Source organism: Rhinolophus sinicus, linkage group LG14 (genome assembly GCF_036562045.2).
Source record: "Rhinolophus sinicus isolate RSC01 linkage group LG14, ASM3656204v1, whole genome shotgun sequence".
Lineage (NCBI taxonomy): Eukaryota > Metazoa > Chordata > Mammalia > Chiroptera > Rhinolophidae > Rhinolophus > Rhinolophus sinicus.
This window is the reverse complement of record NC_133763.1, coordinates 13,582,353-13,686,075: the sequence shown is the minus strand read 5'-3', so window position 1 is coordinate 13,686,075 and position 103,723 is coordinate 13,582,353. Positions and strand designations below refer to the sequence as shown.

At 40.3% G+C, this 103,723-nt stretch overlaps 1 protein-coding gene and 1 long non-coding RNA gene across 3 annotated transcripts; one reads left to right on the top strand and one right to left on the bottom strand.

Moving 5' to 3' along the window:
* Nucleotides 1-2,677: 2,677 nt before the first annotated feature.
* LOC109434019 (uncharacterized) lies at nt 2,678-40,962 on the bottom strand. Its single transcript, XR_012491770.1, has 3 exons — nt 40,682-40,962; nt 4,521-4,666; nt 2,678-3,711 (listed from the first exon to the last, which is right to left on the bottom strand). It is a non-coding gene; the product is annotated as an uncharacterized LOC109434019 (long non-coding RNA).
* A 7,849-nt stretch (nt 40,963-48,811) lies between these two features.
* DNAJC5B (DnaJ heat shock protein family (Hsp40) member C5 beta) lies at nt 48,812-100,747 on the top strand. 2 transcript variants are annotated; one of them, XM_019710687.2, is made up of 5 exons: nt 48,812-48,983; nt 55,529-55,656; nt 80,259-80,472; nt 83,987-84,158; nt 99,408-100,747. In XM_019710687.2, exons 2-5 carry the CDS (start codon nt 55,538-55,540, stop codon nt 99,500-99,502), a joined length of 600 nt encoding a protein of 199 aa, XP_019566246.1. In that variant the 5' UTR covers nt 48,812-48,983; nt 55,529-55,537; the 3' UTR covers nt 99,503-100,747. The 2 variants fall into 2 exon arrangements, with proteins under 2 accessions (XP_019566246.1, XP_019566245.1); XM_019710686.2 differs by having other exon boundaries at nt 48,981-49,103.
* Nucleotides 100,748-103,723: the final 2,976 nt, after the last annotated feature.

The following is a 103,723-nucleotide window of genomic DNA, read 5'->3' as shown; positions in this document are numbered from 1 at the left end:
TCAGTACGTCGATATATTTAAGAGTCAGGAAAGGACTGGTGACCACCTGGATGAGAAGGCTTCGCAAAGGGAAGGATGACACCCAGGTTTCTGTACTGAGTGGGCCTGTTGAGGTTGATGTAGAAACATAAGAGAAACTTACATTTACTGAGAAATGTAAGAGAAGGGACATTCAGAAGACCGGATGATGAAGATAAAGAGGTGACATTGGGACAAGCTGAATGTGAAGGTTCTGTGAAACATCTAGATGAAATGTCTTGTAAGCAGCCTTACCGATGGGTCTGGAGCCCCAGAGAGAGAACTGAGCTGGAGATTCTGGTTCAGAACCCAGAACCGCGTCTGCGCGTCCTGAGAACACTTGGACCTTTCCTCCACCACAGGCTGGCCTCAAGCAAATGAGGAAGCCTGGGCTGCCGGGGTGGTATCCAAGGGGGAATCCACGCTTCCATGTAGGGTCTTGGGGAAAAGAGTGGTATACTTGGGAAACCCTGTGTTCCACCCTTAGAACAGAACTGTCCAAGAAAACCTGCCATGAACCAAAAAGTACAGTCAAAATTCTTTAAGTCATTTTATTTGCTTGCCTTTCTTTTAACATTTTGAATGAACACATAGATCATAGCAACACCTTTCTCTTTCCCATTTATTTCCCTCCCATCACAAACTGTTCTGCCAGCCTTCCTACATGTCCTGAAAAGCCTTCCCCCACTTCTAGCCCCCACATCTCCCTCCCACTCCCCCCTTGTCAACATCATAAAATCCCCAAAGATGAGTCTGGTAAGGCAGGAAGAGGCTTCTCCAGAGGGTGAGGGAGGAGAAGAAATGAAACCTGCAAAGTCAGGATCCTTCTAGAGGCCAAGAGGAAGGGAAAGGTTGGACGGACTCATGCATTAATAATTTTGTTCTTGTTACATAGACTCAAAAGCCAGGCTCATCATCTAAATAAGTCATGCATGCAAAGAGGGTTAGCTTCTAGAAAGTAAGGATCCTTATTGCGGGGAGTGGGATGGGAACAAGACAAGAGAAGAAGGTTCTAAGCAGTGGGTGAAAGGTGTTGCCTTGAGAAGTTCCCTGGGCTGTAGGGAGTCGCTGCAGCAACTTGTGTGAGTTCTAGTGCTCTCTGTCACAGGGAGGAAGGAAGCATTAAAGGTCCTGGGAAGGCCTGGACATTATTGGAAGAAGGTACAGAGTGAGAAAGGAAAAGGCGTAAAGACAGAAGCTTAGGGAGCAGGTGGAAGGAGAAAGTCAAGGAAGGAGTCTGATGAGAATCTGTCAGAAGGTAGAAGAGAACCAGGTGTGTGAGGCGTCCTGGAAATCAGGAAGCATTTTGCAAAGAGAGAGTGTCAAATGCCCCATAATCATCAAGTTTGATAGCGAATGCAAAGTATCCGTTGGATTTGGTAATAGGGAGACACTGGTAATTTTAGCAAAAGCATCTTCAGTGGTGAGGGGGAAAGACAAATCACAGTGTGTCCACAGAGAGTGAAAGAGGAGAAACTGGAGACATAAGGACAACCATCCTGAGAAGTCTGAGGAGAGGAGACAGGACAACTGCTAGAGTGGTTTGTCTTTCCTTTCCTCCCCTTCCCCTTTCCCTCCCTCCCTCCCTCCCTCCCTCCCTCCCTCCCTCCCTCCTTCCCTCTCTCCTTCCCTTTTTCTCTCCCTCCCTCCTTCCCTTCCTCCCTTTCTGATAGACAAGACTTGCACTTTTTAAAGGCTGTTGGATAGAATCTTGTTCAAAAGAGTCTAAAAGCAAGAAAGGAAATGATAGAGAATTTTTTGGGGAGGGAGGACATAAATGGAGGAATTTACATGGAACAAGAGAAGGAATATCCTTTCTTCTGAGAGTGGAGGGAAGGAAGTAAGGAAAGTGGCTGCTACAGGAAGTAAGGAAAGGGGGGAAAGCGGGAGGTGGTAAGTCAGGGATTGAGAGAGTTTCTGTCTACCAGCCGTAGAGTTCTCTGCAAGGGAGTTGGCAGGGTCATCTCCTGAGAATCAGGGAAGGAGGCGGGAGGTGAGTAGGGGGACGTAGGGAGATGTTTGGAATAGTGATAGTAGAGAATGAGAGAGGGTGATAAGATAAATGGCACGAAGGGCTCATGTGGGTAGGACCACATGCTGGAGACTCAGTACATTTTCCCCCCCACTGTATCTGGATGAGGTGCAGAGATCTTATCAGGAGATGTACTCAGGGATGGGAGGTTGAGGCAGGTGACGCATTCAATGCATAGCGTACCCCACCAGGAAGTACAGGTTGGCGGTACAGAAAAGCATGCAGTGCTGACTTTCCAGTGGGAAAAAAATGTTTTCATTTGGTAAAGTTAATGTCAAGGTCATGAAGGTCTTCTAAAATTATTGGTTTCAAGTTTGGGCAGAAAAGATAAACTGTGAAATAGGTGGTGCCACTTGGTTATTGGACCTGGAGTTGTGACCGCCCTTATCTTGAGAACACAGCAAGAGTAATCCATTCCCTTTCTGCCCTACCCAAGTCAAGGAAGACAAAAGAATTCCAGCAGATTGAATCCTCTGCCCTTGCAGACAACCTTCGATGTTCCAGGAAGTAGTAGGGCAGTGACTGGGGAACATGCTTAAAAAATGTCAACACACGAGATGATATCATACATTTATTGCATGAAAGAGACATAATTCTTTCTTAGAAAAGAGATATGATCAGGTGAGATAGAAGTACACTTAAAAAAGCAAGAGCTGGAATCAGCCAATTTTTCCTCTTTTACCTGGCTAAGCAAGCAAACCAATATTCCAGCAGACAGGAGTCAAAGCAAGAAAGAGAACTGGGATGAATCAGAAAGAATACCCAAGGATTCATGGAGAAACTCACAGCTCTGCTACTCCTGGAAATTGTAATATTTTGTGTAATATTTCAGGAAAAAACCGACACCTGAGCCAGGGCCCATCTTGTGGCATTAATTTCGACATAAACTAGGAGCACAGCTCACGTGGGTGTGAGTGTGACGTAATGTGAAAGGGAAGGACAGGAAACTAACATGGTTGGATCCTTCCTACGCGCTAACTCCTCACTTTTTCTCCTTTAATTCACATATGAACTCTGTGCCATAGATGTGATTTGCTTCATTTCACAGGGGCGCAGAGCGGCAGGAGAACTTGCTCCTGTTTGCACACAGAGACTGCACACTGCATGACGGAGACGCAGGTCATGGAGACAGGCAGAACGGGCCCGGGCTCTTTGCTCTGCCACCAACCGGCCCTGTGATGTGTGGAACTAGTTAAGCATAATCGTACCTGTGAGGCTCAGTTTTATGTGCAATTGTCTAGGCTACAGGCTCCAAGTATTCAACTCAGATACTAGTCCAGGTGTCGCTGTGAAGGTGTTTTGCAGACGTGATTCAAGTTCATAATCAGTTGACTTTCAGTGAGTTGACTGGATGGTGGGCCTGATTCAGTCAGTTGAAAGGACTGAAAAGTAGGGCTGCGGCTTCCTTGAAGAAGAAAATTCTACCTGTGGACAGCAGCTTCACTCTGCGCTCCAAATCCTAGCCTACGCTTCCCTACAGATTTTGGACTTTCCTAGTCAGCTCCCACAATGAATTGCAACACATCTCTTCATATACGTCTCCTACTTGTTGTTTCTCAGAAGGAACCCTGACTGATACAGTACCTCCCTCAGATGGGCTGTGAAGATGAAATGAAGTAGTAGATTACCATAAGGAAACACTTGACACGATACCAGGAACACTAAAAAGGATTTGAAAAATGGGAGTTACTATTATGATGACGTGACAAACAGCACGTTGAGCCCACATCCAGCTGACTCCCAACCTGACTCCACTCAACAACTTGGTCAAGAACTGTAGTTACTGTTCTGGGCTCTGTCACTAATTCAATGTGACCTTGAGCAAGTCGCAACTCTAAGTGCCCTGGTTTCCTTTCTATAAAAAAGAGGCTGTGCACCAAATGATTTTTCGTATCAACTCCTCTAGCTCTGATGTCCTCTGGGTCAGTTTTGACCTAATTTATTTGATTTTTATTAGGCCTGGTCTACTTCCTCCAGCCACCCGACAAGATCTATTGCATTACTGGTAGGGAAGTCTGCTCCTACACAAAAGCCCTGTAATGACGGGGTGGTTTATAGACTGAGAGTGCAAACTAAGTTTAATATTAACCTGAGCAAAGCATTCCTGTTATTTTAGTGGGTAGTTACAGACCTTCTGCTCTACCCCAGACTACAGGCCATGAGAGATAGAAAAAAAAGCACTAAATCTGGTCCCTGCCCCTCAAGGAGTAGGGACCAGATTTAGGAGAGAGATATCTAATCAGATACTGCTATGAGGGAGTATATAATTAAATCTAAATACTATAGGAGTTGAAAGAAAGGGGACAATATGACCATTCTGATTTGGAATGACCAGAAAGGCTTAATAAAAGAGGCAGGGATTTAGACAGATGGAATATCTAAGTAAGAGGCGAGAAAAACTAAACCTTCTATTCTTGCAGTGTAGCATGTATTTCACAACAGAATGGGTGAGATTTGGGGAGCTACTTACATTGCTGCTTGCCTTTGTTGGCACAGGTGATGGAAAAGTCGAGGCTTCATAACTTCATGCCTTCTCTCCTATTCTCCCTGGCGTGTTCTGTGCAAGGATGAATGGACAGCAGGTGCAGCATCTCACAGGCATTTACACATGCACACCTGCAGAGAGCATGACAATCCTCATCATCCATGCATTCGGGACCCCCCTCCACCCCTAGGAGATTAAGTTCCATTAAGGTGGGGTCCCTGCTTCTCTTGTCCACTGCATAAATATTTATGAAATAAACCAAGGAATCATCACTCTCCAGAATATGGGAGACATAAAAGGGAAGTTTCTCTATTTGAAAATTTCAATGGCATTGAAACCTTAAAGATGGTGATGCTTATACTTTGGAAATTCTGATTTTCAGGGTCAACCCCCTCTGACTCCCTGCTCCCACTCCCTGCAAAATGTTGCTTAAGCCCTACTGGCAGGGCTTCTTAACCAAAGAGCCACTGACAGAACTACTGCCAAAAACTTGCTGGAGCTGAACAAAAAAACCAGTGGGTGTGGGTAGAAGAAAAGTTATGCTTGAATGGCAAGCAAACATCAGAAGGATTAATTTTACAAGCTCACCTTTGAGATCAGATAAAGGCAGCTTGACTTTCTAAAGACAATATTCATTTTTTATCAGTTTAGCAAACAGTTCTTAGCTACACCGATAGTCATCTGTAATGGACAGAAACAAAGAAGCCTTATTAACAGTTAAATTTAAATCATTCACTAATCTTTCTTCAGTTTATTACCTCTTTCAGAATGATCTTTTCCTAAATAAGTCTAAGAAAATACTTGGTGATGTGTGTAAACAAGCCAGAAATTCTCAAGCCTGTGGTCTAATGAAAGCAAATAAACAGGGTTTACAAAATAATTCAGGACACTGAAAGAGGCAGTGTTTGGGGCACAAATATAGATTTCTGCAAACGAGAAGTTAATAATCATAAGTCAACATTCATAAGCATCACTATAAAGATTGGAAGAGGAAAAATATCCTCTAGATCCAGAAACATCTCTAAGTCAATTGCAAAATAATTCTGTCCAGGGATTATTCCAAGAAATTTTTGAAAATGTTTATTGAGCTCCAACTATGTGCAATTAATAGTTCTCAAAACATATCACATCCAATCCATGCAATTAGTCATTACATATTTACCCAGGACTGGCCTATGAGGAGTCTGGGTAATGTAATGTGCATACGCTGTTTTTGCCTATCTGGCCTCTATGTATTCCCCCTTCTCTGTCAACATCACCTCAATTTTACTTTGGGGAGCCATTCTCCCCAACTCCACGCTATGTGTTTCTATGAGACGAACCCCACCTGCCAGCTCCAGGGGTATTCAGATGAGCATGACCTGCTCAGTTGTCCTTTGGCCACAGGGACTGATTTAGAGATGGGCATCAATACAGATCGAAACAGAGATCGGTTTGGTGATATAAGCCAGGCCAATGAGACTAAATCCTGGACTTTTGCTGAAAAACACTTGGGCAAGAGCAGCTCTCCTCCCACGGGTTGCAAGCTGTAAGACCGATGAGCTGAGACCCTGCTTAGAAAGACACGGACACAGAAGATGGCGAGTGAGACCAAGTCTCAGTGGTGGTCCTGCATATTTCCCACTTGCCCCCAGATTTTCTCTCTCCTCCTCTTTACCGCCTCACTAAATGGACTCCATCACCCTATCCTCCACCTGGCTTCCAGGTGGGAGTGCTGTCAGGAGCTGAGACACGTTAGACTATTTATTTCCCAGCCCCTTTCCGTGGGGTCTCCTCGGGTTGATTGTGTGTCTATTGAAGACTACAGTTCCTGTCAGGGGACCCATGCCATACAACTCTCTGTCTTCAGGTTCCAGCGATCACTCTTGCTTTGCCCCTTCATGCCTAGAGATGGTGACGATGTCTCACTGTTACTTGCTCTGGTACTTCAGGATCCCCTGCCTTCCTTTTTAAAAAACCCAGTAGGTGGAGCCATTTATTTCCTGCCAGGACCCTGACTGATAAAATGACCTTATTTCAATTCCAAATCCTGACATGCCTAAACATAGTGGTAACTCCTGACTTTTAGTTACTTGGGCGAATAAATTCTCTTTTTCCTAAAGGCTGCTTGAATTGTTTTTCTGCTGCTTACAACAGAGAGTCCTAATACAGTTTGTTAGGTTCTTTTCATTGCATAGGGTCATACAAGTCACTGCAAAAAGGTAGGAGGTGTATCTGTCATAACTGAATCAAGAACTTGAATAGGTTTTTTGGCGATGCTTGGAGTTTTGTATCTATGCTTTCGTGGTTCTTTGCCAGTGATAAGCTTTTGTAGTTATCTGCATCATTGATGCTTTGGGGTTTTTCAGTTTGTTAAATTAACAGTCATCGTTTACTAATTAATATGGAAATTGTCTTTAGGAGACTTCATAATTATAAGACTTGGAAATTGAAAATTAGAGCTCTCAAGTTAAAGGATAAAATGTTTATATGAAATAGAATAAGATTGCTCACATAGCTCTTGGGTTTACATGTAGTCAATACATGCTCATTGAAAGGCAGATTGCTTTAAGAAAAGGCTGGGTAATTAGATAAACAGAAGATGTGAGAGGCTGAAAATTTTGTGGCTTGAGTCTGATAAATCATTATGACATCAAACTGCAAGATCTGTTTCTGTTAGACTGAGGAAATTCACTATGGATCTATTAAAAGACAGAAAGTTCTAGATTCAGCTGGAATGATCAAATTAGGCCTTTGGTAAAGGTCCTAATTTTTATGAAGAAATTTCTTATGGTGGTTTTTCTTTTGGTTCAAGATGCTATATATAGTAAGTGCTGTTCTATCAGAATTAAAGTATATTTTAACTTTACTAAAATAGAGACTGCTTATGATACAGGTAAAAAAAAAGAAAAGAAAAAGAAAGGCAGGAGGCACTGTTATGGACTGAATCGGGACCCCTCAAAATCACATGCTGAAGTCTGAACCCCCAGTCCCTCAGAATGTAATTGTATTTGGAGATAGGATCTTTACAGAGGTAATTGCGCTAAAATGAAGCCATTGCCATGGGCCCTAATCCAATTTGACTGCTATCCTTATAAGAAGAGATTGGGACACGGACATGCACAGAAGGAAGACACTGTGAGGACACGGTGAGAAGATGACCATGTTTGAGCCAAGGAGAAACCAACCCTGCCAACACCTTGATATCAGACTTCTATTGTCCAGAATTGTGAGAAAATAAATTACTGTTGTTTAAGCTACTTAGCTTATAGAACTTTGTTACAGGAGCCCCAGCAAACTAATACAGGTACCTATAAACTAGAACTGGGAAAGATACTTCTAGATGACTATCTCCAGCTCTCTGAGTCAGCACGTTCTCTTAGCTATGCCATCTGTGTCTCTCTGGAAATTGGTTCCATTTACCTTTATTACTCACTAGCCAATGCTCCCATATTCCACAATCCAAACTAATTGGCTTGGCTAAGTACTTGATATTATTGGCTGAGATCTTTGCACTGACCCACCTCACAGGTTTCTGGCCAGCAATGGATAAGCTGCCTTTGGATCATATGCCCTTGTCATGGGTCCACCAAAGGCTGTCATGTGTAGGGAACAATGACTCACAGGCTGGTTCCCTGCATAGAAACTGGAGGGTCACTTTCAGGGAGAAAGAGAAGCTGAATACAGCTGGCACTTGACAAGTCCAGCATTCGGTCTCCTGGGCTAAGTGGTATTAACATAATAATTACACAAAAACATCAATGCCAATACATAATCGCTCAGATTTGGCTTCAATTTGTACTATAGTAGCCAATTCCTCATTTCAGTTACTTATAAGGCCCACTTTCCTGACCTCGAGATTTATGCGATACCCCAGAATCCTTACAATAACCACACTGTTTTGCTTGATGTGTTTGTTACTTGGAAACAAAAAAGGTTTGATTAAAATCATTTCAAAAGAGAACAGTGATTTTGTCCAGGGAAGAGGGATCTGTTTATGAGTAAATATGGATTTACGACTTTCATGGATTATTCCTGACAGTGCTATCAACTTTGTGACTAAGCTGGAGTCTCTGCCCCTCTCCGCGTGCGATCTGAGAAATTGAAGGAACGCTGAAAGATGTCTTCTACCTCCCAATAAGGCCGAGAAACTTCAAAAGGTACTGCATGCGGTCACCTACTCCCACCTCAGACAGCAATTGTTCTCCTATCACTTCTGAAACCCCAAAGAAGAGAATTATTTCAAATTTCCTGAAATGTTATTTCAAATTTCCTTCCCCATTGACTCCCCAGCAGCCTTCTTTACTTACTTCCTGATACCAGAGACAGGATCAAGTGGGCGCAGGACTTAAGTTTCACTATTTGTGGAGCGAATATCATGTGTCTGGCAGTTTGATTACATTTCTTTCAGTAGTCATTTCCTGCTTTGGGGAGGTCAGGGGTGGTGCGGGGAGGTGTTGGCCTAGGAGGAGGGCACACTTGTGGGGCACTTAGGCTTTCGGTCCTACTCTGCAGCCCCGTAGGCCTGTCCAGCAGAATGGCCAGGGCCATTTCACTTGTATCCAGGAGGCTGGAAGTGTGGGAGTCTGAGTGGGAGGGGGAAGCTTGATTCTTTACTAACGCTGAATATTTGGGGGCAAAAGAGGGTACCCATGGAAAACCACCTTTTATTTACTAGAGGCAGAATGTGAAAACATTGAAAGACTTAAGTCAAGAGAGCCACAAGATCAAATGGTCACCTAGAAAGATCCCTCTGGATCACTTTGAGTGGAGAGTGGTTTGGGGGTGGGCAGGCTCAAGGTAGAGCTGGGCTCAAAGGCTGGTGCAGGAAGCCCAGCTGGAGGTGGTGACAGCCCGAACAAATGGAGCCAGTGAGGATGAGGAGAGAAGGCACTGAGAGAAATGCAGGGATTACAAGTGTGGCTCGGGCCTTGCTGCCTAAAACCCAGGAGGAACTGCGCAAAGGTATATCTTGGGTGCTGGGACCTTGGCTTTGACCTTGAGAGATTGTCAGGACCATGCTCAGCAACTCTGCCTTCAGTTCTCTTCTCTGCCCGAGGCTAGGGAAGAACTTGGAGACCTATCAGGACATTGTAAATTCCTGAAAAAGGCAAAAGGATCATCCCCCTTAGAAGAGAGTGGTAAAAGAGAACTCTTATCTGCAGCAGAGGTAGCAGGGCTGGAAAGAGAAATCTCGGGGTCATTTGGAGCTGGGCCCACTGGATAAGAGCCAGATAGTAGCCCTTGGAAAGCACCGAGGAGCATTCCGGAGTGAAGCTGAAAAGTCTTTGCACTCCCCTCAGAAATCAGGTATTGATGCAGCCCCAGCCCCTCAGAAAATAGGTGACAAAATCCAGCCCTGGACAGTCTTTTAGGGAAAGGAGCTAGTTAAGGGAGATGAAAGAAGGGATTAGAATTCGAGTGGCAGCATATTTAAAACACTTTTTCCCTAACCATATTTGCAGCCTTCCCTTTTCTGCTCCCCCTACATCTTAGTAACCACCTGAAGGACAAATAATGAAGATCTTTGCCTGGTGAAGTAGACTGTATTCTTGTTGTGTAAGTATTTGCTCTCTTCCCTCTAATGACTAGGGCTGACTGTGTGACTTGCTTTGGCCAATAAAATGTGAGCAGAAGCTTAAAAATGTGCCTGTGTGATTTGGCTTGGCCTTCTGCATTCCTGCCCTTTGCAGGAGAAAGAGCCTTCTGGGTCAGCTTGGGTGCTGAGTGACAACAGAGAGCTGATCTGAATTGCCTGCAGGCTGGAGCAGAGCCACTGCAGGCAACCTCAGATCCATGAGCAAGATGTGTTTATCAGTCACAGAGATCTCGTGGTTGTTTATTACACAGCGTTATTGCAGGAAAAGCTGACTCATATAGACATTTGTCCCGAAAAATGTGGTGCTGCTGTGATTAAAAAAACTCAAAATACGTGACTTTGGTCTTGGAATTCAACATCGGGCAGCAAAAAGGTTTTGGGGACTGGAAAAATGATCTGTGTTATCTAATAGCAAGTATTTGGTAAAACTGTCACCTGTAATAACTCGAAGACAAAAACTATACCCCCTGAACACGCGGTTTTGGTGACAAGATTTCAACACAGACAGTGACAGCGTGAGCTGGTTGCTGCCTTTGTGAAGGTCTCTTAGGAAAGAACTGGCCTGCTTGCAGGCAGCGATGAAAGAGTAAAGAGTGACTCCAGAAATTCTGGGACTCGTAAATGTGAAAAATAGGACTGGGTTGTCCATCTTCAAATAGAAACAGGAAAAAACTGAGAAATGCTTAAGGCCACAAAGCCTGGTTACGATGCTAAATAAGATGCATCTCAGGAGAAAGAGTAAATAAAAACCACCATCATACTCTTTGGTAAACCTTTGAGTGGATGAAGGCGGTACCCAGTCAATTTTTTTTCCTGGACAAAATGGCTCATAGAAAAAAAGAGAAGGACTAAGTTCCACAAAGACTGATAAATGCAAACTATTTGTAATTAAGTTTAGAGAGAGGGAGGCATGGCTTGAAAATTATTGTGGATATGGCTCTTGTCTCATGGAGATAACTGAATCACAAAAAAGTTGTCTTCAGTTTGTGAGAGAAATTTAAGTCCCAAAGCAGCCTAGCCTGGATTGAAAGAGACTGTGACCTTTTTTTCTAAACAAGATTGTGACTCTTTGAGCCATAAAAAAAGATATGAGGATAATAATAATGTATGACTCTTGGCTCATTAATTGTGACAAATGTACCACACTAATGTAAGATGTTAATAATAAGAGAAACTCAGTACTGGGTATATGAGAACACTGTACTATCTTAGCAACTTTTGTGTGCATCTAAAACTATTCTCAATTAAAATTTTATTAAAAAAAAAATTAACCTTAGGGTCCCCAGTATTTTGCAGGCAGATAGCAGCATGAGGAAGCAGTTCAGCTGCCCGGGAGAACGCATTCTCCTTCAGATGTGCCCGAGAAGGATCATGGAAAATTACCTCCCAGAAGGTGGAGCCAAGAGCCATGAGAACAATGGTAGGAAGAGCTATTCCCAGGGAACCAAATTGGAGCCTAGTCAAGGAGTATTCCCTACCTCCAGCTTGGGGACTTGGCAATATTTACCCAGGAAGATTTCCGAATTGCTACAGACACAGGCCAGTGACTGCTTCCCCTTCTGCAACGGGTTGTTTCTTTTTGTTCTGCAGACGCTGTTCTACTATGGTACACTGTGTGTGTGTGTGTGGGGGGGTGGGGGGGGAGGGGCTGGGGGCTTACTATTCAGCAAATACTCACTTCTGTCTTCCCTTCCTCATCTATATAAAGAGTTTCTTACCCTCTCTACCAATATTGGAGCCAGCCATATGAGTTGTCTTGGCCAATGAATGTGAGTAGAAGCTTTCAATGTGCTTGCACCATTTGACTTGACCTCTCAGCCTTTTGTGTTCCCACCCTCTACATTAAGAAGAATTTGGCCCAGGAACCCACTGTTCCTTCTACCTGGGTCCCAAAATGAAAGACTCATGGAACATACCTGAACCTGACCGACAGTTAAGAGCAGGGCTGCCTCAGCTGCCCGGTCAACTTATAGGCAAAATATAAATGTTTTGTTCTTGCAAACCACTGACAATTTTTGGTACACACAGCAAAAGCTGATTAACACATCTGACAAAGGTTGCCAAGGAACTGAGGAATGGCTCTAGAAGGTAGCTGAGTTGAATAGAGGTGAGGGAGTGTGTGAAGGAGAAAGTTGTAGGGCCTCTTTAGATAATGATCAGCTCTTTCTCCAAAATTAGGTTAGAGTGTTCCAAATATCATACCCACAAGAGATACTAGAAATGTTCTCAGATGACTCAAGTCCAGAACATTATATCAAACTTTACTAATTAGTGATACTATTAAAACCCAGATAATATTTATAGTCCCAAACAAGGTCCTATAATAAACTCCTTAGGAATGAGATTGAGCTATAGAATGCTAACGAATATTAGAATCCCTTAGACCATTTTTATGTAGAATATACTATAAATCCTAACAACACAATCTCAACCGTGTTTTTCTGATAAATATCTTGAAGGCAATTATTAAAACAGACATCTGAGACAAAAATTCACTTCTACATTTATAGAACAAGATTTGAAAAATTGCTTTTCATTTTTGAGCCATAAGTTTGCACCTTAAGATGAACATAGGTAAAATTAAAACTTTTTTATCGCAAAATTATTTGAGTCCTCTACCAATGCCTTAATTAATAATAATATTGATATTTACTTTGCTCTGATATAAACTTCATATATTTAATTTCATGCCAAGCAAGATTTGATACAACAAAATACCAACATAATAAAATAATTCAGACTTAACCACGGAGTTTGTTTTAATGAGAATTGACCTATGTTCAATGACTGCAAACCATTTTAACAGGTTTTACTTGTTTATCCAAAAGACATTTTAAAAAAGACATTTATTTTTTCATTTCCCCTGGCATTAACAAGGGACAATCTCGCCACAATTCTGCTTTACAAAACTACAGGAAGGCGCACTCAACTTGATGTTCATGGGAAATATAATTACCCACTCTTCTTCCTTACGCGTACTCCCTAGTCGGGATGACACGCCAAGGAGTACATCATACACTGCCTGTCATTAATAATAAGTCTGCTCTTTTGAAATAATTCACAGTAACACGTATTCAAAATATCTTTTCCTTGCTTTTTTGACTTATGAATATTATAGCACCTCAACAAGTATTGCCTGTTTCCAATCGAAGCTATAAATAGGAATTTATTGAATAAATAAATCAACCAGGTGCAATCCTAAATAAGTATTGTAAATTTCAACATGGACAAAGTTTCATTTCTGCCCATGAGCCCTAAGGCGGTTATACTGGCAGGTTCAGGGTCCCCATGCAGCTCCTCCATCTCGCCCTAAAGAAATACCATGCATCCTTCAAGGCTTTTCATAACAGGCCATCGACTGAATGAAGTCTTTCTTGAGTCTCCCAAGGGTGTGTTTTCCCTTTGTCCTTTAGGTCCATAGAAATCAAAATCACACTGACATTATTGAGAACTTCCAGTGTGCTTGAACCATGCTAACCTCTGCATTTACCATCTCATTTCCTCTTTGCAGCACTCCTGCAAAGCAGGCACCATTTTTTCCACTTTATAGATGAGGAAACTGGTTAAGGATTTGAACTCAGAATTTAACTCCAAATATGGTGGTCTTAACAACTCTGCTGGAACACTTGGTTTGCATTTGAATTGTGTGTGATTTTTGTCTCCCTAGTCAGTAGGGGAGCTCCTTTGGGTTGGTACCATATGGGACCATCTCTGTATCAGTTTATATCTTATCATGGTGTCTTGCACAGTAAGTAGTAAAAAAATACTGTATTTCCTATAGCTCCCTTTGCACATTTAAATGTCTCTTAAATTGGAACACATGCTCAATTGATGTCTTAATTTACACGGTAGTCTTTTCTTCTTTTGAAAAACATTTTTTTATTATAGTATAATTGGCATACAGTATTATACTGTAATAATTTGAGGTGTATAACACTGTGATTTGACATGCTCAGGCTGGGTATCTCCTACCAATGCAACCCTAGGATCAAGGAATAGTTGTGGAAATAAACTTGGGTGGAGTTCAACCCAAACTACACAGAGAAAAGATTAATTCACGGTAGAGGTGAATTCCTTTAGAGTTCTGAATGCCACCTGAGTATTAGCAGAGGAGGAATTAAGAGGAAAATCATTTCAAAGTGAAAGGGAAGGTAATTAGAGATACCTTAGAAGAAATAAAACGTTGTGAGTTAAATGGTTTCAAGGAAACATGCTGATTACACCAAGATCTCATGAGGAGGGAGAAACTGCTGAAAGCTGATATCTTTGTGATTCCCAAGGAGAGGCAAGCCAGAAACACAGCTGGTCCATCTGACTCTGACCTGCACAGACACCATTTCCAGATGTGCTGGCAATGGTATTAGAATGAGAAAAACCATATGAGATACTGTAAACAGTCTTTGAGGCAGGGATGTGAGTAGTCTGTCTGCTAGCTGGAGCTTGAACCAAGTCCTGGGAGAGTTTGAGAGTGATGTTATAAAGGGAGTCATTCATTATAAAATACTATCAAGCCTGGGTACTTTTGTGTCTTTCTTATCTTGCTTTGGAGATGGGCATTGTGGCTTGAAAGGACCATAGTAGATTATTCTTTGCATTAGCTTAGCTTGGAAAAGGAGAAAAGAGAACTGAAAGTAGCTGTGTTGGGAGAAAGGTCTGGGCTTAAGGGAGATTTTGTGTTTTTATAAATAGAAGAGACTTGAGAATGTTTTTATGCTGAGAAGAGAGAGACGGTGATAGAGATGGGCTAAAGGAGACAGTTAAAACAACAAGTTCCTAAAGTGGCAGTATCTTGGCTGGGGCTCAGGGCACAAAGGGAGGTGTTGGCTGAAGGAAGGAGTTAAGGGAGGGTGCAGACGTGGATGTGCTGAATGGTGTGGGGCTGGAGCTGGGAGAGGTAATGCTTCACGACTTCTGAATTCTTTGCAGAGGTGATAACGCTCCCTTAAGGGTGAGAGGGAAACAGGTAAGAGAGAGGGCTTCAGGAGCCTGGAGAAGGTCTGTGAACTGCGCAATGGGCAATGGGAGAGCTGCCTTGTGTTGAGGGCATAACTGAGGTTGGAGACCATTTGTAGTGGAAGCAGTCTGCTCGGTGTTAGGAGTTTCTTCAGCTGTGATAACTATTTAGGGTAAAGGAAAGGAAAAGAGGCAGATCTATCAAGGGCTCAGCTGTTGCTTCGAGAGTTCAACCAGACAATGAAGCAAGTATCTAAGGTGTGCCCAAGAGGGTGATTGATGGGATGACGTCCTCCTTAGTTCAGCAAGGTATATTGGGAAAATCGGTATGGAACGTAGGCCCTTGTCAGGCTCAAAGAGCAATTTAATAGCTACCGGAAATGGTGTGGAAGGACAGGAAGAGATGGTCAGAGGACAACTGAAATTTAAAATTTTAGAACTGGGTGATAACAAGATCTGGGGGATCAGGAGCCAGCACAGTTGAACTGAAGAACGCTGAAGTGGAGGAGGAGGGAATATTGGACTGGATCATAATATAATGGAAGCCACACGTGACAGTGGCAGGTAGTAAGGTTTTGAGGTGACTTTTCCTTAATTTAAAACAAACAAACAAACATTGAATTGAAACATAACATAGTCCACCTTGATTTTTTAAAATAATAGATTAATTTTTTAAGATCAGTTTTAGGTTTATAAAAAAATAGAGCAAAAAGTATAGGAGTTCCCATATAATCTTTATCCTGTTATATGTGTAATTTAATCATATGGCACATGGTCTCTCAAAGCCTTTGGAGTGGATTACAAATACATGCATATCTTTGACTTGATTGGAATTATTGATAACAGATAAACTCTAACCCAGCTATGCCCAGCAATTCCTTCTCACCTCTCATTCCCGTCTTCACTTGTTAAAAAAGTACCGATCCTTGTCCTCATTTCATGTACCTTCCACTTCATGAAGCTTTCTCTGATTGCCACCCCCAGATGTCAGTTCTCTCTCCTTTAATATCTCATAGCACTTTAATCATAATTATTTTTATAATATGTATATACTGCCTTCTGGTAGAGTTTTTTGTTTTTTTCTTTGCATTTAACTTATGCACCATTAGGCTCTAAATCTCTGAGGACGATGTCTTTGTTCAACCCATCCCCTGTAGCCCCTGACATAGTGGTAGGTTTGCAATTAGTATTTGTGGAAGTCAATGAATTATGAAGTGAAAATTTCAACTTAATAAAGGAGATAAGCTGCGATGTAAATATCCCTTCTTTCAACAAAGGGACCGACTTCATATTTTTGATAAATAATTATTTCCCTTCATGCATTTAATATATAATTTATAAAATTTCAACTTAACTAGGAACAATTCAGCTCCAAAATTTTAACTGAACTAGGAAGCGTTTCTTTGCAAACAATAAAGTACATGTCTGTACCCACTTCCCTCGGATTATTTGAAGGAAATCTTGCTTTCATGTTCGCGTTAACAGAAAGAGTTGCTACCAAAGGCCCTCGTTCAGACCTTTCACTGTCTCTCCTTATTTTGTACTCCTCCCAGAAACTCTAGCCCTGTTTTTAAGCTGAAACATATTGCCTTCTCTGATGTAGGCGCAGGTGTAAGTACTATAGCTCATTCCAGGATGATTCAGTCTGGGGGTAAGAGAGCACAACTGCTGGAGTCAGACATTTCTCAGGTTCAATCTTGTCTCCATCACTAACTACTAAAGAGCTCAAGGCAAATTTTACTTCTCTGAACTTTGCCCTTCTAGGTAAAACGGCATTCACAAGACACCTACCTCACAAGAGAGTGGTGAGGACAAGTATAATGTATGTCAAGTACCTAATCACAAAGTTCGATAAATGATATTGTCCCTTATTCCTGAGATGTGATCGTGTCTGCTGCTGTCATGGGTGTAAGAATAAGAAAAATTTTTCTGACAAGGTAGCTTGGTGAGAAAGTTAGACCAATATCAGCGCCCGTCTTTGGGAATGTAGATCTTCACAGTGTGTCTTATGTTTGGTTTAAAGCATTTCCAGTCACGTCCAAACAGAATTACACAAATGTTATTATTACAAAGCCAAGTACACTTTTTTTAATTTCTGAAAATGTTTGTGCTATTGGTCCTTTATGTATAACTTTCTGTTCTTCACAGAGGAATCACATAGCAAAGATGGTCCTGTAAGAATCACCTAAACTGAGAAGTCTCTGAGACTTTAATAGGATAGAGCATAAAATGTCTTTGCTAATGGCTTGAGTATTGTAATTCTTGGATCTGTGATCACTTATTATTTTAACCTTTCAAAGCCAATAATTTTAAAGCTCCAACTCAAACTACTTTCATTGGCCTGGAAATGCTTTATTGCAGTTTGGCTGACCTTTTCTTTTACTAATGTCATTAGCACTACTTAAAAATGAATTATGCTGGATTATATAGCACTACTTTTGTTTTGAGAAAACATGATTTTATGACTACATGAAGTGGATCTCATGGAAACAAACATTGACAATACATATCTTTCTGATTCTCCAGGCATCCTTTCATTTCTATTAAGTATAAGTAGTTTGGTTTGGAAAAAGGTCTGGATTTAGATTTACTTTTTCAGGATTATGTTGAATTCTCATAACATCCTTTAAAGGAGAGTTTAGCTTCAGAGTCACTAAGGCTTAATTCAAATCTCTAGCACATAGTCTGTTCATATCCCTTACCTATTTTGTAGCCTTAGCTCCTGGTAACTGTTGTTATGCTAACACTGGGTCATTGAAATAAAATTAATGCAGGCATCTGAAAAGTCACACGTCAATTGTGTTCATTCCTCAACATTCTCACATATAAGAGGTACAAAATAAAGGGAAAGTGATTCTGTTTGATTTGGAGAATCCTGAACAGATGGACATAGACTACAAGAGTTTTAGTGGAAAAATAAAAATTATTTGTGGGAACTAAACTACAAAACAACTATCATTAAGACTCACCTGAAGTCTAGCTGAACAGGAGTCCAAACTAAAAATATACAGAAGAAGCCAAATGGAGACTAGTAGGAGGGGCAGGGACGTGGAACAGGTTGGTCCCCATATCCACATGTGGCAATTAAAAATCCGGAGGGATAGCTCAGCTGCACAGGTCTCCCCTAAGGAGCGAGGGGTCCCAACCCTACACCGGGCTTCCCAGCCCAGGCTTCCAGTGCTGAGAAGACAAGTCCCCACAACTTCTGGCTGTGAAAACCAGTGGAGATTGTGGCTGAGTGAGAGGAAGGGCAGCTGAAGTCCCAGATGTCCTCTTAAAGTGCCTGTGCACAGACTCACTCACCGAGGGACTCATTTGCTCTGAGCTCCAGTGCTGGGGCAGTAGCTCAAGTGGTGCCAGGGACACACAGGGAGGAACTGAATTGTCTGGCTTCAGGTCAAAGGCTGGAGGAGCAGCTTTCTCCCAGACACAAGTGCTGGCAGAAACCATTGTTTCTTTGTTGAACCCTTCCCCTCTCAGCATGCAGATGTAGGTGGCTCTCATATCTGTGTCTCCGTCAAACTGGCTAATACCATTCACCCCCACCCTGGTGATTCCTTGTGGTTCCACCTCACCCAACTTTCAGGACCATCCAAGTGGTTTCCAGTGGCTTTTCCATACAAATGGGTTGTCTTGGTTCATGCTGTGGACTTTCCTAAAATCTCAATGGTTTACAAACCCCAAACAAGCAGCATCTGATCAGCATGCCCCATTTCTAGGTGTTTGGAAATGTCTTTAGACTCTTAGTTTCTAGGGATGAGTGCAGGGGTTCTCAAAGTGTGGTCCCAACCATCAGCCATGATCATCTGGATACTTGTTAAAAATATAATGTCTTGCTGACACATGCAAAAAATGAAACTGGACCACCTCCTTTGCCATATATGAGAACAAATTCAAAACAGATTAAAGACTTAAATGTAAGACCCGAAACCATAAAACTCCTAAAAGAAAATATAGGGAGTAAATTTGCAGACATTACCCTGAGTAATATTTTTACTGATATATCCCCTCGGGCAAGGGAAGCAAAAGGAAAAAATAAACATATGGGATTACATCAAACTTAAAAGTTTTTTCACAGCAAAGGAAACCATCAATAAAACAAAAAGGCAGCCTACTGAATGGGAGAAGATATCTGTCAATGATACACACCAGATAAGGAGTTAATATCCAAAATTTATAAAACACGCATTCAACTCAACACCAAAAAAACAAACAACCCAATTAAAAAATGGGCAAAGGACACGAAGAGGCATTTCTCTAAAGAGAACATACAGGTGGGCAACAGACATGAAAAAATGCTCAACCTCACTAATCATTAGAGAAATGCAAATAACCACAATGAGATACCACCTCACTCTGTTCAGAATGGCTACCATCAATAAATCAACAAACAACAAGTGCTGGCGAGACTGTGGAGAAACTGGAACCCTGGTATACTGTTGGTGGGATTGCAGATTGCTGCAGCCACTATGGAAAACAGTATGGAGGTATCTCAAAAAACTGGAAATTGGAACTAGCAATTCCACCAGTGACCCAGCAATTCCACTCTTAGGTATCTATCCAGAAAAATCCAAAACGCTAATTCGAAAAAATTTATGCACCCCTGTTTATTGCAGCACTATACACAATAGCCAAGACATGGAAACGACCAGTAGATGACTGGATTAAGAAATTGTGGCACATTTATACAATGGAGTACTACTCGGCCATAAAGAATGAAATCTTACTATTCACAATGATATGGATGGACCTAGAGAACATTATGTTAAGTGAAAGAAGTCAGATGGAGAAAGACAAATACCATATGATCTCACTTATATGTGGAATCTAAAGAACACAGTAAATGAACAAACTAATCAGAAACAGTCTCAGAAATATAGAGAAAAAAACTGAGGGTTGCTAGATGGGGGGGGGGGGTCTTGCTTATGAATGTTTTCCTCACCAGAATTCTATAAAATAATCTATGTTTTCTTCTAGAATGTTTACAGAATTCTTTAGCTGCCATTCCTTCCGTCATCTGGAGTTTATTTTGTGTACGGTATGAAGGTCATTATTTCATGTCACACCTTCCCTATGAGCTGGATGGATATCCCAGCTCTTCCCAAAGCATCGGTTAGAATCAGTACTGGTAACACTATTCTTTCATGTATCTGGACTGTTTCCAGGTTTCCCACTCAGTTCCACCGATACGTCTATTCTTGTGCTGGTACCATGCTGTCTTAATTATTGTACTATCATAATAAATTCTGGTAACTTGTAGAATAATTTCTCACTTATGAATTTTATTTTTCAAAAATCTTAAACTGTTTTTTTACAATTGCTCTAATGGATCTATTTAGACTAAACATAAAAGAATTCGACTGGCATTTTAACTGGACCTCCATTAAATTCATGGATTGATCTGGAATATGACATAATGGGCACTCAATAAACTCGTCTGGAACAAATAAACACATATACTACACTCATAAAAATCTATATTTATATCTATATCTGTATCTATATCTATATCTATATCTATATCTATATCTATATCTATATCTATATCTATATCTATATCTATCTATATCATCTATCTCTATATCTCTATCTATATATAAATGTCTTGGTCTCCTTCGCCAGGGCCCTAGAACCAGAAACTTGAGGGTGGGGCCAGCAATCTGTGTTTTCACAAGCCCTTCAGACAATCGGACGTTCTGCTGTGAAGTCTGGGAACCTCTGGCCTCAGCAATGGTTCTCATACCTTTCTGTGCTGCACAATCCCTTGGAGGGGTTGTGCACCCTAACGCAGGTCCTGAGATTCAGTGGCAGTAAATCCAGACAGCTTTGTGGGAATAAACATGAATTAAAAAAAAAAAAAAAGCAATGTGGGTGTTTCTGGTATATGTGGTCTTGCAGACCACAGTTTGAGAAATTTTGGCTGTGTTGACAAAATTAATATTTTTCCCCATAAAATTCCCCTCCAAAACTGAGCAGAAACTTTTGAACTCTGACTCCCAAATACCTATAACTTTCATTTAGCTGGAAGAATGAAGATATTCCTTCAACTCACTGCCAGAGGGAACTTTTGCACAGGTGTGTGGCAGTTTCATTCCAGAAACCCATAGTAAAGGAGAAGCAGTGCCGTCCATACATCAGCAGAATGGACAGGATTAAGTACAGGCTCAGCCAAGATAAAACACAAGTGAGGATTCAGCTGTTTTTTATTTTTTACTTTTATTTTTTTTATGAGATGATAGCTAGAGAAAGATCACTTTAGGTGATAGGGAGTTCCATCCTTGCATAGTCTGCTGTAAGAATACTCTATTCCAAGCAAGGTGACCTTTAAAGGAAGTTTGCGGAACTAGTTAATCCATGGACACTACTGAAAATATTAATGAAAGTAGGGAAATTGTTGGTTCATTTTATGCTGCTTCTAATGATGCTCTGCTTGCTGTCTAGGTCTTTGCACTTTGTATGGTAGAAGAATACGGTAATGAACATTTTTGGATACCAAATAAATAAAAAGCAAGGTGCATGCTGTTTATTGGCCTTACACGTATGCTGTTTAGCTAGTTATGATATACAAATGTATATCTATAATAATTCTGTTTCAACTGAGAAAGAATTGATAGTCATCCATTATATTTACAAGTATATTCCTTTCCACATTTCTGTGTTTTATTTTCTACATGATTAGATTTTTTCATAGCAAAGTAAAAATGCTTGTTAAAGAGGTCAGATACTTCAGAGATGTCCCACATTTGCCTCCAATTTCATCTCCTAAGTATATATATTTTAAACAGCCTCTTTTTTTCTTAATTTAAGAACAATACATGTGCATTCTAAAACATTTAGAAAAGGCAGGCAAGCAAAAGATGTGAATCACACTTTTGATGTGGTCTCCTAGTCTGATGTATAGGAGACTACATCAGACTACTGTTAGTATTTTAGGTATCTTTCAAATTTTCCCCAGTATATGTCTTTATTAAAAATGGTACCTACTTTATTGCAACTTTTTTTTTTGTTTGTTTCACTAATATCTTGTGTTCATTCTTCTACATCATTCACATGAAAAATCTTGTATTTCCTAAAGCAAGATAAGCCACAGTTTACGAGTGAGATGATTTTTTTGGGTGGTACATGAACACATTTTAAACATTTTTAATGGTGACACTTTTTGGTGTGAGTAATTAAAAAATGTAACGAGTACATTCACCTATAGTTTTATAGTTATTGTTGCTTGTAAAAAGGCTAATTGACTTTATGAAGAACATGTGAATTACAGTGAGATCCTTAGTCGAGCCTGTGACTGTCTCGTATACAATAGCTTCCTGGAATTGCTGAGTGCTGTTCAAGCCTATGAGACTCAGTGTTCCCTTTTAATGATGAAATTTAAACTCCCCTTATGCAATCCTGAAATGAGAGTCATCGGTAGCCTACCAACCATGTACATAATTTAATAAAAATAAACATAATGCCCTACCTTGGACACAAAGGAGAAACAAAAGAATATAATTTGTGTAAAAGAATACACATTTCGGTGAGTTAAATGCTTGGGTTTGACTACCAGCGGGAGATTCGCTGAGAGTGCGAAGCTGCAAGTGCAGACGGATACAGATGAGTTTCAGGGTGACTCAAACACCAGCAGCAGCAAGGCCGTGGGTGATGTTGTTTTTCCAAAATTTTGAACAACTGTTGGTCAAGTTCTGAACAAAATAAAGTATGATTTTCCCTGATGTACGAAGCAGCTGCATTTCTGGGGAAATTGGCATATATCAAAGCTGTGTAAAAACGTTGCATTTACATGGTAAATGGATTTAGGTCTGGCTTAAGGAATTACAAATTATGAATAACATTTAGGTCTGGCTCAGTATGTTTTTCACCAATTTGGATTTTCTGTAAGACATTTAGAGTCACTTGGAATCACCAGTCAGTTCCTGGTCATGTGGGGCCATGCCTGGCATCACTGGCTGGCTGACACTGCTGGCCCCTGCCCCACAAAGCCAGTGGTACTGCGAACCGCCAATTAGTGCAACATCCAAAAACACCAACCAATGTCTAAATCTCCCTAGGCAGTACACAGTTCCTGAGAACTATTAGTGAAAATCACAGAGAGTTAGTATGAATTTTCCTATATGAACTGTCCATACAACAGCTATGCTCTTCTCTGAGGTACATCAAAGGGTCACTTTTGGAAGTTGATAATTATTTAGTATACAAGGTATGTATAAATGCACAGAACTGAGATTTGGAATAACACACATATTTCTTCGCCTTATTGAAACTGTTGTACAAGTTTGGACAATTAAGTTCGCGAATTTATCCTAGAAAAAGTGCTACACACCTCATTGCTGAATATCACTATGGTCACCTTCGAAATACTCCCCTTGGGAAGCTATGCACTGATGCCAGCACCTAGTCCACTCTTCAAAGCAATTTTGGAACTCTTTTTCTGGAATGGCCATCAGAGTTGTCCTCGTATTACCCTTGATGTCCTGAATGTCATCAAAATGTCTTCCTTTCAATATTTCCTTTATCTTCAGGTAAAGAAAGAAGTCATTGGGGGCCAGATCAGGTGAGTAGGGAGGGTGTTCCAATACAGTTATTTGTTGACTGGCTAAAAACTCCCTCACAGACAGTGCCGTGTGAGCTGGTGCATTGTCGTGATGCAAGAGCCATGAATTGTTGGCGAAAAGTTCAGGTTATCTAACTTTTCATGCAGCCTTTTCAGCACTTCCAAATAGTAAACTAGGTTAACTGTTTGTCCAGTTGGTACAAATTCATCATGAATAATCCTTCTGATATCAAAAAAGGTTAGCAACATCATTGCAACAAGTTTGCGAACTTCATTGTCAGACCTCGAATATCAGTGGTTAAAAAAAAAGAGAGTTTTTAATGCAGAAAGCTGAAGTTTGTGAGAGAAATTATGATTTGATTAAATCAGTCCAGTTTTTGTGCAGGTACTCTGCACCAAATCGAAGCATTAATAGCATTACTTTGTTTTCTTTATATTTGTTTTTATTGTTATCTGACATTTAAGGTAATTATACCGTATTTCCACTTACGTATGTACCTTTAAATCCTCTGATTTTAGTCAATGTGGGAGTTAGCTTAAAGGAAAATGTTAAGTAGATATTAGTGCAGATAGCAATATTCCAAAGATGGCACATGCCTGATTAAATTTTGGAAAATCTCATTTACAACATTATTTGCATGAGTTAATCATAATCCATTTTAACACTCTTCTAATGTTGAGCTTTTAACTTGTTTTCTATTATAAACAATGCTTCCAAGAGCCTCTTGTGGCTAAATATTGTTCATATCCATGATGATTCCCTTAGGAGAATCCACAGACGTGGAATTGTCAGGTGGAAGGGCAATGATTACAATATTTCAAAGTTTGAAAGTAGTGTTCATTAACCATATCTCCAAGTTTTTATGATGACATTTAGGAGGTCAGTAAAGCAGTACGTATGACCCACGGGAATAATTTCTTCTCCGTTACTCAAAGGGTTGCTTAATGTAATTGCCTTCAAGTGTGTTCTGGGACCAAATAACAATTCCTCCCATCCCGGGGAAGCCCTGTGGTGGGGAAAATAGCTCGGTTGGGAGATCTGATTTGTAGTTTAATGTTACTCTTTCCACTTAATGAGCTTTCTGATCATGTGCAAGTCACAACCTCTCTAAGCTGTAATTTTCTCACACATAAAATTGTACTAAAAATAAAACAGTTTACCTCACTAAGCTGTGATGATTAAATGAAATGATATATGTAAATACAGCTTGTAAATGCTACAGCATGATATAAAATGTTGGTTGTGGTATTATAAAAGTCCAATTTATTTTCCCCTCCTGAGAGATTCCCGTGAGCACCATTCCCTGGTTTGATAGATATAAGTCATCTCATGCAATGCAGGTAATTTTTTAATACCCTATCAGGGCAGTGAAAAGTGAAGGGTACTAAGAAAGAACGAAATTCTAGTGAGAATATTTCTTTACTGATCATTCCTTCCCATTCCCTCCTCAACAAATACTAAAACCTGACACGGCATCGCAGCCAACACTCATCCTGGGCTTTCCAGCTTTGTTCCTTATCGTGAAATCTCATTGAAAACATTGTTTACTCAAAAGTCACATTACTTGTTAATCTAGAATTGTCTGGTGGCTCAGGATTCCTGAGTTAAGGCCCCCACCAGAGTTGGCTTATTCCTGGCACCTATAGATTGTTGGAAAAACTAATGATCTTCACTGAGACCGTTCTCGTCCCATAATGCAAATTATCTGAATGGTCTCTTGATGTGGGTGGATTCAGGTACAAACCATCTCATGAGCTGTCTACCAGAAGACGTGATATTGACAAAATCCAGAGAGTGGAGCTCAGTGTGAGTGTAGTGTGTTCAAGAAGGGCTCTGGGTTTTAGGTTTAATTCTCCCACTTAACTACCTGGGGCCTCAATTTCCTCACCGGTAAATTAAGGGGGTTAGTTAGAATCTAGTTACTGGGTCTCCAAGATCATTGCCCACAGTAAGATTCTGTAATTCTGTGGGTCAGTTTAGAAATTAGGAGGTTGACCTTCCCAACCTCCCACCGCGAGCAGGAAAGGAAGTGCTGCAGCCAGAGGGTCTCCTGGGCCTTTTGGAGGAGCAGGGATCCTACTCTGTGACATCACAATACTCAGCGCTCGCTCAGCCTGGCTACTGAGTAGGGGAAGGTAACAGGAGGTTCAGTTACTGCTGTATTAGAGGTGGGACACTACCTGACAGAGTTAGAAGCAATCAGCCAGCCATGCCTGCAGTTCAGGTACGTGCCATTCGCTAAGCTCAGAACGGAATAGCTGGTGTCTAAACAGAAGGAGAGGCTCACTAAACAAGTGTCTCCAGACTTAGGAATAAGCAGAGACTATGTGCCAGGTATTTTAGGGAAACGTAGAGGTTCCAAATAAGCAGAGCAAAGGTCAAAGGCAGTCACACCAGAAGGACAAGTGGGGCACGTCCTCCCAACAGCCAGCCTTACTGTAAGGAAGCCAGACGACAAGGACACTTCCAAGACTGGTAGCCCCAACCACTGGGAAAATGCAAACGGCACCAGTACTTCAAGAGCTCAGTTGTAAAATTACTTTCTAAAGTAGTTTGTATTTGTTCCCCAGTGATGTTTATTCTTTTATCTACATGTTCTTCTTTTAATAACGTCTTCCCAGAATGACAGAGAAGAATAAACTAAACTAAATATACGTTAACTGAAAGAAGTAGTTTAATAGAATAGACTAGGACAAAAATACAAACAAAAGTAATAAAAGGAGGAAACAAAAGTTATTATGGGTTAGCAACCATGATTGATTCTAAAGTCTGGTTTTGAAATTTCCAGGCTTCAAAGGCAAAAGGCCACCCCCTATAAACAGTGAAAGAGAAGGGCCTTCTGGGTGGGAAGTAAAACAGTTCAGCTGGAACCATCTCCAGCTCCTCCTCTAAGGAACTCAGGCCAGTGAAATCATCGCTGGGGATGCAGTTTTGTTTTCTTTACCTTGCCTTGGGGTTTTGGCTCAGAAAGTATTTGTTTCTTCCTGAAGTCTTGGGGCCCCGAGAGGCTCCGAGTGATGGCAAATAGCTGCTCTGTTTACGAGCGGAGCGAAACGCGGGGTGGGTGCCAGGCCCTGACTCAGCTGCACTGGCCTGGGTCTCAGCAGTGCGACCCCAGAGCCAGTGCGTCCTGCTCAGGCAGCACGCTGAGCTTCGCCTGCCAGATCCCAGTTTATTGCCACGTCCCTCAGAGGAAGCTGCATTCCAGTGCTCTGACCAGTAGATTAGTTACCCACGGGGGACCCCAGCAGCACTAGACAAGGGGAGGAGAGACCCCATCTCTATCCACAGGACACAGTTTCAGCACCTTTTGGCCTCTAGCACATCAGGAATAAATACATCTCAGGAGTACGCTCACACTGTAAAAGTAGTAATAACCCAAAGCATGTAGATAAGCCCAGAGGTCAGGATAAAAATAAAATGTACTCACACATTAACCCTAGCATATATTCATTCTCCATCTAGAAAAGCCTCTATGGTTTTCATAATTAGATCAAGATCCAACCGCTTACATCCTTGAAAACTGAAACTTCATTGGTCCAGTTTTTAGACTTTGTTCATTTTATAGTCAATGAAAACTAAGTTGAGGTTTACCCTAAAATAATAAAACACAGAATGTCCTAAGTCTTCTACATGTATATTTATTGACTGCAATGTTCTCTGACCATTGTGTTAGTCACAAACCACAGAAGTTCAGAGGTGGAGGGGAACTAAGAGATCATCCATTCTAACGTCCTCATTTCCAGAAGAGGAACCAGCACAGAGAGGGTTAGTGTGCTGTCCGGTCATTGAGCGGTCAGTGCGGGCTTGGGGACTAAAGTAAGTCCTCTCACTCTCAGTCTAGTGGTCTCTCCAGTACTTCCGTCCCCTAACTCACGCTGAATGAAGTTATCAGTTCATATCTGAGCTCTTTTAATTTCCAAGTTAGAATATTCTGAGATGAGGAAATCTCACTTTGTCACCTTGATGTGGTTATTGATAAATTTAGATACTCTATGTAAGCACTCTTAGCTTTCACAGCTACAAACAAAACAAACTTTGGTCAAGGTCAAGAAAAAGCACTCAAAAACCCTATCCAAAAGGCCGAAATAACCATGAAAATAAATTCAGGAAAATTGACAGGCTATTATGACTTGAGGCCTGAACAGAAGTAGTCTATTGGAAACAAAGAAGCATTTATACAATTAACAAGCTTTTGCTTTATAATAAATATACAGGCTTCCTTTAGCCTTACCTTTTTCAGTTTAGGTAGATCACTTTGTTGATGTGTATGTGTGTGTATAATCTGTGATACGTAAATGGAAACACTTCATCTGGCAGGTGTGGGGCTATTACATACCATCTACGGTCATTGAACTAAGCTTGTTACCTAATATGTCTCCTATATAAGCCTTTCCTGACTTATCCCACGAATTAATGTTTCACTTGGAATTATCTTGATATTTTAGGAGCTGCCTTAGATTTCTCCAGGTTTGTTTTGTGTAGAGCTATACATGTCTTGCATCTCCAATTAACCTGTAAGTTTGAGCTCAGGCACTCCCTAGCTACGGATACTCAGAGCCTTTTTTGATTGGATTCATTGCAAATATATTAACATTTTCACTGTGACGTTCATCTACAGTTGAATGATATTTCCATGCCGCTGACTGCGGCATTTGACTTTACCTCACGAGTTCAGTATTCCAGAAAGGAAGTTTAGGAAAGCAGATGTACATTTTTCTATATTTTTGTGTTTTTCAAGAATGAATAACAATAGGAAATTTTTATACTTCAAAGGAATCATTTATTTTTTTAAAAAATGTAGCACCTTAACTGTATTTACTTAAAAATATAAATACGGTAATTATTTTATGTGGATTTTGGAGAACAAACTTGAAATCAATTAATGCAGTGAAAAGGTTAATATCAGCCTAAAGTCCCCAAATCTGAAAGAAAATGAAATGAAGAGTTGTTGAATCTAAGCATAGATCTTATTTTCATATCCGTCAGCTCTAACGTTCTGGTGAATATATTTTAGGCCACTAGATTATGTTTTAACCAACTGAAAACTGTATATTCTGTAAGGTTCTTCCATATGTTTCTGGTTTTCTACACCAATTGTCTTTAATAAAGGAGAATTATGAAATGTTTACCAACAGGACAGAACATTCCAGCATGACAGAGGGTTTAAACAGGACTGTGGCAATATCTTTCAGCTTCCATATTAATTTCAAAAGTTGTGTAATATATTGAGTAATTTTGCACATACAACATAAAACTGCAGGAGAAAGCCGATTGTGAAAAACGGAGTGGTAAAAGGAGATTTAGTTTCAGATTCTTCATTGTGGGTTTTGAATTCTCAAATCTCTCCAGTAAACTGAAACACAGGTATGCAAGTGAACTTTGAAATGCTTTTCTGTCAAATTACCCTATCAGATGCATCCTGACAAGTCTTATTTAAGACGTTTGAAAGAAAAAAAAAGTAAAAGAAAGTGACCTCGCTACACATCCTGAGCCATTTGATTCTTGCTGCCACCACGTAGGACATCTTGGCCTCTGGCCACACCTGGGTCTGACATACTCAGGACACTCCCCTTCATCCCAGCCCCGCCCCCATGCCCAGTCTCCTAAGAATTGCGCAATGAGGCCTTTGTAACCCTAGGCCTGTAAAGTCTGGAAAGGAATGTGACCCAAAACCAACATGCTACCAGGGCTGAGAAGGAGCTCTCCTGCTGTTTACCCCGTGCCTGGGGAACCTCAGAAGGGGGAGAGGTATGCTTACAAAGGAGCAGGAACCCAGCACTTGGCAGGATTGGGAAGCCTTTTCCTTTTGTCTTTGCCAACCTCCAGAGGCATGCTTCATGCTGCTCCCGAGAACAGAGGCGCATCCACTTTTGAGCCACTTCCTCTCCTACTCCTAACTGCACCCCCTTTTGAAAGCTGAGTCATAAGTCACATTCTTCTAGTGCGCCCGTACAGGGTGAAGGGTGATCCTAATGAGGGGGTGGGGATCCCATATTAAATAGCGACGTTGATGGTAGAGTGCCAGAAACTGGTGGCAGGGCAGCTGGAGGGATCTTTGCCGTCATAAGCCTATTGGTTCTTGTCAACTGACAACGCAAACCAGCTTGCTTCCTTTTCGCCTCCCCCCGCCCCCCATCCCCAACATCATGTCAAGGGCACAATCCGGCCGCTGCTAAAACTCAGGTTGTCCCCCCTCTTCTGCCCAGGGAATTATTCCATGAGCAGAGTCATGAATACCGTTCTTTTAAGTGGCCCAAACATCACGATGGCCACAAAAGTGGACCTTTAACTAAAAGAAAATGAAAGACTGAGCCTTGCCATTTGAGCACTATTTAGTACAACTGAGTATAACTAACTGTAAATGACCAGCTCTTTATCTTATTTTATCAGTATTTCTTATAAACAAAAGGTGGTCCCAGGAAAACAGACTTTTAGCCAGTTGAGAAAACAACTCACTTCACAATGAGATCATCAGTATTAGCCTCGTCCTTTTAAGCATATTTAAAATGCAAAATCATTATTATTAGAACAAGGGGAAAGCACTCTTTTATGTTAGGGTATGTTCCTTTGTGTGTTAGTTACTGATACCGGCTCACGTCTCTAACCAACATACGACCTCTTGTACCCTGTCCTCTCAAGGAAGTTATTGTCCTTTCTCTTGTGTCTCCCAAATGAATCCAGTGTTGGTTCCAATCCAATCTGTATTTTTTGAAAACGTAATACGTACCAAGCATTATGGCAATAACAAAATGAAATGTCTGGCATAAATTGGGCCCTGTAAGTATTCAGAACTTAGTCAGGAAGATAAGGTATACACCTGTGAAGAATTCAAAAGCACAGAAAGATGGCACATGTGAAAAATGTTTGCACTGGATTTCAGTGTCCCAGAGGCTGAGTGCAGGGCAGAGGGCATTTGGGTTGCTCACCATGGCGGTGCTGGGGCTCAAGAGGAATCTTGAAGGAAGAGAAACAGAGCAGTGACTGACACCAGCTTGGGGAGAAAAACAACTTTCTAGTGCAAATTTTGGGCCCGGTCTTTTCCCACTCACAGACCTTATCTCCACTCTCCCGGTCCTTTTACAACTCCTTTGCATGCAAGGCAGACAATTCCCATGGTTTGGCTGGGACATGGAAATCAGGAGTCATGGAAACATGCCGCACCAGGAAGAATGAAACAGTTGGTTTCTGTGAAAGGCCCTGCGTGCCGTCACCAGGGCTGTGTCTGATTTTAATTATGGACATGAGCTTCCTGACCTGCCACTATCAAGTCAACGTGTTCCACACCTAATTCATTATCTTCCTCCAAACCTGCTTCCTTTTTGCAATTCCCATCTCAGCCAATGACTCACCATATTCCAGTTATTCTGGCTACTAGCGTGAGTCCTCTCTGATTCCCAGGTTTCTCCTCTGCATTTGGTCATCAAGCCCAGGAGGTCGTATCTCCATCTCTCTTTCGAATCCATTGCTTTCTGCCTGCTGCTGCCCTGGGCCAGGCTCTCATCATCTTTCCCTAAGATCACTCATCTCCCCAATTTCACTCCACATCTTTCTAAAATAAAGACTAGAGATTGTCACTTGCCAATGTAAAAACAGTTCAAGTTTTCCCATTGTTTGAAGAATGAGGACTGAGCCCCTTAGCTTGGCTTTTGAGGTCTTTCACCCTCCTGGCGTCGCGTGGCCACTCCTCTCCCTGCTGCCACACTTTCTTCCAGCCCTCCCTGCACTTACGCACCAGAAGGATCCCCGCACTTTCCACTCTCCCGCCTGCCCCCACTGTGTTGCCTCCATGGTCTTACTCCTGCAGCTGTTCTCACTATGGAACTCCTGCATAATTCCTCCTCAAAGGGGAGACTGCTTCCTTCCTGCATTATTTATGATTTTCTCATGACATACTTATTATTTATAACCCTTTATGCTGAAGTACTGAGCCAGGTGGGACCGGAAGACAAGGGACAAGGAAGTAGAAGAATGTTTTAAGATGGAATAGCCCAAGCAAAGACTCAGAGGGAAGAGAGAATGGTGTGTTGAAGGAACCGAATGATGTACAGTAGTTGGGGGAAACTGAGTCTGAGTGGAGAGGGAGGAATTGGGAAGAAATGGCACTAGAGAAAGAGGCAGAGGCTTGCCCAGCAAAGGGGTTGCAATTTTAGGTTAAGATCAGTAGGCAGCTTTCTAAAGGGTTAGAAGCAGGGGAGCTATGGGATACTATTTGCATTTTAAGAGAACGCAGTGTATGGAGAACAGATGGCAATGGAGAAAGACCTGAGAAAGAACCATCCATTAGGAGGCTGGCAGGATGAACCAAGAAGATGATGAAATTGGTCTAAGATGGTGACAGTGGGAAGAAAGGATGGGGGTGGACTTCAGAGAGCTTTGAAAGGAGAGCTGATTCGGCCTGGGTGGGCGATCCACATGGATCAAGCAGAGGAGAGATGAAGAAAGACAGCCAGATTCCTGGCTGGGTCCGGAAGTACAATATCACTTCTCACTAATACCTAACTAAGGAAACTGGACTTTGACCTGTAGGAAACAGGAGGCAGCTAGGATTTCTTGGCTTAGGTAAACGTAATTTTCGAAAGAGAAAATGGAGGATGGCCAGAAAGGGATGGCTGGCCGCAGATGGCATGCAAGGCCATAGAGGTGGGTGTTCAATGCTGACAGGGCACAGCTGCTCATGGCAGTGGGCCCCTCTGAGCACTGTGGATCCTGTCCCAAACATAGCTTAATGAAAACAAGTGTTTTAATTGAAAAGTTCTATGTGCACATAGTTTTTTTTAAAAAAGGATAAAAAGGTATGCTATGAGAAACAGTTCTCTGTCCCATCCCGGTCTCTGTTCTTTTCCTCCGTGATCTGAAGTGGATATAAACCTACCACTACCCATCTCACCAGCCTCTAGTGATGACTGTTGAAGTCAAACATGGTTTGAAAGCGTGCTTGCCTGTCCTTATTCTTGCCCCCCATCCACAGCTCCTGAGGTGCCTGCAGCTTTAAACCACGCACGGTCTCCTCTCACCCTGGGTCACTTTCTCCTTCCGCCTTTCACACAGATCTCTTTTCAGATCAGAAGTAAGAGCCCTCTCTCTGCAGCCACATGGATGTAACGCATCCTACCACTTTTCTCCCTCTCCTGAGTCTCTGCGACGGTAGCGTCAATTTGGCTTATTGGATTCATATTCCTTGAGCAACAAATCAACCAATCTTTTCTCTAAATTTGTGAAATGTGCTTTGAAAGTCCTGTACTTCTCCTGCCACAGTAAGGGTGTTATAAACTGTAAAATCTCACAGCCCCACTGCCAATCAGGGACTACTTCTTTGTGAGTCAAAACTAAGCTCAGAGTAACAGAGATTTTCCTTCCTTCTTAGAGATGAAATTTCCAACAAGGCCGATCAAGAGCTTCTCAGACACTTTGCTTTTACAGGACACTTCAGTTGACACGGGGCTGGATCTCACTCATTTGTTAAGGTCCCAGGATACCGAGGTGTCCAATAAACCTTGGTAAATAGACATACGTGCCTACAAGTATTGTTCCTGATAGCCTTCCTACTATGTCTTTCTATGACTTGTTGGGCATTGTATCCTCTGTTGCCTTTTATAGTATAAGCTGTAATTGGGCCCTTTTTTCCTCCCCAACTCGGGTTTTAGTTGAAAGCTGTGATTAGGAGACAAATTTCCTGCCTCCAGGTCACTGATGGTTCTCAAAGGCTTCATGGCATTCCTTGCAGGGTGTCTATTGTCTGGTAGCCAAGGTCATCACAGAAAACCAAATCGTGTCCTTTGACACCGTCCCAAGCTAGCTGACTGCTTCCTTCATTCTCCTTTCTCAAAACCATGGCCCGTACAAGAAGAGAGAAAATGTTCCCTAGAGCCCTATGTCCTTTTCCCCACCTGGAACAAAGTCGTGGAACATATAGTTTCTTCTGACTGCATCTTTCCTTTCCTTATGAATCATTTTGAGACCCCCCCCCTCCCCGGCCATCAGGAAACAGCACATCTCCAGACTGACCAGCCAAGGCAGATATGCCCTGCCCCCCTGCCACCACTGCTCTCCTGCCCGTGACTGGGGGAGGTATGCTTTATGTAAGTGCCCTCTCTGATGTTCCCACAACGAGGAAATCGCCTAATGACACATTTTTCAGAATGTATCCCCGTTGTTAAGTGGCACATGGCCATACTTGTAGAAAGGTCAGCATTTTGTTTCATTCGGGCCCTCAACTGATTGGGTGGGGCCCACCCACTTGGGGAGGGCAATCTGCTTTACTCAGTCCTCTGATTCAGATGTTAATCTCTTCCAGAAACACCCTCATAGACACATCCAGAATAATGTTTGACCAAATATTTAGGTACTCCATGCCCAGTCAAGTCGACACATAAAATTAGCAATTGTACCTACTATGTCAGCAGTAGGCTTAGTAATTATCTCATTTAATTGCCACAAAGACCCATGTGGAAAGCAGTCTTATTCCCATTTGCTCAATAGATATTTATTTAACAAATGTCTGTATATTTTAGAGATGAAGAAACTGAGGTTCAGAGAGTCGAAGTAACTTGTCTAAGGCAGTACAGCTAGTAAAGGGCAGAGCCAGGATTCTAATCTAGATCTACATGACTTCGACCTAGTACTCTTGTACCTAGTACCTAGTACTCTGGTGCTCTTGACTGTGTGATCACTGCCTCCCAGGACTGGTACTGCATTCCCACAGGCCCTGAGACTCTGGCCTTGGGGTGGGACAGGTCTGAAGGCATTAGCTGTTGGTCAAAGCTTAAGGGCAGCAGTGGGGAGGAGAGGTCATTTCTGTCTTCACGTGTCTGAACACATGGGACTTGAGTGCGACTTGGAGTTGGTAGGAGGGCTTTGCTGTGCTGCTGTGCTGTGCCTCTGAGGAAATCCACAGAACGTGGATAGTCCTACCCTTTATTGAAAACTACGTGCTTTCGCTTTGTGGGGAGAATATCACGTAATGTTCACAAAGACTCTGTGTTCTTCCCACTGTCGCCAGAGGCTCCCGGGGAATAACTGGGACAGGACTCCACCCGGAGCCGTGGTGACTGGCTTCTTGTCTCTGCACAAGAAGGAATTCAAGAGCGGGACAGATGCAGGAAAATGAAAGTGATTTATTGGAAACGAAAGTACACACTGGAGCGGAAAGTGAGGCAAACTCGGAGAATGAGCTGCACTGAGGAAGTCCAAGCATGGGTATTTATACGTCCCGGAGAGGGAATTGGTGACATCCCATTGATGTAGTTCATTCACCTCCTCGCCCTGGGTGGGACCCTCTGTCTCCCGCTTTTTGTTCCTTGTTGGGTTCCTCCAGAACTGTCATGGAGTCAGATGCATGATGGGAGTCATAGTAACCGCAATGCAAGTGACACTACAATTCACTAAAGGTCAGATCCCCATCATAGGGATCAGTCTCGCTGCATGAAACTGGTTCTCATTTCTCTCCAGCTGCAGGTGCTGGGTACAGCCACTTGTTATTGTGTAACCAGTGAGGCCCCTCAGTTGTACCCTGGAGGGGGTTGTCAGCGTCCTAGGCTGTCTATCCTGCCTCATCATCCCACTCTGTCGTGGGAGGGAGAGGATGACAGGGACACCGGAAGCTGCCACAGGTGGGAACTGAGATATCTCTCTTAAAGCACTGTCTTCAGAGCCACCAAGAGCGCCCCACATTGCTTTAAATGTCCCCCTGGGCCAGTCCAGTCTTGTTCCACCCCTCCCCCAAATCTTCTCATAAATCCAGCTTAAAACGTGCATGAATCAATAATTCTGCAGGTGTGTGCTGTCTGCTGATTCACCCATGGAACAGGCCTGGGCTTTCCCCTCCTTTCTTTCGGTCCTCATGCCTGACATGCCTTACTTTCCATCTCCACCAGCACTTGCAGGAAACGTTGTCCAGTGGCAAACCTACTGTAAACCCCTTGATCGGTTTTGTTCAAAGGAGACTCCTCTGCGCCTCTCCCTGAAGCACTCTCTGTGTCGCTCCCCTGGAGCTTTCTTGTCTTGACAGTAAGAGGTCTGACAATTATGTATGCGAACTTGCCACCGTGTGCTCACATTGGCAGCACTGTACAAACAGCTCAGTAACGTTTTATAAACTGCGTATACCAGTGTCTCACAGCTGTGTTCGTGTCAACATGTGGTGGTGTCTTGCTGAGTGGAATTCATTATTGTTATTGTGTGTTTTGTGTGCTGTCATGAGAATATCTGAGCTTGAATTAGAGCAATGAACAAACATTCAATTTCTTGTTAAACTTGGCAAGAGTGGAAGTGAAATCAGGGACATGTTAGTCCAAGTTTATGGGGATAAGGCCATGAAGAAAACGGTAGTGTACAAATGGATTAAACATTTCTCTGAGGGGAGAGAACGCATCACTGATGAAGAGAGGTCAGGGCGTCTAGTAACAAGCAGAACTGACAAAAACATTGAAAAACTTGTCGAATTGTGCATCAAAATCGTCAGCTAACTGTGAGAAGCATAGCAGACCAAGTAAACATCGATAATAGAAATAGGAAGATCTTAACTGAAAATCTTGGCATGAGAAAGGTATGTGCAAAAATGGTGCTGAAAGAGCTCACAGATGAACAAAAGCCAAGGAGAGTCTAAGTTTGCCAAGACCTTCTGGAGAGGCAAGACGATGTTTTGGGTCATGTTAGTACCAGCGATAAAACATGGGTGTAACAATACAACCCTGAACCAAAGCATCAAAGTGCATAATGTAAGTCGGCCAATTCTCCACAACCAAAAATATTCCGTCAGTCCTAATCAAGAATCAAGATGATGTGGCTAAACTTTTTTGATATCAGAGGGATTATTCATTATGAATTTGTACCAACTGGACACAGTTAACCAAGTTTACTATTTGGAAGTGCTGAAAAGGCTGCATGAAAAAGTTAGACGACCTGAACTTTTCGCCAACAATTCATGGCTCTTGCATCACGACAAAGCAACAGCTCACAGGGCACTGTCTGTGAGGGAGTTTTTAGCCAGTAAACAAATAACTGTATTGGAACACCCTCCTTACTCACCTGATCTGGCCCCCAATGTCTTCTTTCTTTACCCGAAGATAAAGGAAATATTGAAAGGAAGACATTTTGATGACCTTCAGGACATCAAGGGTAATACGACAGCTCTGATGTCCATTCCAGAAAAAGAGTTCCAAAATTGCTTTGAAGGGTGGACTAGGCACGGGCGTCAGTGTATAGCTTCCCAAGGGGAATACTTTGAAGGTGACCATAGTGATATTTAGCAATGAACTATGTAGCACTTTGTCTAGGATGAGTTCATGAACCTACTTGTCAGACCTCATATAAGCAGTCTTTCCAGTGTTGCCGTGTTTAGCTTCGGCCATAGCAAGCCTCTTGTCTTGAAGAGGAGGAATCTGACACACAGGAAGGCATGTGACCTACTCAAGTTCACAGTTAGAAGCCAAGTCATCTGTCTTCCAATCCGTGCTTCCGGGGTACACATAGATATCAATTCTGGTGGGGTGCGCATGGGGCAGCCTCCAGCCTGGCCCAGTGGAGGCGGGCTGCAGAGCAGCACTTCCCCAAGGCAGCGTCTGAGGGGCAGACTGCACCGGGAGACAAGGGAGGTCAGCACCTTGTTCACACGGCTGCCCCATGTACAGTGATGGACAGTGATGTCTGCAGCACAGACAAAGCCACATAGTACAGAGAACCTGGGGTGGGAGGTCCTTTTGTATTAACAGAAGCAGGTTCTCTTTGGTCTACATGCTTTGCTGGAAGGCCCAAGAAAGAGCTGAGGTTCCTGTGTGTCTGGAATTGCAGCGAGTCACTCACGATGGCCTCCAACCCCGAAGGACGTAGCTTTGGCTTGTACCATGTACTTATAGAACTTCAGCTTCCTGTGAGTCCGCGGGGATCCACTCCGGGATTCACCATGGCACCTTCAGGCTTCAGGGATGATGTTTCTAGATTAGACCCCTGGGCTGGCTCCCTCCATCTCCTCTTTGGCATTGTTTCAAGAGCCTGTGAACCAGGTGACAGGAGCTGAGGACAAGCAGGCTTTTTTGCAGCCACGGCTCTGAGAACACTGTATCAGATCAACATTTACACAAGGAAACAATCCTTGGTGGTAACTTTCAAAAGGAAGGAAAATCAAACTGCTTATTGCTTTCAAGAGCATTCTACTTTTTAATTTTTCAAATATAAAGGGTAAATGGACTTCAGGTGCTTTGAGAGCAATAGAGCCATTGTTGAGAAGGCAGCACACTTTAGAGTTGCATAAAGAATTTGGACGGTACCCAGAGAGCCAGGGGCTCGTCCTGGCTGCCAAGCACTCACTGGCGCCCTTGAATGTCATCCACTTCACTGCTTGACCTGAGATTCTTGGAACTGGGAGATCTGTGCTCCTACCCAGGCTCTGTTAATAACTGTCTGATGCTGACATGAAACTTCTCTGAGCCTCAGTTTCTTGAGTTGTAAAATGGGCATAAAAATATTTTCCCTTGCCACTTGTCTCAGTTGTTGTGTAGGTGAAACAAACTTACGTGAAAATGCATTGCTAACAATACTCTATATTTTTCCTGTGATATACAACAGAGTGTCTTTTGCTGGAAGTGAGGCATGAGATTGGAGGAGAGTGGTGGAAAATGGTAAAGGACTAGGGTCCCCCTGGGACACACAGAAGAGTGCGACGCAGAGCTGCAGCTGGCATTGGAGACCTTGGGTCTGTGATGGCAACATCTGCCTCAGCAGTGGATGGACAACTGAGTGTCGGCTGTGGCGATGCAAGGAATTAGGGGTATTGACAAGGGAACAGTTGCAATGGTGATGCTGGAGTAGAAGCTGTGCAGGGAAAGGGTTGAAAGGGACACAGCTGATAGATTTGGGGGGCTGGGAAGTGTTAGTGCGGTGTAAGTGCCACGTGTCCAGGGGAGCTAGCTGGCGAGGTGGGCAATGGTGGGCAGAGAGCACAAGGCCGGAGTTAAAGGCCTGAGAGCTGCAGGACGTCTAGGTAACCGAGTAGGGCAAGGAGCTGTGAGTGAGAGGGTGCCGGCTGGGAGGAGCTCATGGGAGCTGAAGGGTCCCAGGTCAGTGACAGGACTCGGGGTACAGGGAGAGAGAGAGCCAAGTGCGAGGGCCCTTAGAGAAAATGGGTGAGTTCTCAGACCTGGCAATGGCCATGGAAGGACAAGGAACCTGTGGATGGTAGGGAATCCAAGGCGGGGGGAGAGTGTCGGGGAGGAGAATGCTGCTGATGCTGCTTTAGGATGGGGAGGCCCAGGAACCAGAATGGTGTGGAGGCAAGCTCACGGTTAACATTTGATATGAACTATATACAAATAGATCACTTTACATATAGATAAGCAAAAGTTGTAGGGGCATCTTGGCCTCAGTACGCAAAGGACAGTTAAGTTTGAAGTCGTACCATTAAGTTTGCGAACTTGTTGTACACCTGTTGCTAACCTTTTTTGATATCAGAGGGATTATTCATGATGAATTTGTACCAATTGGACAAACAGTTACCAAGTTTACTATTTGGAAGCGCTGAAAAGGCTGCGGGAGAAAGTTAGACGACCTGAACTTTTCGCCAACAATTCATGGCTCTTGCATCACGACAATGCACCAGCTCACACGGCACTGTCTGTGGGGGAGTTTTTAGCCAGTAAACAAATAACTGTATTGGAACACCCTCCCTACTCACCTGATCTGGCCCCAATGACTTCTTTCTTTACCCGAAGATAAAGGAAATATTGAAAGGAAGACATTTTGATGACATTCAGGACATCAAGGGTAATATGATGACAGCTCTGATGTCCATTCCAGAAAAAGAGTTCCAAAATGTCTTTGAAGGGTGGACTAGGCACTGGCGTTGGTGCATAGCTTCGAAGGTGACCGTAGTGATATTCAGCAATGAGGTATGTAGCACTGTTTCTAGGTTGCGTTTGTGAACTTAATGGTCAGACCTTGCTTTAACAAATTATAATGGATGATTCCTTTTAGCCATTGACATTTTTTTAATATAATAAACCCAATGGAACGTTGGAGCCAATTAGTTACCAGTGTATGAGGACCACACATGGTTAATTTTTGTGGTATTTTGTCATCATATTTTTGTCATGTCGGTAGCTTGAAATAGGCCTAGGAGGGAATATTTACATCACAAAAATCTGAAAACACTACAAACTAGGGCTTTTCCTCCCTCTGGAAATCTGGTTATCAAACATTTCCCAAAAGCCCATTGAATAGTCCTAAATATCCAAACCTCCAAATCTGCCCAACACTACGGTCCTGTTGTCGTGGTTTAATTGTGTCACTAAAAGGGATATGTCCTAACTTCCAGTACCTGTGAATGGGACTTATTTGGAAGTAAGGTCTTTGCAGATGTAATTAAGATGTTAAGATGAGGTTGTGGTGGAGCAGCGTGGGCCCTAATCCAACAGGGCTGGTATCTTTCTAAGAAGAGCAAACACAGACAGACACACAGAAAGAGAAGAACGCCCTGTGAAGACCCAGACACGGGAGAACGCCATGGTAATGGAGGCAGAGACGGGCACCCAAGCATCGCCGGCAACACCAGAAGCTAAGAGGAAGTCTCTCCCTCAGAAACAGACTCTCCCTCGGAGCTGCTGGAAGGAACCCACCCTACCACACCGGGATTTCAGACGTCAACCACCAGACTGTGGAGAATACCTTCTGTTGTTCGAAGTCATCCAGTCTGTGCTAACTTGTCACAGCAGCTGTAGGAAACTGAGACACCTGTCCCGTCCCCGTCAAGTGTGGGCCTGAGGCAAGTGGCAGTTCCTCGGTGGGAACCGCAAAGGGAATGTCCCTGTTCCTGCACTGTGGCTCCCAGGGAACCTTCCCTCCTACCTCCCCCAGCACGTACTTTTTGTACCATCATCTCGTCCTTCCTGTTGGCTGCCTGTATCGTGGGTTATGCTTTTAAGTGTACACACGTTGCCTCCTCTTCTAGGTGGTGTTAACCAGAGGTGGTAAACTCAGCTGCCTCATGGGGCAAAGTTGCTGAGTGTGATGCCAGGGGAACCATTTCAGACAGGAATGTTTCAGCCTTTAACTAAAACACTTACCCCACCCTGCTGGCCAAGGAAAACCCGACTGAAGCTTCTCATGGTGGGACCTCTGCACAGTGGCCAGAAGGAGGGAATGTCTCCAGCCTTGGCCTGCCCCCAGCAGCAGCCAGCAACCATTTACTCACTGTTGGTGAATATATAGCCTCCAGTCGGCTGGTCTTCTGTCCTGCCACCTCATGAGTACACGAGCCTGAGACCTCAGAAGTTCAATAACTGCCCCAACATTTCTCCCTGTAGACATAAGCTTCCAAACAGATTCTTGTAAGGTTATAATTTAAATCCCCCAACTGACTAAACTACTCGACCCAATTGCAAAACTTCAGCTTCAGAAGAATGTAACAGAAGGGCGGTGCCCCCTCTAGGCTTGGCTTGCCCCACCCTGATGTTTTAGTGAGTGTTTTTCTTGTCAGTTCTCAGAATCTCAGGTGGCTGAGGGAGAGACGCATCAGGGATACTGAAAGTCAGGGTGATTTGGGGTGAGGAATATTTTAGTTGAAACTCCTGTTTACAGTTAATTTCTTTATGAACACCAGAGGGCGATACAGTCATACTGAATAGCCAGTCTACCTTGCTCTAAAATGGAAATCCTGGGAACCAAGAAGTTTTCTTTTTTTAACATGAGAAAAAAAATGCTGAATTGAATATTTGTTCATTTGACTATTTTGCTCAGGCCCCTAAGAAAGTTACAGAGAAGGCTTCTGAAACCACTTGCTGGCTGTCCAAGCCCCGGGTCTGGGACTGGGAGATTGACAGAGGTTGCTGGGCAGGGCTGCAGCTTTTCCTGAGGGGTAGCGCTTGTCACTCACCCTCCCACCCCATCCTGAGACTGTCTAGTTCTGGTCAGCTCTGTGGGAAGGTCTGGACTGTGTCCCAGATTAAAGCTACCTTGTGTAGGGACCCAGCTGGATACTTCCAGGGCCAATCATTGTAAACTGGTTCCATGAGATTGTTCTACTCAGTATCTGGAAGCGAGGCCTGGCCCAGAGCAGACGGAGAGGCTGAGAGATTGCAGAGGGCCTACTGAGGCACTGGTGACGGCAACCAGCTGACCAGTCTGTGTCTGGTCTTGGACCCACTCCCGCTGATGCCTTCTGACAGTGAGGATGATCTCCCAGAATGTTCATGGTTTCTGGAGCAAAACTGTGTATGGCTCATGGAAGAGCCTGGAAGGAGCAGGGGTGGAACAGTTGGGAACACCTATGGGAGACCTGACAGCGGCAAGGAGGCCCCTGGGGAGGAGAGAGTGGCTGACATCCAGGGGAGGGCTCGGCTTTGGAGTTCTGAGTCCTGTGGACAGGGGCCTGCCTAGGTGGGCAGCAGGGAGGAGACACCTCAGGAGACGTATCAGAGCTTATGTATTCTTGTATATCTGGAACCCATGGATGAGTGTGTGCAGTTGTAGAAGAATCTGCACCCAATTACTCATTCAGAAAGGGGCCTGTCCACCATCACCCCCTAGGAGAGGCAGCTCAGCTTTAGCCCTCAGTTCTAGGCTCCGTCCAACGGCACTCAGCACTGAGCAAGACTGTTCTTAGTGATGGCGAGTTGTCAATAGCAAAGCCCACTTACTGCACAAAATAGAAGGCCCTGCAGAACAAACGCTCTGCTAATGGGCTGACTGTAACTTAATGGGCCCTCTCTGTTTATCTGAAAGTGAAAAACGACAAAATGAGGGAGAATGCATGTCTGTAATAGATGGCACAGGTCATTGTCATTCTCCTGACAAGTAAGTTGAAACGTACCACTGAGAAGACCCACGTGGACACTAGAAATTGGTGCAGAACCATGATCTCCTTGGCGTGGTGGGCCCAGAAGGCAGACAGAGGACGGCCGGCTTCCCAGGCCTGTGACATTGTGGGGGCCATCTGGCCACGTGCACCAATAAGAAAGGATGCTCTATGGCTCCATCAGCCTTGCTATTTAACAAGGATATAAAAGAATAAGATTTGGAAGCAGAGCACTTACACTGGATTCCAGTTCCAGCTTTTTGCCCCTCATTACTGGCAGTCAAGCTTGGGGTAAGTCACATGACCACACTCAGCTAGCTTTCTCTTTCTCAGAATGGGCATTGAATATCAAACAATGTATACGACATGCGAAACACTTAGGAAATTACTAAGTGTGATATAAATGCAGTTCTTAATCTCCAGAGGGGAATCCTTAGCATTGCCTTCTCTTTCAAGTATTTGTTATCTGGGCTGGATGGAGTTCATTTGAAAAGGGGCTTAACTAGAGTTAAGACAAAGATAAATTTTCAGTCCAATCCTACTACCACTTAAAAGCCAAACAAATAGAAATGAAAACTATTTTGATTTCTGTGCACTCTATTGGTTTTGTATGCTGTTTAGCAACATTCAGACTTTTGCCTTGAGCAAAAGTTTTTGTCTTTTTTGTCTTATCTTTTTTAGCTACTTAACATAGGAGATTTCTTGGACTAATGTGAAAAGGGAACAACTGTTGGCAAAATCAGGCATCCAGGTTCTGTTTATAGACATTTTGTCAAATAAACACTTCTGCTGGCCCTGAGGCCTCCTTGGTTTATTACAGCAATTGCTTACTGTTAAGTATACGACAAAGTGTTTCAACTTCACACCTGTGGGATACATATATGTTGCCTAGCAGGGGACAAGACTCAGTGACACAGGTCTCGGATTCAGAGCTTTACTTCACCGAATAGATATTGTCCTTGACAGTGACCTACATGTTGGACCTCATTAATGAGTGTGCTTATTGGTAGTGCCTTGTTTAAAGCTATTACTCTCTTTTTTTTCTTTCCATGGGTTTTAACACAGACATCATCTGGCTTAGTCACAGATTGATAAGCAAAGGACTAGAGCAGGGGGGAGTTTCTTGGAATTAGACTTAAACTCCTGAAGCAAAGCTCTCCAGTGAGTTAGAGCTTGATTCCAAAGCCTGGATGCACTGCTTACTGGCTGCTGGGCTTGGGCAATTCATTTAACCAACCTTATATTCCTCCTTTGTAAACTAAGGATATGAAAATACCCAATGAGATGAGGATTTCAATGAGATAATCTGTTTAACACGTTAGCTACTATTATCACCATCATTATCACCTCTGAATCCCTCATACCCCCCAGTGTAGTGCCTTGCACTATATAATAGGGGAGCAATTAACATTCACTGATGAATTATAAATTTGGGATGAAATCTACAAGAATTGCACTTTCAAATTCTTGAGGCACTTCTAGCATACTCTGGATTTGGGTGGAAGGGGCACAGAGAGAGTAACCGCTTAACCAATGTTCAAACCCCAACCCTAGAAAACAATCATTAGGTCTGTGTTTATAAAAGTTCCTAGTATCATTCTTGGCACACTGTACGAGACAAAGGGTCTGATAGATAAAAAAGGGTTTCTATTTTATTACCGTTTCACAGAGAAAACACAGGCCTACAGTGACTTCCTCAGAGTCTTAGAAACAGGCATGTTGTTTTGGTATTCCTTCTTGAGTTAAACTATGCGAAGCCAAGTTTTATTTTGTGTTTAATCACATGGACGCCACTGTCTTCAGGAAATGTTTCCTGAGGTGACTCAGGCAATGGACAATTCATCCAGAGAGCTGCTTAGTCAGCAGGTTATTTTCCATATTACTTAACTGAAGAGCTTTTTGCTCCTCAGATCCGGGGAATAAGGGAAGTGATCAACAGTGGCTCTCAATCTGGGCAGCTCTTTAGAACCACCCAGAGACCTAAAAGTGCTGGAGTCTGGCCCCACTCCGCAAGGTTTTGCTTTGGGATAATCGGGGGGCGGGGGGGGGGGCAGTTATCAAAATTCTGAAAATCTTCCCCAGTGATTCTACAAAGGGTTCCCATCTAGTTCTTCTCTCTTAGCTTTCTAATGGCTTTTCACTTTCTTGTTATTTACAGATTTAAACACATTAAAATTCTACTCCTTTGTAACCTTCCTTAAAAGGGACATTTTTTTTAACTTTGGAAAATTATGAAATATAGTAGGAATTAACCAATTTGCTCTTCTGAAATATAAACACTTCATTTTACAGAACTATCAGAATTATTCTGTAGTTACTTCTGAGATGCCGGTGGAGTGGCAGCCAACAGCCTCTTTATTTCACAATCAAAGTAATCACATGTCTTTTTCCTTTCTAAAGTCGCGTAGCAGAATGAGGCTTGCCCAGATGATGGCCTGAATTCCATATATTGTAATAATAGTAATATAAACAATGTAGAGGGGTAACAAAACCAGTAACAATGACAGCAGTGAGTCTTTGCTCACTGCATTGGGCTGTGTAAGTTAGGCTCTATCTGCTGGGGCTCTGTACCCTTGCCCATCACATGTTCATAAGAAGTGGTGCTTATACCTGCTGACACACACAGTGTAAATGAAAGACTATGTCCCCTAGCGTTTATGATTGTTAGATTATGTTGGTTGAATATTCAAATTCATCTAGTACTTGCTGCATATTCTCTGCTGATGGACTAGTCATTTCCTATGAGAACCCTCACCCTATGCAGTAAGAGAGAGAGTGATATAAAAGGTCTCTAAGAACAACTAAGGGAATAGTGAAGACCCCATAAATAGAATGCACAGGGAAAATTCCCATGTAACCACCCCCACCCCCGCCAACACACACACACACACACACACACACACACACACACACACACACATTTTCTCTTCAATTTTCTACCTCACAGAAAGGCCACTTTGTTTTAATCTTGGAATATCTTCTAAGTTATCCTTTTCAAACTTGAATGATTTAATTGGCAAAGCTTTTACAATAGATTTAGTGCATTTTGTATCGGAGAATTATTTATGTGTTTACCATGAGTTATTTCCTTCTGCGAACATCATGGAAGCTCACCACTTACAGAAAGCCTCCCCTGTTTAAGTGGGATATGATCCCATTCATCTCCGGCTTTATATTTAGAGGATATATCAGAAGTCATATATGCGCAGGCATTTGCTGACATACTACGAGTATATACTACATATGTATGAGAGCACACATCAGCAGGTCTCTTTTATTTCTCTAATTTAAGCGCCAAGGGCATTGGACATGCTCTTTTACCTGCCTAGAATATTCCTTCTACCAGCCGCCCCTTCATCAACTTTTCAGATACCTGATTGGTTATTTTTGTTCAGGGAAGCTGTCTTTCATCTCCTCCTATTCTATTAATTTACAGGGTCTTGTAGCATCTTTCCAAAGTCTCATTTTTATACTTTGAGTAATCATTTGATTATCTGTTTCTCTTGGTAGGCTACAACTCTGTGACCCACAAACCTGGTCTCTGTGTTTGGTTTTGTTTTCCAGTATATTTCTAGTCCAGTGTTTGGATCGAGTAGGTGACTCATTGTTGAATGACTAGATGAATAAGAAACCATGTTTTCTCTTCGAAACACAGCTATAGTTCTACTTCACCTAAGACTTTTGCAATACTTAAAAAAATTCAAAACTCATGGTTTAGTCAATATTTAAAAAAATTAAAAAGTAATGATTTAAAAAGAGTGGTTAATTGTACAAAAATAATGAATTTTATTAACTATACTTATTAAACTGAACTTGAAACATAAACTAATTTTTTTAAAAAGTCACCCATAATTTCATCATATTGATATAGAAACTATTTTCATTTCATCAAAGGACACTGTCCTTAAGCTGAAGCGATGCTGGAAGTTGGGTACTGAGTGCTAAATGTCTTGAGTTTCCTCCCCGCCCCCTATTTCTCTGCATGATGATGGCTTGCTTCCTAAACTCTGGCTGGAAGTCACGATCTTTGAGAAATAGCCTTTTATTTCTTTATATCTAAAAAACAAACAAACAAAAAAACCCAATGCCATCTAAAGACCAGAGTGCTCTGAAATAGTCACACAAAATAGCCCGAGGCGTTGCTACCATCCGCTAAGCAGCACACTTACACTCTGCCTTTAGCCTCAGGAGTCTGACCCCATTGCACCAAATTCAGGAGTAACACCTGTCTCATTTGATTGAAACCTTTTTCAGTCTATAGGTTCTTAACTTGAAATCACAGAAACTATTCTCTCAGGTGAACTTATACTGTATATGAGAGTTTGCACATTGTTTTAACAAGAGATTCCTTAATTGTTGAAACAACTTCTGTCACCACTGGCTCAGTGCTTCTTGACTAAGATTAGGGTAAATTGTGCAGATATAAAAATAGTTGAATTTTGTAGTGAGCGATCAGTTGCCCCTTTATTAATGTTACATGGTCTTTCCAGTAATTTTAAAGCAATTGATTAGTACTAGCTTTAGACCTAAAGAAAATAAAATTTTAAAGGACCCACTTTGACCCCAAATAGCCAGAGCAATCTTGGAAAAGAGCAATAAAGCTGGAAGCATCATGTGCCTTGATTTCAAAACATATTACAAAGCTACAGTAATCAAAACAGTATGCTATTGGCATTAAAAACCAGACACAGATCAATGGAACAGAATAGAGAGCACAGAAATAAAGCCACACTTGTATAGCCAATTAATTTATAACAAAGGAGCCAGGAATGTACAATGTAATGTGGAAAGGACAGTCTTTTCAATAAAGGGTGTTTGTTGGGAAAACTGGACAGCCACGTGTGAAAGAATGAAACTAGATCCCTATCTTACACCAGACATAAAAATCAACTCAAAATGAATTAAAGACTTGAACGTAAGACCTGAAACCATAAAACTCCTAGAAGAAAACATAAGTGATAAGCTCCTTGACATTGGCCTTGGCAATGATATTTTGGATTTGACACCAAAAGGAAAGACAACTAAAGCAAAAATAAACAAGTAGAAGGATTACATCAAACTAAAAAGATTCTGCACAACAAAGGGAAACCATCAACAAAATGAAAATGCAACAAACCAAATGGAAGAAAATATCTGCAAATCATATATCTGATAAGGGATTAATATCCCCCCTTAAATAAAGAATTTATACAACCCAATAGCAATAAAAAAACCCAAAAAACAAAAAACAATCTGATTAAAAAATGGGCAGAGGATCTGAATAAACATTTTTTGCAAAGAAGACACACAGATGGCCAACAGGTACATGAACACATGCTCAACATCACTAATCAGGGAAATGCCAATCAAAACCACAATGAGATATCACCTCCCATCTGTTACAAATGGCTGTTACCAAAAAGATAAGGAATAACAAGTGTTGGTGAGGATGTAGAGAAAACGGAACTCTTGTGCACTGTTGGTGAGATTGAAAATTGGTGCAGCCACTATGAAAACCTGTATGGAGTTTCCTTAATTAAAAACAGAATTACCATATGACCCAGCAATTCCACTTTTGGACATTTATCCAAAGAAAATGATAATACTAATTCAAAAAGATAGATGCACTCCCATGTTTATTGCAGCATTATTTACAATAGCCAAGATACAGGAATAACCTACATATCCATCAATGGATGAATAGATAAAGAAAAATGTAATACATATATATATATATATATATATATATATATATATATATATATATAATACATATATATGTATTATATATATATAATGGAATATCATTTAGCCATAAAAAAGAAGGAAATCTTGCCATTTATGACAACATGGATAGACCTTGAGGGCGTTATGCTGAGTGATGCCACTCAGAGAAAGACAAATACCATATAATCTCTTTTATACGTAGAATAATTTTAAAAACGGGGTGCTCATAGATACAGAGAACAGATTGGTGGCTGCCAGAGATGTGGGGCTGCGGGGAGCAAATGGGTCAAGGAAGCCAAAAGGTCCAAACTTCCACTTATAAAACAAGCAACTCATGGGGATGTAATGTACAGCCTGGTGACTATAGTTAATAACACTGTCTTGCGTACTTGAAAGTTGCTAAGAGAGTAGACCTTAAAAGTTCTCATCACAAGAAAAAAATTTGCAGTGATGTACTGTGATGGATATTAACCAGATTTATGGTGCTGATCATTGAGCAATACATACAAGTATCAATAATTATGTTGTGCATCTGAAACTAATATGTTTTGTCAATTATACCTCAATAAAAAATGAAAAGAATTCACTCTGCATGTCAGGAGATTAGCATATTTTCCTAATTGGAAGTTGTGGTGGATGTATTTTGGATGTATTTTGTGGTAGCATGTATTTTGGTATTACTGGATGCCTTTCAGTGGCAACCCCTATCGTCATGCATGTTTTATTCTCTTTGTTATGTTTTCCAGCGGGATAAGCAATTGGCTGATAGAGTAACAAATGAAAAGTAATTTGACTCCATTGACCTGCTTAACTCCATATGGGAGCGATGGGAAGAAGGAGCCGTTTGCTTTGAAACAGTGCAACAGGTATGGAACAGCTCCTTTCATTGTTGCCTTCCTTTATTTCTTTGCACCTTTATTTCCAGACCAGTTAAAATCGGCAAGTTGTTTCTGACTGAGAACACAGAAGCGGACTTACAGGAACAGGTACTGTGAGTTATTTGTAACATTTCCAAGTTGCCCGTCTTCAGGTTGCTGTTTATGTAAGTACCAGGGCAATTAAGAGATAACTATTTTTTCAAATAAGTAATCATGCTAGGAAGAATTATTACTTTAAAACATCGAATTAACATATTGGATTTGTTTAGCTTTAAGATACAACACTATTTGAATAAGGAGATTTTGCTGCAGTAAACTGATTCCTATGAAGGCATTACAGAAGTAATAACAAAATGGCAAAGCATGTTGGTTTCCCCAACCCCAGCTATCAAAAGTGTTTTTGCTGTGTTTAATGATCTAAATTCTCCCCTGCCCATATTCCTTTTCTCAGCCATGAAGGGACCCTGCCAAGAAAGGCATAGTTTGAATTTTTCCATTTTTCAGAATTCACATAATAAATATAGATGAAGCTTCTTTGGCTTTGAAAGGAACATTTCATGCCAACATGAAAAATTTAGAATGGCATTTGTAGGACTCCTGGAATTAGAACCTGTAAAATATGTGTTTATTTTGAATCGGACACCCATCATCATCAGAGTGCCGACCCTTCTTTCAACTACATCTATTATCTAGAGACAGGTGAGCCATATGTGGTTTGGTAGTGACTGGATAGTGTGAGCAGTGCTTTAAGAAAATATGATATTAATGGATTGTAATGCAGCTAGAAAGCAATTTAGGTCAGAAGATTAAGTATCACGTACTACATGATCAAAATTAAATTACTTAATAATTTTGCACGACAACATTTTTTTCTCCATTGGATAGCTTATAGATGAGGGACTATGAATAAATAATACAGACTTGAATTTTGCATAGGAAATTTGAATTCAAAGGCTACAGAAAAATACATAAAAATTATATTCTATATAAGGAATTAAATAAGGGTATGACTCAATTATTTAAGATTATTGAAGGAGAATTTTTAGGAGATGTTTTTACTATTACTCTGTAGTTAGTTTGTTCTCAGGGCATAGTATCTTTATTTTTATACATTGAAACAACTAAGGGTTTCAATGTAATTCTCTATTGAATTTGAAACTAAATGTTTTCTACATCAATAATATATGAAGAGTCTGGTTTCTAGCTCAGCAAGGACACAGAAAAGTAGCAGGTTGTTGCTGCTTGATGCACAGATAGAAACCTTGCAGGCTTTTGGTTCCTTTATGTTTCAGTTTGTAGAGTCAGCCAACTATTAATCACATTGACCAACTCTTTATCTCATGTTCTAATACTGATGATGTAAATGGGTGCTGGTTTTTCTTTTTCTTTTTTGTTTTTGTTTTTCAGTACCTTAATTAGGAGAGACGATATATGTCTGAAAGGAAATCTTCGGGGAATAGGGCAAAGAAGGGGAAACAGATAATAAACAATTTCCAAACTCTCTATAAGAACCCATTCTGAATATTGTTCAATCCACACCATAAAGCAAGCCAGCTATCAGATTTCACTTAGCAGGTGCAGTTACAGTGTGATTAGATTTATAAATGAAGAGATGATTTGAAAAAGTACATCAATCACAGGAATAGCCAGTTACCATATCTTCTTGGGTATGAGTTTCTAGGTATGTATGAAGTTATTTGAGAAATGGAATGTGCCTTCCTTTTTCCCACTGGGAAGCGAAGTGTGTAGGAGGATGGCCACGGGACAGGGAAGGATGAAGCCCCGGCTGCTTCCAGTCCTAGTCTCTGCAAGGAGCTGGGGGTAGCCCCCAATGGGCCCCATCTCTCTTGTTGCCCACCTAGGATAACTTAAAGGAGGCAGACCTGAAAAAAAAAGTCCCAGACAAACTGTCAAAATGTCCTCCTCCTCTTCCAGCCCCGGGACCCAGAAGTCCTCTGTCACGTTGATACATGCAAACAGATGATCAAGAGACTCACTGGCTCCACGTCCATGCAGACCCAGGTTTAGGCCTAGATGAAAGGGCCACAATAGAAAGATGTGCCAAGTTCTACAGAAACAAGTGGTAGTATTATTATCAGCGCACATTTCATCTTTTCTGTGAAGTTCTCTCTAATAGTCCCATTCAAGTTCACCACTTGTTTTTTATTTAGTTACTCAACAGATGTTTGCCATGTAGCTAATATGTGCCGGGCACAATGCTAGGCCTCTGACGGCACAAAGCTGAATGCTTGTCCTCCAGAAGATTCCTTCTTGTTCTGTTGGACCTCTCTACTCAGTACTTGTTTAACCCCTGAACACAGTTTTGTATGCCACATTAGTCTGCAATCTCCCTGAAGACTGGCCTACATTGCAGGCTTTGAATAAATGACTGAATTGTCCGCTGTGAGTGTTACCATAATCTGCTTAGCAGATTATCTCTAGTAACCTGTAAGTCTTTTTCCTGGAGCAGTAACAGCAAGACCCGTGTAAGAATCAAAGTTGGTCATGGAGCATGATGCTCCCGACAGTGGAAACTGTGCCTTGTTAAGACTGATTTTAGGACTATCTGTTGATTTATGGGAACCACGACCTCTGTCTTAGTTCATGAGGCAGATGATGAAGAGTGAATACATTTTTTCCTCTCAAATTGAAACTGTTTCTTTTGAATGATGAATAGAGAGAAAAATAAAGCAAAGCGAACCATTTGTCATACTTTTATTTCTTCTTAGTTCTCTTGTAGAGTACTCTATAGAGTTTCTTTATGAAAGCATCCTGACCCAGGTTTATCACTGCCTCTTTTATCCATACTAGCAGCGTCTACACAATACATCTGAATCTGTTTGGTTTGAATCTCTTAGTATATATTGTTATTTTCCTGAAGTATTCATTCCCAAGTACCTGGAAGCCACATTCAATTTAAATGAAGAGTAGCTGCTATGATTCAAGAAAAATCCACAATAGAATGTTAGTCTGGCTTGGAGGTGTTCAGCAAACCACTGCTGGTGTTTAATTGAGGGAGCACGTGACACTAAGGAGTTTTGGTTGACAGTGGCCAAAATCTAGCTAACATATGTATGCTCAAAAGAAAAAAAAAATGTGTAAATTTGTGTATGGGGAGGAATTTTACTGGTTCAATCCTAGGAAGGGCTGATTGACAAACTGGGAGGGGAAGAGCTGCAAAGTGCACCCAGAAACCCCTGGATCTAGGGGACTGAACCCCCATTAGGGCTCTCTCTCCTTCTCTTGCCGTTGCTCCTCTTCTGTGAGTCAGTCTCAAACTCTTTCATTTCAGGCCAGCTGACCATGCCCAAATTTCACATTTTACAGGTTTTATCCTCTGAGAGGTTGTTCAATAGCAGCAGAAAAAAAAAAATCCTAGGGAAGGGCTCGGATTGGTCTGGGTTGGGTCAGGTACCCGTTCCTGGTCTACTCAACTGAGATCAGGTAAGACTGAGGCAGGTCTCAGGAAAAGCACGTTGCAGTGGGGACCTAAGGATTCCCCAGATAAGGAGCAGCTAACAGGCTAAGAGTAAAGTTGTTTACTACAATGATCTCTGGCCAGAAAGCCCCAAAAGGCATTTGTTAAGTTGGCTTAGATGACCTCTAATTCCATATTTTACAGCCCTAGGATTTGAATCCGTATGCTGATATATTCTTAGTGACTTTGGGGAGCTTGCTATCAAGCCAGACCTTAAAATCTCAAAGAGACGAGCATGATGCCTGGGGCCCTATTCCTGGTCCACCACGCCACACAGAAACCCCCACTTTCTGAGCCCCATTCATTCCTGGCATAGAGTGTGACGTGTGAGAAGCCAGCTGGTTGCCTCCACTTCTGGGAACTGTTAGGTTCCCAGAGCCTCCATCCTGAGCCTATGTGTGTGTGGTGGCAGCAGGAGAGAGGACAGGAAAGGAAGTAGAGAGGGTGTCCTTACTCAGGCCATGTGCCTTCAGTTGTGAGGAGTCAGCTGGGCTGTGGTGACAGACTGGAACACAGGGAAGAATGATACAGCCCCGCACCGTGAACTGCTTACTCCTAGGGAAATTGTGGTGGGTCAGTAAGAAAGGTAGGTAGGTAAGGTGGAGCAGTAATGAACATAGGTGCTATAATTTTCTTAGTGGCTGGCCAGTCAGTACGGACACTTGTAGATTTTGCTTTGCGGCAGGCAAAGCCAGAAGTTTTTCTCCTCTCGTCTCCTTGTGTGAACCAGGGGTTTGGGACTAGGGCCCCTCTGGCCTCCAGGGGCCCCACATCCAGGGTCGGCTGAGTAGAGGAGGATGCAGCCATGCCAGTCACACCGTCAGGGAGGCCATGTTTGTCCTCAGCACCTTCAGGGCTGCAGGTTTTTTGCCTGGGGTCTGACTTTCTTCAGTCCTGTCTTCCTTTGCTCCCCTTGAGAAACTAAAAGCTCACAACAACATTTGGAAGGTCTTCAGGTTGTTGTTCTTAATCGAATTGCTTAGGACTACACGCACGCACTGTACAATATTGGGATCTGAGGGGCCTCTGAGACCACCTGACCCACCAGGCGACATTTGGCGGGCTCTGCATTGGTTCGGTCATTAGCCTGGCGGGAGCAGAGTTGGGAAGTGGGCTCTGACTGAGCCCTCCCGACACGAGGACATGCCCCTTGGGCTCTGCTGCTGCCACCGTTGTCTCTGGAGGTTCCTTATGTTGCACACGAAGGTCTCCGCAGCCCCAAACCCTCCTGAGCCCTGGTATATTCACTCTTTCACATTCATTCTCTCACAGCACGTGCTACACAAGACCCAAAGCTAAGAGATGGACAATGATATTTAAGGAACTTATGGTCAGAGGAGCTGGCACTCTAGGTAGTTCTTTTTTTTCTTGTTTTGCTTTTGTGATAAAATATAGCATAAAATTTACCATTTAAACTATTTTTAAGTGTACAATTCAGTGGCACTGAGTACAATCACTGTGACATCTCACCAACACCACTATTTCCACAACTTTTTCAACATCTCAAACAGAAACTCCATCCCCATTAAACAATAACTACCTATTCCCCATTCCTCCCAGCGCCGGTTAACCTCTATTCTACTTTCTGTCTCTCTGAATTTGCCTGCTCAAGGCACCTCATATAAGGGGAATCATACAATATTTGTCCTTTTGTGACTGGCTTCTCTCACTTAGTATGTTTTCAAGGTGCATCCATATTGTAGCATGTGTCAGAATTCCGTATCTTTTAATGGCTGAAAAACATTCCATTGTATGTACATACCACATTTTCATTCCTGTGTTGATAGACATCTGGGTTGTTGCCAAACTTTTTGGCTTCTATGAATAATGCTGCTCTGAACAATGGTGGTCATTTTGTTGGGTTTTTGTTGTTGTTGTTGTTGTTGTTGTTTTTTGTTGTTGTTCTGGCAGAACTCTTCCTTTCCTTTTTTTTTTTTTTTTTTTCAGTTTATTGGGGTGACAATTGTTAGTAAAATTACATAGATTTCAGGGGTACAATTCTGTATTACATCATCTATAAATCCCATTGTTCACCACCCAGAGTCAGTTCTCCTTCCATCACCATATATTTGATCCATTTTGTTTTTTTAATATATTAACACACTTAATTCTGACAACAGCTACGTGTGCTTAGGCGTGTCAGAGCAAGGCCGATATTCCAATCCCAAGGGTCTGACTACAGTGAACTGTGAATTATATACTGTGCTGCCTTTAAAAAAATGGTTCTTTTCCTTTGAACTTACTAAGTCCCAGTTACATCATATGCATTATTTCTAAATCCTTAAGATATCCTGATGATGTGGGTTTTATTATTTTTATATTATAGGTGAAGACAGTTAGGCTTAGCGAGGTTAAGTAGTGGATATAGGAAGGCCCACAGGTGTGCTTGCTACTCTTGACACCTGCTCCTAGAGCCAGAATGCAGTGGGGACTGGGGATAGCACAGCTCCTTCTGGACGGAGCGCAGGGAAAGCAGCTCTCTCAGATGCAGCACCCAGGGGCAGTGTGGGGCCCCTGGTATCCCACAGCTGCAGAGAAATTCTCACCTCACCCCCAGATGAGACCAGGGTTTGTTCCTTGGTACTTACAGAAAGCTGTTTTCATTTTTTAAAAACTCCCGCTCTAACAATGGCTAGGCCAATAAAGTGAAGGTAAAATGGAAGACTTGTTCCATTGCTGGCTAGCTTTAGAAAACAGACAAAAAAGGAGTTATACAAATTCTGGCAAAAAGAAATCGACCTATGCCTGACCTATGAGAGTTGTTTCTCCATAATTCTGAATTAGCTGAGTATTTAGATAACATTTTGCTTCTATTTAACCATATGGACAAAGCCATATTCCATTTGCATGGCTGCTTGTGGCCTTAATACCCTAGCTTGAAGCTGTCTGTACTCTCAGCAATCCTAACCCTTTATCCCCTCCTTTTGCAGCTGGCACAAAAATGTACTTCAGACTGTCATTTTACAAAAGGTCAGAAATGCACTATCTTCCTGTTTAGAGAGTGGGATCCAGTATGCATAACCTTCATGGCTATTCCCCCCCTTTGGTTTTGCAGCCTGAGAAAATGGCATGTAACATACCTAACCAAAGACAGCGGACTATGTCAACATCTGGAGAAGCTCTATATGAAATTCTTGGTCTGCATAAGGGAGCATCAAATGAAGAAATTAAGAAAACCTACAGGTACAGAGGCAGTTCAATGATGACATTTCCTGTACTACTAGTGATAGTTATTTTGTGATTGGCAAGTGCCTCCAATTAAAGACAGAAGATTACTGCTAAGACCAGGTAATCAGACTTTTGGAACTCATGTTCCCTGTTCTATAACATAGGCAGTTAGGGATAGATTTTAAGGTCTGTCTTGTGGTGCTGGATCTTCAGAAAGGGTAGTCTGTATTCTAGGCAGATAGATAGATAGATAGATAGATAGATAGATAGATAGATAGATAGATAGATAGATAGATAGATCACTGTGAACAACCAGAGGTTGTGAGTTAACCCATAGCATATAGTGTCACAGAATTTGGTAGCGGGATTTAAAAAAATGGGGGCTTGTGGCAGTTGCTGTATGTATGCTACAGTTTTTAAGTCTTCAGTTTTGTTCTTTCTTATCTGACGTAGTTCCTAGTTAGCTGTTTTGGGGAAAAATGGAAATACATTTGTCCTTTAAAGCTCCAAGGAATTTTAAAAAAAGGATTAAGTACAAAAATAATTTACTTATTATAGAAAACTTGGAAATTACTAAAAATGGAAATATTTATCCATAATTCTACCTCTAATGATAATTATCATTGATATTTTTTCCTTCTAGTCTTTTTTCTATCTATATAAGACATTTTAAAATCAAATTGGATTCATCTCTATTCTCTTTCACTTTAAAAAAGTCCTATCATGAAAATATCTCAGTGTTATTGAATATTATGATTTTTAATGCCTGCAGCCTATGGCTATTCTCTCATTTACTTTGTGAGCTATTTTTTAAAATGTAAGTTTTCCCTATACTGAATGTCCTTTTATATAAATCATGATGCATATTTCCAATTATTTCATTAATTATTGAGGAATAAAATTGTGCCTTTAAAAGGAAAATGAAACAAAATGTAAATAAAAGTTTATTTTTAATCAGTCACTTCTTGATTTGGCCTTGAATTAGGTGTTTAAAATGTATGTGGTTTTGTTTTGATGTTTGTTTTTTGACATATTGGAAGCTTAGAATTTTTAAGTAGGCAAATGCGTTAGTCATTTCCTTTATGGCTTTTGCTTCATTTGTTATGGTTAAAAAGCCTCTCCTGATCACAATATTATAAAAATATTAACCCATATCTTCTAGTACATTTATGATTTTACATTTCTATATTAAATCTTTGATCAATTTGGGATTTACTTTGACATGGGGAATAAAGGTAGGATTCCACATTTATTTTTTCCTAAATCACTAGCCCACCAACATTTACTGAATTCTCCATTTTTATCTACTGATAGAAAATTCTTTGTTTTTGGATTGGAAACTTCACCATGTGGTAAACTGTGGCACCCAGAATGCTTTCAAGAAGCATGTGTTAAAGAATAAATGACAGTGGTGAAAATTGCCATTTGGATCCAAATAGTTCTGTGAAAATGGTAGAATTTGATCAAATTCAATATCAATCTTCTAGTTTATATTCTACTTAAAGTGCTGGGGAGAGAAAGAGTCTTTCCTGTTTTATTGTGCCCTAGAACTATCTGGAGTGTGCCTGGGACCTGCTCAGCCCCTGTGGGTGGACACCCTTCACTGAGGGTGACTAAACTTACCTCTTAAGGTTTTGGTTTGAGACACTGTGCTCGGGATGAGGGTGGGGAATCAAAGTAATTGCACTGTAAGCCTAATATCTACAAAGATACTCCCCAAAATGAGAAAAAAAAATTGATAGCTAACTATCTTGTAAGTTTTAAAACCCACTTTACAAATGTGACTTTTAATTGTCTTTATTAATTTTTTTAAGCTAAAATTTCAGGTCAGATCTTAATTAGGGCACTAATTATGCCAAGTTGTTTGCAAGTTAAATAATTACAGCATGAAGGCTTTTCATGTAATCAGTGTCTTGCTATTAATTTTGTTTTAATGTCATACAAATATTATTTTTTCAGCTGATTAGGGTACTAGTATGCTGCCCAAAGCATCTACTTCTATCTAAATTACACATTTGTATTCTGCAAGTTATTCAAAGGGTATGAGCAGGCTGAAAATCCACTGAGAATATTATTCTTATATTCAGGGATCTGGATCAAAGCCGTCAAAATACAGTGAAATTAAAAGTCAGTGGAATTTAATAAAATTACCAATTGTTGCATCCATACGCTGCTTGACCTCCGTGGTAATCCTTGGTTGTGCTCTTGAAAACAAGGCTGAGTTAGAAGACTTTTTTCTTTTTTTGTACTTTATTTTTTATTTCGGAATAGATAGTATATTCACCTAATTAAAATGAGATCATACAAACAAGTATCCAAAAAAAAAAAAAAGTCTCCCTCCGACCTCGTATCCACCAAGTTCCCTCCCTAGGGAAAGCAATTCTTTGTGTACCCTTCTAGAGAGAACTTATGCCTATATAAGCACATGTACAGATCCGCTGGTCTGGGCAAGATGGTATAGGCTTGTCGTTCTCTGGTCCTCCCTGCTAAGTGTGACTAAAAGCCTTGGAAATAATTCAAGAGACAACTAAAAGAGAACGCTGAAAGGTAGAAAGAGGAGCTGAACTGGTTAGTGACCATAGGACCAAGGGAATAACACAGTGGCAGGGCAACTTATGACTTCCCACCCAAGAGAAGATAATCCAGCCTGGCCTTTCCTGACACCCATTGTAGCAATGGAAGGCAGACAGATAGTCAGTCTCCTTCTTGCTCCAAACTGAACAAGAGTCTTGCTGACAACTCTAGACAAGCCCAGCAGAAACAGAAAAGGGGACCGACTGAACGCCCCCCCTAACAATAATCAGCCAGAGGACTTTCCCACTAGCCTGAGACACTCCTCTCTCACCCAGAGACCCTACTTGACAGGGGATATTAAAAGGTAGATTCTGCCATGAGAAACACCCAACCTAGGAAGTGCTTTTTGTCCCTGCAGCCTGGAGATTCCCTTCCCACACCAGACAACCCAGCCCAGGGATGCTCCTTTCACTTCCTCAACGAGTACCAACAAGTGCCAGTGGAAGCCCCAGAGGCAGGAGACATACCAAGCAGACCAAAATGGCATCATACAGGCTCTGAAAATTAGATTGTCACTGGAACCACAGCCCACAAAAGCTGCATGCTACACCCAAACAGAGTGGCTGCCTGTTAAAATAAAAATCTATAAACAGGACCAAGAGTCTCCTAACACAATAGCCAAAATGTCCAGAAGAAAACCACTCATTGTACAAAGAACCAAGAAAATCACAACTTGCATGAGAAAAGATAATCATCTGACTCCCACACTGAGATGAACCAGATATTAGATTTATCTGGTAAGTATTTTCAAGTAACTATCATAAAAAAAGATTCAACAAACAATTATAAATTCTCTTGGAACAAGTGAAAAAATAGAAATAGCATCAAAGAAATAGAAGTTACTAAATGAGAACCAAATGGAAATTATAGAATTGAAAAATAACAGAAATACTGTAACGAGCTGGGTGAACTCTGTAGTAGAGTGGAGATGACCGAGGCTAGAATCAGTGAAGTTGAGGACCGATCAATCCAATTTACCGAGTCTGAACAACAGAGAGAAAATAAACTGAAAACAAACAGAGCCTCGGGAACCTGTGAGACTATAATGAAAATCCAATAGCTACAGCATTGGCGTCCTAGAAGGGAAGGAGAAAGAGTGGGACTGAAAGAATATGCAAAGAAGTAATGACTAAACATTCCCCAAATTTGTCAAAATCTATAAACCTACAGATCCAGAAGCTGAATGAATAACAAATAGGATAAATCTAAAGACATCCATGTCAAGACAAATCACAATTAAACTTCTGAAAACTGAAAGCAAGCAAACAAAAAAATATCTTGAAAGCAGACGGAGAAACAACACATTATCTACATGGGAACAACCAATTCAAATGACAGCAGATTTTTCATCTGAAACAAGAGAAGCCAGAAAGAAGTGACACAACATTTTTCAAGTGCTAGAAGAAAAGAACTAAGAACCGTCAATTGTGAATTCTCTGGTGAAATTACACTTCATGAATTAAGGGGAAGATGAAGGAAAACGAAAAGAATTCATCACTAGCAGATCTACTCTTAAAGACTGGTTAAGAATATTCTTCAAAAGAGAAAATGATAAGGAAAAGAATTTTGGATCATCAGGGAGGGAGAAAGAACAGTGAAGCATGCAGAATTATGGGTAAATACAATATATTATCCTCCTCGTGAGTTTTCTAAATTACATGAAGATTAGTATAAAATTATAACATCATCTGATACTCAAGACAATTATATTTAAAAGTGGGGAGGATAATGGGACCTACGTGGGAGTCATGTTTCTGCACTTTACTCAAATTGGTAAAACATTGATATCATGTATATCCTTTGCATCTATTTACTCTTACATATATACCAGGTGCCAAAAAATGTACACACATTTTAACAGATGCTAACACTTTGGTCAAAGTTGCTCAACAGTAGTTCGCCATAATCAGAAGTGTCTGGACGCTGATGGTAACAACTTTGAGCACCTCTTGTCATTGCAGGAGTCAAACGTCACTTGTATTCATTCATCTTTTGTTATCGGTATATATTAATGCAGTTTTCTTCCTTTCTTAAAATGTGTGTATATTATTTTGGCACCCTCTCTCTATATATATCCAGCCACTAAGAAGACTATACAAAGTAATATACACCAAAATACTACAAGTAAATCAAGATGGAATCCTTAAAAATGTTCAAATAACCCACAGGAAGACAAAAGAGAAACAGAGGAGTGAGAAACAGAGGAAACAAAATAGAGACAAAAGAGAAAGAGAAATAGGGAAATAGAGGAGTGAGAAACAGAGGAAACGGAAAGCAAATAATAAAATGATAGACTTAAACCCTAAAATAATGACCATGTTAAATGTAAACGGTCTAAGCATATGTTATATTTTTCCTTTCTTGTTATACAAATGGTGCTGTACTATCACGCCTATACTGTACTTTGCATTCACCTCTTACAATATATCGTGGAGATAGATCATTCTCACAAGTGATCAGTTCATAAAAAGTTTCATTCTTTTCACACTGTGGCATGGTATTCCATGACATAGATGTCCCATGACTTAGTCAGTTCCTGTTGATAAATATTTAGGTTGTTTTCCACTAAGGCTGCCTTTTTGAACCAACTCAGAGCTTCTCAGGAAAACCCCTGGTCCCAGAAAGGTAGACAGAGGTGAGGAGAGGGAAATAATCTTGGTTCCTGTCCACTTTCCAGTTTTTGCTGTGCCCTGATTCCCAATTCCTCGAGCAAGGATCAACAAACCCAGCTGGGTCAGACGTTCACCTAAGTCTAGCTGGCTCTGACTAGAGACCTGGAATCACAAATCCCCACTACCTGAGTTAGCAAGGACCATGGGACCCAACTGTATGGGAAGGAAAGGGGGCAATGTTCTCTAATGGGGGGTACAGAGTTGGGCAGGAAATTATCAGTACCTTTAGCTCTTTCTTCCTTTAAAGAACCACCATAAATGGCAGCCTCACAGACTTACGCCAGCCCCTTCCTATATCTATTTATAAATCTTTATCATCAAACCTTTCTGTGAATAAAGCATCCTTTTTCCGACATCACCATTTTCCAACAATAGTGTAACCATACTTCATTAGTCAGCTGATAAACTGGAGTCCGCAGCTACCTCAAAGGACAGCAGGGAGGAATGGCAAGAGGAAGCTTCTATTGTGTCCATCGATCATGTACTGAAGCTCTTGTCTCACTGGGATTTTGTAAAGAGAAATGAGATCATTTTCTTCAGTGTGGAGCCCTTTGTGGAAAAGCACAATGAAAATACAAGGTACTATCATGAATGGATAGACATCCTCGTCATCCTTAAACGTCTAAAATTATCCTGCCATTTGCTGCTACAGTTCAAAAACCATTTATCCAGCACAAATCGCAGTTTTGCTCCATGTCAAAAGTGCCATATCATAGGGTGAGATTGGTGGTATGAGCCTCCGCCTGGGCCTTCACTATGGAGTTAACTCTGCCTTTCACATCACAGAACAGAGTTGTACTAAGGAGCTTGAAGTCTAAGGCCCATTCAGTCCTATTTTCTCAGTGCTGGGTCATGTGACTTAGCCCTAACAGGGTTTGCATAAGACAAGCAAATATTTTTCCCTATTCTCCCACGGACTAAAAGTCTTGACTCCCGCTTTTCATGCTGTCTGAAGGAGACTCATTTGAGTTAATCAAATACACCTGGAATGGCTAAGCGGCTGCCCATCTTGCACAGGTTTGCGTAACTTTAAAATGGCATGTTTTCCCCTCTCACCTAAGTTATGTAGTTTCGCTGAGCCAACAGGAATTTGAGTTAAGAAGCTGGGGAAGAGGGAGAGGAGGAGAGAGACACTAGTGAATGGTGCGACAATTGGGGAGATAGTCAGTTGTTGAAATAAGAGACTCAGAAATTGTTCTCTATATAACCCCCAGTACTGGGCTTTGGCACCTTTCCAGTTGTCACGATTTTCCTCGGTTCTTGTCTTCTTGAAAGAAAGGGTTCAGTCAAGAGGCAGGAGTCAAGCAAGCAGCAGACAGCAAAGTTGACTGCAAAGCAAGTACGCTCCGAGCATGGAGCGGGCTGACCTGAGGGGGGTAGCAGCCCAGAGTCTCAAGGACCCTGATCTTATATCCTATAGTGTGGGTTCCCCTCCTCCCTTGTACTGTTTTTCTCCTCATTCTGCATGCCTCCTCCATCCTAGTGTGTTGGCACCAGCCCAGGTCCTTGTTCTGGCCACTCGCTTCTGCGGCTCTGTCACAGGATGGTGATGACGCCACTGGGTTACCCGTGGGGGCCTGCTAGCTCCTCTCCTCCTGCTTATGGCTGCCTTCCTACCTACTCTATTAAAGTGACTCATGGACTCAGGTTCCTGCAAAGTCGTCACCACCCAGGTCCTTCACCCTGTTGCTCCACCCTGTTGATGCCATCTGCTTTCCAGCCACCCCGTGGGCATGTCCATGGTCACAGCCAGGCACAACTGGGCATCTAGGCACTGCTGCTGCAGCTCCGCTGCTTCTCGGCTGGGTCTAGTTGCTCTGCTGCTTTTCTGTGTCACCCTCCCAGGCCTGGCAGGCACAACAGGTGCTCTTGTTAAATACTCGGTGCCCAAGTCTTCTGGTTACTCCTCCAGGCCAAGAAACCACCTCTGCTATTTATCTTGAGACTTGAGGGAATCACCAATGCCTGCCGGGCTGTGCCCCTGGGAAGTGGAAGGCTGAGTGTAGAAAATGCCTCCATCCCTTTTGTGACACCCTCTGTTAGAGCCCCCAATGAGTGTCAAAGTTTGGTAGCAAAGCTCCTTCCATCTTTTCTTGAAGATCTCTTTCTATAGGACCCAGACATGTGTTTAAGGGTGAGTCAGAGACTGGCAGTAATGACATTCTACTTAGACTCTCCATCCTCTCTGGCAGATAAAGCTGTGCTCCTGGGTCAAGCTCCTCACGCCTGGCTCTTTCTTCCCTAAAGGCATTCTTTTCGAGAAGATTCTGTAGTCCCTATGCCATCCCCAGCTAGGCTTGTCAGGCTGTCCCACTGGTTCATCAGACTTACTCAGCTGTGACTGCCCAGCAGCGTATACGGCTTGGATTTCTTTCTGGAAGGCTCTTCAGGCCTGACAGACTTCTTGGAGGCCACCTCCAGGCTTCCAAGCCGCTCTGATGTGCTCAGACTCCCATGCGTGAACAGTAGGCTGCGATGGCTCAAAGATGCATCCCTAGCATAGCCCTACAACCAGCAAGGCTACCTAGTCGGTATTATCTTTAGTAACTTGAATGAGGTAAATGGAGTTTGCCATTATACTGCTGCTCAGCAAGCACTTCAAGTGTGCGATTAGATCCTTTTCTTGATACTGACTGGCACATCAACTCCTTCACCCCAAAGTCAGTAGGTTGTTGAGCTGCTCTTACTGCTGCCTCATTGCGGCGGAAGCCGGGAAGGCTGATCAGAGCACCGAGCAGCCACTAGTGTGTCTAGAGTCTTCCATATCTTCATGGCTTCCTAGCAGCAAGTGCTGTCCATTATTTGACAAGTATTTATTGAGCACCTACTATGTGTTGGGCAAACAGACAAAATCCCTGTCCTCCTGAAGCCTATATTCTGGGCTGGGGGAGCAGGGAGGCTTAATAATAAATAAGTAAGTAAAACAACAGTCTGTCAGATGTTGTGAGAGCTGTGGAGAAAAGCAAAGCAGGCAGGAGGGCTGGGGTGCTAGGAGTGGTGCTGGGAGTTACGCATTCTCTTGGAGGTGTTCCACAACGATTTTAACACTAAAACCCCTTGTTTACAGTGAGTTCTAAGGATAAAGTAGCAGTTAAGAGCACAGGGTATGAAGTCAGAAAAACCTGGATCCAAACCCTCGTCTTAGCCTCATGTTGTTCATAAGTAAAATGCAGACAGTGATACTGACCTCAGAGGGTTGCTGAAGATTCAATGAGATGATACATGTGAAGTGTTTTGCCAAGGTCTGGCACACGGATACTGGGTGCCACAGAGGATACAGGAAAAGTCATAGCAATAGCCCTATAGAATGGCCTTCTTCAAACTAGTTAGGGCATGGGATCAAGGAGACGCTTCAAGGAGTGTGTGTTTGTGTGTGTGTGTGGGGGTTGTATTTAGATTCCGTGATATTTCAAATCGATCACATACATTTAAAAGACAGTTAAAACTTTTATTTCAACATGGCAGTGTTTGTATTATGTTGAAAAATGTATATTCTTTGCATCTCTTTACTCTCATAAAAATTTTAGATACCAAGTTTAGAATGCAGAAGGAACAATCTCTCAAAATTTTAAGGGGCATATAAGCAAAAAGTTAGAATCTAAGAGAGAGAGAGAGAGAGATTCAAACATCATACCCAAAATTATTACCAGCAGCCACTGAGGTGTGTTTGGGGGAAGGAGACCTGTGGGGGGCCTTCCGTGAGGCCCTCTATATGTTCCATGGCCCATGGTGCTGTCCCATCAGAACATGAAACCCCCACAGGTTGTAATTCCCTCTTTTCTTTTCTGCCTCTCCCACTCCATCAGTTCCCTAAGGGCGGCACTGTGCTTAGTCTTCCATCGCACATCCAGTGCTAGCACCATGCTAATATTTACCAAATACAATAATGAATTGGTCAGCAAATAGACTTTGCCTCTGGGTTTTCTCCTGGATTATATTAATAATTTCTTCAGGACCATTCTGAAATGTCTGGCCACCTCGCTGAAAGGGGAGTCATTTACTGACCCAGTAAATAGAAGGAAGCAGATCAGCAAGGAAAGACCAGTTTCAGTTTGGGACCTGACACATTTTGTGCGGCTGTGGGACCTTCAGGAGAGAAGTAGGGGATAAGGAAGGGAAAACTGTAGAAAATAGAGCCCATTATACAATTTAAGAGTGTGAGTTTTGAGTACTCAAAATCTCTTATGTAACGTAAATGTTAGTGTTCATTTACACTGATATGTACATTTTTGAAGTTAGATAAAAACAAGATGAAGATGCCCAAAAAGGAGGCTGACTGATTTCTCTGGTGTTCTTGATGCAAGAAATTAACAAAATGCTTGCCTACTTACTGCATGAGAAGTCAGACAAAGATCTAGCTCTTCCTTAGCATGTCGGAGAACTGCAAAACTAGAGCGTACAGCTAGTGTTGTACTTCAGCACCTGGGTCTGTGCCTCATGGATGAGCTTAATTTCTCCTCGTTGACAAGGTACCAAATATCCTGGTTCACAGAGCAGCAGGGATTCAATTGAGTTTTCTACGTAATTCAGTTTCCCATGGAACTTTCTGGAAATCATCTTCCATCCCTGAAGAGGTGAGTTGCCTCAGAGTAGACCAAAGTGAGGCAAAAGCTGTCTTCGCAAGGAGCAGGAAGAAGTGTCATTTCCATAGTGATCTGTGGCAACCCCACTCTGGGGTGCTTTTACCCATCATTATTAGCAATTAGAGGTTATAACAGAGGCTACTGATGAATAAAGTGCAAATGTCAGGGGAATGCATAGCTAATAGAAGAATTGTAAATATTTACAAGGCAAAGTGATGATTCAAGCTTACAAAACAAGTTGAAATTAATATCTATCAAGCACTAATTTGTTTCTTGAATTCTAAAACCTTCCACTAAAAAGAAGAGATTATCAGGCTATGTCAGAGGCATCTTCTAGGTCAGCTGCATAGCCTCCCTTCTCCCGTGGCAAATTTTCCACTCGAGCCCCTTATTTCTTCACGTAACTTCAACTTTAGTCATTCACAGGCCTTAGAATCATTATGAGCAATGACTTTTTTTCAGTCACTCATTCACTCAATACCGACTGGCACTTGGGTTGCCTTACTCCAGCGCTCACTGCTCTTACCCATCACTTCTCTGATTTTAGAACAGCTACCCTAAGCCAAAGGATTTTCCAAGGCCAGAATCTGAGTGATGGGCTATAATGGAAGACAAAGGTCAAGTCTGAGAAGGAAGGCTGAGGATGAAATTCAGGTTCTTAGTCCCAGGCTGACATGTAGGCAGAGCGTGGGATCCAGAATGAGGACAGAGCGTTAGGTTCCAGACACTGTGAGGAGTCGGTGAACTATCAGCTCACCTAGCAGATGAATGCACATACCCGGTCATGTAACATCTGTCCTTGCAGTAGCTTTTGGTATTTACTAGCAAAGTTCATATTATACACCTGAGAGTTAAAACAGTAAGATCTGCAAGGGAGTTCCTATAGGTCCTAAAGTAATATAACATTACCTCTTTCTGGCAATACTAACTGCTAAGTCCAATTGCTTCTTAAGTCATCTGATGACAAAGTAAAATCAGGGCATCATTCAGCGTGTTACCTGTCCTATACCCTGTACCTATTGCTACACCTGAGGAACTAGGTGCTTAATAAATAGTTCGTGAATAAACTCAAGTATGAAAGCATAAATGAATAAATCAGTGAGAAAAAGTAATGCTTCCTGGGTGCTTTAGCAATGGGTATCAATCCAAATAATCTCATACAGTAATTGAAAGAAACTATGTGAACATCAATTTAAATGCAAGAATATGAAGATACAACACTGTTTGATCTCAATGAAAATTGTTACCTCTGTTAGGAACCAAAATGTTCCTTAAGTCTGCTTTATGCCTATCAATATTCTTAAAACAAAAGCATAAATAATAAAAGTATACTTGCAAAAGGATATGTTTTCTATAAACTTAAATACATTTTACTGAAATTGGTATAGATATTAAAATTATTGATAGGTAATGGTATCAGTGAAAATGGTGTAGTAGGGAACTCTAAAAGTCTGCTCCTCCATGAAAGCAACTAAAACTCTGAAAAACGCTGTCAGAATAAAAGTTTTGGAATTTGGAAACTAACCAACTACCGTGTTTCCCCGAAAATAAGACCTAGCCAGACCATCAGCCCCAATGCGTCTTTTGGAGCAAAAATTAATGTAAGATTGGGTATTATATTATATTATATTAGACCCAGTCTTCTATTGTATTAAAATAAGACCGGTTAGATCTTATTTTTGGGGAAACGCGGTATAAGACATTGTTGAGAGAAACTGAAGAAGGCACAAATAAATGGAAAGCTATTCCATGCTCATTAATTAACGTTGTTAAAATGTCCATATTGCCAAAAGCAATCTACAGATTCAGTGCAATCCCTATCAAAATTCTAATAACATTTTTCACAAAAATAGAACACAGAATCCTAAAATAGTATGAAACCACAAAAGACCCCAAATCAATCTTGAGAAAGAACAACAAAGCTGGAGACAACACACTTCCTGATTTCAAACCCTATTACAAAACTACAGTAATCAAAACAGCATGGTATTGGCAGAAATGCAGACACATAGATCAATGGAACAGAACAGAGAGCCCAGAAAAAAAAATCCATATATATATATATACAACTCAATTAACTTATGACAAAGGATCCAGGAATGTACAACGGGGAGAGGACAGTTTCTTTAATAAATGGTGTTGGAAAAACTGGTCAGCCACATGCAAAAGAACAAAACTGGACCCCTACCTTACACCAGACACAAAAATCAACTTAAAATGGATTAAAGACTTGAATGTAAGATTTGAAACCATAAAACTCCAAGACGAAAACAGGTGGTAGGCTCCTTGACGTCTCTCTTGGCAATGATTTTTCCGAATTTTTTGAAAATGAAAGGCGACTAAAGCAAAAGTAAATAAGTGAGATTACATCAAACTCAAAGTTTCTGCACAGCAAAAGTAAACCAGCAACACAATGAAAAGGCAACATACCAAATGGAAGAAAATATTTGCAAATCATGTATCTGATAAGGGTTTAATATCCAAAAATATATAAAGAATTATATAACTCAATAGCCAAAAAAAACAAAATCTGATTTAAAAATGGGCAGAGGATATGAATAGACTTTTTTCCAAGGAAGACATACAGATGGTAAATAAAAAGGTGATCAATATCAGTAATCCTCAGGGAGAGCATCAGAGCGAGTAACTACTGAGCGCTTTGACTAGTCCAGTGGTTGAGAGCTGCTGTTGGAAGCAGGAGACAGGTTTGTACAGCCATTTCTCCTACATTCCAGTCTCGTTCTCCCTTGATGTTCGGCATTCAATAGAGATTACTGGCTTGAAAAAAACACACAAAACAATAAGAGTGCAAAATTCTGCCCTCCCCCGTGGAAATGTAATAATGTTAGAGACCCAGAAACTTTTGTTGGGATGCTGAGCCAGATACAAAGAGCTTGAATTACATGCAGCTCTCAGATTATGGGTTAGGTGTGAGTTGGGGAGGAAAAGGATTAAAATGTAGCAAAGGTCTTAGTGGCCTGTGGAAGACAGTCAGTGGCCTACTGGTGTCAGAACTGAAGTAGGACTTTTCCCTGAAGAAGTACTTTTATGATTGCTGTGAACAAATACTTCTAATATTGGACACATTTTATCTACTGTGCTTGCACAAATATTCTAGTCTATTCCACCTTATTAGGGAAGGCAAAGAGCTAGCTCTTAAACTAGCCATTGGAAAGAATTATAGTGACCAGAAAACTGTCTAAAACAAAGCTCTATCAATTGGCATTTGAACTTTTCAAAAGTTTAAGTATTTGTAACTCGTATGTTAAAAACATACTCCGGCATAATGCGTTATGAAGTCAAGTTATTACACATTCTAGTAAAAATTTGGGAAGGCTATTTGCCAAGGAAATCACTGAGATGTAGTGGTATCACTGACGCCACTAGAGGTCAGCACTTGACTCTCATTGTGGTTCTACAGGAGGGAAAAGACCAGTTCTCTGAAACAGGTCATCATTTACGGTTCTTATTGCTGTCTCATGCAATCTGGTTTGAATAATGAATGTGACTGTGGATCCTAGAAAATATCCTAACAATTTCTGGGGTGAGCTGCTCAGATATTCTATGTGTAAATGGAAGGAAATCGCAGGGCTGCGTAACGCTATGGCCTTCAGAGGTCCTTGGACGGGCCTTGGTGGTTAAATTACTTGAATCATACATTGTAGTATTAGGTTGGTGCAAAAGCAATTGCGGTTTAAAAGGTTAAAAATAATTGCAAAAACTGCAATTACTTTTGCACCAACCTAATAGCAGATGTTCAGAAATAATTTTATAGCAGACGTAGTATTGGCAACATTATTTGCAATTTGAACTCCAATTTCGTGCCCTGAGCTTGCATATCTGTCCCTTGACTACTACTCCTGGCCCAGTGGCTCCTGCTTCCTTGAACCTCAGTAACACTCTTGCTTCCGTTTTCTCCAGCAGCATACTATATTAAAGCTTCTTGTGGGGAAGGAAACTGTACTGGGTACAAATACACAAAAAGGTGATAGGGGGTTTGAGAGATTTGGGGGTTGATCCAGGGAAAGCACATGACCAAGAGACCCAGGAACTCACAACATGCTTTACTGGGCTTGGACCAGATTACATGCGAGGGCAACTCCCTCACATGAGACCATCCAGAGACCCAGGGCATGGGCTACCCTCAGAAGGGGAGGGGGGCTAAGTCGCTCCCAGAGGAGGGGGAGATTTGAAAGGGGGTTATTATCTAGGTGACATCACTGAGGAGCGCAGTGAGGAGTCTGCATCAGAGAGCTCCAAAGGCCATTGGAGCGTGGCGTCCTATAACCGCAGGGCTGTACCTTATCAATGGCCAGCACATGGGGGGGAGGTCTTGCAGATATGGAAAGCAGGCAGGCTCTACATAGCTAACAACTTGCTTGTTTGGGTTATTTTGAAATTAACTGTATAAAATTTTGAGTTTGGCTCCATTGGGCTTTTGAGCTAATCGGTCTCAGCCCGCAGTTAAGAAATAAACATAGGGGTTAACACAGAGGCAATCTTTGGCTCATTTATGTAATAGTGGTATAAAGCTATTTGTGGAATTACTATATATTTGAAAGAAGAAAACATAAACATTAAAGGTAACAAGGAGTTTCCAAATCAGGAGTTTCTGGTTATCCCTGGGTAGCTAATTTGTACCAGTTCTCCCTTCTGCTGAGAACAACCAGAAAAACTAAAAGGAAAGTTATATTTTAAAATATACATCTTAAAAGCATTTGAGTGTAAAGAATTACGGCCGACTAGGTCATGACATGGGAGAAGAGAAGCTGAAAGGCTGAGCAGGTCTCTACAAAGAAGGGGGAAACAATCTGGATTCTGGCCCAACCAGAACAAGAGTCCTGCCATTCCATTTAGACTCTAAAATGCTGCAGCCCAAGAGAAAGGGCAGACTGGAATTAAACCATCTGTGGCTGACAAACTTTGGTGGTCCTCCATAAGCCATTGTCCCCTGGCATCCATGTCCTTGTGCAGACCTCTTGAATCTGGCTGGCTCTCTGACCTGATTTCACCTGATTTAGAACGTGGCAGAAGTGATGAATTACCTAAATCTTTAAAAGGCCTCGTAGCTTCTACTTTTGCAATCTGGTTTAAGCTAGCCACCACTGGAGAGGAGAAATATGACTACCCTGAGACCATCTTGTTGTGAGGCACCTCGCCTAGCTATGCAGAGAAGCGAGATGGAGAGAGTCTTCAGCCCACAGCCCCAGCTGAGCTCCCAGCCACAGGTAGTACCAACTTACCAGCAGGTCAGTGAAGCCATCTTGGAAGCAGACCCTTCAGCTCCACTTGAGCCATCCCAGCCAAAGCCAGATAGAGCAAGAAAAACTACCCCACCAAATCCTACCCAATTACAAGGTTGTAGGCAAATAAATAAAATGCTTGTTCTTTTAAGCTACTAAATTGTTCTGCAGCTTGTTACACATAAATAGATAATGGAAACACCAGTCTTGTATGGACTGTAACTGAGTTTTGAGCCATCTGGGTGACCGAGAAAAATCTCAATCCCTAATATTGAATTAAGAGAATCCCAGTTTTACTAGTGCCTCCAGACATCTGAAACTAGAAAATAAAAATGCTCTCTGGTATAAGATAATATCTTCTTAGTTCTCCAATTATTTCTTTACAAGTTTTAAAAATACAATAACTGATGCACAGAGATGACCAAGGGCACAAGTCAAGACAATATGAATAAGAATCAGCAGAAATGAGAAAAAAGAAACAACTGTAGAAATCTCAGGTATTAAAATTGTCAGATACAGATTGGAAAGAAAAACTGTCACAATCAAGAAGATAAATTACAAGATTAAGAATTTGCACAGAGAACTGCAAATTAGGAAAAGGGATATTTCAGAGTTTTAAAATAAACAGATAAATTTCACAACTAAAAAATACAACAACCAAACTCAAGGATGCTAAGGTAGGGTTTAACAGCTTAGAGAGCTGACTGTAAGATACCAGCAGAAAATAGCCAGGAAGGACTATAAAAGGACAGAAAACAACGCAAGAAGATAAAATACACATGGAGTCTGAAAGGAGAGTAGAAGGAGAAAGCTATTTGAAAATATAACGTATGTGAATTTTCCAGGTTCATGAATGATATCAACCCCTACATACCAAAAGCCCAATAAAAGCTGAGCAGAATAATAAAAATAAGTCTACATCCAAACATCACAGAAAAACTGCTGAAAAACAAAGATGGAAAACCTTTATGGCAACCAGAGAAAAAATACAGACTACCTTCAAAGGACAACAATTAGACTTACAGTAAATTTTTCAATGGAGACAATGAAAACCAGAAGATATGGACTGAAATCTTCAATGTGATGAAATAAAATAATTGATAGCCTACAATTCTATATGCAGGAAAAATATCCTTCGAAAATGAAGTAAAATAAAGATATTTTTAAGCTAAACAAAAAAATGTAAGAATGAATTATCAGTAGACCTACACTAACAGAGATAATAAAGAGTGTTTATAGGCAGAAGGAAAAATATCACAGATGGATGGTCAGAGATGCAGGAAATAATGGCAACAAAATAGGAAAATATGTGAATAAGTGTACACAAATACTCACTGTATAAAGCATCATTAAATACTAATTGTATTAATAAAAATTCTTGAGGGCTTAAAAGATTTAGAGAATGCTCCCAATAACACTTAAGTTGGGAGGAGAGTAACAGTGTTAGTGTTCTAAGATTTTTATATTTTCTTTGAAGAAGACAAAAATACAGACATTATTTGATAGGTCAAGAATTTTGTAATCCCTAAAGGAGTAAGAAAGAATGTGTAATTTCCAAAGTAGCAGAGGGAAAAAGTAGAACAATGAAAAAGAGTCACTCTATAATAAAAGAAGGCGAAATAGGAGAGGAAAGGAAATATATTTTAAATGGGACAAAAAATTTAATGAAGTAGTAGATTTAACCTAAAATATAGCAATAATTATATTATAAATAGACATCAACTAAATGTTTCAGTTAAAATAAAAAGATTGTCATTGCGGATTTAAAAACCAAAACTATGTGGTGTTTACAAAAGACATATTTAATATATAAGGATACAGAAAATTAAAAAAAAAAAGAAATGCATTCTATGTAGATGTCCACCCAAAGAAGGCTGGTGTAGCTTGATTAATATCAAAGAAAAGACAAAAAGTATTATTAAAGATAAAGAGGTATATTTCATAGTGATGAAAGTTCAATTCACCAGGAATGTACAACAGTGTGAATTTATATGCTTTTTAAAGAACACGACCTGTCGGTACTAGAGTAGTCGGGGGATCACTTTGTAAATTATATAAATGTCTAACTACTATGCCATATGCCTGAAACTAATATAAAATAACATTGAATATTAACTGTAACTGAAAAGTTAAAAACGGTGGGATGGAGATGAAGAGGAATAAGACATCAAATTTCCATGTATAAAACAAATAAGTATGGGGATGTAACATACAGCATAGAGAATATAGTCAATAATATTGTGACAGCACGGTAAGGTATCAGATGGTTGCTGGACTTATCATGGTGATCTTTCTTTAGGTATATAAATGCTGAATAGATATTGTGTACACCTGAAAGTAATGTAATATTGTATGCTAACTATATTTTAATAAAAATCTTGTAAAAGGAAAACAAATAGACACCAAGAAGTCCAAAAAAAAAAAAAAAAAAAAGGAAAGAAAGTAAGTAAAAGAACAGGGCCTAAAATATACAAGAAAAAAGTGACAAAGTTATAAGGAGAAACATACAAACCTGTAGTCATAGTGGGAGATCTTAATACACCTTGCTTGATAGATCAGTAAAACAGCTAAGTATATAAAGAATTTGAACAAAAATTTGCAAAACAAAATTTAACACTCTTATATAAGAACAAAGCACCCAACAGCTACAGAATACATACTCTTTAAAGTATACATGGAACATTTATAAAAATTGAACACATAATTAGACATAAATCAAGTCTCAAATTTTGAAGGACTTAAATAATATATGAGGCCTGACAATTAAGTTCACGAACTTGTTGCAATGATGTTGCTAACCTTTTTTTGATATCAAAGAGATTATTCTTATGAATTTGTACCAACTGGACAAACGTTTACTATTTGGAAGTGCTGAAAAGGCTGTGTGAAAAAGTGAGACGACCTGAACTTTTCACCAACAATTCATGGCTCTTGCATCACGACAATGCACCAGCTTACACGGCACTGTCTGTGAGGGAGTTTTTAGCCAGTAAACAACTGTATTGGAACATCCTCCCTACTCACCTGATCTGGCCCCCAATTACTTCTTTCTTTACCCGAAGATAAAGGAAATATTGAAAGGAAGACATTTTGATGACATTCAGGACATCAAGGGTAATAGGACGATAGCTCTGATGGCTATTCCAGAAAAAGAGTTCCAAAATTGCTTTGAAGGGTGGACTAGGCGCTGGTGTCGGTGCATAGCTTCCCAAGGGGAGTGCTTCGAAGGTGACTGTAGTGATATTCAGCAATGAGGTATGGAGCACTTTTCCTAGGATGAGTTTGCGAACTGAATTGTCAGACCTTGTATACATACACACACTGTGTGTGTGTGTGTGTGTGTGTGTGTGTGTAAATTGACAAGCTAATTCTAAAATTTATGTGGAAATTCATAGGGCTCAGAATAGCCACAGAACTCATGAAGAACAACAATATGGAAGAATTTCCTCTTTAAGATACTAAGACATATTTGAAAGGTACCATATTTAAGACTGTCATTGACCCAGAAACAGCCCAATAGACCAATGGAGCAGAATAGAGCACTTAGAAATATAGGAAAATAATTTTATTTTTTCAATAAATGGTGCTAGGACAATTGGATATCCATTTTTAAAGATGAAACTGGATGCCTACCTTCCACCACGTTAAAAAATCAGCAATAAATGGATCATTGCCTTCCATGTGAAAGGTAAATTTATAAAGATTTTAGAATTTTAGAGTTTATAGGACAATATCTTCCGGAATTCAGGAAAAGATTAATTTAACTAAATTAAGGATTCCTGTTCATCGAAAGATTCCATAAAAAAACTAACAACAACAACCTAAAATGGCCCCAGAAATGGAGACTATATATGCAACACATATAATTGACAAAGGATTCATGTACAGAATATGTAGTTTTTTAAATCCTACAAATGAATCTTAAACATTAAACTAAAAACTGGTAAAACACTAACTTAAATAGAGGATATCCAAAATTAGGAAATGCAAATTAAACTGCAAAGGGATGGAGATATCTATATTCTATATATAGATATTATATATATAGCTATATATATTATATATATAATATACTCTATATATAATATATATAATATCTACCTATAATATATATGTGTATATATATATATGTATATAATATCTATCATCTGATTGTTAAACATTAAAATGTCTGTCAATACTACATGTCAGAGAGATGGGCACTGGAACTCATATATTGGTTTCTTATATTTTCACTTGGGTGTTGCCTGAGTCCGAGAGGGCACAGGAGTTCCAGTGAACCTCCAGTGTTATGATATACTATGAGGTTCCATAATTACAGAATTTGCTATACACCTAGGGTTACTAATCTAGGGCTTGATTTCACCTGCAAACTCTGGGTTATAGGAGTTTATTTTCCTGTCTACCGTCAGTCTCCTTCCCATTGTAGCCATTCTTTCCCTAGAAAGAATAGTGTATATCTAATTTTGCTTTCTTTTGCTACCTTTGCAGTAGATGCTGGCTCTGCCATGAGGGTAGTTTTAAAGGTTCAAGGATATAGGAAGATATCAATGCTTCACCCTCCCTCTTCTAACTCTTTTGTCTTAGGCAGCAGGTGGTTTTCTTTTGGGATACTAGAGGGGCAATAAACTTTGTGGCTGAGGTATTTTAGCAGGAAGTCATAGAGCAGTAAGGAAAGCTTTGAAAAAGGAAGCAACTGACAGCAATTGGAGAAAGCAGCTGAATATGTGTAAGTGGGGAAAGGCAGCTATAGACATAGCCATGCCATGGTGGACCTGAATTTCCTGAGGCTCAGAGGCCAGCCTTCCCAACAAAGAAGATCTCCTCTGACATTTCAACCCCATCGAGATAGAGTTGTACTAGAGTTGGGGCAACATGGTCAGAATCAGTTCTTAGGTGACTCAGAAACTGGTAGAGATTAGAAAGTAGATCTCACCTGAGTGTTAGATGGTGCAAGGAAGAGAACTGGGCAGAACCTTACAATTCTTAGAATTATTACACTGCCTCAAAATAGGTAGATCTTAGGAGACTTAGGTAGTTACAACTGTAAACCCCATGTTTATCTTATCTGCCACTTACTGAAATCCCTATGTGATGAGGCAGAAAAAGAGTTAATGATGGTGGGCGCAGGGGAGACTGCCCAGGCCTGTGTCCCCTCCCCAGGGACCACCCACACTCAGCCCTAGAGACAAATCTTCCTGTCGAAAATATCCTCAGCAAAAGGAGATAAGGCCCAACCAGAAAAATCTGGTTTTTGATGCCTGTGCAGACTGCTGGGGCCTGCCCCAGCGTGAACTCCAGCCTCATTATAATACAATTAGAATAAAATGAACATTAAGGCTTGCCCCCACCATGGGTTTTTCTGTATGCATTATGGGTAAGAGCATGTGCAGAAAGAAACTAGTTACATAACCTGCACATGTCAATCAAATGACCTCAGAAGGAATCACATCTCCTGCTGTAAGAAAATTAACCTCCCCTTTTCTATATAAGAAAAAGCTAGCCTAGAGCACAGGCAGCTGTCCTCTCTAGACACTGCCACTCGTTTCCTCTCTCCTGACTTTAATAAAACCTCTCCTTGCTTTCTTACTTTTCCGAGTCTTGTGAATTCTTTCACACTCTGCAAAAGACCAGGGGTATCCGAAGACAATACACTGTGCATTTCAATTGAGAGCTGTCATTGGATTTTGAAGTGGAAATTAGAGGCATTGTTGCTATTTCTAATATTAGTTATAACAGATTAACAGGTGACTAAAAGCAGAAAGAGATTTAAAAGTAAAGGCTCACATCTGGTTGAGTCACCTTTAAATGTAAAATAAGAAATTATAAGAAAGATCTTTAAAGCGAATAGGTGAGGAAACGCACATTTAAATGCACTCCAAGCACTTCCTTTCACCCTAAATCCCATACATGTTTTCTTGCTCTATAGACAGTTCCCAAGAGGGTGGGTCATTGATCAACTACCTCCTTGAGCAGCTGTGTGATTTCGGCAGCTGCCTCTGCTAGCCATATTTCCCAAGGATTCCGAGAGCCAAGAGTATCTGCCAAGAGGAGTCAAAATGCTGCTGACAACTAGGAATTGGATTTGTTACAAATGGAGGTGCTCCAGCCTCTGAATTTGCCAACTCCATTGTTAGAGGAATGTGATAAATGGTTGAGTACATCTGCCCTTGTGAGATGACAAAGATCCAAGCAGCTTAAAATATGACAAGAAGCCAGGCTCTCTGGCTAAGGCTTGTGCAGTGTGTATCATTGTACAACGAAAGAGTAGAAACAAAGTAATTATGTAAAGAGCCATTTTCCAAGGATCTCTTTCTTTCAAGGCAGAAGTAACAGACCTTGCATTTGATTGGCCTGGACATGATCTCTGGAACTACCGTGTTTCCCCCAAAAGAAGACCTATCCAGAGAATTAGCTCTAATGCATCTTTTGGAGCAAAAATTAATATAAGACCCAGTCTTATTTTACTATAACATAAGACCGGGTCTTATACTAATTTTTGCTCCAAAAGATGCATTAGAGCTGACTGTCCAGCTAGGTCGTATTTTCAGGGAAACGGTAGTAGGGAAAATGCTGCAATTGTATTCCAGGGCATGGGGTGAGAATTCCAGGAATACCGAGCCATTAAAATTAATGTACATAAAGAATCCACTTGAAGCTTTTTGATGATGAATGTTGTATCATTAAAGTTTGAGGATTTCTTTCTTTCTTCCTCCCCCTCTTCCCCCTTATTTGCAGTAGGTCATTTAAGGGAACAAACTCTAAACTTGCAGCTATTCAAAGAGCACAAAATTTGCAACAGGAGCTTAAAAATGCTTAGGGAAGGAAACCAGACAAGTAATATGCATACATATTTTTTTATGACAAGCAAAAACAAAACAAAGAATCACCTATAATCCCAATGTGCACCTATAAGCACATTTAATTGTGCCTTTTCCTCTTTTTTCTCTATTCATTTTCTGTTTTATTTTCCCCTCTACAAAGACATATATTCAACTGTCTGGTGTGTGTGTGTGTGCGCACACGCATGCACGCATGTGTGAAGGTCACGAAAGATTTCTTTGTCACTAACCCAGTGATCAGTTCTTAGTTCTCATCGTACAAGACCTGTCAATGGCATTTGACACCGGTGACCACTATCCTCCTTAAAATACTTTGTTCACTTGGATCCTAAGACCCCACATTCTCTGGATTTTTCCTTCAACATCATTTGTCTTTCTTTCTTCCTCTCCTTTGCTCAGTCTTTGGACTTCTCTTGGACCCACTTGCTTGAGAATGTTTTCCAGGTCCATGGCTCTAAATACAATCTACCTGCTGAGAACATCCAAACGTACACGTTCCATAGTACTTTTCACCTGAGCTCCAGGTTCATAGATCTCTCTACCTCCATCTCCACTTGGAAGTCTAATAGGCATCTCAAAGGTGTCCAAAATAGAACTCCAAATCCTAACAAACCATTTCCTACTACCCAAAAATCTCTTGCCAACTTAGACTGTAACTCCAAATTTCCCCTTGCTGAAGCCAAAACTTTGGTGCCATCCCTGATTCCTCTTTTTCTTTCATGTATCACATCCAATCCAGCTAGTCCTCAAAGCATATTCAGACTCTAACCACTTCTTACTACTCCTCCACTGCCACACTGATCTGAACCACTATAAACTTCTCCTACGGTAGAAGAGACTCACTGATCTCGCCTTTCTCCCCTCCTAAAACTAAGGTCATATCATAACCCTCTCCTTCTCAAAACGTTCCAATGGCTTCTTCCCACGTCACCTAGACCCAGGGCCTAAGTCCTTACAATGGCCCACTAACATTCTGTATGCCTTAATTTTTAAATTTAAAAATATATAGGAGGCAGCACAGTGGTGGTTAAGAGCACGTGCTCAGGGTCAGAGTGCTATGTTCAAAGCCTGGCTCTAATGGTTAGTTGTGTGACGTTGGGCAAATTACTGAACTTCTTGGTGGTTAAATTTCCCCATCTGTAAAATAGAATCATTAGAATACCTATCTCATAGAGTTGCAGTGAAGACTAATGAATTAATATTTATAACCTCCTTACAATAGTAAGGATAGCATATAAAAAACATTATAAAAGCTTTAAAAAATGACAAAATAGGTATTTTGTGCTATTAGTACAAGATTTCATCATAAATTCTGCACATAAAAAAATGTCTCCAATGGTAAAATCTATAAGAATTTATAGATACCCTAAACATCTCTCAAAAAGAAGGGTAAAAAATGTTTTCATTAAACAAATTTAAAATGAACCTTCATTGTTTTATTCTTTTTGTTTATTCTGAGTTGAGAGAATAGATTATATACCATGATTTATACTTTTAAATATTTTGGTACTTTTTAAGCATCCTGATGCTGAGCCGCTTAATTATTCACTTACTTCTGAACCAGTAATACTTTAATTCCTAAAATAGATGTGATTTTTTCCCAATTTATTGTAAAAACTAGCTATAATTTATAAGACATACTTTACTTTTCTGTTCTACTTATGCCTTTATTATTGCATTAAAATAAAACACTTTAAACTGATAAACAAAAGCTTAAGGTATATTCCTATATATACCTATCTATGACGGGCACAGTAGGGAGAATAAGCCATGTGAAATTTCCAGTTAGAAAGTCATAAAATTAATTGACTTTGTAGTGGGAAAAAATACTGCAGATTCAATTTTGTACATAGCTTTAATCATTATTTAAATCTGAGCGTAGAGGGCCACCAGCCAGAAACTGACTCACATAGCTCAGTTCTTACATCCATTTTACAGGTTTTTTTATACTTCACTATAACTGAAGAATAAAGAATAGCCCCAAATAACTCCCCCTAACACACACACATACGCAATGCAACACAATGCATACCCACACCCTTCAGGAACTGCTTTATTATTGTCTGCAGAGGAGAGAGGAGCCTTGTACTCAAAGGAAATTTCTACAGATTATTTAAAGTGAAAAGACCTATTTGAAAAGTGGTAAAATATACATTTGAATACAAGGGAAGTCACAGTATTTGTTCAGAAAAACAAAGGGAGTTAGAATTTGTGGAAGATTTGTGAAGGGGTTATAAATTAGGATTTTTTTTATAATTGAGTTAAACTTTTAGAATATGTGGTGTGAAGTTTTGTTAATTCTGGAAAATTCTTCCAGTTCTAAATGAAATTTTGGTGTAAACTGGTCCTGTCTCCAGAACTCTTAAAGTTCCTTGCATGTTGCATGTTGAGGTGAGGTACTGATCAGCTTCTAGGTAAAAATAACCTTCACATGTACCAGCAGCAAAATGTCTCAGACTCAACAACTATACAGTTGAGAATTTCTTTGAGGATGTGAGGGGAGAAACAATACTATTGTGCCTGCACGTTAGAAACAAGAGACAACATTTAATGAAAATTTGCTCAGTTAAATCAATATTCGTGTGTAACTTATCATTTCACAGTATTTACATACACAAAGGATGCACAAATGAATAGTGCCCTTTGAAAATATCGTTATAATTCTTGTCAAGTAACACTGTTCCTCACTTTTTTTTTTTTAAGAAAATTGGCCCTGAAACACCATCCAGACAAGAATCCAGATGATCCAACCGCTGCTGAAAAGTTTAAAGAAATCAACAATGCCCACGCAATACTTACTGACACGTCAAAGAGAAACATATATGACAAGTATGGATCTCTGGGACTCTATGTGGCCGAGCAATTTGGAGATGAAAATGTTAATACCTACTTTATGCTGTCAAGCTGGTGGGCAAAGGTGAATCAAATTTTTATCCTTCAAAAACAATTTCCTGTTAGATCATTATATTATTTACTCCTTTAGAATCGATCTCGAAGAAAGCCTAACCTTACCATATTATTAAACTCTTGTAAATAAAAGGAGACATCGCTTCAATGGAAAGCTGTTATTTGAGGATCGTTTTTGCTTTAGCTCCTCAAATAATTATAAAATACAGCCTGACTTGATACTTCCAGACATTAATTATATTTGAATTTGAAGCTTCGGGTTAATTCTGACTGCACTCTCTCTCCCCGTAGTGACTAATTAAGAACTGACTCATTGCTCAAAACCAAAAATAATTTATTAGTGTGACGACTGTTTAATAAATTATTATAGGACAAATTTAGTCATGTACTTGACTATTTATAGCATAGGCTACATCAGCAAACACAATACTGGGGAGAATGCGTGGTAATTATGTCGTAGGCTCATATGGAGCCTGCTGTGAGGTAGTGGAGGAGGAAATGGGAGGGAAAAGGTGAGAATTAAGTAATGAAGGACAGGGAGTCGGAGAGGAAGAAAAAGCAAAAAAGGATGTCTGGTCAAGAAAAAGGCAACATTTTTAAGGACTTAGTGCAACCAGAACTGACTTTTGGCAATACATTTTGTGAGGTTTCTTAGGAATCCCTAGTATGTTTATTTAGTGATGGCTTTATATTTGTTTATGAGTTTTAATAGCATTCTTTTCTAATAAAAATAGATTTACATATGAACCATACATATAGCCCATCAGCTTATTTTTTGGACTGTTCATACACAAGTGAACAGTTCACACAAATTTGTGAAATCATATGCACTCACATTCCTATGAGTTGTAATTAATAATTTAAAAAGTTGCAGACTTCCAAAAAGGCAGGTTTCATGTTCTGTAGTATTCTGATTACTATTTTTTCCACTGAAAATAAATTTTGCTAAATTTAAGACTTTGATATATGCAGGGAGAGAGAGAATATGTGTTTATACATAAGCATGGAGAGAGAGTCTGCAACCTAAGGCCTCACTTGCCTTCTGCAGTCCCCAGAGTTCTTTTTCTTGGGGATAACTAGGATTCCCACTGAAACTCACTTTCTCTGTTGTTGAGGACTTGGGAGGGAGACAAGTCCTTGCCAAGTGGATGTGGAACGTGGAATAAGACTGTACATACTGACAAGGTCATTTATGATAATAGATTGAACATTCACTTCAAAATATGGTCCTTTGTGGGCTTGCCTGGGAAGCTGACCTCCATACATGACACTTTTTCCACAGGGAGGTACTTCTGGAGTTCTAGATTCTTTGCACACTGGCACCTGCCTGCATATTGGGGCCTCCTACATAAAAATGAGAATAGCATTTCTTGCCCAGGAAGTTGACAAAATTGATCAAAATTCATAGATAAGCAGAAGCAGTCCAGTAGTTGAAGGGAGATTTATAATAATTCCTGATGTGGCTCTTAAAAAATAGGCTACAAAACCTTCCACCTTCCCTTGCTGCTTGTGCCAAAGCCTAATTGCACAGAGCCCATTAGAGTGGACGACACACAGTGAGCATGTCCTAAGTATTAGTGAGCACGTGTCGTATGATGAATCAGTATACCATTGGAAACGTGTATTTAAAGAAATACCGACACCTACTTGTGCCTAGTACTGTGCTAAGCGATGAAAGGGGTAAGGTAAGGTTATTTCTGCCATCGACAGACAATCTACTTGGAATAACTAAAGAGCAAAACAGTATATGCACTGAAGGACATTTTCAGAGAAGAGAAAAACATGGGAATTGCAGAGTTAAAAAAAAAAAGGACAAAAGTAGGTAAGAAAGGAGGAGGTTGCTGGGGCAACAGCACAGGAATGCAGCATAGGAAGGTCTCGGAGGAGGCCGGTGGTGAGGAGAAGAGTGCTGCAGGTTTGTTTTCAGACTAATTTACCCAGGTCTAGGAAAACGCAGAGTATCCACAGCAAAAAGATTAAAGGTGTGAGGGTGTGAGTAAAGCTTCCTCAGGCTAAGCCACCCGTAGGCCTCCCCCCACAACTCGGGCCAGAGTCCCATAGATTCAGTCCTGGAAGCCTGGAAGCCGAACGGACAGGTGAGGTTCGTGGATGTAGCAGATTTCACCTTAAGTTACTGAAATCCTGCAGACGCACACGGTGATCTTTATCCCCTTTGCTCCCTTTACTAAATAAAATCTGAATTCTGATTCTAAGATGTATAAACCAATGTCTTTCTATTTCAAATAACATAGTTTTAATAAAATCATACATTTATTTTGCTTAATTAACATAAATGGGCTTGCTTTAAATTCAAATTGGGGGTTTAGGAGAGTTTAGCTGTGGCAAACTTAGTGAGCAAACCTTTGATATGCTTGTGGGGAAATCCGGGCACTGTTCGCCAGGAGGAACAAATCATTTGTTTATCTATTACTTTGTACATTCATTTATTCAGTAGATATTTATTAAGTGTCTACCGCATGCCAGGTACTAAATCCTTTGGTAGGAGGGATTCTAAGATGACAAACACAAAGCTCTAACCTTCAGGAAGCTCACAGTCTAAGATTAGACAGACCGACACACCAGTCAAGGTCCTAAAGTGTCAACCAAAGCAGTACCAGGGTACGCAGTTCATGTGGAGTAGAGCTGGGGCACCAAGGAGGGAAGGGGGGCTCGGGGGTCAGAAAAGCTGTCAGGGAGAGGATCGTTGAGATGAATATTACACATGGAGTGGGTTTTCTGAGATGACCCGGGAATGGGAGGGGCGTGTCTAGGCAGATGAATCCACAGGGAGAGCAAAAATAATGCAGATGCGGCAGGCACGGGGCTGGCTGGTGCAGGGGAAGGGTTGGCAGAGGCCAAAAGCCCCTAATAAGGAGCTCCAGCCTGGTCTAAGAGGCAAGTGTTTCAGGAAGTTCCAGCAGCAATGCGCAGGTGGATGAGGACGCAGGAGTGGAGGCAGGGAGGCCAGAGAGGAGGCTACTAAAGAGTCCAGAACTGAGACTGCGGGGTCTGTTCTAAAGTCCTACCAGCCAGGACAGATGGGAGTGGGAGGGCACAAGGCATCTGGAGGACCCAGACTCCACAGGACGTGGAGACTCTGACAGCAGTGCAGGGGAGGGGGAGCGAGCCACAGCTCCTCTGGTGAGAATCCTTCGGTGCCCTTGGTCAGATCCGGAGACCTGTAAAGGTTTTCTTGGTTGGTTCGTTGGTTTGTTACTTTGTTTGCTTCCCTCTTAATAAGGATCACCATAGCTTAAGAATAAAGAAGAAAATGCCGTATGTCATTGCTGTAGCTACAAGTCATTTCCTCTGGGTTTAACTTGTTAGACAAAACTCTGTGCAATTTGTTTCCAGGGAAACTAAAGAGTTGTTGCATGGAATAAGGATGAGGACGAGTGTGGTCTGCAGGGTGAACTGCGCTGTCTTCAGGTCTCTGGGGGTCTGTGGCTACACACCAGATTTCTGGGGTTCTCCCTGACCCCACCTCTCCTCACCCCTGTTTTGCTCTGCTCCGTTTTCCGTAGACCCTGTTTGTCATCATTGGCCTCTTGACTGGCTGCTATTTTTGCTGCTGCCTGTGCTGCTGCTGCAATTGCTGCTGTGGACGCTGCCGGCCCAAGTCATCGGTGCCAGAAGAGGACTTCTACGTGTCCCCAGAGGACCTCGAGGAGCAGATCAAGACCGACATGGAAAGAGGTGGAGTAAGAGGAGAGCAGAGGGAGTGGGTGTCCCTGCATAGGCCTGGCCAAGGGCCATGTCCCATGGTGATGGTTATCACTGATGTGAGAGATCCAACAACAAATGGGGGGAGTCCCACAGACTGTCAGCCTTGGTACCACTTTTGCAGAAGATGAAAGGACAGATACTTGCACCAGCCAAAGAGAAAAGCAGAACCTGACACATTAGAAAGAATCATGAAATATGCTTTGATTACAAAACAAAGCTAGTGCAATTCATGGTCTCATTACAAGACAGCATGCTCTGGGTTCCGGGAGCTTTGGGTAGGACAAAGGGGTAGGAGAACCAAGGTAGAACCAAGGTAGAATTTCTCCCAGGAAAAGTAGTTTCAGCCTGTTATTTCAGGATCTCTATTCAAATAGAAGGGAATGGACATCAAGAAAAGTCAGCAATCCTTCACTTTTCTTCTTTTTGGCTATTTGATAATGAGTTTGGGGGAGCACTGGGGAGAGGGTAGTCAATCTTCCCTGGAAATGCAGCTTCCTTCCAAACCGACACATTCAGTGCCAGCCTCAAAGCAGCAACACGAATATTGTCCTGTGTAAACGGGCCCATTTGCTTTGCTAAACCACCCCACACGTCCACCTACGTGTGTGTATGCATGGTATGATATATTACTTCATTCTTCAAGTTCATTCTGCCGAGAAATGTAAAAGAAAAAATGTAACACATGATAAAATCTCACAGAATTCACAACACCAGGACTACTTCACGTTCTCTGCAAAATGCCTTTGTTGAAACAAGCTGGAGTCAAACCTGCCACTGTCCTCTCTGTCTTGCTGTCATTTTCTCCTGTAGAATGCACCATAATGCTGGGTTACAGACTTGATCACTAAATCACAAAAAACCTTGGACAGCAAAATAAGAGAATTACCTGATAATTCAGACCATGGCCCAGTGTGGTCAGAACTGCTGAAATCGGGAATGGGCACTTCTCTGGACTGTACCATACTCTGACTCTTTGGATCACAATGAAACAGAAATTCCAGCCATCAAGCAGCAGAGACCGCTTAAAGGTTTCCACAGACCTTTTGTTCCCAATCAAATGTGATGCTAAGTAGCATCCAGTTATTACCCATCCTGACTCCAGCTTAAAGGAAGGAATCTTCAATCATGTCAATCATACTTAGTCTCAGGCCATTTTAGGATTGGGGGGGGGGGTTCAGAGAGGACAAAAGGGATTTTCCTGCAACCTGTGACCCCTTCCAATGGGGACTATCGGGGTGGTCAGTCTAGCAAATGGGGTGTCACTCTTATAATTTTTTATTGCTGCCCCTGGAGCAAAATTGTGGGCCCATGGTGACATACAATTACAAGTTTCTTCTGCATTATTTGGGATAGAAAAGGGCAAGTCTTTTATGGGGGCATAAATAACAAAAAGAGCAGTCAAGCAGTATTACTCCTAAATGAGTTAAAAAGAGATACATAAATGTACACTCCTTTTCAGGGAAGGGCCAGTGACCTTGGCATAACTTGCTGAAGAATGATGCGCTCGTGTATTAATCCCATCTGCTCTTGTGAGGGAGATAAACTGTTATGCGATCATGTCAGGGGGCCCTGGCCGCTGCCTACAGGATCCCATAACATCCATCAATCCTGTCCGGTTCTCAGTCACTGACAGAGGACAGGAATGGACACTGAGATCAGACAGTACTGTCATCGGCATCCACTGTGGCAGCCTTATCTTAACTGGTCCTTTCTAGCGCGGAAACCAAAACTAGGTGAATTGAACCTAGATATCCCACGTCCAGTGTTTCACATTTCTCTGAAACGCCTCAGAGTCTTTCCTCTTTTAAAGTAGATAAAAGCTCCACCAGATCATTTCAGCAGACCTTTTCAGATTTCTTTTCTGGAACAGAAATTCATCTTCGGTGCCAAGTTCCACCCAGGTTTCCTTCCTGCAGGGTGACTGGTAATAAATCTATGTGCCTTTCACCGTTCTCAGTTCTGACCCCCCAGAGCTACCAATTCCATTGCAGAGGTCAGATTCTAGACTAAGTAAATCATGATCCTATTTGACTATGTTACTAAGAATTCTTAACCAAAAGGAAAAGCTTTCCCTTACTCCTAAATATTTAAAAGCTCCTATGCAGAGCTGATCCACGTTTTGTGAGGCCTGAAACTTACGCAATTTGGGCAGTCCTCTTTAAGGAAAACAACACAAAATCACAAATACAAAATTGGATCTGAAAGTATTGATTTAGAATGAGAAGAAGAAATCACAACAAATTGCAAAGCTTAAAAAGTGACAAACACCACAAATATCACAAAATCTAGAAAAACAGCAGTAATTTAATTAACTTCCTGGCACACCTCTATAATACTTTTATCCTATGCTTTCTGGGGGCATATTCTTTGCCTCCTTATTTAACAATAATTTTATAGTATCGTTTCCTGTAGAAAGAATAAAAAAAATAGTTCTCTCTTTCCTCTAGCATGTTTGGTCAAAATTTGTTTTTTATGATTGGTAGATTAGAATAGTCTCAGTTTTACAACTCATTATTGATAACGTTGTCTAAATTTTTAGGGAATGTTGCCAAATTTGTGAAAACTCCTTTTGAGTTTATTTCACATATAATATGTAAAATTTGTAAGAATTTTTCCACACACCATTGTTTGATTCTGCACATTTCAAACGTTGTTGCCCCTCCATCTTCCAGGATGAGAGCCCACTGTACATATTTGTATTGTGTGCACCACCTGTGGTATGGCTCTTTGTGCCCCCTCAGCAAGTGAACTGGTAGAGTGAGATACAGGAGTATCCCTAAAGCCATTCCTATGCCAATATGGCCACCAATAATTATACACAGAACTGCTGCAAACCACAAAAACATTACCCACTAAACTCAAACCAAATCTATCCTCAATGCTATTTCTCCTTAACCAAATCCCCCAAATGTCTATAGCTTCTCTGCCGTTACTCATCAAGAAGAAAAGCATGATGGAGGGAAAGTCAAAGTAGAAAGAGACAGTGTTTGGTTATGGTTAAAATATCTCTCTTTTGTAATCTACAGAAATGTAAACATATTTCTAGGGTCCCACAAGGCCTTTGGAAGGGTCTCTATGGATAAAGTTCCCTGAAGCTTAAATTTCATTAATTGCACAGTAAATTCACCACTGCTAACATTTCACTATGATAATTTATGCCTTATTTTCAGTTAGATGCATTAGTTTGGGATTTTTACTCCACTAATTTAGAGACTTAACATAGTTTGCTGGTAAAATTAATGCAAGTAATGGCTTGTAACAAGGATGAAAAAGCAGATTCCATGAGAAAACTATGCTTTCTGGCCTCTGATCCAATTAATGGACTGTGGTCTCTTCTGTTCTGCAAATAAAGGAAACCCACTTACAACTGTTTAAGAAAATACACTTGAAAGTGGCTACTAGTCACTTGGACATCAGGTTATTCATGGCAAATGATAAGCAGCGTACGAGGCACTTGTGACACACTGGAGCTTTGAGTATTTTATTTTGGTGATTCAGAAATTAAATTAAATAGTGCAAATATTTTCTTACTTAGGGAATTTTGATTATATTATGTTGGATCTAATCATAAAAGCCTAGGATTTTAGAGTTGGAAGGAACCCGTGGAATCAACCCTCACCTCCCCACAGCTTTTCTAGCAGACTGCTGCCCAGTCTCATTTAAAAGCTACCAGTGGTGGGGAGGTTTGGGACCTTGGATAAAAGTAAGAGATATTCATAAAAATTCAATCACCACAGGAGGGTATAGAGTCAAAGGCAAGTTTACACCAACCTCCGGGCACCAACTCCCCAAGAATGACAACTTTTAAAATTTTTGTGTAAATATTTATGAGGTTTTGTTTGTTTTACAAAAATGTTATCATACCTACATATATATTTTTGTAAGTACTAATATATTATGGCATAAAGTAGTATTTTATACATTAACTCAATTTAATAGTAAAAACATTTTATGTACACATATTTTTTTTGCTGCTACTTTGCAGAGCAAAAATTTTGATGAAAAATTTTCAAATTTTTTAATGGATTGTACTTTTGATGTCATAGCTAAGAACTCTTACCCTAAGCCTATGTTATGAAGATTTTCTCCAATGTTTTCTAAAACTTTTATGTTTAACTTTTAGATCTATACCATTTTGGGTTCCTTTTTGTATAAGGTGTGGGGTTAGGTGGAGACTTTTATTTTTGCATTTAGAGTTTAACTGTTTCAACACCATTTGCTGAATGGATTATCCTTTCTCCATTGAATTGTCTTTGCACCTTTGTCAAAAATGAATTGGCCATATTTCTATGGATCTATTATGGACTCTCTATTCTGTTCCATTGATCTATGTGTATATCTTTTCACCAATAACACACTTTCCACAGCTTTATAATAAGTCTTAGAAGAGCTTGTGTGATTTCTCCAACTTTATTCATTTTCAAAATTGTTTTGGCTATTTTAGTTTCTTTGTCTTTCCATATACATTTTAGTTCCAGGTTTCTAAATTAATAGAAAAATACTGCTGATTTTTTTTATTGGTATTACATTAAATTTGTAGATTAGCTTAGAAAGAACTGACATCTTTACTATGTTGAGTCTTCCAATCCACCAACATGGTATGTCTCATCTGATTTCTTTTATGAGCATTTTATAGTTTTCAGTATACAGAACTGGTACATGTTTTGTGAGGTTGGTACTTTAAGTATTTCATTTTGGAGGGAGCTATAGTAAGTGGAATTTGTTTTAAATTTTGATTTTCAATTATTCAAGTATTTACAATTATTTTTGTGTGTTGACTTTAATCCTGTGTTCTTGTTAAGCTCACTTATTAATTTTTATTGTGTGTGTGTGTGTGTGTATGTGAATTCCTTGAGATTTTATATATAAACAATCATGTCACCAGCAAGTAGAGAGTCTTATTTCTTCCATCCCAATCTGTATGCCCTTTATTTCTTTTCTAGCCTTATTACACTAAGATTTCCAACACTTGGTTTATTGCTGTGCTGTCACCATCTTGAAATTCTTAGATTTTGAATCAGGTATACTACATTTTCACTTTGCACTGGGTTTTGCAAATTATGTAGGCAGTATTGTTAGAATATTTCACTGTATGGGCTATAAATCTGGATTTCAAGCTTGATACTTCCTGGCAAAGAATAGGAAAAACTGTCTCCAGAGCATAACACTCTGCTTTTAGGGAAAAGGGAAGCTCATTGGGGGATAGAGTGGGGTGGGGAAGAGTGGGTGGAGCAAGGATTTTACAATGATTATCCATCTAAATGCTATGCTACAGATTATACTGTGTTTAGAGATTTGGCTAGTATATGAAATTACAACTAGAAATTTATTTCTCATGTAGGAGTATTGAGTTCTAAAGAAGTGTGGTTAGCATTTATTTCTTATATGCTTCCCTGTGGTTTTGCAGAAATGCCAAGATATAAAGTATAATAAAACTAATAAGATATAATCCTCTCCCCCGAATAAAAGTTATATCTACTTACTACTTTACTGTCTCCTTATGCCTAACTAGGCTAATAAAGAAGAGGAAAGACTAGGCGCTAACCAGAGAAATACATTTCTGATTTAAATTTGGTGACATCTCAAATTTCACTTTTAAGAACATGTTATTGGACATTGTAGGTATTTCTTAATTTATGAAAATTCAAATTTGAAATATCAAACTGTTTGTTTACCCAACTGACATATAAAAAAAACATTAGAAATGTTTGTCATCTGCCTGGAGATAGTTTAATAATTCTAGTTTTATATCTAAAGCTCATGATTTTTCTTGGCTATTTCTTTTTATGTGTGCATTTCAAACATGCTTACTCCTTGACACTAGCTAAAGTCTAAGATACTTTTTGATGCTGTAACATGGTACCAGTCTCTGTTCGAGAGTAGTGGTACAGAGTGGGATTTGGTAGTAGAGAGATTTGCTTAGGCTATTGTGTCTCTTTCAACTGTGTAAAAGAGTATAATCCAGCTTCTACCCTTAATAAATAAAGGGGGAAATGTTCAAAACAGTGGCATCTTCCAGTCACTGGAAACTATAGAACTTGTAAACTGATTCCCATCTCTTTCTCAAAATAAAAATGTACTCCCAGTGAATCCTGGGAACACAGGGGAACTCTATTATTCTTATGACTCAATCAGGAACAAATACAAGAGAGACAGTGTGTTGGGGGAGCCCATCCCCCCTTTTTGGACATTTGAAAGACAGAGGTAATGGATACCAGGTGACTTCTCTTCCTTTCAAACGTTCACAAATTAGAAGTTCCGTTTTGTGAAATTTTGAGATTATATTGAAAAAAAGCTCATTTAGACCCTACATTCCTCTGTTAGCTAAACGCCACAATAAAACCAGAATTCTCCTAGCCAAAAGGGTTTTCGAGACCATCTTGAGATAGAATCCCATTCCCTGGGACAGTGTGTGTGTGTGTGTGTGTGTGTGTGTGTGTGTGTGTGGAGAGAGAGAGAGAGAGAGAGAGAGAGAGAGAGAGAGAGAGAGAGCAGAGGCAAGAACATAAATGGGAGCTAGTTATGTCTGAATATGCTGTCAGAGCAAACCCAAAATGCAAGAGAGAAATTCTTTTTTCTTTTTTCTAAGCTGAAGGCAGTGGATCAAAAACTCCTCTTGTGGAGTCACGATTCCCCCTCCCCATTATTTTTTTTTTTTTGAAAAAGAGAGAATAAAGTATCTAAAGGAGAAAATTTTATAGTGTTGACCTTGGATCCAGAAATGTGAGATTCAGTGCATAGAAAAATCTGTTGATTGCTTAACTGTTCCTGCTACTCACCTGGATGAAACCCAAATAAATTCACAGCCACTGAGCTGAAGAGGCCATATGGCTTCTAATTAGACTCTTGCTCTCAGCCAAGCTATTGAGACACTTACTACATTTGCTGTTACGCATTCATCACACTTTACTGCCCAGGAAAAGGGCACCAAGGAAGAGATGAAATTAATCCTTCAATTTCTCTAACCCTCACTCAATCTTCTTCCTACTCTTTTCCCCCCAATCAGAAAGAATCAATTTCTAAGTGATTTATGGAAAATAATTCTTGCAAAGCCCTTTATTGCTTCTTTATATGAAAATTTCAAGCAAGCATCATCGAGGCCCTGGGCCAGCGGAGCAGGACAAGCGAGTCAGCTCAAACCACCCCAGAAGCAGCTCAGAGTGGATCCAAGGTTTCTGCGATTTTTGTTGCCAAGATTCAGTGAGCAAATTTACTAGACAGGTTTATCAAGATAGTCTTTCAAAAGCACACATTAATTGAGCACTTAATATTTGCCTGACACTGTGTTAGGGGCTAGAGAAAAGAATCCAGCAGAGGCGATTGGGAGACAAATATTAAACAAACACTCACACAGAGTTAGTTCATGTACAGGTGGAATAAGCCTGCCAAAGGAGAAGCACGGGGGCAGTGAGAGAGAACGGTCGGGGGCCTGACTTGGATGCAGGTGAGGACAGCTTCCCTGAAGAAGTGCCATTTAAAGCTGAAGACTTAAGAATGAGGAAGAGTTAAGGGGTAGGAAATTATGGGGATGGAGAACCCTAAAACGGATGAATCTCGACACCAGCAAAGCACTTGGCACAATATCCCCTGTATCCTGTGGATAAGATGGCAAATGGTGCTCCAGATGCCAGGCAAAGCAGGCACAGTCATCCTGGGCTGTTCTACTGAACAGTTTTAACAGGGAATTGAACGAAGCTGAAGGTGTGCAGAGATCATACTTGCAGATAACCCCAAACTGAAATATGCTCAGACAAAGGCTCATACCATCAAAGTGAAGTGTGACAGGTGGAAAACAGCTGGAATCCTGGACAGTTTGCTGGAGAAGAGCAAGAGCAGTAGGATTTAACTAGGGAGGAGGTAAAGGAGTTAAGAGAAACCCAGGAGGTTCTGAGGAGGAAAGTGCAAAAAAAATAAAAAAAAAATAGAGGAGCTGAAATATTATTCAGCCATAAAAAGGAAAAACGTACTGAAACACGCTACGTTGTGCTAAGTGAAAGAAGAAGCCAGACACAGGAGAACAGCTATTGTATGATTCCTTTGGGGGAAAGGAAGGAACAGACAGCAACTGCCTAATGGGTTCTGGGTTTCCTGTTGGGGAAATATTTTGCAACTAGATAGAGGTAATAAGTTCTACATTTAGTACATTCTGGATGTACTAAATGCTACTAAATTGTTCCCTTTAAAAATGGTTAATTTTGTTCTGTGACTCTCACCTCGGTTTAAAAGTGTGTAAGTAGAGGAGACCAAGTAGCCCAAGATTTGACTAGAGAATCTAAACACGCTTCCTGCAGAAGAGGGTTCTTTGTTCCCTGAAAATTCACCCGTGGCAGGAAGTGATGATACCACAGGCCTAAACAAAGCATCGAGACTCACAGTGTGGGGAAATGGGAAAGCTGATTATCAGCCTCGTATGCCACCTCCCTGAGAGCAGTACTCAAACCCATTTCAAGCCCCGATAGTTACTGGTTGGGGTTTTGGGGGTAATTCATTTACCTACTTTATCTGTCATTGTTTCTATTAAACATTTAATACATACAAAGATTATGATCTGACTTTCTACATTTCAGAAAAAGAATATTGCCATTATCTTTTAAGTTCTTTGCTTTTCCCTCTTCAGAGGTAACTGCTATCTTAAATCATTTGTAATTGTTTTCTTGTTTTCTTTCAGTTTTATTGAGGTACTTAATTCAGTTCTATAACTGTTATAAGCTTAAGGTGTTCAGCATCATGACTTGACTACATATATTGTTACAAAATTACCACTATTTTTAGGTAACATCCATCATCTCATATAGATACCGAAAGAAAAAAAAAGAAATTCTCCTTGTGATGAGAACTTTTAAGATTTACTGTCTTTGCAACTTACAAATATACCATATAGCAGTGTTAACTATGCTGTCATATTGTACATTACACCCACTGTACTTATTTGTCTTATAACTGAAAGTTTGTACCTTTTAACCACCTTAATCCAATTTCACCTCTTCCCTCTCCCCGCCTTTGGTAACCGCTAATCAGATAATGTTTTCTAGGAGTTTGGATTTTATTTTGCTTTCAGATCCCCATATAAGTGAGATCATACAGTATTCGTCTTTCTCTGACTTATTTCACTTAGTATAATGCATTTCCTTATTTTTTATGGATGAACAATATTGCATTGTGTATATACACCACATTTTCATTATTTATGTATCCATCCATGCACACTTACTTTATTTCTATCCATGTCTTGGCTATTGTAATGCAATCACTTTCTTATTTTTCTTTTTAGTATTATAACTATATATGTTTATGTTTCTAATCAGTGTGTTGCTTGGTTTTGCCTATTTTTGAACTTAAATGAATGGACTTATACTCAATAATTATCCTTCTTAATTGCCTTTTTTTTTTTCACTGAACATCACATTTCTGAGATTCATTCATTCACATTGTAGCTGTATTCATTCATTTTCACTGTTGTATAACACTCTTCTGTGAGAATATCTCATCATTTATTTATCTGTTCTACTGCTAATGGATATTTGGGCAGTTTCCAGTTTTTCTTTTGCCACTACAAACAATGCTGTTAATGAACATTCTTGTACATCTCTCCTGGTGCATGTGTGCTAGAGTTTTCCAAGTATATATGTAGGAGTAGGATACCTTAGTCAAAGAGTATGCACATCTACAACTTATTTACAAAACTTACTGTTTTGTAAAACTGTTGCAGTAATTTCCACTCCCACAGTTAACGGGAGTTCCTGTTGCTCCACGTCCTTACCAAGACTTGACATCACCTGACTATAAATTTGTCCCAGCCTGGTGGGTGGGAAATGGTATACCATTGTGGTGCTAATTTTTATCTCCTTGATTAGTAGGAAAGTTGGACATCTTTTCATATGTTTATTGGTCATTTGGGTTAACCTTTTACAAAATGTCTATTCAAATTATTTGCAGGTTTTTTATTAAAACATCTGCCTGTTTCTTACTGATTTTTAAAAAATATATTTGGGTACTATATTGATTGTTTGTTTAAAATACATTCTCAGTTTATACTTGGTGTTCCACTTTTTATGGTGCCTTTTGATGAGCCCAAGTTCTTAATTTTAATGTAGTCAAAATGTCAATCTTTGCTTGTTTGTATGTTTAGTAATTTTTGTGTTTTGATTAAGAAATCTTTCCCTATGTCTATACTGTCTTCTCACAGTTTTATAATTTTCCTTTTCTCATTTCCATGTTTAATTATCTGGAATTAATTTTTGTATGTGGTATGATGTAGGGTTCCAATTTCATTTCTTTTCCATACAGGAAACAACTGTTCCAGCACACGGATTTCTAGTCTTGGTTTTGGCATATATTTTCAATGGATGTATGGAGCTGTTTCTTGGCTCTCTGTTCTTGTTCATTGGTTATTTTGGGAGAACTTGTCTAAACAGTATTAGGAATTGCAGTAAATGATCCTAATATTGCATTTATTACAATTCTTAATACTGTTTAGACAAGTTCTCCCAACTTGTTCTTCAGGCAAGTTTCACATATCTTTGGCCTTTTGCTTTTCCATATAAATTTTAGAAGCAGCTTTGTCAAGTTCTTTAACAAAAGTTTTTTAAACAAAACCTTTGGGATCTTGGTTAGAATTGTAGTGACAATGTAGATCAATTAGGTAGAATTGACATCTTTAAGAATGTGAGTCTTCTAATATGTGGCGTGGTATATTTCTCCATTTATTTAGGTCTTCTTTACTGGCTTTCAGTAAACATATGTTATATATCTTTGGTTACATTTATTCCTGAATACTTTATCCATTTTTATATAATTATAAATGAAATTGCATATATATTAGCTTTCTACTTTTTTGGTATATAGAATTGTACTTTTTAAATATTGATTTTGAATCCAAGAAATTAAACTCTATTTCTAATTATTTATCTGTAATTCTTTATGGTTTCTACACAACTGTTTATATCATTTGTGAATAGTGAGAGCTTTGATTCTTCCTTCCCATCCCTTATCATTTTCTTTTTCTTGGCTTTTTGTGTTTGCTGAGACTCCTAGTAAAATGTTAAATAAAAGATGCTTTCGAGATTTCATCATAGTTATGAAGTTTGCTGTAGGTTTTTGATCAGGTTAAGAAAAAATTGTCTTCTAATCCTATTTTGTTAGAATTTGATCTGATGGGTCTGAAATTCTATGAAATACTTTTTCTTCATCAATTGAGATAGTCATGGTTTTCTATTTTAATATGTTCACATGAAGAATTATATGAATTGGTGTTCCAACATGAAGACTGTCTTGTATTCCTGAGATAAAACCAATATGTTTTATTGGGTTTATTTTTCTCTATAGGATTTTGTAGAACCTTCTGGGCTGTGAGACTGTAGAAGGTTTAAATTATTGATTCAATGTATTTAACGTTTATAGGCCATTTGTTTTCTTTCTTTTTTATTGAAAACTTAGTTCTTCAAAATTGCGTATTTTTAGGCATCTATAGGGTCTGCATTATTGTCCCATTTTCCATTCCTTATGTTGGTTATTTCTGCTTTCTTTTTTTTAGTCATTCTCACCAGATATTTGAAAATTTTATTCTTCTCAAATAAATAATTTTTGGTTTTACTGATTCTCATGTATATGTTTCTACATAATTAATTTCTTTTCTTTATTGCTTCTCTTAATTGATTCTGTTAATTTTCTGACTTCTTAATTTGTACACTTCTTAATTTTTAGCCCTTCTTCTATTAAGCTAGTAAGGCTATAAGTTTTTCTAGAAATACCAGTTTAGCTTCACACAGACACACACACACATTCTTAAAGTGTTCTTATAATCTGAGTACTAAATATTTTCCAACTTCTATTACAATTTTTTCTTTGATCTATAAGTTAGGCCTATATGTGTCTTGATTTGTAAATCTTGGGGTTTTCCAGGTTCTTTCTTGTTGTTTGTGTCTAAATTAACTGTGCTCTGATCAGAGAATGGGGACAGCATTATACAATACTTTGAACTGTCTTGAGGATTGCTTTACAGCCTAGAACTTAATTTTTATAAATTTTCCACACTGCTTCAAAACAATACATTCTGCTTTTATTAGGTTCACTATTCCATATATGACTATTTAAATAAAGGTAGTTTATTACACATATTACTTTGCTAGAGCTGCCATAACAAAGTACTACAGACTGAGTGGCTTTAACAACAGAAATTTATTCTCTCACAATTCTGGAGGTTAGAAGTCAAAGATTAAAGTGTCGCACGGTTGGTTTCCTCTGAGGCCTCAATTCTTGGCATGTAAATGGACATTTTTCCCTCGTGTCTTCACGTTGTCTTTCCTCTGTGTGTCAGTGTCTTAATGTCCTCTTCTTACAAGGACACCTGTAATCTATATTGGATTGAGGTCCACCCAGAGGACTTCATTTGACTTAACTGCCTCTTTAAAGAAGCTCTCTCCAAATATGGTCACATTCTGAGGTACTGAGGATTAGGATTTCAACATACAAACTTTTTGGGGGGCTAAGAGGGCAGACACAATTCAGTCCACAACATCACACTTTTCAAATTCTTTATATCCTTAAAGATATTCTTGCTTGCTTCATCAGTTACTGAGAGAAGCATTCAAATCTTCCACTGTGATGATGGATTTTTCTATTTCTAAAGTTCTGTCAATTTTTGCTTCATATACTTTGAAGATACATTAATAGTATATGTGTTTAGAATTTTTATAGCTACTTGGTGACTTGAACATTTATTATGTCACTACCTTCTAGCTCTAGCAATGCTTTTTGTTTTTTATTTTGTCTGTTAAACTATAGTTACTTTAGCTTTCTTTTTGTTGATATTTGTGTGGTAAATGTTTCCATCCTTTTATTCTCACCTTTGTTTTTTGTCCTTATGTTTTTTGATGTGTCTTTTGTAAACATCATATAGCTGGAGGGATTTATTCAGCCTGACAATATTTTTCTTTTAAATAAAAGAGTATTAATTCCACTGTACTTATTATAATTAATAATATATTTTAATTTTTAATACTAATTTACTCTTTTGTGAGAGATAGTATAGTGTTCTCTTTAAGAGAACAAATTCTAAGACATACTGCCTAGGTTTGACTACCAGTTCTATTACTACCTGTGTAACTCAGGCTGAATACTTAAAATTCTCTGTGCCTCAGTTTCCTTTACTGCAAAATGGCTGTAATAATAGCTTGTAGAACTATTATTAAGTGAGTCAACATATGTAGTACATAGTGCTGAGAACAGTGCTAGGCCTGTATATATTACATACATGTTTTCTATTAATATTTCATTCTTATAATTATCACTTTAAATGGACTATTTTTTCTGTTTCTCTCTTCTTTACTTTTTTTCTTTCTTTTGTATTGATAGAATATGTTTTTCATATTCCATTTCTTTTCCTCCTCCAGTTTGGAAATTATATTCTCGGTCCTATTCTTTTAAGGATACCCTAGAAATTTATCAAGTATACTCAAGTTATTAAAGTTTAAAGTTAATTCTTATCTTTACTCCTCCTAAACAATACCAGAACTTCATAACACTTTAACTCTGATCACCTCCATTCTGCTTTATACACTATCATTGTATTCTAATGTTATCTTAATTTTAAGCCTCAAAAATTATTATTATTGCTTTATATAGTCAATAATCATTTAGTTTTACTCATATATCTATCATCTCCTTTACTAATCATTGCTTTTTACAGCACAAAATTTCCATCTGGTAACACTTTCTTTCTGCCTGAATTACATCTTTTAAATTGAGACCTCTGGTGGCACTATTCCGTTTTTATTGTCTGAAAATACCTGTATATCATGCTTTAAAAAAAAAAAGTAACAATAAGAGAGTTTGCCAATAAATTTAGGTTGATAGATACCTTCTTTTAGCATTTTGAAAATATAACTCCTTAGTCTTTTGTAGCTTCCATATTTGCTATTATAGAAAAGTAAGACTGCTTACAAAACCATTGTCTTTGATGTTCCTCAATATTACTAAGATATTTTAAATATGAGTTTCTCTTTAATTTATCTTGGCTGGTTCTTAAATCTATGGATTGGTATCTTTAATCAGTTCTAGGAAATTCTCAGCCGTTAAATCTTCAAATATTGCCTCTGCTCTCATTTCTTTATGAAAGTCTTACTAGATATGTTAGACCTTATCATTGTGTTCCATTCATCAAGTTTTTAAAATTTCAGATGTTTTAATCTCTAGACATTCTTTTTTTATTAAGTTCAAAATTCATTTGGTCATTTAAGAAAACAACTCTTTTTTTTCTTTTAATTCTGTGCCTGGTAAGTGTAGCGTTTGAAGTCTTTCTGGGTCTGATTGGGCCTTCTGTTGTTTCTACTGGCTCTCACTCAGTATGCATTGTTTGTATGTGTAATGTTTCCTTTCCTCCTCAATCAATCTCTCTCTCTCTCTCTCTCTCCTCCTATCTCCTATCTCTCCTATTTGTTTTTACTATGAATTCATGTTTTTTGCAAATTTTTAGTGATTGAGGCCTGGGTGGACAGGCCATTCACATCGGCTAATGCTTAGGAGCACGTCTTGTACTGGACCCTTTTAAACGAAATTACCAGCTTAAGCTTTTTTAGAACACACAGGTATTAGAAATTTGGTCTGGCAATTAGTGTGCTGACTGGCTTGACATTAAACATTTTTAGGGGAGCCCTTTCCTCCCTCAACTCAGCATCAAAACTGAAGAATAACAAATGTCTTTGCAGATTTAGAGGTATATTGATTTAGAGAGCACATAACCATTTTGGGTACCAGCTTTATGTGGACAGCTTCCTATTAGACTCTTCACCTAAGCAAGCTCTGGGTTTTGACCTCTCTCCCAACCAGGAGCACATATATAATTGTGTACTGCACAATTCTAGGCGGCATTTTTCATATAGATAGACACTATAGTCTATATGATGTACGTAATGGGCCTGTCTTCATTCCCACAGGATGGTAAAAACTAAAGTTCAAGTTCACTAAGTTTAGCAATTGCTTCAAAGTGAAAGCTGGGTTCAGTTGCTTTGGTTTTATAATTCTATAACTGAGAGACTTTAAACGAAGAGTAAAGATAGTGTCTCCTCTCTTCTGAAGTCCCATGAAGGGTAGGTATCCTCAATAGCTTACAAATAGAATTGATTTGCCAATCATGATTTCAAAAAAAATATCCACCACTTGCCCCATTAAAGGAGACATAGCATAAGAGGATGTTCATTGCTTTTCTTTGTTTATTTTTAGATGTGGACTTTCCTGTTGTTCTCCAGCCTACAAATGCAAACGAGAAAACACAGCTAATCAGAGAAGGACCTCGAAGTTATTGCACAGACTCTTAATATTGAGCCCACTGAGGGTTCACAGTGCCTGCTCTTGGTTCAGCCATGTCTCCAGGTGGTCATGGGGGGAAGGTAGGGGCCATGAAATGCTGTGAACTTTTCCATATTTGTATTTTATTTTTAAGTATGGACAGATAATTGCTACATAACTTCCTCAGTATGCACATTCACTCTTTGAGTAGAATTCCTAATGAAACACATTCCATTTTAATGAATAACCGCCTAAAGAGTTGATTTATGCTCCTTTCATGAGGTAAGACAGTGGCACTGGACAGGCTTTATAAGCCTGCCCTTCATGTGAGCCAGACCTCATTCCTTACAGACTAAAGTAGCATTCCAAAACAGAGCATTCCAAAACACTTTTCATCTATTTAGCTAAATGCAATATTCGTATCTGCCATAAATATCATCAGTAAAATATACATGAGAATTTAGGAGAAAATTTCCAGGTGTGTGGAGATCTTTCCCTGTCAATATTCAATATGGTTACAGAAACTTCAAGAGGCAGGAAGAAATTATTAGGTTAAAAAAAGGCAAATCATATTATTTTAAAGTATATTTTTGAAAGATTAAAAATTATCTTTCACTGAAAACTGACCAGTAAAACCAGGAAGAACAGGTTTTGTGTGTACTTTTAAATTGGCAACAAAAGCAAAACTTCAACCTGGTTAAATGTTATAAATGATCCAGAAAATCATTCTGAGCTCAAACCAGCCCCAAACAATGTGTTGACCATTTTTAAGTAAAAATAATTTCTGTACAGCTGGCCTAGATTAGCCAGATTAAAGAAAAGAAACCACATGAAGAGTAGAATTCTAAATTCTATAGCCTAAATTTAGATTTAAAGGCATATCACTTACCTCATTTTCGGTGGGATTAATTACATTCACCAGAAAATGCTCAGCTCTGTTCATGTGGAACATTTAAGCTTAGAGCTCATCTCTGCATTTACTTGTTTGATCCTCATATTCATTATATAGAAGAAGGTTTCTACATAGGTAGAAACCATGTGCTTTTTCCAAAATAGTACAGCAGCAAAAGTGTTTGTTTTTCTAGGCCTTTCTTAGATCTTTATATAACATTACATTTTTCAAGATCTTGTTATGTTTTTATATACTAATATTAGATGTCATTTTCATTTTTCTTTGTTTCTTATTCCCTCTATCACTAAATTACAATTAACTGAGGTTAAATACACATTGTGAGAATTGGTGTGATAGTTCTGACAGTTCTGATGTCATTAAAACTCTGGCTCTAACTCTTGAGTTATTGGAATATTTTTTTCATCAACATAATCAAGTAGAAAGAGCCCTGGTTTGAAAGTTAAGAAACCTGGTTCTAATCTAAGTTTTATTAGCAATTTGTTCACTAAGTTCAAACTAGCCACTTGATCGAGTGAGATGAGAATAGCATGGCTAATCTCCCTATGACTTTTTTCATATTTGCTGTTGCCTTCTGAGTTGCTGTGAGATCAGATGAAATAGTTGAGGTGAAAGAACTCTGAAAAGTCAAGTGTTTAACAATACAAGGTGGTCTTACACCAATTTGTATATGTGGAGACTCACAGACAAATGCGATGTGACTTCTTATGTCACATTACTCTCAACCAACAAGACCCACAAAGATTCCTAATACCAACAGCTAGTGACCAGCAAATGCTCAGAACTCTATATTCAACGAACAAATGCTGCTTTCCATTTGAAGGGAACAATAAGATAAATAGCCCCACCTGTGAATCATTTGCACCACTACGTTTGCTTCCTAAGGACTCTAAGCAAAAGTCAGGCCTATTTTTGAATAGCAACCTGCACATTGCAAAGCTCATTTCTCCTTCTCTCCCAGACCTCATTTTCTCTCTCACACAGATTTTATTAATTCCATTCCCAGCTTGACCAGAGAACTGGTACAAGATGAGAACAGGGCATGAGGCAGAATCAGAATCAGATGGTGAAATTAAATTCCTGGAGGGTTTCTGGTGAATATTTCCCACAAAGGGCTAGTTTCTGGTTACAGTGATGTGTGGCAAATGCAAGCACAGGGATGCCTAAGAAAGAGGGAATGAATTCCACAGGACGCTCCTTTCACTACCTCCATAGAAACAAAGATGAACTCTTCACCTGAGGAGGGGCCGCTTGACAGTCCTGTGGCTGTCAACAGGAGCTGCCATCTGGAATCACTGCAGTTATTCTGAATCCACAAGCATCTCATCAGAGAAGCATCAAGGAAAGCAGGGACGTACTGATCATAAGCCTCAGCACAGTTGCATGGCCCTGGTTCAGGCAAAGTCAAATGAACCGCCCACTTCAGTGGCTCACACGTAATCCTGGCCTCCAAGGCTACCAGAGGAAGAGCTTTCATATAAAGCTCCATAGGTCATCCATTTATTATTCTTTTTGCTGTCTTATTTTAGAACATAATTTCAATAATATGCATTTTTCTTTACCAGAATACATATATCTTAATTATTTGAGAATAAACGACATTCTATTTCCACATTTCACATGGTATGTAGGCTAACACACATTTGACATGGCCTAGCTTGGAAATACACTTACCTGGTAATGCACTGCCCGATCTTCTGACCTACAGAGAGGGTTCCAGTTAAGGCTACATGATCTCTGTGGTAGGTAAAATAATGGCCCCCTAAGATGTGTATGTCCTACTTCCCAGAACCCGTGAATATATCATCTCTCATGGCAAAAGGGACTTTGTAGATGTGATTAGTAAGGACCTTGACATAGGGAGAAGATCCTGGATTACGTGAGTGGGCCCAAGCTAATGAAGAACCTTTCCTGGCTATGGAGAGGGAAAGATGGAACTACAGAAGAATGGTCAGAGAGATGACCTGAAGATCAGAGAGTGGTCGGAGATATGACTTAAAGATAGAAGAGGAAAGGGGGCTGTGAGACAAGGTATGTAGGCAGCCTCTAAAAGTTGAAAAAGTCAAGGAAATGGATTCTCCTCTAGGGCTTCGGGAAAGAAACACAGCCCTGCCACCATCTTGATTTTCACTCAGTGACATCAGTGTCAAACTTCTGACCTACAGAACTGTATGAGTTTAACATTATTTCTTCATACGCCTTATCCTATGTTTCTTTTTATTCACTGACTCATCCTGAGTCTTTTAACTTCCTTCTTCTCCTTTGTCCCTTCTCTTCCCTATTGTTCGGTACTCTATCCCTTTCTCTGTCTTCCTCCCTTCTCCCACTTCCACCTTTCTCCCATTTGATCCTCATTTCTCTGTTTTAGTCTCCTAATCGCTCTGCTCACTACTGTCAAGTCTCTACCTTAACATTTACTGGTCTTTTTGATAAACTGAACTACTGTGAATCTATTCCAGCCAGTGGGGAAGGAGAGAGATTGAAAATAGTCTGGGTAACAGAACATTCTTAAATAAATATCTCCCCCATCCCAATTTCAAGCACAAATAATCACAATGCTAACAGGCGAAGGGGAAACAAAGTATTTTTCAAACAATTCTCCAAGTGTGGGCAGGCCCGGTGGCTCAGGTGGTTGGAGCTCTGTGCTCCTAATGCCGAAGGCTGCCGGTTTGATTCCCACATGGGTCAGTGGGCTCTCAACCACAAGGTTGCCAGTTCGACTCCCACAAGGGATGGTGGGCTCTGCCCCCTGCAACTAACAACTGGCAACTGGACCTGGAGCTGAGCTGCGCCCTCCACAACTAAGATTGAAAGGACAACAACTTGACTTGGAAAAGTCCTGGAAGTACACACTGTTCCCCAATAAAGTCCTGTTCCCTTTTCCTAATAAAATCTTTTAAGAAAACAATTCTCCAAGTGTACTGACAAACAGAAATAATTTATAGTGACCACAATCATTGTTTGAATGTATGGCAGGTAATTTATCGAGATATTAATTCTGTTTTGTCCTTAGTGCTTTAGGGAACTCAAAGGAATGAGGGCTTTCCTACTGAACTTCATCTTACTCTTGCTACCATTGCCTCAGCGGTTAAAAACAAAGGTAGTCAAACACCTGGAAAACAACTACCCAGGCTTTTGTTTGGGAGCTTCAGCTGTTAGAATGGTCGTTAGAAAGATGTGTAATGAAATTTAAGGAAAAGAAGAACCCCCATCATGAGTGGCCTCTAGACTAAAGATGGGATTGGAAGTTTTGGGGGGAGTTCCCAGAATAGCCCAGACTTGTGTCTCTACAGGAAAGAATCTCTATGATGAGATAACACTTGGATGCCTAGGTGACAAA

What these genes read in the sequence shown, in the direction of transcription:
- DNAJC5B (XM_019710687.2), top strand. Translation starts at nt 55,538, where the DNA reads ATGGCATGTAACATACCTAACCAAAGACAGCGGACTATGTCAACATCT. An exon ending in TGTCAAGCTGGTGGGCAAAG is followed by an intron (nt 80,473 to 83,986) that starts GTGAATCAAATT and finishes CGTTTTCCGTAG; the next exon opens with ACCCTGTTTGTCATCATTGG. An exon ending in CAAGACCGACATGGAAAGAG is followed by an intron (nt 84,159 to 99,407) that starts GTGGAGTAAGAG and finishes GTTTATTTTTAG; the next exon opens with ATGTGGACTTTCCTGTTGTT.